This window comes from Wyeomyia smithii, chromosome 3 (genome assembly GCF_029784165.1).
Source record: "Wyeomyia smithii strain HCP4-BCI-WySm-NY-G18 chromosome 3, ASM2978416v1, whole genome shotgun sequence".
Taxonomy (NCBI): Eukaryota; Metazoa; Arthropoda; class Insecta; order Diptera; family Culicidae; genus Wyeomyia; species Wyeomyia smithii.
Genome location: NC_073696.1, coordinates 50,355,473 through 50,499,215, shown reverse-complemented (window position 1 = coordinate 50,499,215; position 143,743 = coordinate 50,355,473). Strand labels below are relative to the sequence as shown.

The window sequence follows — 143,743 nt, the reverse complement described above, 5'->3', positions numbered from 1 at the left end:
ACGCGATATCACATGAAATTCGCTATAGTGTTAACAAGGTATAAGAGAAATGCGCCTGAGAAGTTTTTCACACACAGACGACATACTGAAAACTCAATCAACAAATTATAACTGTGTGGTTGAATCAATCTCCAACTGCTTGGGTCATTTCACTTCAAGTACTTTTATTACAAACTATCTTAATGATACCCGTATGGAACAGCTCTATTTTCAGTATATGTTTTACCAAAAGAGACAAACGTTTTCCAAGTTAGATGTTAAGATATATTTAGTTACTATACAAATGTCATGCCATAATTATTTCTGAGCTGTAAAATTCAATTAGACGCAATTATTGCTAGATAAAACATTAAACCAATTGAATATTTCCAACTGTTAGTCTCGCAAAAGACACTACACCAATATACTAAAGATCAAATCATTTTAATTGTCATGCAGAAAATTCCATTTATTATTCTCCCTCGTCAACTTTCAACAACCTATATTACAGCTTTCAATTGGTGTCCATATTATTTATTTTTGCTTGGGTAAGTCATTCGCCTTCCATACTGTCGAATCAATCTTTACACATCTGCGCCGTCATTGCGGCAAGCGGTTCCAACTCTTTGGCTGACATGAGATCGAACTCCTGGATGAAGTAGTAAAAATGTTTATAGCATGTGTTGACATGAGCTTCCTGTAAGGGTGAAACAATCATTAGCTGGCACACCGATTGACAACTATGGCACTTACAGCTCCAATACTGACGATCCGATCAAAATGATGAATGTAAACATGCACAAACACTCGAAACAGTCTAGCCAATATTTTCTTGCACAAGTTGGGAAAAGATTTCGGAAATGGCACATCGGTTGACACTGGGAAAAGCAATTCATTATTGATTTGATTCTCCACCCAGTCCATTAGCAGTTCAATGTAACGCGGAGCAGGCAGTTGTACTGGTTTTTTAAAAATTTCGCCGTCCGCCCAAAGATATTCATATTTTGAGCCTCCGCTCATGGTGGGGCAGGTAGTTACGTTGCAGTACTCCGAAATAGTTCCATAAATTAGGTTGATTCTATTGAAAAAATCCACGACGTGTACTGCGAGCCAGTCGTTCATATTTTCCCCCGGAGGAAGCCTAACCACTTCCCTCAAGTTGATACCCGATTGCAGACTAGCGTGAGCTTGCTTATGAAGCGAATAGCGTATAGTTCCTTGAGTAAACTTCTTCTTGGGACGAAATGTCTGCAAAAAAATCAATAAAAGTACAAATGAGTTTGTATTTTGAAACGTTGTTATTGCTATACCTTCTCCCGCTGAAAAAATTCCAGGAAACCATTCAGAGCCATTATCTTTGGAGCTTTCCTCTGCGAGGTAGCGATTTTCCTGAAGTATGCAACTTCCTCCGCGTCATACATCCAGCTCATCCGGTCAGATCCTTATTTGGTTTTGGTTCCCATCTTATTCACGTGTACAGAAAATCTGGAGCAGTATTGGTGCACTTTTTCCCTTTTCTGACACGATAAACACAAATTATCCCTTTACACGAACGCTTATCGTAGATTATGCTAACCGGGCACGTTCGTTTTATTGCGCGGAGAAGCCTTACCAGGCAAAAATGCTCACCTAATTTGAAAAGTAAACAAAGAAAATGTATATTTATCTACTTCACATGCCATATACGCCAGAAGAAACTGCGGAGAAAATAGTAAACGTCAAACGTCAATGGCGTCCACAAAAGTTTGAAACTGTTTGGGATGGACAACTTGCGTGAAAGATAGAGATCGTTTCGTGTAGTATTGCATAAAAGTGGAAAAATTTTGATTGGAATATTTTTGTAGAGTTTCATTTAGATTCTATTCTCAGAACAATTTGTTCCAAATAATACATTTTATTGGGGTTAGTAACGAAAGACTGAAACTCAAAAGGCTGAAACCCGAAAGGCTGAAAAGTATGTTTCATAACGAAAGGCTGAATGCACAAAAGGCTGAAACCACAAAAGGCCGAATGAACGAAAGGCTGAAACATGAAAGGCTGAAACTTTTGAATCATAATCGTTGAAAAATCGAACACATGGATAACAAACCTTTATAAGGTGACAGAGTTCAATGTTTGAGTATTAATTGGTTTGTGCAATGGATAATTAATTTTCGGCGATATTTGAATCTATACACACTTGACTCTTGTACACGTTTCCTAGATGATTCAGGGCGAGACGGCCGAAGGCCGCGAGTGTGCGCCGGCGACCCGCCGTCGGAAGCGCCAGCCAATGCGGGGGGGGCAGCCCCCCCGCAGAAATCACCTCTGTATAGGTTCGTTCGTTTTCCTAGGCCTACTGACTCGTAGGGGTGATCTCCTAGTTTAGTCCGAACGAGCGATAGCGAGCGTTTATGCAGGTAAACGTAGCGATCGCAGCGGGAATTCTGCAGTGTCTTGATCATCATCTTTAGTGAATCCGTGTATCGTAATGACATTTGTTGTTCGATGAGCTTATTATCCAGAAGAGCCTTTACATCGGTGATATTTTCATTGTTGGCATTCATTTGCCTAAAAAAAGATTACGTGAAAGTATTCGTATCCTGACTCTGCCACCCATAAAACTACAACAAAATGAATTCAAGAATTATGTTTACTTACTGAGTTCGCGTCTTTATTGATGAAATTACTTTTTTCAACTGATCTTGTGATTCATTTACCTCTACTGGATCGCCTCGCGTTCGAGCTTCTTGAGTTGATCTTCAAGCGAATACTTCATTTCTGCTAGAGTTGCCTTCAACGTTTCAACTTCCTGATAAACTCTTTCTACCCGTTGCTTTTTCGTTTTAAAATTAGTCCGCATATCGTGGCTTTTCTGCTCCTCAGCAGAAATATGCTCGTGAATGTTTTTAATCTCATTTTCGATTTGTTCCAAAAGATTCTTCTTTTCCTGAAGGTCGTGTTTTTGAGCAGCTATTTCAATTGAGCAAGCTTTGAGATCATGTTTGCTCTGCTTGCTCATATCATTCAGTTTGGCCTGGATAAGTTTCAACTCATCCAGTTCGGTTTGAAGTGTGATATCTTCGGATTCGGCCGGATACTCGATCTCTCTTGGATCATTTATTTCGGACTCCAAATTAGTGAACTCCTGCTGCTTCTTGGAGAGTAGCAGCCGTTTCTCCTTCAAAACAGTTTGTTTTTCATTTCGACTTCGATTTTCGCTATCAATTTGTATATTCAATGCATTCAATTCTTCGTTTATTTGTTGCATTTGGCGTTCAGTTTCTTCTTTTAATTCAGTTATGTTAACCTGTTTTTTTAATACATTAATAAATATGGCATAAAGAATATTGAAACCAATTACCTGGATATATCGTGCCGGTCTTTTTTTTAAACCTTAACTTCGATAATTTGGCATAGGATAAAATTCCGAAAAAGGCTCCGTTACGACAATTTTCCGTAAATTATTTGGACCATTTTCTTGCTGACTGGTAAGCTGAATGGCTAAGTTATGATCTTCCACGGCAAGAATCGTCTCAATTTGAACCTGATCGATCAAGCAATTCATGACGACAGGATCGTTAACACTGATCAAATTCATCAGAGCATGAGTATTCTCAATTTCTGTAACCCTTCCTCTGCGAATGTCGTAGACTTGCTTGTGGAATCGTCCCGTAATAATGGATGGAACTCGTAAATCTGGAAACTCACTCTGGATGAGTTGATTTAGAGCAGTACAATCCACGTACGAATTAACGTAGAATGCGGTTAATATTTCAGAACCAATCAAAGTTTCAACAACAGCAGTCCACTTTTTGTCCTTGACCTTCACGTATCGCCCCAGTGGACCACGGGGTAATTCCGAGAACTGCTGCTGCTCGTACATCTGTTGGATTCTAGCGACAAGTTCAGGCACATTATTCCCGAAAACCGACAGACTATCGCGAGATGACGATTCAAATTGCTCCAACTGTGATTCTGTACGAACTGTAACAAAAAATGGGAATGAAAAAGTTAATAGGGTAGGCAAACTGTTTTAAGCAGCCTATGCAGGTACTTTTTGCTCTATAAGAGTGAAACTTTACGGGTGAGTAAACAAATATATGAAGGCGGTGGCAAACTGCTTCGGTGAATGACGTTTTGCTTCAAATATGCACAGACAAAATTCAATCTCAAAATGCGATTGCCTCAAAATCTTCAGGACGTATAAAGAAACAATAGGAGCTTGTTTTGGCATCATTCATTTATTCTATTTTACCTTTATAACCAAATGCTCGAACTTTAGCCCTAACCACAGCCATAAGACTCTGCACGACTTCAGAATCGATCGTTTTCAGTATATTACTCATGCCCTCTTCATATTTTCGACATTCTTTACAACTTTAGGTCGTTTTACAAGGTATTCCTCCATAATGGCCCAGTACATCTCGATCGGACGCAGCTCCGGAGTGTTTGTACCACTCTACCACCTCCTTGGAGTAATGGCAGGATGCCAAATCTGGCCAGAACAGCGTCGGACCATCGTGAGCCTTGAGGAAAGGAAGGAGCCGCTTCCGGAGGCACTCTTTCAGAAACAGTAACCCATCCATAGTGCTATCGGTGACGAACGGAGTGCTCCGCTTTCCGCACGTGAAATGGCTAGTCAAATCAGAAACTTCTTGGCGAATTTCTAAACCTTCTGCGTCCTGAAGTTTTCGGAAACATCAAACTTATCCTTGGCCGTCACGTACAGGTTTCCAGGAATCTGCTTGAAGTCTGGCTCATCATCCATCACGCAACAGTGTGACTTTTCGCGGTCGTATTTTGCTTCTCGTCGCGATTTGGGGTCTTCTGGACCCTAAACGAACGTCCGACTCGTGTTTTTGTCCTCTGTGCGAAAGACGCACTCACGTGCTATGTTTTCGCCTCATCTCAGACCGAGCCGTTTTGTTTGCATTTGAAGGCAGTAACCAACCAGTAGTTTTAAAAACTTTTGCGCACCTGATGAAATCAACTGACAAATAGTTTGATGTGTATTGCATGTAAGCAATACACATCAAACTATTTGTACGCAAAATATTATTCAATTTTAGCCAATTTATCAAAAGTTACAGCCAAACCGTCTTGTCACCGTCTTCTCGTAGATACAAGCAAGGATCGAACTGGCACTGTTTGAGCTCCAAGCGAGTTAGAACTTGAAGCAGAGCACGGTTCCAGCAGCGCCCACTCTGATTAAGCCCATGAATACTTTTTTGAGATGACAAAACAAAGTCTCCTTGCCTGCAACCTCGTAACCGGGAGGTTGACGCATATAGACCTTCTCCTCCAATTGAGGTAAGTGGTCTTGATGTCAAAGTGGTTTCCAGCGATTGCCAGAACTGTACGAAGCGTTGCTAAACGGGTAACTGGAGCCAAAACGTTCAAATAGGTTCTACCGAACCGCTGATTAAATCCTTGGACCACCAAACGCGTTTCCTGTTTGACGACCTCGCCGATTTCGTTTCGCCTCAGTTTAAAAATCCGATCCTATGATCTTCTTTTCTTCCGGAAGCTGCACCAACTCCCGTGTTTGGTTCTCAGAATGTGATTGCATTTCCGCATCCATTGCTTTCTTCCATTCGATAGTTTTCATAGCATCCCAGTAAGTCACTGGCTTCTCCAAGAAATACTCGGCTGCACCGACCATGAAATCATCGTACCGTCTCAGTAGTACACCACGCGATCGATAAATTCCTTCGATCTTCACGACGTAACTCATGGTTCACCTCACCTTCGTCGTCTGGCTTTGCTTTATCTTAGGCTTCTCCCGCGTCATCTTCGTTGTCAAATCCGATAAAATCTTCTCCATTCGACCCGTCATAAGCATCGTTCCAGTCTTCGAAACTGCTTTCGCTACGCTGTTCTTCTTGCGGTTCCATTGGACTACACGAGAACTCGTTCGGAGTCTTCAGGACCCACATCTATTCAACTTATCACTGCGCTCGAGGAAACGGGCATCTAGATTCGTAGTTTGGTCGAGAAAACGATAACCCTTGTGGTCTTTACTGTATCCGAACAAACGTAGCTTAACTTCACCCCAGTATAACTTTGCCATGCTTGCAACCACTAGCGAACAAATCGCCATCTCCTGCAACGACCTATTCTTCCGTTCGGCGATCCCGTTTTGTTGTGGCGAATACGGTGTCGTGAACTGTGCCCTTATACCTTCGCTTTCGTAGAGCAATTGCAGCTCAGAAACGCGCCTCCACCGTCAGAGCGAATCGTGAAAGACTTTCTACCGAAGATGTTTTCTACCCAACGAACATTTTGCTTATTCTTGGAGCTCTTCTTCCGAAGTAAGTGGACCACCGTATAATAGCTAAAATCATCGATTAAAGTCATTAAGTAGCGATTCCCGGAAGGTGTAACGGTTTCCATGGGACCGTATAGGTCGGCATGAATTACTTCCAACGGACGTGATGTACTCCTCTCGGGTTGGGGTGGCATTCTAGCTGATTTGCCCTTCAGGCTGCACTCACAGGTAATTCTTATGCCGCAATCGTTTAATTCAAATCCACTTACAGACTCCATGATACGAAAGACATGGAGGCTACGGTGACCGATCCTTTTGTGCCAAAGAAGCTGACAATTACCGTGACCGCTCACGATCTTCTTGTTCTTGTCGCAACCGATAGAGGGAACCTTTTTCATCTCCGCTATCGATAATTCCACGAGCCTGTTTGTCTTTCACACTTTTGTTCTCACTTTTGTCCCGGCGTTTGTTCGAATCACTTTTTGTAGACAACCACTTCGCATCCCGGTTGTTCACGAAAGAAACCCAACTTTTCTTTCCGTTCGTCACTCGCGGCCGATCTGAACGCTTTAGGATTTTGTGACTCCCGCTCACCACGATTATTGCGCTGATTGTATTTCCACAGTCCCTTAGGTTACACTTTTGACCAACTTGAACTGACTATCTTACATAAATATTCCAATGTTTGCTCGAGCCTCCCGGTCCTTACTCAGCCACTCCGGCTTAACCGGTTCCGGCGACGCACCACTGACAATATCCCACATCTCATCTTTTTCCAGCAGCCATTCCATCTGTTTTCAGGACGACCAATTGGGTTGTTTAGCTATTTACGCATTTCTGATTAATAAATATCAGCTGGAAGAGTGTGATTTTCTAAGCAAAACGTGTATTTTTAAAATTTTATGTTATTGTCTTTTGATTTTAAAATGAAGAATAAAAAACGTTCTAAATCGCTTGAATGACAGTTGGTACATGGGCAAACTGTCATTGAAGCGATTTCGAGCAGTTTTGATATAAAATTTTTGAAAATCGCGTTTTGCTAAGAAAGCGCAGCTCTTTCAGGTTTTATAAAAAACTGGTACGGGTCGGGTTCGATTCTCCGGAGACTCGATTACCCGGAAACTCGATCCGGAAACGATTATCCGGAATTTTAGACTCGATTATCCGGAATTTCATTTTTTTGGTGTCCGTTTCCAAGTTTTATTCCGGAATTTTGTCTTTACCATCCCTCCTGGCATATTTGTTACCATTTAAGTCATTTCCGACGTGTTTGGGACATGTTCGAATTAAGTGAAAATAACCAATGTCCAATTTATTTTTTTTGCTTCACAAGATTTTACCCCTTTTCGCCTCGGAAATTACGCCACTGCATCATACAAGTAAATAAAGAAAAGAAATATTATTTTAACGAATTAAGAAATATAAATCGCAAAATTTCAGAATTTTTTGTGGGATTTTCACCATAGAAAACTAGAACTCTAGTCATCTTTGGTTTCACTAAACTTTTTGTGAAAGTGAAATTTTGTGGGGGCCCGGGGCCAGCAATTATCGAGGCATAACACTCCTCAATTCTGCTTACAAGATCCGGAAAGGGCGACTTACAACGAGCCAAATGTTTACATTGCGTCAAATCCTTGACAAGTTCAGAGAAGTAAACTTGCATACTCATCATTTGTTTATAGGCTCCAAAGCGGCATACGATTCAGTTAAACGCAACGAATTATGACAGATTATGCTTGAACACAGTTTCCCAACTGAAAGATAGCAGCTGCAAACGAAACCTTTTACGGTTTACGTAGCCAGCTGAGATCTTGCTGTATGCATGTCCGCACGAAATTTGCGCTCTACAGGACGCTGATTCTCCCGGTGGTACTCTTCGACCATAAGTCTTGGTCAATGAAGAAGGCCGACCGGCGAACAGTTGGAGTTTTCGAGCGTAGGATCCTGCATTAAATTATTGGCGGAAAATTGTAGAGTGGAGTGTGGCGCAGGTGCATGAACCACGAGGTGTACTAAGTATACCAACATGCGGATATCAGCAATCTGAAACATATATCAGAATACAGTGGGCTGGCCACGTGGCCGAAGGACCAGCGAAGATAATATTCAGCAGAGAATTCGACAGAGGTCGGCGAATCCGTGGTAGACCCCGTACTCATTGGATGTGTTTTGTGGATGCCCGATCGGCGGATGTTAGGGGAATACTAGCCCAAGATCGACTGATGTGGATACGTATTCTGGATTCGGCAGTCGGTCGGTGACGACCTGTCGCCATAAAAGTAAAGTTAGTATACCGCTGAGCTGTCTCGACGACTTGGAGAAGGTCATCTTGAGCAGAGTAAGACATTTGCGTAACTAAAGTACAAAACTTACATTTCTTTTTTTGCTTAGCCATACGCCTCTGCTGTAATTCATCCTTTGTATCCATTATTTCATTGAGTCCGTTGAGAAGAGTGTCTATACCACGTTTTGCGCTTTCAATCGCAACCTGTAGGTTGACTTTTTTACCGCTCAATTCTTCTATCTTTTGTTCGTTGCGTTTTTTCCCCTCGATAACCCAGTTGTATCCACTGAAATATACACATCAAAAGTATGCATCAAATATGACTGAACATGGAAACTTACGATTCACGGCGCTGTTTTAAATCGGTTTTTAATCTACAAATATCTTCACCTACTCGCTGTAACCGATCGGTAACGTTTGCAAGTTGGCGATTTTTATCGTCGAATTGTTCCTGCAATTGGTGACCAGATTTTCGGGCTTGATTATATTTTTCCTGCGCCTTAGAATAGTAAATCTTTTTATCTTCGATTGTATTTCGGAAACTTTGAATTTTACTATCCGTCTGTGCTTCGAAGGCTCTCTTGTTTTGAATGCAATTCAAGTGGTCCTTCATAATGTTCACTTTCAGGCACAGTTGTTCCTCGAGTTGAGCAATTTCCTATCTTTTATCGGCCACAATCCGCCAACCCAGCTTGAGTTGTGATTCGTTAACATTGTTTTTCAGGTCATCCACCGATTGAAGGTTAACATACTTCTCGGTTAGGTTTTGAATTTGCCGCTTCAAAACTCGCAAACTGTTCTCAGTGAGTTCCAACCTATGTTTCACGTGTTCGAATTGCGGTGAACATTCATTAAGTTTACTGGTGATGGCGTCAATTTGTGTAGCCTTCATGAATAGACTGTACTGTTTCTTTTCATCTGCATCTCTCAGAAAAGATCGAGCTAAATCTTGATTCAGTACGCAAACCGGATTGTCGATTTGAATGTTCAGGTACAGGATCAGTTTATGCAGGTCACTGTGGCTCGTGGATATAATAGTCCCATTGTCACTTTTCAACTTATAGTGTGTTGCACCGGAAGCGTTCATTGTACGTACTATGATTATCTTGTCACCATAAACGTCCCTTTCATAGGCATCGAAGCTATCGTTCTCCAAGTGAATTTCCACAGTGGCCTGCGTCTCGCCATGTTTGATCAACTCTGTAAAATAGAGGAACGGTTAAAACTGTTCGTTATTTCTGTCAGATTTATTCACGCTTCACACTGCTGCTTCGGTTTGTAGCATATGCGCTGCACCCGAGTCCTACGGTTAACGCCACAAGAATTGCACTTTTGCCACTACCATTGTTACCGACCAGAAAGTTTGCTCTTTTGTTGAATTGAATGATGAAATTTCTATGGCACATGAAGTTTTTTAGCTGCATTTTAAGAATCTTGCCACTTCGGATATTCTTCTTGATGTCGAACTGAATAGCTTGTTCGATTACCTCGGAGCACACCGGCGAGGACCCTGCCGATACATTTCGTGAACTTCCTGGTGCCTGAATAACGAACTGATTAGGTTTTTTTCCTTGCGAATGTTCTGAATATGTGCTTACTTTATTATCAGTAGGACTGTTACCACAAATTCGATTTCGCTTTTTTAATGGTCCTTCCGAAAAATCTTCCTTTCTACGCCGACTCATGATAGTAAAGATAATAATTTCTACTAACGACTGCACACGAAAGTCCACTTATAGTTATAAAGGATTACTGAACAATGATTTCACTTGACAGCTCTAACGCGCTTATGAGCATGGACTTAGTCATTTTTCCACTGATAAGAATTTCCTGCACAACGCGCTGCGATGTACTGAATATTATCGCAAAAATATCTAGATGTAACTTCAATTTGCTAATCATTATCGGGTAGAATTTAAACAGGGGGATTCTGTGAAAACACAGTGAGTTGAAGAAGATCGATACAATTGAGATTTTCGCTTATAAATTTTAATAAAAGTTTTGTTGGAAGTTTGAAGAAATATTCCCAGTCACCTCACCTAACAGCCACTCTACCCACAGCAGCAATTCTTACAGTTACCTGGGAAACTGATGATTCCGGCGATTACGTCAGTGAGAATCAGCAGTATAAGAGGAATATTTCGGCGTAAATCATTGAAATGAGTTCACTGGATAAATTGCACAATTTCATTACTGATCAAGAGAACTACTAAGGTACTGAGCAAAATAGTCAACAAGGTAACTTAATGCATTTCGAGTAATGTGCCCTACTGTCTAAACTTCATTTGTTATAGAGGAGTACGCTCCGTTATACATACAGTTAATAATGGCGACAAGTCATGACCAACGATTTTTTCATGCAAAAAAAGTTTTTGTATTAAAGGATTTCACGCAAACTTGTTGGTACACTGTCTCGGATTTAAAAAAAATGTTAGAATGATGACTTCGGTAATTTATGCAGCTTTTCTAATCTTTTCTTTTTGTTGCCAACGTTTGGGTAAATTGGAACGCAATACGTCCATGTTATGTCATTCTTGTCGTGCCAAACTGGAATGGCGTGCTTATAGTACTTTTTGGGCGATTGAATAAATATAATGTTTATTCTCTATGTACGAATGTACGAAACACTAATTATCTGCATAAGGTACATTAAGCCAAACGAATATCGTACACGAAATTTCATTACAAGTCATACATTCCGATGAATGCTACTACGTTAAGTTTGAATATGTTTTCAATTAGGAATATTCGCTATTTATTTGTTCTGTTGCAAAACTAGGCTAGCATTTGGGGGTCTAAACTTCAATCCGTTAATATCAATATAAATATTTTCGAATCTAATAATGCAGCTTTTTAGCTTCTTTGTTCAAAAACTATAGTTTTAAAATTTTGATAAAAAAACGCCTTAACAGACCTATTCGAACACCACATTTTTTCCAATTAAAAATACACTCAAAATTCTAGCTTAAAGTGTGATGTGAGTTTTAAGATAGTGAAGAATTTTGCCCCTAGTGCTAGTTCCGAATATTTCGATTGCTTTTTTGAAATTATCCATTATTGCCGACGATTCGGTATCCAGCTCGAACTCTCCCTCGCATTTGGACTCGATCACCAGTAAATCCATCAGATAGAAACATCCCACGACGTACTCTGGACTCATTTTACCGAAACGGTGCTCGCGGATTTGTACAAACTCCTGTGCGAGTGTTTTTAGTGCCTTCAAACATCTCTCATCCAGCCCGGAGAATGGCAGATACTGTATAAAAATCATGTGAGCAAGAGTTATCTTCGTTTCGTGGTACTGGGAAAGTACCAGAGCGCACTTGTTGTACGCATTCATCGCGTCCTCAAAGTCCTCGTAGCAGCCTAAAAACATAAAACTTTTTGTTAATATCGGAAGTAAATAGTTAAATATTATGTATAAATATTTAAATATTTATACATACTTTCTTGTTCGCTTGACATTCCACTGGCGATGAGTTGGAAACAAGAACAGTCGATAATTCGCTTACACAAGGGACATTTGATGTCCTTTTCGAACGGATCTACATTTTGCTTAACCATAAACTTTTTTGAGCATTTGGAAAACGGGCACTTAAATAGTTCGTATTGCTCCTGAATATATAAATTGTAGTTAAAATCACATTATCGCAGGCTACATGATCACACTTACATATACATCGTCCTTACCAGATGCACAACGAGTGCACCGACATTCGAAGCAATATTGCTGCCGAAGTGCCAAATTACGCTCCAGTTTGTTCATCAGTTTACAATTTGGCCCATAGCAGTTGAATATTTCCTCACCCGATTCGATATCTCGCGTTGCATACACTGTGAGCGTATTTTTATTAAAAGTATTTCGAATATTTGGTTCACACGAATGGTTAAACATGCTAACTTGAGGGAATATCCCTGTGAACACACGTGAGCTCTCATAGTAGCGATGAAGAAATCCCGCTCGTATGTTGAAGCTATCGAACTCCAAACAATTGTTTTCCGAGGCAATACCTCCTCTCAACTCGCTTATCGCATGTCCATTGCACACTAGTTGGCCAATGTGTCGGAAAATTACACTGCCAACGTAAAGGATCCAATCGTCTTTTGACAGCAAAGAGGATTTGTTCCCTAAATTTTTGAAGAAATCGGTTGACTCACTTAGATATATCGCCAGCATGTAGGCGGTCTACAAGAAAAAACATTCAGTTAATAATTAAATATTAAAATCATATCCTTCTCAAAATACCAGAGAATACTGTATAACATCGGATAGTGACATCCTTTCGAAGTTTGTCACTAGCCTGAACACTTTGCCATAATGATAATGATCTCGTTGCGCTTCCGAAATTTCAAGCATTTTTTGAAACAGTACATCCGGCGTACATTCATCCAGATTGTCCAGCCTTTGCATACTACTTTCAAACCCATCTAGGAAGCTTCGAACTCCTAAGTGCGCTATACCAATAAGGTACCACAGGTGCTTCGTATATCCGGGACACTCGTATTGATGGACAGAAAAATGTTCTTGGCGACACGCTAGACTACAGTAACATGCTCTTCCACAAGTAGAACATCTGAAAACGAAAACCCGTCGATTAAAACTTATCATAATTAATACGCTATAATTTACGGAAATGGAATGACGTTCACATCGCCGCAACACTGACAGTCAAATGGGGGTAGCTCTGAGCGACCCCTCGGATCATACACAGGAACGAATGAAGCTGCCTTTTCCTGCACGATGGGCGAATCCTTTCGGATAACTTCTTTTGCAACCATATACCTTCCAACCTCTTCGGATGATTTCCTATAACAAAACGAAATACGGATAGTTAGAACACACAAAAATATGCTTACTTACTCTTCCATCTGTGGCAGGACGAATTCCGAATCGGTGTTATCTTGTGGTATTTCCGTTATAGCGATCATCCCTGCAAGCTGTTGCAGCCTTTTATCTGAAAAATAGACGTATCAATTAGAACTCTTTTTAAAACCATTGGTCAAATACTATTACATCTTTCTGCCTCAAAAGTGGCCAACTCTTGCTCGTCTGAAACCTTGCCAATTTCGTCTAACGTTTTCTCGAGTCCATCACGATCCCGAATTTGCAGGGCACATTCAGCCTGCCGAAACAACACCCGCAGCCTGTTTTCCTCCGGATAGGCACCCTCTAGAGCCAACTGGCAATCTTCGTACGCCTCTTTAAATCGTTTCAAACTCATCAATACTATGGCACGGTTTGCGTGCGCCATCGCTAAAGAGGCCGACCCCCGGGGAGCGGCAAAAATCGCCTTACTGTACGCCTCCAGTGCGACATGGGGACTTTTTCGCCCCCGGAAAATTTCGTTTCCATTCTCCCGATACAAGTGTGACTTCTCCTCGTCATTGCCGCGCACGTTGGGCAACTTTTTCAGCCACGACCGGCAAGCTTTCCTGGATGCCACGAGTTGAAATTTGAAAAAAAAAAACAAAAATAATGCAAAATAAAATCGATTTTTTATGAGTATATCATAACAAAACTTTTTAGTTCAATAAACTAAAATGAATCAAGAACAAAACTGGTTAGAAAGGATGAAACCCGTCTCAACCTTTTCTCTATCTGTACCACCTGCAAACCCCGAACGGTACTTTCTCATGTATAAATACTACACAGCCAAGCAGTGTCCAGCGAAAATCTAGCTTACCTAACCTCGGGAATGGACTGCATTTTCCGGACAGTTTCCACCTCACCCTGAAATTTGGGAACAGTACTGATGAGGTTGTACACTCGCACAATTCGAGACACCATCGAATCCCATCCATTTTCCATTGTTTCGCAATTTACGGCTTTGAACACGACAGAGGAATCAAACCGCAGCGAGTGATTTTTCACTGTACATCAATAAAAACAAATCCTGCCTGGCTGTGGGTTGCGAAAATCATGCACTCAACTGTCAGTCAGCGGGTAGTCCCCCGTTGTTTTTATACGAAGTGGATGGCCAGAGATACCAGATGTACATATTTGTCAGCGAATGTGAACATTTGTCTGCAAGAGCAAAGAAATGCAGTTATTGAAAGTTTTACAGATTGCGTGAAGATTTTCGTTCGATTCTTCTCAAATTCACGCAGGCATTTTCAAAATGTGTGCCAATTTGTGCTTGTTTTGTCTTTATGAGCTCTATTTTTCAAGCAGTTTCTGACAAGTTTCAATAACATCTGGCATCTCTGGTAGCAGCAATTTTATCCATTTTTATCACACACACCGACTTTTGTTCGACTTCTGTCATACGGTTTTGTTATTGGTGGAAAACTGTGCATTACCATTGTGGATTCCTCTGTAAATGCGGCATCGTCGACGCATTAAAAATTAATTAGAAATTAACGAACTAGGTGAGACTCTTATTCGTTCTTTAAGTGTGTATCTTATCAAATAAAACTCATTTTCAGGAGCAGCGTCGAGTTGTAAATTTCCTGCCCGGGAGAATGGCTTTCAATTTTTCGGCGTTCAGCTACATTGTGGCACTAATAATCGATGCATTTCTGATATTTTTCTCAATATTTCATGTTATCGCTTTTGACGAACTAAAGACAGATTACAAGAACCCTATCGATCAGTGTAACTCACTGAATCCGGTAAGTTATTCTAGAGTAACTTATAGAAAACTAATCTCATTCAATCATCATTCTACATCTTCAGTTGGTTCTGCCGGAATACGCCCTACACGTCCTGTTCAATCTACTGTTCCTGTTTGCCGGAGAATGGTTCTCGTTAGTAATAAACGTCCCTCTTATTGCGTATCATATATGGAGGTAAGTTTCCAAGTTTATTTCCCTAATGAGAGCAAATGCAAAATACGCAATCGAACAACAGATACAAAAACCGTCCGGTCATGTCGGGACCAGGTCTGTACGATCCAACGAGCATCATGAATTCTGACGTACTAAATAAATGCCAACGGGAAGGCTGGATAAAATTGGCAGTTTATTTATTATCATTCTTCTACTACCTGTACGGGTACGTAAGCAACCGTCACTCTTTCCACTTGAGAAGACGTCGACATTACAACTGATCCTTATCTTATTTCCAGCATGATCTATTCACTCATTTCCTCCTAAATGATCCGGTGGCCATTTAATGAACAACTACTCAATGAGTCAATCAAACTTTTTCGCTGTTAAGCTGTAGATAAAGTGAAATTAGCCTAAAACGATAGATAGAATAAGCTGCACACACACACACACGCAAAACACCGACCAACGATGGAACATTAACACGAATCCATCCTAGTCTAGTTTCTGAAACCATTACGAATAATGTTTCTTTAAATTCGGCTGCTATAACAGTTGGTAACGGATTGAAACTTTCGCTTTTAATCATTTCATTTCGTTTTCATCATTTCGTATCTTTGCTCGATTCATAAAAGCTATTGACTAAATTCGTTTTCGTTTGTAAGTTATTTTCATGATCCAAACAACTTTCGCATCTGTTGATCATAAACGTGCGCGGGAAGGGGATATGGGCATTTGCACAGTTATGTTTTAGTGGATTGTAAAGAATGTCAAATAAAACTGTATCTTACAGGAAAGATTCTCCGGAAGCTCTTGTTCTTACTTTAGTTTGAAAATGATCAATTGGCAAATAATTCTCTCTGAATCGTCCAGAAGTGCTTCTAGAAACATGCGATAATCCATAAGGCTGATTAATAATATACTTTATTAGATTTTCCCCGTCAAATTAACAACTTCTTACCTGGTACATCTAGCTTACGTTTTTTTATATACATACTTGAAAGAAGTTACCATGTTCCATTTTTGTAAAGAGATGACTTTGAATTTTAAAAAAATCCGAAACTGTGAGAGTCGCAAATTTGATTCTCATTAGACAAGATGAAATAAATGGAAATAGGTCGTATATTCACTATGTTCCAGCTGCGTAGCCACAAGGTTATAGAGTCCGCTTTGTCAAGCGGATGGTCGTGGGTTCGAATCTTAGTAGAATCAGGCCATTCGATGTCAAAAAGGACTTTTAAGCATGGGTTTATTCTCAGGCTCTCCACAAGTTACCCTTCCTTTACGGTGAAATCTTCGATACCTTTGCGTGACTTCCTCTTAACAAAAATAAGTTCCTCCTATCAATAAATTTGGCCAGGAGGACGCACGACGAAACTTCCCCAGGGAATTATAATTGGCGATATTTGGCAGGAAGAAGGATGCTCGGTATAGGAGAACAGTAAGCGTGTTGAAGGAAGGGTAGCACATTACACAAGCACTGATAAAAAAGTAATAATAATAAGCATGGCACTTCTCAATAGCGGTATTGCTAATAATAGAAGTGCTGGATACAGGAGACACCCGGGCATATCTCACAATAGATTAACGATTCTGGTCGCAGTGAGGAAGTCCATACTTTGCGTTATTTTCCAGAAACCGGAAGACGCCATCTTGGATTTTAAAATGGTGTTTGAAGTGGATTAGGGGCCATACACATACCACGTGGACAGATTTTTAACGATTTTGACCCCCCCCCCTTCCCCATCCGTGGACAACTGCCCATATAAATTTTTAAAAAATTGTATGGACCGTGGACATTAGCCAACCCCCCCCCCCCCCAAAGCTGTCCACGTGTTATGTGGATGGCCCCTTATACGTTTCTGGGCCAAATCTCATATCAATTTATATAATCTAGAATTTAACGTTCATAAGTCAGATGCAGAGCTGCGAAAATTCGAAACTACAAAATGAATATCACACAACAGCAATTTCAATCTCTCAGATTGAGACTGAAATTGAGTGCCACCCGTGTCAATTCTCATTGAAAATCATGTCAGTGAAAAAAAGGTATTGTCTAGAAACATGTTGAATACAGTTGATCTGTGCCAAGCCAATGCATAGAGCCGATGAAGTAAATGAGCATCTATATTCTCAAACACATAAACATCGCCAAAACAACACAGCGCGTGCGAAATCGCAGTAGTCAGTATTATTCACCACTGTCAACCGATTGAACCCGAAAGTAATTTCATTCCCAGCTCGTTCGTGCTGAGATTGATATTCACAGCCTTCAATTTCAACTGATATTCTGTTGCTGACAGTGAAAATTCGCAGCTCTGGTCAGATGTGCTACGAAGTCGTAGCGGTATTACTAATGATAGAAGTGCGAGATACAGCATACACCCGTGCATATCTCATAATAGATCAACGGTTCTGGTTGCAGTGAGGGATTCCATACAGGAAAAAAAGCTCAGAATAGCCTGAAATCTCTTCCAAAGCCCGGAAAAGCTAATATAGATAATGACCCTAAATTGAGCTTAGCATGGCGGATAACCCCTTCTAAAAGTTAGAAAAGGCCGAAATAGAAAATGAGCCCAAATTGAGCTTAGAATTGCCGAAAATCCCTTCTAAAGGCTAAAAAATTTAGCTCAAAACTGCCAAAAAATCGTTCTTAAGGCCAGGAAAGGCTGAAATAGAAAATGATCCCAAATTGAGCTTAGAATTGCCAAAAATCCCTTCTAAAGGCTAAAAACGAGCAAATTGAAAATGATCCCAAATTGAGCTCAGAATTGCCAAAAAATCGTTTTAAAGGCCAGGAAAGGCTGAAATTGAGCTCAGAATGGCCGAAAAATCCTTTCAAAGGCTCGAAAAGGCTAGAATAGAAAATGGTCCCAAATTGAGCTCGGAATGGCCGAAAACCCCTTTTAAAGGCTAGAAAAGGCCAAAATAAAAAATGATCCCCAAATTAGGCTCAGAATGGCCGAAAATCCCTTTCGAAGGCCAGAAAAGGCCGAAATGAAAATAAGCCCAAATTAAGCTCAGAATGGCCGAAACCCCCTTCTAGAGGCCAGAAAAAGTTCAGAATGGCCGGAAAACTCTTTTAAAGGCCAGAAAAGACCGAAGTAAAAAATGATCCTGAATTTAGCTCAGAATAGCCAAAAAACCTTCAAAGGCCGAGATAGAAAATAATCCCTAATTAGGCTTAGAGTTGCCTAAAACCCCTTTTACAGACCAGAAATAACTAAAATAGAAAACGATCCCAAATTCAACTCTGAATAACCTAAAACCCCTTCTACAGACCAGAATAAGCCAAAATAAAAAAAGTAGGAGGGTGGTATTCAAGACACGACCGCATGACGTTGGACTACGGTATTCTTATATTCCATTAAAACAAATAATAGAGAGAATTGCAACTCTAGTATTTGCTGCAATTTTATCTAACAGTGCATTTCTGGATGCTGAGACGTTAAAACGTTATAAATAATAATATATACTAAAAGAATGGATATCTTTTATTCAATCGCTGTCATTTCATACATATTCGAATCAACCCTTTGTTTGCTGCACTACCAAGACAATCATTTAATTGAGCGAATTGGTAAAATTTTCCTATCTAAGCAAAAAGCAAACTTTACGAAACTATCTGAAATTGGAGCCCAGAACGATTCAATCGAAAATTTTAAATTTGAAAATTGTTTGACATTTAATCGATAAAACTCATGCTAGGTTAGTTCCAGCCCAGCATATAACTTCATGTATTTGAAAAAAAAAAAACGTTTGGTTCAATAACTCAATATAGCAAGAGCTCAATCACACGTTTTTCGGTAGTTGTTATCAAGGTTTGGGCGAGTGACAGGGAAATATCTTAACTTCTTCAGTTGTGATTTAGAGCATTTCTAATTGATTTGTTATTTTTCACGATAGCGACAAGTTTGTTTCTTTCTCTGTGTGCGAGAAACAAAATCAAAACCGCGCACCGAGAAACAAAAACGAAAATTTAATGAATGCTCATTGAGAAAACTTGCAACTCTTTTTACCAATAACTTATGATACTCAAAAGAACACGCTGTAGCTATAGCTATCCATACATACGCTATTCCTTTCCATACATCCGATACAACTATCTATACACACGCATAAGCTATCCAACCATGTGCTATTACTATCCATACATACGCTATAACTAATCATTACACACGCAGCAGCTATCCACACACAAGCTATAACTATCCGTACACACGCTGAAGATATACACGCAATAGCCATAATATGCTACACATGCTAGTGTCTTACACACGCTATAGCTAGCCATACACACGCAACAGCGCCATCCCTATCATCGCAAATGTCATAGCAATACAGATGCACATACGCTATATGTGCACACTGCACACACACCCAACGTTTTCACCCAACGATATCTGAATTGAATTACCGCTGGTGGGGTCCAACTCAGATCGAAGGAGCACCGAACTGAATGAAGAAATGCAGCTTCCCACTACCTCCGCCGCTGCTGCCTGATACCACCGCTCTGGTTCTGCTGCAGCTCAGTTTGGCCGCTGGAATCAGCCACCGCTGCTGATTATACAAGACCGGCCTGGTGGCCTTTCACTTGTTAACTGATGACTGCTATGAGACGACACAGGCTATTATATAGCCCAAAGTAAAAATCCATCCGCGAGCAAACAAGAAGCGAGCTTGTGATTGGTTGAATGTGCACGACTTTTAACATAACTTTTAACTAGTTTAGTATCGAAAACATATTTAAATTATTATATGACAATCTTGCGCAATATTTCCCCTATCAATCAAGCCATTGGTGTTTAGAATCTGTTCAGTGGTAATGATAAAAGAAGCATTTTAAAACGGTGTTGAAACACCTGTTGCAGCTACCGAAAGCGAGCTCGTTATTGGTTGAAAGCTGTGAGACTGTTTACAAAGTCAGATCGGTTGTATCCGTTAGTGTCGACTGCGCTTGTGAAGAGAGGTGGTGATTGGTTGCTCGGTATGATTTAGACAATCGATGTGATTTATCAATTTTTCAATAGTGTATCTCGAACAATAGGTTATTTTTGTTACATAAATTCAACCGTAAAAGAATTTCTGATCGGTTGATGCCAAAACCTCGAAATTCTGAAAAGAAATGACTGATATATAAGCGCTCAAAACCTGACCACTTTTCCCTGGTTTTCCCCGGTTGAATTACTAGATTTTCAAATTCAGGTGCCTAACTTCGATATAGACGTTAGTCCAACGTCAAAATAATCCCGAATCGAGCTCAAAATGGCCGAAAATCCTTCTGAAGGCCAGAAAATGTTGAGCCAGAAAAAGATCCCAAATTAAACACATAATTGCCAAAAACCCCTTTCTACAGGTCAGAAAAAGTCAAAATAGAAAATAATCCCAAATTATGCTCAGGATGGCCATAAAACCCTTCTAAAGGCCGATAAATAAAATATGATCCCAAATTAAGCTCAGAATGATCGAAAATTTCTCATTAAGACCAGAAGAAGCCAGAGTAGAAAATGACCCTAAATTAAGCTTAGAATAGCCTAAAACCCCTCTCTCAAGGCCAGAATAAGATAGAAGAAATAATAATCTCAAAACGAGCTCAAAATGGCCGAAACCCCTCCTAAAGGCCGGAAAATGCCGAACTAAAAAAGATATCAAATTAAATAGAGAATTTCCAAAAAAAAACCTTCTAAAGGCCAGAAAAGCCCGAGACAAAATGCAATCCAAAACTAAGCTCAGAATTGCCTAAAACCCCTTATAAAGGCCAGAAAAGACCAAAATAGAAAATTATACTAAATTAAACTCAGAATTGCAAAAAAAATCTTCTGAAGTCCAGAAAAGCCGATTTAGCAAATGATTCCAAATTAGGCTCAGAATTGCAAACAAAACCCTTTTAAAAGCCAGATAAAGGTAAAATAGAAAACGATCCTAAATTGAGCTCAGAATAGCTTAATATCCTTAAGGGACAGAAAAAGCTAACATAAAAAACATTCCCAAATCGAGCTCAGAATGGTCGAAAACCCCTTCTAAAGACCGAAAAGAGGCCGATAAGTAAAGAATGATCCCAAATTAAGCTTAAAATAACCGAAAATTCCTCCAACAGGCCAAAATAGAAAATTATCCCAAATTTAGCTCAGAATGGCCGAAAACCCCTCCTAAACGCCAGAAGGAAAACGAAACAGAAAATGATCCCAAAATGACCTCAGAATGACTGAAACCCCCTTCCAAAGGCCAGAAAAAGCCAAAATATAAAATGATCTCAATCTAAGCTCAGAATGGCCGAAAATCTCTTCTGAATGCCAGAACAGGCAGAAATAAAAAATGATCCAGAGTTGAGCTCAGAATGGCCAGAATACTTTTCTAAAGGCCAGAAAAGGCCGAACCAGAAAATGATCCATAATTAAGCTCAGAATCGCCGTAAACTCCTTCTAAAGGCCAGAAAATGCCAATACAGAAAATGATCCATAATTCAGCTCAGAATGCCCGAAAACTCCTTCTAAAGACCAGGGCAAGCCGAAATAAACAATAATCCCAAATTAAACTCAGAATGGTCCAAAAACCCTTCTAATGGCCAGGAAAGGCCGAAACGGAAAATGATCCCAAATTAACCTCAGAATGCCCGAAAACTCCTGCTGAAGGCAAAAAAAAACTAAATTGGATATGATCACAAATTAAGCTCAGAATGACCGAAAATCTTTCTAAAGACCAGAAAAAGCCGAAATAAAAAATAACAGAGTGCAACAAAAATGAACTTTTTCTTCTGCCTTGGCTTCTATATATGTTTTTTTCATGTATTTTGGCGCAAAAACAAATTCCCCCGAGTTTAAACACATTTCACCTTGAGGGTCAACAGTGGCGCCATTTTGAATTTTTGAGAAATCGGAAATTTTCGATGTTTTTACGACGCCATTTTGTTTGAAAGTCGAAAAAACATCGAAAATTTCCGATTTCTTAAAAATTCAAAATGGCGCCACTGTTACCCCCTAGGGTGAAATGTGTTCAAACTCGGGGGAATTTGTTTTTGCGTCAAAATACATGAAAAAATCATACATAGAAGCCAAGGCAAAAAAAAGTTGCACTGTCTAATCCCAAAATGGGCTTAGAAAGGCCGAAAAACCCTTCTAAAGGCCAGAAAAAAAACAAAACTAAAAAATGATCCCTAATTAAGCTTGCGAACAGAAAACTCAGGCTTTTGTAACTAAGCCTGTGGATTCCAAATGAATAAATCAGAAGTGTCTGATAAAGTGGATTTCTTCGAAAAGAACAGAATGCTTTCAACTCCGCCCAATTCAGAAATATTGAGTAATTGATAAAAATAAACAAATGGTGGAACAAAATGTCCGCTCAGGTTAGCCAACAGAGTGTTCACAACATGATGAGTAGCATTGGAAGAATAGTTCAAGATTATGCCACCAAATCTAAATGATTTTTTTAATACTCCGAGGAATTAAGACCCGCAAGTTCAACATCGTAACGCTGCAGGAGGTATGCTGGAAAGGGACGATGGTGCTTACGTACAGGAATGGTCATACCTGTTACCGTTCCGAACCTTTACCCTATAATACCCATGTAGGGAGATTGCGTTTCATGCACTGAGGCGCAGTATAGTAGCGTTCGAGATGAATTTAATGCCGAAATAGGTTGGGTGTGCGATAGAATTCATAGTTATTCATTATCACCTATGTTTTGAATGTAGTTAGTAAATAAGTAGTTAGAAATAAACAAAAATGTAACGGCTAATTTAAATAGGGCTCGCGGTGCAACATACGCTCCAGAACTCTACACGGCCAAACAATAGAACGCAAAAACTCCAGTTCAGTGGCTAAGATAGCTAGAAAATAAAAAAAAGTCGGCTCGTCCTTCCTGCAAGATTGCAGCGACGTCCACTTCAGACAAGTACGTCGAACTGAAAAGTATACCGGAGAGAAAAAGTTAACGTATATAAATACGCTAGAGTAGTGTGCAGTAGTTAGAATTAATTTAAGTGATTCCATATACGCTGTGCAGTACGAACGAGTCAGGTATGGAAAATTAGAATTGGTAATCCTAACCCTCATATGCACGACTCTAAGAGAGCTTTCGTGTGTCCACGTGCTAGGACCCGTTGGTATAACCTTCGTGCCATTGGTGTCAATGAAGGGCCGGCCCCGCTAACATCGCGCTAGTGTCGCAGATTACTTTGACGCCGAGTGCAGCCGACAAGAAAACCGTCCCCACCCCGGAAGTCCCCAGAGGAACGACCAGGGACTTGGGGCTTTCTTTTAACAGCCTGCCCTTCTGGCAGGTTGAGCGATAACATACCATCTACAAGAGTTATGGAAGCACATTTTCAGTGATGGGCGAGATGCAGAAGCGAGTGATCGGGTGGTGACCGATCAGTCCTAGAATATGCAGTTCGATGATTTAAGGCCGTCTCTTCAACATTAGTATTATTAACGTGCATAGCCCACACCCCGGAAGTGACGACAAAGACGAATTTTACGCGCAGTTGGAAAGTGAATACCACCTGCTTAATGAATACCTGCTGCTTAAAACATGATGTCAAAATCATCATGAAAATGAAAATATCCTCAGACTAATCGACTTTGCCACTTCCAAAAACTTGGTCATACGTAGTACCTTCTTCCAGTAAAGCCTTCACCATAGATTCACCTGGAGATCACCAAATAAAATACAAATCGACCACGTTTTGATAGATGGTCGGCACGTTATCGACGTCAGAGCACATCAAGACGCCAGCAGCGATTTGGACCACTACCCAGTGATGGTTAAGATACGCCAAAAACTATCCACTAACACGACGGCATAGCACAGTACGCGTCATCGATCGAAGCTGGGTTGCCAGGAAAGGGGGAGCCTGAAGAAGCCTCTCTAGATGATCGCTGGAACGCTGGAACACGTGCCACCGAATCGACGTAACGAGTGGTTTAACGAATGCCGGCAGTCCAATATCGAAAAACGCAGCGCTGCCAGGTAGAGGAGGGATACGAAGAACTGAATCAGCTGCACCGAACACGCAAAACGCGAAAATTCTACCAAAGACCAAAGATAACTAGAACAAGATACCTAACTTCCATATTTTCCATACATTTTGAACACGACCGATTTCCGACGGTTAGTGCTGCCATCTGATAACTTAAATTCTCATAAAATTGTCACTATGAGCAAAACCGATTTATCGTGCATAGTCCGTCATCGATCGTTAAGCTGTTCAAGATTGTATATGAAAATGGTGTAGCAGTTTTTTGCACTTAATGCTGTTGCCATATTTTTTGCACTTCAAAATACGAAAGAAAAGTGTGCAGTTGGCTGTCAGAGTGGGGGTTTATATTGAGGAATTATATTTATTTTCAGGTCTCATTCTACCGAAACTGAAAGTTTGATATGTCGCAAACCAGGTTCCAGACCCATGATTAGGTTCACCGGGATATCCGATTTTTGCTTTATTAACCTCGGCAAGAGTGGAAAACTCGGCTGTAGAACGTGCTCATAGAGGCTATCAGGAAGTTCTGATGGTACGCTTAATCTTAAATGATGCGCCGATAATTATTGATTCTTCCGGAAAGTTTCATGTTTGAGAACTAAACATTCGTACACGTTATTATCATTTTTCGGATGGCAGCACCATAAAGTCGTCCAAATGGATACTGAAAAAAATTGTTTCACCTTTCAGTAGTCATGTCTTGGCCTTATCGTCAGTTGATTTTGACGTTAAATATACATCATATTAACAGTGTATAACTTAGTTCGACTTTTGCTCACGCGCAGCGGCAATCATGTCCGATGAATTCTGCAACGCATCCCGTAGAGGCTGTGTCCCACAAGTCGAATTATGTAGGGATAAGGATGGACGCATTTTGACGAATGATCGTGAGGTGATCAAAAGGTGGCAGCAGCACTACAATGAACATCGAATGGCGTACCAGCAGAAGACCACAACAGAAGCGGAGGAGACGTTGTCGGTACAACGAACGACGAAGATGTGCCACTCCCAACAATAAGGAAGTTAAGGATGCGATCCGACAGTTTAAGAACAACAAATCTGCCGGAAAGGACGCCACCGGAGCGGAACTTATATAAATGGGCCCGGACAAATTGGCTACACCGGTTGACCGTCGAGATCTGGTAGACAGAACAGCTACCGGAGATGGTGAAAGAAGGGGTTATCTGCGCCATCTACAAGAAAAGAAAGATTCAGAAAGGGTTTTCCCAGGTCATCTTCCACCGCCTGTCCCCATTAGCCAGCAGATTTGGATGGAAGTTACCAGGCCGGCTTCATGAAAAAACGGTCTACGACTTCACTCTTCAGCAGATCCTCCAAAAGTGCCACGAGCTTAGAGTCCCTAAACACCATCTTTGCTTCGATTTTCAAGCCCGTATGCGGCTCACCCGATAAACCGACAAGAGTTATGGAAAATCTTTGACGTAAACGACTTTCCGGGGAAGTTGACAAGACTGATTAGGGCTACGATGGAGAATGTGAAGGATTTCGGGTGGAACGTCGAACTTCTTCGAGTCCCACAGGGGACTTCGATGGTCTTTTCTGCCTAATGTTATGAAAAGGGCGGGGTTTAAAATGCGGGGCAAGATTTTCAATAGATCAGGTCAATTTATCTGCTTTGTGGATGGCGTGGATATTGCCGGAAAAAAATTTGAGACGATGGCAGACCAGTATACCCGACTGAAACATGAAGTAGATAGGATCGAATTAAAGATTAATACGCCCAAAACAAAGTATATGCTTGTGGGCGGGTCCGAGCACGACAGGACACGACTACGTAACACAGTAACAATCGAAGGGGATGAGTTCGAGGTAATCGACGAGTTCGTGTGGCATTCTGGTAACTGAGAACAATGATACCAACTGGGAGATTAGAAGGCGTGTTATCGGAGGTACCCGGGCAGGAGAGCATAACAAAATCATAACTTATCAATAACATATTTAGTTATGAGGACTGATCGTGTTATTCGAAAGATATTCACGTTTCAAACGTGCATATGAAAATGTCATAAAATTTTGATATCATATCTCGCTATGCCTTCAATGAGATGTTTGAGATGATTTTAAAATATCTGATTGAAAGTAAGTTTTTAAGTGAAAATAGTTCGATATTGATTATTTATAATGTATCAGTTATGCATTCAGTGTTCAATAAGTTGAAAATATCTGAATCGGTTTTTTTCGTGATTTTTAATGCAAATTCTTGGTTTGTTATTGAAATATCAAGTTTGTTATTCATATAGTCTTGAAGGAACAATATTTTGGTATTATTTTTTGTTATTTTACCAACTATGTAAACCATATTAAGATCAAAATGAGGTGTATTTCCCATATCTGGTTGTGATATTATAATGATATTTACTCCTGCTCGGGTAGTCGTGCCTACTATTGGTTCCATAAAAACAAAGGTCGCAAAACCTGTGTCTCCACATCAAATGTATTCTGTATAGAACGCTTGTAAGACCGGTCGCCCTCTGCAGGCATGGGCCGTGAACAATGCTCGAGGAGGACTTGCGAGCGCTTGGAGTCTTTGTAAGTTGGGTGCTAAGAACCATCTAGCTAGAATAGCTACCCTGCAAAGACGAGGCGCAAAGATCGAGATGGACGGACCAGATGGAGCACGAGGTGCAAAGCACCAGGTGTCCACGGAATTGGAGGCAGGCAGCCATTGACAGTGTTCATTGGCGGAACGGACGTAAGTGATAACTACAGCAATTTCAGATTTATTATTGCTAAAATATTCGTAAGAAAGCTCTTAATGGTATTTCCATCTACTAACAGAAAACCCCGGGCTTTGTAGCAAACAAGACTGTAGATTCCAAATGGATAATTAGAAGTGTCTGACAGCGGGTATTCTTCCGTACATTAAAGATAACAATTTGTGAAGTTTTGAGCTGATTTGATGAGTTATTACTACAGTGGCATCGAGGCAACAAAGTGCATTTCTACGAAAAGAACAGCAATCGACCGAATTTCGCTTTCAATTCCGCCCAATTCAGGAGTATTGAATAATCGGTAAAGATAAACAAATGGTGGAAGAAAATGTTCGCTTAGGTTAGCTAACAGAGTGTCCACAACATAATAAATAGTATTGGAACAATCAGAGGCGGACGAAGGCTGATTTGAGCTGCAGGCGAAGACAGATTTTGCCACTAATGCATAAAAAACTATAGTAAATCTAACAAAATTTTTCGCGGAACTCGGGAATCCCGGGAATCAATATTTCTGTTTCCAGGATCCGGGAATCCCGGGAATCAATATTTCTGTTTCCGGGATCCGGGAATCCCGGGAAAAACTATTTCCCGGGTAATCGTTCCCGGGATTGCTAACCCTACTATCAAGTATGTAGTTCATAAAGCGACAAGACATCACCTTGCGCATCCTGAAAATTGTATGGTACATGCCTGGTCGCGTCGCACGTGAATGGAAATCCTGCTAGCGAGAGAAAAAATTTCCTCGTCGCTTAAAAAATAAGCACACGCATTAGCCGTTCGTATGCCGCCCCTCGATAATTGACGAGCAGGCGACCGCCTGCTTCAATACAAATGGCTACGTGACGGCACCCGAAATGTTCACTCCGAAGTCTAATTGTAACGGTTTATCTTTGCGGACTGGATTTTGAATGGAAACCGGAATGGAAGCCTGCCTTAAATTTTAGTTCTGATGTCGATCACTAGTGGACAGAGTGCACAAACGTGCAAACGGGTATGTGATATCAAAAGCCACAGATTACAACGAAGGGCCGCTTTCTTTCAAAGTAACAGCAGTGAGCTACGATAGAGAAGATATTATTCCATACATAAATAGTTTTCTTACTTAATAATACTAAGAAAGCTGTCATTAAATACTAAACAATTTACAGTACACATATGAAAAAAAAAAATTGTTCGTTACGATTTATCTCCCTAGACACCTAAGCTTAATATAGACTAGTTTGCCACATTCTAACAAAGCAACTAAGCAACGTAATCCGAAATCTACAATCTAAAACGTCGTGGAAGTACCATGGCATCCCTCACAAGAGTATCAAACGTTTCTACCTCTGGTCTGCTTATGTCACTTGTTTAATGATATAATAATCTTAAAAGAATTATCTAACCTAAAAGTGCGGTAATTAAGAGAATACACCAACGATCTCAGATACTTGGTAACTGGTTTTTGTATAAACTGCAATTTTGGGTCGATTTCTTATGAATAAAGGTAAATAGCTGACTATAATTGCGCTTTAAAGTGCATCACCACCACCACTACGACCACGTCGTCGTCCGTCTCTCGGCAGCGTCCAACATGATGGGCTACTTTCCCAGCAGAATTCGGTGCGAATTCACGTAGGTACATCGGCACCGAAAGAATCGAGCAACCGGACCGGGTACGACCTACGACCGGCCAAACGCTGAGAGTTGCTTCTACGATCTTGATGCATTAGCCTGCACCACACACTCCTCGCTGCAGCGCAATGCACTACGGTAAACTCAACGTATGTCATATTCCCATCGCCGTTTAGCCGAAGAAGGTCAGTCATGTCGTGGACGGCGCAGGGTAGGACGGGTGTTACGATACGGGGCACTCTCTTGCTTCGTTTCGAAAGCACCTTGGACAATGTTTTTTTCCTCTACTGCTGGCTGTTGCTGGTTTTAAACGCGACTCGTACTCGGTACAACTTTCTGGTTTTTATAACGGTTTGTATGGAATGTCTCCTCATCAATCCAAAACTGGTGTTTACGTTTATTTTTCTACATCCACAAAGTTAATTCATGTTTTTGTTGCTTCTTTGTGTCTCGAATGTTTTTCTCTTCTCTCTTTTTTCGCATTTCTCTTTGTTGCTTTCTTCCGCGCGCTGCTTGCTTGTTGGTGACGTTCGGTTCGCGCGGGCTCCTTTCTCTTTTCTGGCGCAATCGACTTGGTTGGACGTTTATTTTTTTTTACTTCTTCACCAACTGCATTGTCTCACGAATCTGTCTCGATGAACGTGTAGCGATGAGATGTACTGCACCCGGAACAACGGTTCGAAATATTGTTGTACTGCGAATTGGAGATATACGAACGCTGCTGCATGTCCGGATGCAACCGGTTTCCTGGTAACGACCATTGGCGACTTCGCTGGGCTGTGGCTGAGTTTCTGGGTTTGATAATCTGAAAGTTGAAACGAAGGAAGGGCAATATTAGCATAGTGTCTTAGATAGTCAGTTGTGAATATTTTTAGTGGCAATAGAGTAGGAAAATGATGGCGGGATTATATGAACTTAGTTAATACTTTGACATCTAATGCATGGAGATCATGATTTTCTGCTATGTTAAGCTTACGGGAGAAATTCCATACTTTAATGCTAAATGTGCTGTTTTTTGGCATACTTATAATGCATCCGCTAAAATATGAGCCGAATTGCAGCCTAAAGCTTGAGAAAACTGAGTATCTTCCGTGTCTTTTTCATACTCAAATTATTATTTTTTAACAGCGTGCCTATTTTGGCATATGCCTATTCGAAGCATTGTAGCTCTGAAACCTTTGATTGTACACATAAAAAACTGTCTGGAAATGAAATGTCGGGAATAGATAATACCTCATAAAAAATATACACCCTAATTTTTTTTACTAGAAAAAATGATTCATGAAGTTAAAACAAAATTCAACGTTTTCAGAAATAATTGTATTCCAATTATGTATAAAATGATTTCAACACCTGTAATACTTTTCATTCTTTCATACTGAAAATTGAGAAATGGTTTCTCTAATTTCTCTCTCTGGGGGGCAGAATAAATGGAGGCTCCTAGTAGTTGATAGTACTAAGAACAAAACCGAATCCAGATCTTCCGAAACCCGAAATATGATCTCTCGCTTGTTAAAGATTGTGTATCGTCATAATCATCTCGATTCGGCGGAAATTACGCAAGCGAACTTTTTGGCCATCTGGCCACCATACCAAATATACAATTATTTTTCTCGCGAAACCAAGAAAATACCAAGAAGAATATCTCCTTATTACCTGCGAATTAGTTGTTTCAGCTTAAATAAATTTCCGTCCGGCGATATGTAAACTGGGTAAACTGTCTACAAAAAGTTATTTTTTTTTATAAGGAACAAAACAAAGAATATTTATAATCGCTCTTGTTGGCTGCCATAAACAATGCAAAATGTGCACGAGAATTGGTTCGCGTGTGTTGAGTGCATTCAACACCTTTGGCAGCGTTTTCGAAATCAGTTTCGATTTGCTTTCCATCCCAGATTTCCTCCAAGCACGGAATCATTGTCAGTGGGATTTTCCTCTCACCATTCCCCCGTCGTACCGGTCCACGCACCGATCTCTCGCTGGTATGCCGGCAGCATACTTTGAAGCTGCTGAAACACGTTTTTCCTGCTTTTCCGACGAGTTTGTAATAACAGTTCTGTAGAAGTGTGGTCGTAGGTAGGTACCTACTTGTGGTTGTATAGTCAAATGTTTATCAAAGCAAAGCAGCGCAGTCGGTGCCCGTAACACAAACTGCAACTGCACCGCGCTGCTGTTCTGTCCCATTATGTTTCGGTCGCAGTTAAATGAGCATACGCTTAAAATATTCTAATCTAACCGTAAAATAGCAACTTGTGAAATTACTCTCGTGCATGGTTCCCTATACCCGAATGGTCTCTCTTGCTGCAGGGACGTGACTCGAATTCACTGGCTATAGGGCTGGCCAGTGCGCATGTCGACGCAACTAACTTGGATTGAAGTGCACCCCCGCTTGGCTTCCTGTGCCGGCGGTACGGCTGCCTCGGTACCACACGCGCGCGCGCCCAGTTTATGTTTATTCTCTTTTCCATTCGCTTGAGGCGCGCATTCCAGGGATATTTTTAAACTTTCCGATCTTTCGCTGCACGGGTGAGTGTGTAGTTTGGTCTCTGTCAATGCTTTGGTCGACTTTTTTTCTCTGTTCCGATACTTTTATTTGATTAGCAACAATTGTTATTTAATAGACTGGAACTGTGTTTTTCATAACGTCGTTCTAATTATGTTACATTCTGTTTATTTTTTGATATGTAGAAGATAGAAATTCATTAAAAATGTTGTAAAAAATTAGAACTGCATTCAAAAATTCGAAATCTAATTCCACATTTTTGTGTTAAAAATATCCTTCTTCTAAACAATAGTTTCAAGCAATGGTGGTGGCAACCCATATACTAATGCATTGTAAATCGACTGCTCAGCGTATTTGGTTCTGTGTTTATCTCGTCAAACCGACGTTAACCCGAATCAGCCCACAATCTCCCGCAAATATTTTCCTTCATTCAACTTTTGAGATCTACTGCTTCCAAGTACAACATTAAATTAACTTGAAGTGATTTTCTCTGTCAAGCGGATCTATAACCTTTACTTTACTTTTACGGCGACAGACCGATTATCGATCCAATGCCGAATCCAGAATACGTCGCCATGTCACTCGGTCTTAGGCTGCTATCCTCCAATCTCCCCTAACACCTATTTCGCGGGCATCCTTATCGACAGCAAACATCCAACGAGTGTGAGGCCTACCTCGAAGTCGACGGCCTCTATCGGGATTTCTGCTAAATATAGTCTTCGCTGGTCGTTCTTCTGGCATACTAGCTACATGCCCAGCCCACTGCAACCTGCCGTGTTTTGTCCCCTTAACTATATCCGTCGATTTGTACACCTGGTACACTTCATGGTTCATGCGTCTGCGCCAAACACCATTTTCCAGTTTGCCGCCAAGGATTGAAGGCGAAACCCTACGCTCAAAAACACCAAGAGCTCGCCGATCGGCCTCTTTCAACGTCTATGCTCCAGGGCCGTAGAGGGCCACGGGAAGAATAAGTGTTTTGTAGAGTGCGAGTTTAGTGCAAGTTACGCAATCCATAGAAGGCCCTGTTTGCAGCTGCACGGCTAACCTCGTTGTCACACGTCACTAGTGTACCCAGGTAAATAACTTCGTCGACTACTTCAAAACTTTCCCCATCTAACACCATCTCAGCACCAACATTCGTCGGACTACCACGCTCTCTACCAGCTCTACCAAGTATTTCGTTTTGGCAGAGTTAATGGTGAGCCCTACTCTATCTATAAGCGGATCTATTGGTGTTCTTTAAAGCCTTGTCAAATGATAGAAGTGTCATTGAATTTCATTTTAGGTCCAGAAATGCTCAATGTCAAATGGCATCATTGGGCTGACTCGAGATAACGGAGAATATACGGATTGAAAATCAAGTTAGCAGGATTCAGACTGCGCTTGCCTACTCTAATGGAAGCGTCCATTAATGAAAACCTGGTAAACTAGGTGAAATGTATTCGACATTCTGTGAAATAAATCATTTTCCACAACGCTCCCATATTCGTCTAACCGCCTTAATCATTTCTCCAATTTTAGGGCTCTAAATGTTTCAATATTCATCCTTCTATTTCTTTATTCTGAACATAAAACAAAAGCAAAAGATTCACACTAAGGAGACTTCGTTTGGCAAAACGTCGCGGTAACAATCAAAAGGATCAATGAGAACTTCAATTCTCTAGGCATTCGCTCAATGGTTTCGGATAATAATTGTCCGAAACAAGAGAAAACTAGTCTAATGTTGTATGTACAAGTCAGTGATAGTACGTAATCGTCCGTACGTAATTCCATGGATTGGTAGACTGGTTTAAAATGCAAAATATGCGTCTTTTCTTGTTCCACGAGAGCTGGTGAAGGTAGACACTTACAAAAAAGATGTAGCACGATACGTATTTTTTTGATTTATGTGTTAAGTGACGGCCATACACTACTCTATGTTATTCGAGTCCATCTCTACATCACGAGAACAGTTTGGGAGAGTGGTCGAGAATGAAGGCAAAAATTCACGACCTATATGGCCTGGTCTGACTGCTAAGTGATTATTATCTGTTGGTTTCTCTCGCGGGTGTACTTTGTGATTATCTGTAGCACACAACTGATAATACATGTGAAAATTTTTGGAAAATCCATGTGTCCATCTTTCCCTACCTTAGTGTGTCCGACGATCGTAACTCTCTATCGGGACATAGAAAATCTGCTGGATTTTCACAAGAAAATCGAGGAAAGACTAATTAAGCACTTTACTATCGGGAACAAATGAAAACACATAAGTTTTACGAGTTTTCCACTATTTTCCGTGAAATGAACATTACATCAAATAGCGCGTTCACGAAAATATTCTTTGTTTTACTTACAAATTTGACAGTTTGCTAGCTGGAAACCGACAATGCATTTCAAAAGTATTAATACACTACAAAGAAGATATTCGTATCACTCAACTATCATAAAACGTCCTAGTTTTTGAAATATTAAAAGTGTCGCCGCCGCGGCCAGAGAAATGACCATCTGTAGTACCCATTCTGCATATCTGAACATTTGAAACCATACCTGGAGACACCCCAATGGAGAGGCCTGCTCCCAAATCGACCACATACTGATCGACGGCCGGCACTTTTCAGGCGTCATAGATGTGCGGTCCTTTCGAGGGCCAAACATCGATTCGGACCACCATCTCGTGTAGATTCGCGTCGGCTGTTCAACGTATTTAAATCGAGATCTGCAAGGAAGATACGTCTGGACATCCAGAGGTTATCAGCGGAAGGAGTTGCTGTATAGTATCCTCGGAAGGTTGATAGACGGATCGGTGAACCAGCTGGAGTGGACATGAACGAGCAGTGGAAGCACGTTCATGATGCGGTCAGCGAAACAGCGCGAGAAGTGATAGGCATGACAACGGGAACCACGCGTAGTGTGTGGTCCGATGCTGAGTGTCTAGAGGTGACGGGAGAGAATATACGGGCCTACGCCAACACTAGCAGCCAATCGTGAGACGCGTCAGATGCGGGAGAAATATCGGGAGGCAAGAGCTGCCGAAAAGAGGCTTATTGCTTCACCAGGTACGACACGAGGAGCTTCTATAGAACGATTAACCGGACTGGACCGTGCCAGTACCTGCCATGTGTAATGACAGGGAGGGGAACCAGATTACCGATAAATCGCAGGTGGCCAGGCATTGAAAGCAACATTTTGAAGTGGTGTTGGAAGGTGAGGAAGGTAGGAGAATCGTCGAAGAGAACAGGATGAAAATCGGGGAGAACGGACAAGCAGTGGACCCACCAACATTGGACCAACATTGGACCTCGGCAAGTTTTGAAAACACAACTTGCAGTCACATTATCTGTTTATAGACTTCAAGGTGGCGTACGAAACAGTGAAACGCAACGAGCTGTAGCAAATTATGCTTGAACATGGCTTTCCAACAAATCTAATTATACTGTTACATGTGAAGCTTGACGGTAAATACCAAGTATCAGGACAGCGGGCGAATTTTCGGACGCTTTCGAAACGTTAGATGGTCAGAAGCAAGGTGTCAGACTCTCGGATTGCTGTTTAACATAGCTCTAGAAGGTGTGATATGAAGGAAGAGGAAGCGGCACCATCATCACAAGGTCTCACGTGGTTCTGGGCTTCACTAACTTCACTTCTTCGGCTTCGTTAACGGTAGAATTGTACTCACCATAAAAACTGCCAAAATGAAGTACATGGTGGATCGCAAAGAGCGTGGTAGTTCTGCGGGTGTTGGTGCTGCGGTGTAGATAGAAACTTTCGAAGTGGTCGACGAATTTGTTTATCCTGGTACTCTCGTGACATATGACAACGAAGTGAGCCGCGAGGTGAAGAAATGCAATGCAGCAGCGAATAGGGTTTATTAAGGATTGCGTAGCTAGTTTAGGTCCCGTAGCCTACAGATTCGTACGAAATTGGCGCCCTATAGGACTATGATCCTCGCGGGGGCGTTCTACGGACATGAATCGTGGACGTGTAAGGAGGCCGATCGACGAGCGCTTGAGGTCTTCGAGCGTAGAATCCTGCGATCAATACTCGGAGGCAAACTAGAAAATGGGGTTTAGCGCAGGCGCATGAATCACCCACTGTACGAAATACACAAACACGCTGATATTGTTAAGCTGATGGAATACGGCAGGTTACGGTGGGCTGGCCACGTAGCACGGATGGTGGATGAGCGACTGGAAAAGATAATATTTAGTAGAGAACCGGATAGAGGCCGACGACTTTGAGGCATATCTCACACGCGCTGGATGTGTACTGGCGACGAGGATGCTAGAGCAGCGGGTGTATGGGGGGACTACAATCTACAGTGACCATTTACAAGCCTGGGTTCAAGTATTCGGAATCGTTTTGCAAAATTGTATCTTTTCTCCACCCAGTCTTCTTTACTAACTACTAGGAGATTGGTACGAATAGTTCTACACCCAACGCAAACGGGGAACATTTTATTACTTTAGGGCGATTTTTTATTACTTATTGTGTCTTATGACTGCGCATTATACACAAATAGTAATAACCGAAAAGTAACAAAAATTATGACGGGCACACGCTTGTATGTGTTTCTGCAGGAGAACATACAGCCAAGCACCGCAGTGCATGTGTTAGCAAGACTTCACTCGCTGCATTTGTATTGATGCAACGATCAGATTCATTTTTGCTATCTTCATCCACACATAATGAGAATCTCACCCGTCAACCTCAAATGTCTAATTAGAAACACTTTCGTTTCGTCCCCCAGTGTTTACATGAAATGAAAATATGTTATACTGTCTGAACAGAGTTGTCGAAGTTGCGAATATTGTTCTGGATGGGCACGAGTTTTGTATTTTCAAACAGGTGCAAATGAGTTTCCATGAACCAATGAGTATGTGTTTTGGATAGCTTGCAAGAGAGCGAATGTTTTTGTTTTTCTCTAACACAGTTTACAGATCGTGATGTCATTTAAAGACGCATTTCAAGTCTTTGAAATCATCAACGATTGCATACTCTATGACGGGGAAAATGCTGCTTGGCAGCTCTTGTCATATTCTTCCTCTACTCCGTATGCATACAACGAGCGAACTAATACACGCTCACCGGATGAATTGGAGATTGAAGAAACTTGTAACATGTGCAACATATGCGACGGTGTGTGATTTTTTTTTTTATTAAGATGGAAAGGGAGCAGTTTTTGCATGTGGTTGCATGTGGTTGAAACGACCATTATTAGATAGTCGTACTTCCGTAACACGTGCTAAATATATGACAGTATGTGTTGTTACTTGACTGGGGAAGAATTTTATTGCCTTTTTAGTAATAGGTTTGTTGCCTTAAAGGCAATTTTGCGCTATTGCTTCTAAGGTAATAAGGAAAAGTTTTGCGTGTATTATAAGATGATCTGTTAGGCCGCCCTCGAAGAGTTTTAAAGATTTTCTGATCCGTAAAGCGTTCTTTTCTGCTTCTAACTGTATGAATTGATGTAATGGTCAGTTTGGTTTTGGTTACCAGACCAGTGAAGCACAGGTCATTCTGGGTCTCACAACAGCCGAAAAAATCGAATGAATTATATTCGGTTTGAGTCCCGACTGCTTACTTAAGGTTTATTACATATTCATAGGGTATTTGTGGCTTTACTTAGGGGCCATCCACATACCACGTGGACAGCTTTGGAGGGGGGGGGGGGGGGGGTTGGTTAATGTCCACGGTCCATACATTTTTTTTTAGAATTTATATGGGCAGCTGTCCACGGAGGGGGGGGGTCAAAATCGGTAAAAATGTCCACGTGGTGTATGGATGGCGTGGCCACGCCCTAATGGCAAAAATCTACTCTGAACTCGATACAAAAGACTGCGTGTAGAAAATTCAGCTTCAGTTTAGTTTGTTACACAATAGCGAGTGCAGTGCAGCTGTTAAAGTTCCGCGACATTGAGAAACGAGAGCTGCATACGAGTCAACTTTCAGGCACTGCGGAACATGTTACCTTTATTTTGCATACGGCAGCAACAGTTACCATCGTACGCTGAACAATATTTAGCTGGCACAGCTACTGGAGGGCACGGCGGAGAGCAAACTTTATTATGTGCGGTCAAGCAAAATATTCAATGCTACCGATGGTGCGATTATCAGCGTTCTGTAGCACGATATTCTAACTGAAGATTCTGGAATCGGTTCTTTTCAGAACTATGGATGCTTGAAGATAAGAAGAATTTTCGCAACTACTACAAGTGTAAAGTTTTCATGTATTCATGCATCGTTAGTTTAACAATAACGATCATCAAAAATAAACGGTAGTGTTGCCTATGAACAGTTTAGCGCAGCATATAATATATACATTTAGTCCTACGTTACCATTTCATACAACCCCTAGGGCTGTATACCTTGTAGTATTTTTTTTTTTGCAATAAGTACTCCGAGGTATTTGACGTTGTCTAAAAATTCAGGAGCTCACCTTTCATTTAGATATTATTTTGCTTAATTTTTAGGTAGTAGTTTTTGAAGGATTTACATTTCAACTCTCCCTATCGCACTCGAGGAAACAATGTTTGAGGCAGTCTTGCCACATACATTTATGACTATATCATCAGCAAATCCGACTATGCAAAGCCTTTTCTATCAGTTTTGTGAGAAGATTAATCGCCACAGTGGAGGGGAGATCTTGGTCCCCGTGGCTCTGTGGTTAGCGATGTCGATCGGCTAGCTCTCCCACACGATTGTGATATCGGGTTCGATTCCCGATCAGGTCGAGGAACTTTTCGAACTGGAAATTTTTTCGACTCAACACTGGGGCACGGTGTATCGTTGTACTTATCCTACAACATGCAAAATGTGCCAAAAACAATATCGATAACGAATTCTCTCAACTAATCTAGTTGATCGAGACCGCATTAGCCCCCAGGCTAGCGTGCGATATTGTTATTGGAGGGGATATCACTCTTCCTTGCGGGCACCCTTTGATTCAGTAAAAAAAAATCATATGTTTCCATTGAACTCTACTAAATTTAAGAAGTAAATATTGAAAATATTTAATTTATTTAATATATATTCAATATTTAATATATATTCAATATATATTTTAATATATAATTTAATATTACTAGTCCGTACAGATACGGGTTTCAGTTGCTACATACAACCAGTCACTGCTTCACTACTATTTCGTTGTTTAGGTATTATCATTCGTGTTAGGCATTAACTATGGGCTGTTGGCGTCACACGGTGTTTCAGAAAGTGAAAAAACGTTTTTCAACAATCAACAATCACATGTTTCGTATATAACTGACCTAAAGAGCAATATATCAATATGGGTTTTTGCACTTACAAACCGCCATTGGTAAAAATGCCGATAGGGGCACATTTCTTAGTAATATCTCAAATTTTCATATAGGATACCTCACACATAATGAAATAAAATCACCAAAATCACCAAAAATCTACACCGACAAAGAGTGTATTAATCGACGAAAAATTCGAAAACCATTCGAAAGAGAGGGGGTGGCACAACAATGTAAACCTTTTATACAGTTTTCTTTTTTATTTTAGCATTATCAAAGTTACCCGCAAACGAAAAACTAGTCACTGGTTACAGAAAAAATCAATAGCATATTTGAAATAATACTGATGGATTCCGTAGTTGGGCATGTATTCTAGTATATCCAGCAAAAACAAAGCAAAGCCAAGCCTTGGTGCTACATTCCGATTCGGAACTTGACTTTTTGTTTACTATACACAAACTTCGCAGCCAACTGTTGAGTGTACAGGACAATTGCGGGGCTAGCGCTACAATCCTACTGACACTGAACCTACGACAACTGGCTTGTTAGGCCAGCATCGTACCTCGAGACCAGCTAGGGGGACGTATATCCAGCACTCGTTGTAAAAATGCAAAACCTAGAAAAAATCCATTAACGAGTTATATATTCAAGTTATAAAGTAGTAAAAAGCTAGCCGCTTTTACGGTAGCAAATTTGTTATCAAAGGGAGAAATTTTCGTTAGTGCTTTTAAAATAAAGTCCTATTTAAAGTTCCAAGCGAAGTGAAAATCTCAAACAAACTTGCACGAGCACAAACTGCACGAGCGTGAAAAATGCAACCTGCTAAAATTTCACTTTGCTTGGGAGGAAAACTAATTCGATCCAGTAAAATCGAACGTTCTGGATCGCATTTTTCTCACTTTGGCTTACATGTTTCACACATGCACACACCAGTGAAAAAAAGCAGCTAGCAAAAATTTGACTTTCCAGCGCGTTTATGTTCTGTCAGTTCTGGCCAATTTTCACTTCGCTTAAAACTATAAACCATGCTTACCAAGTGAACATTGTGCGTGTTAGTGTCTGATAACTGATTTGCATAGGGGGCTTCCTAATTGCAATGTAACAGAGTCTGGTTCGACAAGCGGGTGGTCGCGGGTGCGAATCTTGATAAAATGCAGGCCATTCGATGTCAACGGCTCTGAATGTAGGTTTATTTCAGGTAGCTAACATCGCGCAATGTTCCAAGGGCAAATATTTCTGCACAATTGTGAACAAAATATCACCGCCACTTTTTATATGACAGTTGACAGCGGGCACAACAGATTTGAAGCCCAGGATATGAGTTCATTGTCTTTTACAGTTACTCGGTATAGGGATGTTAATTGTTCGGTTTATTCTCAGGGTTACCACTAGACCTTGTTTTACGTTCAATCAAACAAAACCTTGATGACTTCCTCTCGATAAAAAAAAGTACCTCTTCTAATAAAAACTGGCCAAAGAGACATTTACTTGAAACTTCACCAGGGAATCATATTTATTGATCATATTGACAGGAGCAACGAGTCTAGGAGCAGTAAGCGTACAAAAAAGAGTGGAAAGCATGTCACTCAAAGCTTGCTTCGATTAAAATCCGGAACAAACTAGTCACTAAGGGGCTGTTCACATTCCACGTGGACAGATAAATTGTCATTTAAGACCCCCCTCTCGTTCCTCTCGATGTACAGTCGTGAACATTGACAAAACGTCCTCCCTTTTCCCCTCTTGATCAACGTGGTTCTTTTTTCTACAAAGAACGGGTGGAAAGTGTTTTGTTGCGTAATTAAACATAAAAAATGTAACTCAACAGTAAACGTAGCTATAAAATTCACTTCATTTTAGTTTAATTCAGCATGTTTAGCAAAGATCTGTAAAATACTGTTTACTGTGAACAGTAAAGTAAAAACCTACATCATGAAACCTGCATCAACTTAATCCCAAAATGCCTACGAAAGAGCAAAGCAGAAATTGATTCCAAATATAGCTAAAAGTGGTTCCATAGATGGATGAGACTAAAGATAAAACTGATTCCAAATTTGGCTCACAGTTTGTATGAAAATTAAAACAAAGTTTTGAAGGATAATTTCAAAATAACCAAAATGCATGTATCTCTGCTAACGAAAGAAATAATAAAAGAAATTAAATTTTCGGGTTCAGATCGGACTCGGGTTTGATCGAGAAAAAAATTGGGGTTCGGGTTTCATAAAAAAAATCTGTGTCAAGTACGAGTTTAAAAAATATCAAACTCAACCAACTCTACATTAAGGCAATCGACTTAATGCGATATTTTGTCCTGTGTTGTTATTTTTAATCGGTAAGCATTTAGCTGCGTTTGCTTATTGTGTTGAATGAAGAATATGCTACTTCTACAGACGCGGTCTTCCTAATTGTGAACATTTTTGTAGTGTTTCTTTGAAATAACCGATGTTTGGTAATTGAAAACATCGTCTGTTTTTGTAAGAAATATGTGAGACATGTGAATGAAGTGGTAGTTTTTCCGAACTTTGCAATTTTAAAAAAGAAGTAGACTTATCCATTACAGTTCCTATGAACTAAATTTCACACAAGCGTGTCGCACTCACCTTGTTTACTTAGAGAAAATAACAGTCGTTCCAGAATCCACTCTCATCTCAGATTCGTGTCCAGCAGTGGTTCAGTTGGTGAAGTACGTGTCCTTTTTCAACGATAGCTAAACTCTATTCACATTGTTCACGTTCAATTTTATATGTATCGTTCACTTGGTAATTTGCTGCAATAATTTATCTAACAATTGTGTACCAGTTTCTACTGTATTGTATATCATATCAATTTAAATAACTACTTAATAGAATATTAAAACTTGTCTTCATTAAACTCTATAAAACATAACTGAAGCGGCTTTCGTATGCTTCCTAACATGCATACATACTTCTCTTTCTTTCTCTCTCTTACAATCAGACCTTGCACCAACTCACTAGATTGTTATATACGATTTGATTCGATGACTTGTGAAATACACGGACGCGTAAAGCACTTCACATGGCACTCACTCACGGGTACGGGATAGAGATGGGAAGAGTGATGGCACGCGATGTCCCCCGCGCTGCGTGAATGTACTGGGGAAGGGAGACGCGGTTCCGTGTCCCGGCGGGCAGTAGTATGGAACCAGTAGCACGGCAGCAGGCAGTGCCATCGGGTTCCTCAAAACTGTCTGACCTGGAACAAGGATAGAGACTAAGATAGTTTGGCATTATAAAAACAGCTAACACACACACGCATATTGCATTTGCTTGTTAAGTTGGGGGCGCCCTGTGGAGGAGACCATCCACATTGCGGTTGGTTAGGACTGTTAGGATTACTGGATTATGGTTTGTCTAGGGATGGAGTTTTAGATCATCGTTGAGTAAATGGCTCAAAGGTGTGAGGTTTCAAGTTGAATAGCACTAGAAGCGAAAAATTACTGCGAAGCTGGGGCGAAAGCAAATGACTTATGGCGTGTGTGTTATTGTGATGAAATCGATGAATCGAACGAATAATTTCGGTATACGCGTTCAGGTGTTATTTCTAGCACCGCTTGAATACTGCAATAGTGCAAAAGATGCGCCTAAAGAAGACCTCACCTGTGCCAGCTCGATATTCGCATCCACATGTTGTAGCAGATGTTATAAATCGATGTGTTAATTAATTTTTGTTAGCACTGTTAACTTGCTGTTAGGCATCCATAAGCGTGATAACATTTCAGAGATACACACACTGAGAACTCCCGCAGTTTGATATTAGACAGCCGGTACGGAACTTCTCTGATTAGCTGCTTTTAGTCACAAAATATTGTTAAGGTGGATTAGAACAGGTAAAAATGATTTTTCTGCCCCAACGCAACTTGACACTGCCTCTGCTATCGGACTTTAATTTGTCGTTTAATTTTAAGCCAGTTTGGTTATTTTGGCAGAACCGGTTAAATGTCTTTTAGGTTATCGTTTGATATTTGAAAAAAAAAAAAATTCCTTCTGGTAATTTATTGTTTGAGGGATGCCTGATGCTTGCATATTCAACAGAGAAACCGAGGTTACGTTTCATATTTTTATAAAATGTATGCACGCAATACCGTGGACACGGCATTGACAGGTGTTATTGCACAATAATGTTTCTAACAAAAAAATACAAGGAAACACACACAAGAAAGCACGGGCTACCAGAAGGCGTAAATGCAACGCGAATAATCGTGAATTGAATTGAAAGGTGAGACAGGCCGGTAGTATAAATAGATTATTCTCACGGATTTACCGTTTGTCTTTTTTTTTCCGAGACCGCTGACCGCGATTCGGCGTGCAGGCTAGAGGCCAGAATGAGACACGACAGCGTACAGATCATAAATTTTAACCGCATAATTCAAGATGGGCCCGGGTGTGTGTGGTAGCGAGCAAATTCGGTGCTGCGGCACTCGTGCAAATTTTCACCCGCGTCTCTCACTTAGCACTCTAAACTGTCATCTGTCTCTGATGGTGCGGAAATGGTTGGAAACAGGAGGAAAACTAGAAGAGAAAATTCAAAGAGAAAGAGAAAACAAAACGGTGAAGATTTTCGCGTTAAGTGGCTAGTGGGGATAGCGAATATACAGAGAAGTTCATTCTTCTGGCGGTAGCGAAGCTCGCGAGAGAAATGTTTCAATAGGTTGTAAAAATTGTCCGTGTGAATTAATTGCGAAAAGGTAAAACACAAGAAACAAGGCAGAGAGTTGTTAGAGATGGTTATTATGCAGAAAGCTCTTTCGTAAATGATTCTTTCGTAAATGATTCACATAGCAGTGACTAATGAATGTCAAAACGAGACAAATTGTTTGTATCAGAATGCTAGGGAAGGAATATAATGGAATTCTAGTTCATTTTTCAATTTGCATGAGGGAACGCATAGGTGGTAATGGCAGGATTCATGGTGGAATACAATTTAGAGAATCTGGTTATGTTGTGACGAAGAATTCGAACCTGAAAATGGGACTGTCATGAAATAATTTTTAGGTTTTAAATTTTGACGTTCATCGATCGCAAATTTCGTTTTAAATCGATTGTTTTAAAAAGATGAGGTAATTTGCTTGACCGATTCTAAGAATGATAATGGCAAAAATCATGTTTTATCCGTCACCTAAACTATTTTCGAAGTGATGATAGTATTTATCCGATAGCATAAAAAACGCCATATTGAAGTTAAAAAATCATCCACATTAAAATAGCTTTTATCAAGCTGTTCCAAAACTTTATTCAATTATTTTTTTCATTTCAATAATTTTTATGGTGCGAAAAGGTAGCACCTCTTCAAATCCCTATCAGTTTCTCATTGCCTACCTAATTATGTATGAATTAACAACTGTTCAAGTTTCCAAACGTTCCTTGACAAATAGTCTATAGTGTGAACACTTTCATATGTAACATTTTGGCGGCGAGGATGGAATCCAAGAAAGGAATTCCACTCCACACAACTGACCAGTTCAAATATGCAGACGTTCTCTTCCGGTTGATCGACAAACACGAGAAACCAGATGAATAACTCGTAGTTGCTGCGGTCGGCATCGAAGGCAATTTTCCAGTGACATATTCAAGCAGACCAATGAGGACTACTCTTGATTTGCTTCGTCCAAAGAGAATCCATCAAGCCCAGCCGACGTCAACTTCGCATTCACCTTGCGCTACAACTCTAACTGCTGGAGCAATAGTATACTCCAAGGTCCACAAGAACGCCAAAACTTTAAGATGGAAATCTGTACCTATCATTGAAGTATTTGGGAAGGTCTCAATGTTCTACTGGATCAAGGTAGTCATTCGTTTCCATGCAATTCAACTACGCACTAGGTACAATGACAGCAATCACTCGACACTATCAGTCATCAAGCGAATTTGAATCCAGAACCATCCACCAGCTCCGGTCCAAGTCGAGCAATTTCCATTGCCATTTCATTGATTCCGCCGAAAGCCTGGACGAAACAATGTGGACGACTTCACTGATAATCGTTGCATCAACACTTATAGAAATTCTTCGAAGAAATGATGAGGCCACACCTCGCCCAGTAATACACTCGAAATCACCAAGACGATTGGAGGATTACATTCGATACTGAAATAAAGGAAGAGATTTGTAGAGCTTCGTAGCGGCAAGGTTACAGAGTCCGCTTTGACAAGCGAGTGGTGATAGGTTCGAATCTTAGTAGAGCCAAGTCATTCGGTAACAAAAGAACTTTAAGTATGGGTTTATTCTTCACACAAAAAGTTCTCTCCAGACTTAATAACCACTGGTCTAAAAGTTCGCTAAGGATGCAAAAAAGTGCGAACAGCAAATAACGTCCGGGCAATGCCACAAAAGATCAAAAAATTGCTGGTCGTAGTGGAGTTCATACCAAAAAAAATGGAAGAGATGCTACCACGCTATGATTAACATAGTAATCCTTGTAACCCAATATCGGCAGGTGCTACCAAGCCTTTTACCGAAGATACGCAATATGCATTACTCGGCATCGCAGAGTAAGCGTTCCGAGATTCCGCTTGCCGCTGCCCGTCATCAAGCTTGACTAGTTTTTAGGTGACACATACTCGGACAGTGTCCTGTAAGTAGACCTGTGAATGCCTTTGTTATTGGGTCAAAATAGCGCGAAGCTCTTCTCGCGATTTGTCTCTTAGAATTCACTGAGTTCAGCTTAAAAAGCACAAACAAAGTTACTGGATGATCTTCGTCTAGCTAGTGAGTCAACCATCTCGTTACCTTCGATTCCATTGCACTGTAACCAGGAACCTAGTATAAATTAACCTAGTTTATTTAGCCAGCTGTCGGAGCGATAAATAAGAAGCATACTCACATTAGTTTTAGGTGACTGAAAAGAGAATTCAAGGCTTTAAGTGCGTGTCGGTAATTTCTTTCCAGACACGTTTTATTTATTGCACATATTTCCGCCTAGATACTGTTGCCCTGTGTCCCACGGAGAGAAATTTCTTCAAGTTTCTCGTTCTGTATCTCATATTCTTTAGGCAATTTCGAAATTTGGTTTCATTTTTACCCTATCTCCGCTGTTTTCTACATTATATAAATAAAAATCTTTCAGTATTCTTAGGTGTTGCGTTGAATCTTCTTTTTTTAGGTTAGCCTGACGATTAAGCCTGAGAGCGCTTTTGCCGCTCCTAGTTAACCAAGCTTAGCTTTAGTGGATGGTTTCAGTATGTTTGGTTCACTAAACTAACGAGGGCAGGTCATTATTATTGCTATATATATCCAAAATATTATGCTGGGTTTAAGACCCCAGTTTTTTAGAATGGCTGCACACTAGGATGGCAATGAAAACCGACTTTCCGGAATTCGCTTAGAAGTAGTGCTTAAAAGTTTCGTCATCTCGAAAAAAGTCTCTATGCAAAATTTCAGCTCAATCGGATCTTAAGAACACGTACCTCGTCACATGGTCAAAGTTTCACCGACAGATCTGTAGTTTTGAATGGGTAGTTTTTTCGAAAAGACGAAACTCTTGGCACTACTTCTAAAGAAAGTTACGAATATTAAGATGGAATAATAGGAAAATAATTAAGAAGCACTTTGGGTTTTCTCTTAGTTCCTTTTAAAATAAAAGTTCAAGAGAGAGAAAAATAGAAATAACCATTAGGGTGGGGAAAAATGATCGATTTTCCAGAACCAAGTTTTTTTGGTTCCTTTTGGGATCCCAAACAACCCTAAACCTACCTGAAATCGATTGGTCTTGTCTCCGCTTGGCGCATTGCATTTCAAATTTGTATGAAAATTTATATGGGAAAACCTACTTTTTTGCATTTACCTTTCTAGAGAGCTCAATAACGCTCTAATAATGCACTACATTATGTAAAAGTATAGTATTTTAGATGCCTAACAACTTTGTAGAAGACACAAAAGAGCTAGGATATCCCTAAGAAGAGCTATAGCTGTTCAAAGTTGAGTATGTCGGTTTAAATGCAGAAAATCTTCTTTTCTGCCAACATTACCAATGTACCGGCGTCAGAAGGATTCCCATCAGAAGTAACCTGTCGTAACGAGTTTATACACTCAGCTGGATCAAGTAAACAAATTTAGGTCAACATTCTAGGCGTAGATAGAATCTACAACGTGTTTCTGACTGACGCCGATACACTGGCAGTGTTGGCAGAAAAAATGGTTTGCAACATAAATTTCGACACACTCAACTTTGAACAGCTCTAGTATTTTTTTTGGCTCACCCTAGCTCTTTAGTGTCTTCGGCCAAGTTGTTGGGCATCAAAAAACCTACCGTTTGAAGTTTTATGAAACCTATGGTTTGAGCCATTTTGAGCTCTTTAGAATGGAAAATGCAAAAAAGTTGTTTTTTCCATACAAATCTCCATATAAATTTAAAACGCAATGCGCCAAGCGGAGACAAAACCAATCGACTTGCAATAAATTCAGGATTGTTTGGGTCCCCAAACAGAAAAAAAAACTTGGTTCTGGCTTTGTGCTATCAAATTTCGTTTTTTCCATATAACGATTCCCCACCCTAATAACCATAAACGCACACATTTTGTGCTATAAGTAGTTTCAATATCTTTTGCATGTAGATAAGATGCTTATGTAATAAATTATTATACGAAAAAAAAGAAAGAAGCGAACTTTGAAGATCAAATTATTCCCACATATTCCATTGGCGTCATCAAGCTCGAAGCTTTTCAGAGTCCTAGAAAGTCGATTTTTTTTTTCGAGATAACAACAAATCTCGACGTATCTAAGACATCTGGCATAAAAAAATCGATATTGACAATTCAATTTTTGCCTGTGCATTTTTTACATCGATCAAAAAAATTAAACTTTGTCCGCTTTGAGGTACGTTTTTCCAAGGTTCAATTGACCTGAAATTTTACACGGAGGTTTTTTTTTTTCAAAAAGACGTAACTTTTGAGCACTACTTCTAAGCGAATTACTAAGGTTTAATTCATACGCCATAGAGCGTTCGTAGCCTTAATTGTTCTTTGTTCGATCTGAGTGTTCAAGTTATGTTTCTGGTCAAGTATGATGCTCAAATATTTGGCTTTTCGTTCCCTTTAGCCGCTGATTAGGAATAATGTATTTTCTTTTTTGAGTGAAAGGGATAATTGTTGGTTCGGAGGGATATACACTCAAGCCCTCTCGCCTGCACCATTGAGCTGTAAGATTCATGGCAACAGGACATTTGAAGAAGGTCGTCGACGACTAGTGACCACAATAAGGGTGGTGAAATTCCGCCTTGAGGGCATCGTGCCTTTTCAAAACTGTTTGCATAGAGTTTTTGAGCTGCATTATCAAATGCTCCCTCAATATCAAGAAAAGCTGCCAGGGAAACTTCATTGACTTGAAGGGATTTTCCCATTTCTCTCTCTAGCATGCGTAATTTGTTGGTTTTGAAATTTATTTAATTAGCTTCCATATAAACTGTTTTTAAAAGATGATCAATTAGTTTTCCATAATTTAAAAAAAAAAAGATGTGGAATTAATTGGCCAGAAGGCATTCGGTGTTGTCCAATCCCGGCTTTTTGTATGAGAATGACTCTAGTTTTTCTCCAACTAAAAGGTATAAAACTTAGTATCAAACTCCGTAGAAAAAATAGTTGCTTGCTCTTTCGGAGCATAACAGGCAATATTCCCTCCATTCCCGGAGACTTGTATGGTATAGATGAAGCTGTTGTTTTAAAAGTTCAATGAAATTCATCTCAGCTAAGCGATCAGAATGTTCATGGTAGCCAAGTTTTCATTGGCTTTCGACATTTTGAAAATAAAGTTTGCAGAACATAATATAATTATATTATATTCATAAATTAGTTATAGAAAACTGTCTGTGCAAGGTCAAAGTTAACACTGAACGAAAATTATGAATGTTATTTCAGTATGTACACTGGATGCTTATTTTGGCAACACAGCTGCTAAATGTCAAAACGAGCGCAACTTACTAGAGCAGGGGTTTCCAGACGTTTTGCTCGGCGGAGAACTTTTTTAAGCCAAAATAGTTGGCGGAGCTCCTATTTTTTTTCTAATCAATGAGTAAATGAATTCGTTATGGATCATTCTATCTCTTAGTTGCAAAAATTCTGGCGCGATTATCCAGCGTCACGAGTTCAAGAAACAACAGAATGATGCGTTTCAATATCCAACGCTTATCAGCTAAAGGGGTAGCTGCAGAGTACCGCCAGAAGTTAGATGAGAGGATAGGAGAAATCAACGTAACTGGCAACAGCAACAGCTTATGGGAGTCTATCCATGGAACTGTGGCTACAATAGTGCAAGAGGTGGTAGGTACTGCTCAGCGACGCCAACGAAACAGCTGGTTTGATGAGGAGGGGCAGCAAATGATGGTCGAGAAAAATGCTACCAGAAGCCGAAATCTAGTGTCTGGTACCCGACTAACAAGAGGGGGCAAGGGTGAAAGAGAAACGAATCCACCGCTAGAAGAAAAGGCAGCACGCAGAAAGTGTGATAGTTGAAGCGCAAAAAATAATGGATCAGAATGATATGCGGAGGTTTTATGCAACTGCCAATGGCACGCGGCACAAGAATGCACCAGTGCTCGCCATGTTCAATGACGGGGGAAATTTGCTGACAAAACAATGGTGGTAGCCAGATGGAAGAAGCACTTCGAAGATTTGTTGAACGGCGATAATGAAAACATATCGAGAAGCAGCATAAACGTAGACGACGACGATAAAGCTGAGGAACCACCACACCAACACTGGATCAGGTTGAGAAGGCTCTGAGCGAGCTGAAGAATAGTAAAGCTTCTGGGAAGGACGAGATCCCGGTCGAACTTTTCAAACATGAAAGTGAACTGCCATATAAATTGATCCACCATGTTTTCAAAGGATATGGTAGGAGGAAGAATTGCCTACTAGTTGGTCGGATGGCCTCATATGCCCAGTCTGCAAGAAAAGACACAGACTAGTGTGCGCCAACTACAGAGGGACCAACCTTTACAAAATGCTGTCGCGTATCCTGTTCAACAGCCTGAGGCCGCTTGAGGAGTTCTTCGTCGATCAGATGTTTACTCTTCGGACGATCCTGGATAAATTACGGGAGTTTAACCACCCGTTCATTGATTTCAAGGCAGTGTACGATTCGGTTAATAGAAATGAGTTGTGGCAGTTAATGCTCGAAAATGGTTTTTCAGCGAAACTGATAAGGCTGATACGTGCAACGCTGGATGGCTCGTAATCAAGTATTCGGACTGCAGACGAAGTGTCAGCTGTCGAATTCACTGTTCAACATTGCACTCGAATGAGCGAAGGAGGTGTGCAGAAAAACGACAATACCATCACACGGTCGCATATGCTGCTTGGCTTTGCGCAAGATATAAATATCACAGGAATCGATCGCAGGGCTTGAAGAAGGCTCTTGTGCCTCTGAAGAGAATAGGACCTTTTACGGGCTGCGGAATCAGTACAGGTCCCGCAACTTGCATACACCGACGAAATTCGATTTGTATAAAACGCTGATCCTTCCGGTGGCCCTCTACGGACGTTGAAGGAGGTAGACCGGAAAGCTTCCGGAATTTTCGAGCGAAAAGTACTACCTACAATTCTCGGTGAGTAACTGGAAAATGGTGTGTGTGCATTAGTGAAGATCGGGTCCCAACCCCAGTGGGAATCTTGAATGTTGAATGCCTCCTACAACATATAATTCAGAAGTAAATACGAATCGAAACAATCGGCATCGAATCAGGCGAACGAAAAGGAACAATAATAGGAAAGTCGATACTTGGAGCATCGGAACTCAACTCGCACCGGCACGCGTGGGCATCTTAGAACTGTGAAATGTGAAGGTGGAAGTTGTAGCCATCCAAGAAGTGCAGTCGCCGAAGACGGATGAATGTGAGTACCGAGCGGTAAATCCTATCGAGGGAACAACTTTAAAATACCAAATGTACTACAGTGGCTGCTTATCGAGATGAACAAAGTGTCGGTTTCGTCATACGATGAAAACAGACCAATCGGGTCATTAGGTGGAGACCCATTAGTGACTGTTTTGTGTGTTGGGATCAAGGGCAGATTCATATACAGTCTTAACAATATATATGCACCGACAAACGAAATCCTATGACTTGAAGGGGAGTTCGGTGAGGTCCTTGATAAAACATATGGAAAATGCCCAAAACATGATGTAAAGATCTTCACCGAAGACTCAAACGGATGAGTTGGACAAGAATAGTTTTCATGTCCAATAGTTGGTTGGCGAACGTCGACTCAGAGTCGCCCGGCTGATGGACGTATACTATTTAGTTGAAACATTCGAGAAAGATACGACTGAACATTCAGCGGTTGTCAGCTGACGGAGTTGCTGTTGAGTACAAGCGGAAGGTTTATGAACGGACTGGAGAAACGGCTTGCATAAGATCAAGAAAGCTTGAAAAGAGCAAAAAAACTATAAAACAACTGGAAAGGACGGCATCCCAGCCGAACTATTTAAAGTCTGGAGTGAGCAGCTTTTGCATTGCCGCGAACAGAGACTTTGACCTAAACTTCTCTCATTGATTCAAAAATGACGATGCTTCACCAAATATTTTGATTTTTAAAATGTTCCACCGACTAAAAGATGTGAAAAATAACAGAATTCGTTTTTGCGGCTAGTTTTTAATATTGTTAAAAACGGCGCGGAGCACGATTTGGGAACCCCTGCACTAAAGCAAGTGACAAGCTATCGTTGAGAGGTTTGACGAAAATCGCGATAAAGTCCGCGGTATTCAAAATAGCGAGAAAATATGGAGAAACTAAATCTCTAGAGAACTTACCGAAACCCTACTTAGAAAGGGACCGGTAGACCGTTATGAGGCAGTGCTGCAACTGCAACTGCAACGACTTTCGAAATCAAATACTTCTTAGGGGCCATCCACATACCACGGTTTTTAACGATTTTGACCCCCCCCTCCCCCTCCGTGGACAACTGCCCATATAAATTCTAAAAAAATTGTGTGGACCGTGGACATTAGCTAACTCCCCCCCCCCCTTAGTTGTCCACGTGGTATGTGGATGACCCCTTATTTTGTTCGAGATATTACAAAAAAAAATGATCATAAGTACCTAGGTATACATCAAAAAGCGTCATAAAGTCCGAAACTGTAAGACAAATCTCCTCGAAAAAACAGGCAAACTTCTCGTACGTCAAATAAACCTAAAAAACATTTTCGAAACTGCTTTTTTTTCAGCGATGTACAGGGGACAAATATTCCTGGTAACGTACGTTACTTTAGTATGGATAAGCTTGTGAAGAAGTTGTTAGTTTGCCAAGCGATTGCTTTGACCGGCTCAAACGTCTGCTCGCTATGCTATTACCACTTTCTCATTTCTCAGCAGTTGAGAAGTCGAGTTTTGAAAACAATGTCAATATATACCAAACTACTCAGAATAGTGTATCATAGGAAGATACCTACTATCTAAACCAGCGGTTCTCAACCTTTTTATGTCCGCGTACCCCTTGGCAATATTTTTCATATCGATTGTACCCCCTAGCTTGGAATGTTCTCGCAAAGTGGAAAAGAGTAGTGGTAGATCATATTGTGGAAGTCTAGTTAAGGTTTCAAATTAAACTATGGTCAAACAATGATTGCTATAGACTTGTTTTAGGAGCAAGATTGAACAACAAAGTATTATAAAGAAAAATTTCTTTGTCCGCCATTACTGATTTTTCTTCCGCGTACCCCCTGAAGGCTTTCAAGTACCCCCAGGGGTACGCGTACCCCAGGTTGAGAACCGCTGATCTAAACTAATAAATTTGTTCGAAAAAAACAGCACAGTCTTTCAAAAATAGGTGTTCACTTTAGAAAATGAATAATCCTTAGAAGCAGTGGAATCATTTTCAATGTTGCAAACACACCTTTGTAGGTGTCACCCGCTCAGGCAGCACTCATTGCAATGCCTAATCCTACACCTTCTTAACCATGATCCAACCCGTATTGACTGCGTGGTAAGTGGCACTTTGACTAATTTCTAATTCCACAAACATCCGAAGCCAAGTGGGCGTCAAATCACCGGAATCCGTCAAGGTATCGGATATCAATATAACCAATCCCGACGGCAAACGTGTGCCGCATCGCATCAATGCAGTGCGCGTGCGTGGGTGAAACTACCTGAGTTGTTTTGCGTAACACAACATCCCACGTAGAACGAGCAAATAAGATTCAAATTTGAAACCGTGCGCTTTTGTCACACTGCCGGCGTCGACGCCGCATAGCACCGAGCTGCACAAATCGGACTGCAGCCGCGTTCGACTGTCTCTTTGAAGATTGATTTGAATGAAAAATTGGGCAATCGATCTAGGCTAAACCAAACCGGGGGACCAGACATTACTATCGCTAGGGTTCGGTCGCATAAAAACGGGGCCCTTTCGGGTGGGTAGTTGATGGCAATCGTACAGATATGCAGCTAGTTGCATGATCGGGCGGCCAGGCAGGTTGCGCAACTGCATATGTATGCACCAGCAACAGATGGAGCGCGCCAGCCCCGCCGGAGAGCGCGTAGGAATTCCGTCCTATTTCGTCGTCACGGTTCGTATTTATTTTTCGTTAACTACGGCTGCGAGTTCCAATTTATTTTTTTTTTTTGAGAAATTGGGTTGACTTCAATCGTCTGATCCGCCCAAATGGTGCGAAGATTTTCTTAGATGAATGAATGAACGACCGTGTGTTTCTTAATAGTTTCCTCTTCATTGTGTCAGAAAAGCATAGGGGACAAGTGTGTTATTAATGTCGAATGTCTGACTTACGCCTAGTTAACATGGCTGATGGCATACAGCCAAAATCCTAATGTCTCAGATACATCTACATGCAAACTTGCAAGTGTCATTGAAAAAATAATCTATAAAATGCATATTTCTTCTTAATATTTCGTCACCATTAAACCGGCAAACTCACGCGAAGCCAACTGCCTGACTTTCTACCCACTGCAAGTGGCTATCAAATCAAACCCTCCCACGTCTAACTACAGTTTTTAGTAGGTTCCACTATCTGCGACTTCTATTTTCCCACACGCTGCCAAGCGCCGTAAATCGACTCACGGACGAAGGCGAATGAGCTTTGGTGCGTTGTTAAGTTAAAAAATGACCTTTCAGGCGCCCAAAACGCCCATGCGCAAAAGAGGTTCGCTCTCCAATTTTGGACAGCTTTACTGCCGTGCCAGTCGTCCGGCTAGACTGTTGCTGCTGCCCAGGGGGAAAAGGTAAATCAAATCGCCCACGCGCGGGAGTGCATACACGCACGCACGACCGTACACACACACGCACACACCCGAACGATCGTGCGGAACTAGGTTCGTGTAGTCCGCTCGAGTCGTACACGGTGGAAGTTTCAATAAATCTCGGTTTCATGATTCGCTGGGGCAAATAATCGGTGTGGGGTTCTGCGCCTGGACGCGGATATATCGACAAGTGGCCTATTCATTACCGTGGCCGATGTCGGCTGCCGGCTTTGGCTCATCCAAATTAGTATTCCGTATGTAATCGATTGAGCTCGAACTGCCTCTCCGCTGGTTGGCTGTTGTCGTATCTTCTTATACGGACAGACGCCCATCACCTGAATGGTAGATTGGCAAGGTGTCGCGTGGGAAGCAATTTCAACCATGCGCACGTTTGCTGCCATAACTCGTGCGCGACTTCGGGGGACGCATGAACTGATCATTAGCCGACCCCGCGCGCGGAACGTATGGTAAAATTGTAAGTTTTGACGATTTCGTTATAATTCGATGAAAACCACGAGTGGGTTTCATGCTGGCGATGTAGTACAAAGTAGGATCGTGCGGTCTTCGAAATGATCCCTGCTTTTGAGACGGGGGTTTGCGTTTTGGCGTGACGTTAACGACCGCCGATGACGGGCTGGAAATGAGTCACCTGTATCGGATTGACGCCACCTTTCGTGTGTCGGCATTTGCGTTCATTCATTCAGAATTTGGTACGCGGAAACTGGAGGTAATCGGTTTTATGAATCGACTCAAATGATCTGCTACCTCTCTGGAAATGACCCTGCGGATGTGGCTCAGAAATGGATATTTATCTTACGATGTTTGGTTGATTGATGGATTCGAGCGGGGCTCGATTGAGTCACACGACAGATGCCGTTTCACCGGAAGGGATTCGAAATTTTTATCACGTTTAGTCGGTACTTTGTATTCTATGGCAATGATATTTCAGCTAATGTAATATTTTTTTAATTGTTTGTTTGACAAATTCAAACCATAATTAACACAGCTATTGCAGCTGGAAACTGTTTATAGTATTGACAGTTTATGATTTTTATTTTAAATTTGAGGCTTTTATCGCACCAGAAAGTTTTCTATAACTATTTTTTCTACACAAATAAATTTGGGATCGAAGATGATGCAAGATTTTTGTCGAAAATTACTCGTAACTTTACTTAAAAAAGATCTGTATCGATCAACCAGCAACAGTAAGTCTATATAATTCGAGTGTACCAGATAAAGAAAATCGGTTCAAATTCATTTTAAGAATCGAGGCGAGCTGTTCCTTGTTCAACAACAATATGTGTACAGCATAAAGAAATGCTGGTCAAAAAATTTGTTAGTGAATCAAGAGTTTATACTCCAACAAAAGGTTGGAATTCAATGAGAGAATTCGAACATCTCATATATTTAATGCACTTTACTTGTGTACTTTCAAAGTGCACTTTGAAAATCAGTTATTCATCGTAAATTGGTCCCAAGTACTAAACTTTGGCAGACCAATTGGAAGTGGTGCAGTTTCTATAGAAAAAGTAGAGCTTCCATAGAAAATAAAAACAGTTTCCATATAAAAAATAGATTTAAAAAAATGTGTTTTTTGAGATAATCGACACATATTTTGCATTTATTTTCAATATTATTGTTGCCCTACGATGTATGTTTTGACGTAGAATTACGACTTACCGCAACATTATGGGATAGCGGGTTGCAGGAATTGTACCTTGTGGAGTTTGAAGGGAAATATTGTATTCAAAATAGGTTTTAGTGCTCCCCGCCTTATCTTGAAATATCGACGAAACAATGAAAAAAATTTCTTTTCCATCAGAAAATAACTTACCTTGTTCATTTAATGTAAGCCTAATACTCATGAGCAAGATCGCGCCAAATGACCTCTGGTCAAATATCGACCATTTTTGATTTGAATGAAACTTTGCACACGTATTTGGCTCAGCAAACTGAGCATTTTTCACAGACGGAGAGATTTTTTACTCTCATAAGTTACATTCTAAAAGGGCGTATGCCTTTTGGCATAGGTTTTATTCGAAGCATTGTAGCCCAGAAACCGTTGGTTGTATAGAAAAACTGTCTGAAAATGAGTTGTAGGGAATTAAAAATGCACCATAAAAAAATATACACTGTACAAAAATAATTTTAATTAAAAATTAAAATTAAAAATAAACATTAAATTTCAATTTAAAAAAAAAGAGTTGATTTTTTCTTTTTCTTTTTTTGAAGAAACTTGACTTCATCAAAAATGTCATTCAGTTGGGTATCATATGAAGAATATGAACAAGGAGTAACAGAATGGAGCAATATTTTCAAAAATCTATAATAATAGCTGCCACACAAAAGTATTACTCTTTTGTTCCGATTTCAGTAAAATAAGATACAAAAGAAGCTGTTTTCAAAAGATGATGAATCATTTACTTATGATCTATATAAAATACAAGGTGAAACTAGTTCCGTAAAGTATCTATGTCATAAAAAAATATGTTCCTAAGACAATAAAACTCGAAAATAAATATTTGATTCTTATATACTGCCTGTGATCGCATAATTGTAACATTCGACATTTTATGGATTTTGTGCTTTTCATTGAAAATGCTCAGAATAGTATGTACTTTTCACATCTGGAAAAATATGCTTATGTTTGTTTGAAAAAGTCGTAAAAAATACCAAATTGTTTTGTCACATAGCGTAAATAACCGCATAATTGTCACACTACTTAACTTTTCCACCTTTTTTGTTAAAAAAGTTTCCATCCAAATCCACATCTGCATCCTTTGGAACTCGGAAGTTATTCTGGTCCGGTAACCAACCACCGGTAATCCGTTTCTGATGTTTAGCTCATGCTTGTTGAATACATGGAAAACTTCATTTTCCCTGTGATAATTCCAAAAGTAGCTTGAAAGTGACGGCATAAAAGTATCATTGCGAAAATTTCAACCAATTTGACTTCAAACGTAATATTCAATGTATACATAGTGTAAAGTAGTGCTTTCTTCATGATACTAAGTTTATTTAAAGTGTCTATTTGCAAGAATATATTAGGAACAATGCATTTAAGGTCAGAATATAAAAGTGCGATTTGCTCGAACAACCAATTTTGCAAATGTTACAAATATGCGATTATGGGCAGTATATATTTATATCACTTAGACCATTTAACTCTTTTCTTGAGAACCGTTCACCCAATCGTTTTGTTGTCAAAGAATGAATTGTATATTTTTGATGAAGCATTCCAATGAACGTATGGTTTTTGCTGGAGAACCATGGACAAATTAAGAAAACGTGTATTTTCCGAAATATTAATAATTTTTCGAGCTTATATTCAAAATAACTCGAAAACCGATGTCTTTAGAATGTTTACTACCAAGAGCTTTTTGATTCAAAATGACTCTCTGCATCTTTTAAAATCATCAGAATACAAATATTTTGAAAAAGGGTTAAATTAGACTTTTTTTTTTTATTCTCGCTTATTTTCCGTCGGTCTAGTTCCGCCACTGTTGTTGCCAATCACCGACGCCCAAGAAGGCGACTCCACACCCAGGAACCCTAACTCACGACCCGTTTATTAACGGACCGGCGCCAACGGCTTTACTTCCTCATGCGATGGAAGGCGTGATCCCAGAGATTTTTCGCCTCAGAAAATCTCCCGGTGTCGGCTAGGATTGAATCTAGACCAGTTGGGTTGGTTGTGAGTGGATCACGCCACCTCACCACCATCGGCGGTGGGATTCGAACCCAGGCGTCGAGCGTGGTTGGCGGAGACGTTACCAACCACACTAGGCCCCCGCTCTAGACTTTTTTTTAAAGTTGCATACTAACGTCAAGTTTCTATAAAAAAAAATTAAAAAAAAATTCAACTCTTTTTTTTTTTTAATTGAAATTTAATGTTTATTTTGATTTATTTTTGGTCGAAAAAATTTTTTTTGTGCAGTGTATATTTTTTTATGGTGCATTTTTAATTCCCTACAACTCATTTTCAGACAGTTTTTCTATACAACTAACGGTTTCTGGGCTACAATGCTTCGAAACCTATGCCAAAAGCCATACGCCCTTTTAGAATGTAACTCATGGGTGTAAAAAATCTCTCCATCTGTGAAAAATGCTCAGTTTGCTAAGCCACATACGCGTATTTCCAGGCGATTTGAAATGATCTTGCTCTCATATCTTATCGTTGTCGTCTTTGTATATTAATAAAACCATCTTCATCACTAGAAGAATCGTTGAAAAACATTCACAGATTAGGAACTTGTTTTAAAGACATATCTTATTATAAACGTAAAAAATGCCAATCTCTAAGGGCAAGACACTATTTATATATGGCAGAAAATTTCCAATATTAGATCTTACAAAGTATTTATTGTTGCATTATTGGACGTCGGTGTGATGTCAATGTGTCGGATAAACGATAAATATCAAAATATATCAACCTATATCGTATAATATTACCAAAATATTTTCTTTGGAAATAATGTTGTCTAGCCCTCAGACAAATCTGACATTCAATTTCAAGTCAATGTTTGCTCGAAATCAACTGCAATAAAATTGGGGTGTCGAAAATAATACGCAATGCCAACTCCACCTCGAAACGAGTTTGATTTCTCTCAATTCGAGTTACTCGAAGCGAAATGCGCTATGTCACCCCTGGTGTTGAACATACCACGAGAATGAATATGATGATATTATGAAACAAAGGACAAGACACAAAATATTGAAAGTGAGTTTTGTAACGTAAAAGGTCACTTTGCTAACGATATGTAGAGAACTAAAGCTTAGTTGGAATTTTTTGTATATATATTTTAATAGTGTATTTAAAAAAAGTTAGGAATCACAGACACCGAAAAATTTCAGTTATTTCTCCGTTCCTCTTTTAAAAAGAGTGACTGCAGGTCGTAATGACGTAGCATAACATCATACAACAACTAAAATCAGTACGCAAATCATACTTGTCATTCTCCTCAGTATGTGAAAGGAGAGGAGAAAAAATTCAACGCGCACTTCCCTTCCAGTATGTGCCGGCGTGTAGCAAATGCTTTCGCCACACTGCTTCTTTCTCCACTCCAAAGTGTCTCAACCAACTTGCAGAGAGACAAACACACTTCCAGCTCATCCCACATCTGATAGAAACAAGAGGGGTGAATCACTCTACAGAGAAAACGCAGAAGTACACAACAGTGTTCACTGGCGAGTAGTCCGAAAGGTGAAAAAAAAACCTACCGGGCAAAAAGGTGTTGGCAATACTGCAACTCTACTGAGTTACATAGGGCGCGAATACACCCTTCGTAAACATGTATGTGTGAGGAGACAGCCGGAATAAAACCAAGAGAAACTAACCTTTCATTCTAATAAAGACTGTACTTGAATAAACACGTTATTGAGTTTATTTCGACGAGTTATTTCTTTCCGCGGTTAATTCCACATTTTCCTTACGTATAGTTCGATTCTTACAGGCGAACAAAAGGTAGTTCTCGTGTAGCTACACCGCGAAAACGAATTCGACCAGAGTAAATTCCGGCACGAGCAACGCAGTCTATTTTTTTCTCCCAATCTCTTTTCCTCTTCTGCCATGCTCAAGAAACCAACTGTGAAACGCACCGCAGATAGCTCTGCAGTGTAATTATTGTGCGTGATGTCCACACGTGTGCGAAAGTACACCATAGTTCATTTTCTCGCAAGAGAGAGATTTCAGATTTCACCGCAGTGCGTTCAGGAAACTCAGCAGATAAAAATCGTTTGTCGCTCTCTTCTAGCATGAGCGATGATTTGCTCTTTAGTGTGAAGGCAGTTGTTTTCGCAGTTCAAGATGTTCTCCTGCACTCTGGAGGTTTTCTGAGGAGAAAAGACAAGCATGACGCAAATATGGAAAACTAACCAACACTGAAAGTGTTTTTATTATTTTCGTTATTACTGTATGCTTCTAATGTAATTTTGAGGTTATCAAAAAATGTAGTAAGAGTTTTTGAAGCAGACGAGCAAAAAAACTGACAAAATTGCATGAATTTGCAACATAACGAAAGTTGCTCACGTGTTAACACAGAGGATTACATCTGAGTGGTGCTAAGTCATGGAGGTGACCTGTGATTTGAGCTGTTTTGATCTAATATCTTAAGCTTTGGGAATTAAAGTCTGCATTAAAAAATGGACAAAAATTGCGTTGCTGTGAAAAAAAAACTTCACACGCACTGACGAAACTACCCATGCAGCATCAATCACAGTAACCTATAAGTCAACAGAAAAAAATGACCGGTCTATCAGTCGAACTCTTACCGTGAAAGCGAAAACAGTGCAACTACTTCGTTTAGCACCATGCGCGTTCAAAGAACGCCCGGTTCCGGACGGTCGACGAGCCTGAACGACAAGAAGCTTCAAAGGATACTGAAGAGAAAGAACGAGGCTTGCCTGGGAGGTCGGTTCAACCGGCCAAACAGTGAAAAAGTACCTGGCGAACATGGATATACATGTCAGGAAGCGGCAGTCCCGTCCCGTCTCGGAACTGCAGGCAATGACGCGATGGCAGCGCCTGAAGAAGATGGTCAAGTCGATTTTCTGGCAAATCGCGGCGTGGCAGTGAAGATGGACGACTAGACCTATGTCTTACCCTGGATGGCAACGACTGGCAGGCCACTTCCTATTTTACTTGCCCCACGAAGGAAGTGAGCAACGCGGCGAAGTTCATTTCACACACAAAATTCCCCAAGAAGGTGCTGTTGTAGCTGATAATCAATTGAGATAGAATGTTAAGCCGCTCTCCTTTCGCTCGGGATTGGTTGTGAGCGGGAAATTTATAGTACGATATAGTACGCCTGCCGGAAATACCATAAGAGCGAAGATGCGGTGTTTAGGCCGGATCTGGCACTCGAAGCGATCATTGGAGGAGATGGAGCGGCTGAACATCGATGTGGTACCTAATTCGGCGAACCCGTCCAACGTTTCTCGGCTGCACCCTATCCCCCTAAGGACAATTTGATAGATTCTCTTAGTTAAAAATGAATGGCCGTCGAACTCCCCAGATCTGAACAGTTCCTGGAACAGTTTGAAGTAGTTATCCAGAAAATCTGGAATGAAATACTCACGGAATTTTTACGTGCCACTTGCGATAGGTTCGAAGCTAACTGAGAGAAGGATTATTCCAAAACATAATGCTCTTTATGAAAAGTAGTTTCAATACAAAATATTCAGAAACTAAACCATCATATAGGGTACCGAACGTCTTCGTTAGTGGTTTTCTTCGGCCCCCTTTTGCATAAGATTGCTGCAGAAAAACTGCCGAAGAAAACCACTGACAAAGACGTTTGAAGAAAACCACTGACGAAGACGTTTGACCCTAATTATAAAATTGTATTAGAATTTATTAAACACGGTGTAGTTCTGTTGTGAGAAATATTAGGTGTAAACTTTTACCCCTAAATTCTCTGGTTTCGTGGCCAGAATTCAACGTCCAACTTTTAGTGTTAATTTGCCTAGATTATTTAGTTGGGGACTTTACTAGAAGCATAATTAATTGGAAATCTGCGCACATGTTGAAGGCTGTATTACACTAGTTCAGCGGTTCTCAACCTGGGGTACGCGTACCCCTGGGGGTACTCGAAAGCCTTCAGGGGGAACGCGAAGGAAAAATCAGTAATGGCGGACAAAGCAATTATCTTTATAATACAGTCGAATCTCTCTATTACGACAATTCATATAGCGACAAACCTCTCTATAGCGCCATTCTCAATGGTCCCTTCTGCTTCATATTCATAAAACTGATTCGTTTTATCACGACATTTCTCTATAACGACGGTCCCTTGCGATGTCGCTATAAAGCGATTCGACTGTACTTCATTTATTGTTTAATCTTAAAACATGAAGCTATCAAACAAACCTTAGTTAAATTTGAAACCCAAACTATACTACCACAACATGATCTACCACTATTTTCTCCCACTCTGCGAGAACATTCCAAGCCAGCGGGTACAATCGATATAAAAAATATCGCCAAGGGGTACGCGGACAAAAAAAGGTTGAGAACCGCTGCACTAGTTGACCAAGCGTCAAATATTTGTCACTTTTTGACAGATAAAAATTTGGTCAAAGATAATTGTTTGTCACTCTTCAATTTTTGAATGTCGCAAACACGAGCAAACAACGATCGTGATGTCAAATAAATTTTACCATTATATCAAAATGTTAAATATTTGACCTTTGGTCAAAAAGTGTAATATAGGCTTAAGACAATGCGACCCAAAGCACCGACGAAAACGGCACCGTCTTGCAAGCAAACACTTCATCACATCGATGTGATCGATGTGCCAAAACAGTACAAATTTTTACCTTTTTTAACCTTTGTAACCTCGATAGCGAATGTATTCAAGCTATAAGGCAAATTCAATCTTTTATTTTGTACGAAATAAGATAAAAAATCGTGCAAATTCTTGGAACACAACAATGATTGACTAAAACTAGAAGTTTGGTACTTAGTCACTTTCTGTTAGTTTAGTGCAACCAAGTGCAGCGTTTGTGTACGAACGTTTTTCTGCCTTAAGAAATATTCAACTTCCATGGTTTCCGTTGAAATGTCGTTTATATTCTTCAGGGTTTTGATATTGCACGCAATTACTTTCATTGTCCACAAGGGGCGTAGGGGTACTGGGGGTAAGCCCGGCACTGAGGGTAAGACCGTCACCCTTAAATTTTACTAGAAAACGCTTATTAACTGTGTTTTGGAATATGTGAAGTGATGATATTTAATATTTTAGATATTTTAAGACACATCAAAGCCACCGTGAAACGTCAAACGTCAAAATAATAGACAAAACACACGCTACTGCAGCTGATACGTAAACGGATATAATTTTTCGAAAGTGGAACTTAAGCTTTTATTCATTTGAAAAGACTAAAATAATTTTTCGTTACTCTACAATTTATTGCCTGTATTGTTAGCAATCACACGAATTCGATCTGACGTAAATTGAAGCGATAAACTAGTACAAATACTCTTTTTAAAAAAATGTGTGCTGTTGGGGTAACCCAGTGAGTGGGGTAAGCCCGACATGGTCAAAGGTTAGTTGGATGTTACTGACACATATTTTTCAATTATTACCGGTAATTCGCTGCTGAATAAATTAATAAATCGACTTAGACCCATGCACTTAAGCTCTTCTGTGATTTATGAATGATTCCAAGGGTTATTAGAGGTGTCAAATGTAATAAATCAAATCACAAAACTGACCGCTTTTCCGGTGGTATTCGGAATATGCTCCGGTGTGATCAAGGTGATCCTGGCTTCGATGAAACTAGTTACTAATATGATTTAAAGTGCCACGTGATAGGCTTGCCGAGTATGAAATTCTTTCATTGTTTATACATATCGTTCCCCGGAACTTGTTCCGGCAATCTCCCCAGAACCAGCTAACCGTCAACAACCAAATTCAACAGTAACATACAAAAATGTAAGATCTCTCATTTGGCGGTTTGCGAATCCAAATTAGTTCAGTTAATTCGAGTAAATTCATGAACAAACTTAGGTGCCGGTGTTACCCCCAAGGGGTGCCGGTTTCACCCGCACTGGTTGCTAAACGTTGTTTTTATCTGAGGTTCAAAATTTCACTATTCCTTGTAAAATAACAGTTTGAAAGTACTGACAGTCTTCATATCTTGTATCTGGGCAATGATTCTGTGAAAGAAATATAACAATAATTGCCATCAAGTCTTACTAAAGAATCATTTTCCTTAGGGGGCCGGGCTTACCCCCAGTATCACTACGTTTTTGTGAAGCAACCTTACGTGATGATGACTTCAAATATACAATATTTAGTTTCAATTTGCTCATTTGCAGAATTCTTCAATTTGTATTAGAATTATGCTTCGAAATTTTTACACAATATTCCCTGATACTAAACTTAATAATTGCATCAAAATAAAAACAATGTTTCGAAGCCGATTGATCAGGAGATACCCCTAAAATACGGCGTATCAATCTATCAAGCCAGTTTTTATTCAGGAAATCCTAAATTCGTCAGCGTTTTTTTGCTTAGTAAGCGCTATTGAAAATTAAGTCTGGGCTTTACACATTCCATGTGTTATTTCTCGACATCGATGAAATGGTTCATTTTTTTGATGTGCGTTGGATTACCGAAAATTTGTAGTCAATTTCGATTGATGATAGACAAATCGTTCGAGCATATTCAGCATATCAAGCAACTGGAACAACAAACTCGCATTCGGTTGATTCGTTCTTCGAAAGAGTGACTGCTTCTATGAGTCATTTTTGGTTTTAGGTGCTGCAGAACTAGTTGAGTATTCCAGTACCAATGCGACAACATTCAACCTAGATGTTTTTAGAATCCGGTAGGTACAAGGTAAACTGCGGCACTGCTGCTGGACACGAAAATTCTCCATTTTTCTGTTATTATTTTTTCAGTTTTTCATTTAGTAAGTAGTTGTTATGCTGAAACGTGAAAAAAAAACTTCAACCTTCGGAGAACATTAGTATTGTTTTTTGCCGGAGTCAGAGATTAAGTGATGAATCGTGGAGCTTTACATAGAGATTAGGCACAGTAGTCAAGAAAGGTCGTGAATTAAAACTAGGTAGATGTAAGTTTTGGTTTATTTTATTATTGGATTTTTTTTGTTATTGACAATGTTATAAAAAAGTACGTTGAAAGTGGTATTACATTATAAGTAAGCAATAGTTGCATATACTGGTCATTTGATAGTATAGTTAAACATAATTTCATTGATCTTGTAAATATGCGTAAAGTTACTGCAGGTCATGTTTTTTTTAGAGAGAATTAACAGGTTTAATTCGAGTGTATGGCATCATCATTCCTATGCATTCTAATATTCATAATATTTTCTATGTAATATTCAGAAAACCAAGTGTATAAGGCAATTGTACTTTTTCTTCGAGAAGAGTGCATGCTCTTTTTACTTTTTTTGGATACCTTAATTAGTAACGATGGCTTTCGGGTTAGCAGCAATGAACCTAGTGTCTATGTTTAAAAAAAAATAAATAAACAAAATAGACTAGAGTCAACAAAGAGCACATTTCTTCGGGTATTGTCCGCTTGATGCGACTAACTTGTCACCACAAACTGTTAGCCAACGTCTGACCGTTCAAGAAGCAAACCAGAGCGCAATAAAATCGCTCAGAGGTGAGTACGGATTAATCGTTTTCGGTTTTTTTTTGTTTGTTTGTTTGTGGAAGCACATAGTTTAACGGCTGCGAAATGGCACTACTTGGCGTTTAATTTGATTTATATTCGTACTAGCTTTTTTGCAGCACTGAATGCATACGACCGATTCATTTCTAGATTGTGCACAGTGATGCCTTGGTAGATCTCTCCTCCGGGGTCTGTTTTATGCAGTTTGCAGCAATGGAAAACCACAGATCGCACCCAAATGGCAGCTAACTAAATGGTCTGAGTCACTTAATTGAAGTGTCGTGAATAGTAGCAGTGCAAAAAAGAGGGTTGAAAACAAAACGTCTACACCATACCTTACGACTGAGTAAGCTAATGCATCTATGGGCATAGAAGTTAGAGGACAAATGATTAGGAAGCATGAACAAATGGGAAAGGCCGATTTGGTAGCGTCATCAATGTAAATCTGTTTAACTGACAAATGCTATGTTTTCATCTGAGGTGAAAAATTTTTACAAATGAATTACCTGATGAGAAATGATTTTCGAAGATGTGCGAAACTCTTTATGGTTATTGTTTTAAGTGTATCATTGCTTTCTAGAACAATTTTAGTTTCCATGATATTTACAACATTTTATAGCAAGCGAACGATAACTTGCTAGTAACGCAAAAGCAGATAATTGAGGAATACTTAGTTCATCAATATTGTAGATACAATTCAGCTCTGCAAGTTAGTGAATTCATTTAAAAAAGCGCGACGAGTCATTACTTTTTGATTATTACAAAACTAAAGCTTCTCTCGAATACAAGTTCGCTTCTCCAACAACACAAACTCAGTTAATTTAGACTAGAGTTAACATTGATTACAAGCAACAAAAACGCGTACAATCAGAACCACCCTATCGTGAGTATGCTCCCAACACGGTAGTTCACAGCCACACACGCACCCAAACGCGGTTCATTGTCGCGGTCTAGAATTGTAATAATTGCTATAGTGCTATGCTTGGACGTGAGAATAGGCGCAACAAACAGGAATAGGCAATGGAGCAGTGACAATGCGTAAAAATACTGCACCGTGTGTTCTTTCGTTGCGTTCACTATCACTGACGGACGGACGGCTGGCGCAATGCTGGCGGTTCCGTGAGCGATAATGATAATGGCACAATGAAAAGTCATTTTTGAATTGCTTCAATCGTCGCTCAAATAGTTTTCAATTGAACGGCGAGGATTTATAGGCAGCTGCCAGTTATGTAGGTTTGAGGGTTGATGTCGTTTATCAATTGATATTTTAAAGTTTTCAACGTTTGTAACGTGAGAAAATTCGAATGCAAATCCCTGATTGATTGACTCTGAAAGCGATACCTGCGTTACCGTGAGCTCGCACCGGCTGATTTATTTAGTGGTTATAAAACAGGCATTCACATAGTCAAAAGCCGGCTGAGATCCGCCGCTGACGGATACAATCGTTTACAAAAAGAAAATTGATCCCATATAAACCAATCGTTTCACACTACGATTAATCGATCAATCACTGCGCTGCCTACCACTAAATCAATAGGTATTCTCGACGGCTAATCCAATTCGCAGCCACATGGTATGAGAGAGAAAATCGAACGAATGTTGTTAAATCATTCGTTGCAGCGTAAAGTACGTGCCTTGCTTAGATATAGAAGCCTAGAAGAGGAAGCTCATCGTACCGCGACGACCGAGACGGTCGTAAAACAGCAGCCGCTCTTTCAATGGTCCAAAATTAGCTGACCGGCTTATCTCGACTTGAGTGACGGCGGCTTTCGATGCTCAGCTTGTGCCGTATCAAATGGACAGCCAGCTTCGGAAAAATGAACGCTCTGCAAGCTAGTTTCAGAGGGAAAATCTAGCATCTTAGGCGGTATTGTGGGCGTTAGTCGTTTCTTCATTCGATACGTTACTATTCGTTAGTAAAATATGGCAGCCGTATAATGAAATCATAAAGATAAATGGTGCTAGGCGTTTATGAAATATTTGTTCTCCAGATGGGCTTCATTATCTCATCTTAAAGCTCCAACGATTTGAAAATAATCCACGCGAATAAGTTATGAAATCCACACTAGAAATTTTCTTGGGAGTAATTTATACTCATGGTATAATGGGTCAGTTTATTGCTAATTGAATCTATTTTAATTCACAATTTCCGGAATGGTTGCTGCTAAACTGTTTTTACAGTTTTTTTTTATCTCATTTCTTAGGGGCTGATCACATTGCACGTGGGCAGAAAATCGTCGTTTCAGGACCCAGCTCCCTTCCCCAAGTTAAATTGAAAATAGTAACTCAAGAAAAACAAAACTATATTAACGCAAAATATCAGAAAAAACGTCTCCAGAATAGAAGGCTTGAAAATTCAAAATTCAACCCAAAAGATTTGGAAGGCTAAGAAAATATACATTAAAAATAACCCCAAAATTTAGCTTAGAAAGCTTCTGGAAGAAAGGAAACTTCTAGAAAGAATTAAATTAAAAGAATTAAATAAGAATTAAGAATAAAAATAATCATATTTAGCATTAAAATTCCGTTCAGATGACACACCCAAAAATACGAAATAATAAACGCGATGCTTATTCCAAGTTAAATAGAAATGACCTAAAATCATTTCCAAAATACCAAAGAGGGCAATATATGATGGTGAGCTTAGCTTAGCTATAGTCGAAAATCAAACTCAAAGGCCAGAAAAGAACAGCCACAATGATGAATGATGAAAAGTTAAAATTATACCGGAACCCCAAAAAAAAATTAAGAAAAAATGAGAAGGATCCCATTAAAAATTAGCCTTAAAAAGCTGAAATTTAAACCTAAAGAACAGGAAGAAGCATCGCAGAAGTTGAATCCGAATTTAGTCAAAATTGGTTCCATAGGTGGATGAGATTGAAGACCAAATTTAGTCAAAAGTGGTTCCATAAGCTTAGTTCAAGGTGCACCAAAGAATTGAACAAAGTTTATAAAAAATGATTTCAATAAGCCCAATATGCCCAATTTCAAATTGCTTGAAGGTGCTTTTGCAAACGAGAGAAAACACAAAAAAGGGAAAAACGTCTTATTTTACCTAAAATTCTTGTTCTCAACATGTATGAAGAGAGACACCAAAACTTTCTTCAGTAGAGAACCAGGTAGATCCGTGGTACGCTTCGAACTCGGTGGATGTACACGGAGGAAGAAGATGCACGATCTGCTGGTGTACGAGATGACTGGAGAACGGCTTCCGAAGACAAAAGAAGCTAGACATCTCTAATTCGTTGGGCCATAAACCGGTGAAAGTAATTTTTTTTACAAGTTTCCAATTTTTGTGGGAAAAATACTGTGTCCAAGTGGAAATTATCATAACCCACCTTCTCCCCCTTTCGAGGTGATTTGCGTACTCTCTATTTTGTCCGAATGGAATGTATACGGCCCTTTATACAAAATAATCTACAAATCACTTGGGTAACAATGCTTGAAAATATCATACGAAAATGAAATTTCCAAAACACAACACTCTCTTTTAAACAAGCTTCGAAAGCAAAGGAATCTTAGTAAGAACAAATGTTTGCTTAGCAGAATATAGTTGCTGGTACTTTACTCACAAGTATTAATAATCCTTGATTTTTTTTTACTTTTAGCTATTATCTTTTACGATTTAACTCCAGTTTCTAATGCTTGATTCTTGTAGTCTGTAGTAAAGAGTGAATGTGTTAGTAAAGCTAGCTTATTTTTCTATCTTACCACTTGCATAGCATAATTTACTTTTAATTAGAAAATTTCTAATGTTACTTCTGTTATCCTAATATGTTTTATTAATACCGTTCCTAAAGTTATTCGAACATCGTCGAGTTCCAATGAACATCAAGTTAAAAAACCTGAGATAAAGCATATTGTTTATTTACAATCTGCACTCTTCTCTTTTTTAGTAGAAAATCGGTTAGTCGTTCGTTTTTTCATAGAAAATAAAATATCTTAACCAGCACCATGTTAAATAAATAATTTTTCCTCAAATTTAGTGGATTTCCACAAAAACAATCAACTGAAAATTATATAGAACCTTTATTATTGACTCGCCTGGCTGCTATAAACTCGCTTTTATTTTAATTGATGGAAATACAATGGTACACTAAATTTCCGCGTAAAAAAGACTAGTGCATTAACTACTCTTCTGGAAATAAAAAAAAATTTCAATAGTGTTTGGCATACAGGTTTGATTGAAACTAGGGATTTGAAATATTGCTTAAGATCGATAATTTCTGGATTGCATCCATAACTATCGATAATTATTGATAGATGCAAAAAAACGAAAATATTGCTTCCGTTACTGATAAAACAGTTTTGCGTGACTTTGCCAGATTTCAAAAAAATATTTAGAAGCTTATTCGCACACATCCTTCGTGCTTATTGCGCGAAATCCCGTCTAGGTTGGAGTCACCCCGAACGAGCTAGAGTGAGCAAAAATGATTATCTCTCAATTTTCCAACAGTTTTGAGGGTGATTTCGCGTGAATTCCGTGGTCCCCGTGGTTCTGTGGTTAGCGATGTCGGTCGGCTAGCTCTCCCACACGGTTGTGATATCGGGTTCGATTCCCGATCAGGTCGAGGAACTTTTCGAGCTGGAAATTTCCTCGACTCAGCACTGGGGCACGGTGTATCGTTGTACTTATCCTACAACATGCAAAAATGTGCCGAAAAACAATATCGATAACGAATTCTCTCAACTAATCTAGTTGATCTAGGCCGCATTAGCCCTTAGGCTAGCGTGCGATATTGTTTTTTCGCGTGAATTCGAACGTTGACAAGGTCAATTTATTTTCCAGTTTTGGCATCGCAGTGGAGAGTGGATGCGAGGGAAATATCGAATATCGATAACTATCGGTGAGGATGAAAGCTCAACGACTCTATCGATAGTTAACAACCATCGATACTATCGATAAATATCAATAGGTTTCTCATCCCCAATTGAAATGCTATAAGCCTTTAATTACTAGTTTTAAAAATTGAAATTTGAAAAAATCATTTAACTGATCGAGCTTTGCTGGTTATCTTCCAGAATTGAAAATCTGATAGATCTCCTGTTTGCGCAATTATGCCACAAAACGCAATCTTGGGTCCAGTCCTGTACAACATATTTACTTTATATCTTTCTGATTTACCTCCAGAATGCAAAAAGGTCATTGATCGCTGAGAACATAACGTTTGCATAAAAACAAAATGGACAAAAATTGCTGATTTTTCATGGATTTATCTTCACACGCTTCACCCGAATGATAATGGCGAAAACTGTGAAGCTACTCCGTTCAGAAATTTGCACGTTCGAAGAACAATACCCCGCCATGTCGAAAACGGACATCGTGCGGCACTTTATAGACCCCAGATACGCCTTTTCCAGCACTATTGGACAACAATCAGAGCACCGAAGGGAAGCCCGGTTCCGGACGACCGACGATCCTAAGCGAGAAGAAGCTCCAAAAATGCTGGAGAGGAAGATCGAGAAAAAAAAGGCTAAATTGCTGCGTGCGCTCGTCCACTGGTCCCAGGGCTGCAGGCAATGACGCAGCGGCAGCGACTGAATAAGGTGGCTAAGTCGATTTTACCGGCGAATCGCAACTTGACAATGGTGATGGACGACGAAACCTATCTCACTCAAGATGGCAACGACTGGCAGGGCACTTCGTGTTTTATTTCCCTCACGAAGAAAGTGAGCTCCGAGGTGAAGTTCATTTCATCAGCGAGAAGGAAAAGCCAAGCAGTTCTTCTTTCGCTCCAGACTGGCTGTGAACGAGGAAATTTATAGTGTGCAGTGCCTGCCGGAAGTTGCGACGTTCATCAAGAAATACCATAATGGTAAAGATGCAGTGTTCTGGCCGGATCACTATTCGAAGCGATCGCTGGAGGTGATGGAGCGGCTGAATATCAATGTTATAGCCAAGTCGGCGAACCCACTCAACATTCCCCAGCTGCGTCCCATCGATTTCTGGGCAAAACTGATGAGTAAGATCCGCATCAACATTTGGCTCAAATGGTTTAAATCTCTACAAATGATAAGCCGTAATTGCGCGAGCCAAAAAATCTTATCAATTCCTATTATATATCTCAAGAAGCTAAGAGCTAAGAAGTCACCCTTTGTTGTTGACCACACACAACAGTTAGCTGAATAATTAGCTAAGAACTTGGAGTTAAAACTCATCCTTTTAAGAATAAAATAGTCTCTAAGGTATTTGGAATAATCCGTATTTTTCAGATTTAAAATTATTCCAAAGCCAGAACACTCATTTGTTTAGTCACAACTCACAAAGAGGTACAAAATTTCTCTCGAAATCTCAAGTTTTTGGAATTTCATACAAATTATACACAAAGCGTTCCATTAAATAGCAACAATTCACGGGTTTCGATTGAGTTTATCAGCTGTTACAAATTCACAAACCAGTGTCAGTAGTCGATAAATGCAAAAGAGAACATAACGAGCGAGTGATGTTTTCAATTTTGTGGGCTCTTACATCTATGCTTTTTTTGTTTTGTTTTCCGAAAATTGTGATTTGTTTTTAATTTTAAATGCTGGTTTGGATAGTTAAGAAATTATTCAAAGTTTAAAGTTTTTTTGAACAGAACTGGGCTTCCAGTTTTTTCACAAATCAGTTCCATTTAATTCTGAAACTGAATTGATATTTGCACCCTAGTTCTTGGATTCATTTCAATGTATTTTATACCATTTCCTTACAGGGTACTGAAATTATATGAATTATATATGAAATTAATTAGTTAATGACCAGTAAAATTTTCATTTTTGCAGGAAAGCGAAATAAATTTCAAAGATTCAGTTGTCAGCAGTCTAAGCAATTATTATGTTTCAAAATTGTCATCCTCTTTAACAGCCATGGGATACATAAGCGTCACATGTTACATAACAACGTTTTTGGAGTTTTATTGCCGTAGTTATTTTATTCGTATTTTTGAAACATGTTGTGAAAGCATGGAGGTTGTTCTAGAAAACTTAAGATGAATTCGAAGTCAATTTGTCACATTGGAACAAATAAACGCATATTTGAAACTTCTCATTTTATTTTGCTGTAATATGTGTCGCTTATGCGTACCACGGTAGTGTAGTTGACAAATCATTGGTGCCAGCCGTGAAAATAATCGCCTTTATTGACGAGTAATGGGAGATATACAGTTTACGGACCTACTAATGATTTCTGATGTGTAAGATGCGCATTAGGGCGTCCCAAAATAACGCTCTGTCGTATAGTCTGGGGGCTCAACCGGAAAATGATTGGTTATGGTGTAAAAGGAAAACCTTTGAATGACGACAACCCTGGAAAATGTTTAGTCGAAGTGCTAATTTGAGTTTTATGGAAAAAATTAAATTTTTCACGATTTTTTATTTCAATTTCTTTATTTTCATTTCAAAATCTTGTAAAACCGAACCCAAATATATATTTTGCGCATCCTTGGTAGTCCAAACTAAGAGAAAAAAATGTTACGGCTTGTTGTGGCTAAAATTTCATTGTTACAAACTTTTTAGCTCTTCTGAAAACCATCTTATACAACAGAAAGATTAGGAATTTTATGAGGAAAAACTTCCTAAAAGACGCAAAAATCCTATCTTGAATCGTTATTGAGTTATTCGCGTTTCACTATGGAAAAAAATATTGTAAAATGTGATATTTTAAGTGTGTGCAACATCGTAGACATCAGAAAAAATTAGAGGAAATTCGCAGAATCTACGGAATTACACGAAATTGTAATAATGAAAATCAATAAACAATCATGAGTCCTAATCGTTCAAAATTTGTGAATGAATAAGAGACTCTATTCCAGCCAGAGTTCAGTTTTGGTGTGTTCCAATCAAAAGGAACAGCAAACGGTTACTATTTAATGCTAGCTGCGACTGTCTGTTTCCTATTAATTGGTTCCTTTCCTTGACAGTTATCTACAGCCGACTTGGACCGCAAAGGTATAAATCAAGGACGAGCGGCTCGTGCCACAGTTGGCCTATTAACAAAACCACAATTAATGTGAGCTTCCACAAAATCCATATCTATGAGATTTTTTCAAAGTTGAATTTGTGAACTCAATTTCTTTCTCTCACTCAAAATTTAAAAGCAATATCGTTACAGAGCAAACCGTACGTACCCTTACTATTTATTTTAGTAATCATCGACACATTGAGCCAGCCTGCCAGCATGAATGTTCTCTGATGTTTCACGGGTACCACCGCGTGGGAGAGAGCGAGGGGACACTTTCCATCCCACCGCGATCCGTTTGTCATGGCTATAAATAATTTCGCGTGGTTTCTCTTCGTCCATTTGGATGGGCGGGCGAGCGAGCTGGTGCTGAAGTTGATTCAGCAGCAGTAGCATCAGCGACGGCGTGTACTAATGCTATATGTACTATATAGTGCACCCTAAAACGGCGCAGCTAGTCAAGCAAGCGAAGCGACCGACAGCCCCGTTGCGGCGACTTCACTACACACGCACGAGCAGAGTGTGATGCTGTGCTGGATGATGATGATGATGCTGCCGATGCTGATGGTAAATCAGAGCGCGGCTGGCGTCGTAAGTTCGCGCAAATCGATGTCAGTTTGGTGGTGTTGGTGAAACAGCTCTTCAGTAACTGACAGCTTGTTTTTAGAGCATTTGAAGCGAGCGAGCGAGCAGAAGAAAAAAACTATCAATAAAATATTGCTCAGAACCACAATTGAATGTTTGTCATGATAACAGAAGCTGTACTATCAAAATAACGTTCTAATCACTTAAGCAGTGGAATGTTTGCGAACGAAGAGTGAGCTTTACTGTTTGTTTGAGGGATGATGCGATTGGGACAGTCGTGTTTTTTCTGATTTCTGTATCCATATTAAACTAAAAATTTTAATTAAGTACATGCATAAATGAGAAAAAAGTTTATATAAGTTAGAAAATGTTAATTTTAAAATATATCAAAGGCATGCCGCCTCAGTAGAATAGATTTCAAAAAAAAAAACACCGGTTTGTACGTGACACAAAATTCTAATTGGGTGGCAAAATCGGGCTCATAAGTACACCAGCATATTTCAGTGACAGTCATGCACAGATATTGGTGCCGATTGGGCTTGTTTCCAACCAACTCTTCATTTAACAACACCTCCGGCTCGGTTGAGACATCGCTTAAGCCACCCTCTCCCTCTGCCGATATCCGCATCAGTTAGCGAGTGGCCCGGGGAGGGAAGTAAGTAACACTTCCAAGTTGACGATATGTTAATGAGGGTGTTTCGCCGAGATGGAAACCAGTTCCTTTCAGACGGGCTTAAAAAGCCTTTTAAAATCACCTCTCGCAAGTGTGCGTTGTTAGTCAAGCCAAGCCAATCACAGATAGAGATGAAGAAAAAACACAGCGACGATATATTAATGACAATTCAAGTCCAAACCAGCCCTAGCCATGCGCGCTGCTTTGCCCATCAAACAACTTCACCGAAGACGGGACCATTCGATGTGAAATTGGTCCGATAAGAAAATAAACTTTAAGTAATTTTCCGCGATTAAAACATTTAGCTTTCCATGCTGGGATTAAATACTGCTGTTAGTTTAATATCTTTAGTATCACATATAAAATTTGGAAGAAGAAAAGAGTACCGCCAATGACTAGTAGAATTAGCGTGAAATCCATCTAAAAATGAATTTTAATGTCGTCTATTCAAGGCTAGCCAGGCAGGACGTTGTTTACCCAATTCTTGAAAACGGCGTAGAAGTCATGAGCCGCTTCTGCATGATGCCGAAAGTAAGAATAAGGTAAACAAAAAAAAAACCGAAACAGTTCTTCCGCGCCATACGTCTATTACAAATGCGTTGGACGACGAGTGAAATTCAGCACATTGACAAGATTTTTATTTTTCTATCCCCAAATGACATCACACATTCGAATCATCTGTTTATTTTGGGCAGATGGATTTATCACCCCTGCCGAAATCTGGTGTGGGCCTTTGGGACACGGCTATCTGGTTTTGGACAAACGCCGGAGACCATTTTTTGACAGACACGTCATTCGGTAGGGCAGAAGCATCGGTTTTGACCAGAGAACTAGTGCCACCCGGGCCCATTCTAAAATATTCAATTTAACATTCAGCATTTCTGAACAAAATTTAAACAGATTTTAGCTAGTTTTTTTTCTTCTGAGTATTAATCCGAAGCCAGTTATACCTCTCTCAGTTTTTTCCACGTTATAGTGTTTAGATAATCGGTAATCTATTAAAACTCTATTTTTATTGCCTTGTATTTATTAATTATCATAAATGGCGAAAGTCACAGTTTAAAACAAACATTAATGTGGTTTTTCTCTGCATTAATTTTTTTTTGAAAAGCAATAAAGAGCTTTTTGGTGAGCAACGTAGCAAATATAGGATCGCTATAGCCAAAATAGGAGCTCAGAGGATTTTTTGATATGGGAATCTAAGAACATATTTTCCTCATTAATTTTTTTTCGACAATCGTTCTACGTAAAATAGAATAACCTATCATTCATGAATAACATACTTTAGCCAAAAACCGGTGCTCTCACTCTAACTCAGACACCAAGACAAAAATATTACCTATCAGGTCGCCTAAGCAGGTAGCATACTTTCGGCGTCACCGAAAATTTGTTTGCAGATGTAATTACCACAGCACGTACTTCTATACGGTCTTCTCCAGTGACTCTTATATCATCGAGTTCACATGAAGGTTGATAAATTTCCTAATAGGGTATAAGACAGCACATACAAGTTTACTCTTCTGTCTAGCAATGGGCGATCTTTGAACAATAATCGATTCTCCTGCATCGATTATTCAAAATCAATAAAATCGGTTCATAAGAAAATCGAGCTTGAAAAATCGATTTAACAAAAAATCGATTTTTATTCGGTATAAGCTTTTTACGACTTTTTTTGGCTATGTTTATGGAGATTTTGTTTTGTTTGCGTTTTCTAGTTTATTAATCATGTTAATCGAGTTTTCGTACACAACATCTACTTACGATACGGCTTTTTTAGTTTATTGCCATCTTCTTTAACCGCGTGTACTCTTAGCGTTTTTTTTTCTACTAAAAGTTTTTGTTGTCGCTCATCCCATAGACCATTTCACGAGACGTTTGGGAACTTGATTCATGAACATAATGCACGTGAAAGCATCAAGAACATCAGCAGGATCCATGACACCTGTCAGTTCGTGAAATGGTCTATTGTTTCGGATGCACTAAGAGCAATCCAAACCTGTATACAGTCAGGTTTTTTTACGCGGGGGATACGTACCTCGTAAAAAAACGCATAAAAACCGCGGTAATTCGAAAATCCGCGTTAAAAAAGCGCTCATTCAAAAATCGAAAATCCGCGTAAAAAAAACGCGCTCATTCAAAAATCCGCGTAAAAAAAACCTCGCTAATTTAAAAATCCGCGTAGAAAAACACGTTTTTTTTTAAATCCGCGTAAAGTAGTCCAGCAAGAAGGGCTTTAGAAAAAACCCGAGACGCTCTAGAACCAGAATTTAAAATTGTCCTCTTTGACGGTCATTCCGGATCTTTCGGTCGGCGGAGGGTATTTTTTGGACTAAGTCTTTTACTAGATAAACACTTAAACGTTTCTGGTTCCGAACCCACGTTAATTCGGAAATTCGCGAAAATTGTTTTGAATTAGCGCGGTGTCGCGTAAAAAAAAGCGTTAATTCAAAAATCCGCGTAAAAAAACCGCGTTAATTCAAAAATCCGCGTAAAAAACCGCGTTAGCTCAAAAATCTGCGTAAAAAAACTCATAAAAAAATCCGCGTATAGAAAAACCGCTTAAAAAAAACCTGACTCTAATTAGGTTGTTCAGTTATTCACGGATTTCCGATTTTAATATATCATCCAAAAGAGTGTATTTTTTTTAAGCAAAACGTGATTTTTTAAAACTTTTTATCATTTTCCTTCGGTTATGAAAAATAAAAATTCGCTCTAAATCGTTACAATGACAGTTGGTAGATGGGCGAACTGTCATTGTAGCGGTTTCAAGCAGATTTCAAGAAGTTTTAAATCGTGATTTAAAAAGCGAAGGACAATGATAGAATTTTTGACGTAGGACTACGTCTTTGTTTTCTATACTAGATTACACTTTGTGAAAATGAAAATGAAACTGGCAAATGTTGCGTCAGATTTCAAACGGTTATAGCAAGCGAACGACTTAATGCATCTTAGTCATTTATATGTCGGTGGATAAATAAAATGTGTAACAATTTTTTGATATTATGTTCAACATTGTTGCTTAATGGTGGAAAAGGTGAAAAGTTCCAAGGTCAAGCTTTCCCATACATTTCCCTCGTTATTGGCTTGCTTCCCAAGCACAGATAACAATAACATGGACGAAATAAATTCCGCTACCTACATATTTCGACTCAACAAAGTGTTTTGGTTTGTAAGTCTTTGTCTAAGCTGCGTGGTCACGCCTTAATGGTAAAAATCTACGCTGAACTCGATACAAAAGACTGCGTGTGGAAAATTCAGCTTAAGTTTAGTTTGTTCCACAATAGCGAGTGCGGTGCAGCTGTTAAAGCTTCGCGACATTGAGAAACGAGAGCTGCATACGAGTCAACTTCCAGGCACCGCGGAGCATGTTACCTTTATTCTGCACACGGCAGCAACAATAACCATTGTACGCTGCAGGATATTTTGCTGGCACAGCTGCTGGAGGGCACAGCGGAGAGCAAATTTTATACGCGACCAACAAAATAATCGATGCTACCGGTGGTGCTGTGATCATCAGCATTCTGTAGCATACATTTCGAGCTGAAGATTATGAAATCGGTTCTTTTCAGAACTATGAGATGATGAAGATAAGAGTTATAATGTGAAATGTTCATCTAATTCTAAATAATCATTTTTACAATAACGACCAGGGCGCACCAGAGATAAACGGAAGTGTTGCCTATGAATAGTTTATCACAAGATATAACCCTCATTTCAAGAATTTTTACTGCTAAATTGAGTGATTCTCCGGTTTAATTGTTTGTTTGTGTTCACTCGAACACCGTTATCAGTCAAATATTAGCAACGAAAATTAGTTAATCTAAGAACCAGAGTGATTTTCGCATCGGGAAAGCAAAAACTTTCTTTTGATGCTTATGAAAATCACTCAGTAGTATTGAAGATGGTTTGGTTTGTTTCTCTCTTTTTCTATAAGCTACGTGGCCACGCCTTAATGGTAAAAATCTACGCTGAACTCGATTTAAAAGATTGCGTGTGGAAAATTCAGCTTCAGTTTAGTTTGTTTCACAATAGCGAGTGCGGTGCAGCTGTTAAAGCTTCGCGACATTGAGAAACGAGAGCTGCATACGAGTCAACTTCCAGGCACCCCGGAGCATGTTACCTTTATTCTGCACACGGCAGCAACAGTTACCATCGTACGCTGCAGGATATTTTGCTGGCACAGCTACTGGAGGGCACAGCGGAGAGCAAATTTTATGCGCGGCCAACAAAATATTCATGGTGCGATTATCAGCGTTCTGTAGCATGAATTTCTAACTGAATATTATGGAATCGGCTCTTTTCAGAACTATAGATGCTAGAAGATAAGAGTTATGAGAATTTTCGCAACTACTACTAGTGTAAAATTTTCATGTATTCATGCATCGTTAGTTTTAAAATAACGACTATCAAAAATAAACGGTAGTGTTACCTATGAACAGTTTAGCGCAGCATATAATAATATTTAGTTTAGCATATATTATATATTAAGTCCTACGTCACCATTTCATACAACCCCTAGGGCTGTATACCTTGTAGTATATTTAAATCACGTTCCACTTGGAAAATTCAGATCATTCAAATGATATGAAAAACTGGTATAGCTGAACAACCCAATTCATAAAAAAAATCGGAACACCCGCAGAACAAACTCAAATAAACAAAAATGGCGAGCGCGACACCATGCAGAACAGAATACAGCACGGCATATACACGACCATTCAATTTAACTTTTGCAATATTTGAGTTAACGAGTACCCCGCTACTCATAGTTGAAAAATAAGCGCATATGCCTTTTCTACCTAAATAAAAAAAATGGTGCTTGATAGTAAACACCCACAACGATAGCAAACAACGACCCTACGGAAGCCAATTTTCAAAAAGTGCACTTGCAGAGGTAGCAAATATGAAATAATGTTGGCTAATATCCAAAATGGTAAATTCAATATCCAATGCAATGCAAAATTTCAGCTAAATCGGAATTCAGGAGTATTTGGTCTAAGTTTCACTTTCTCGACTTATAAAGAAAAGCACAGTTTGTAATAGTTTTTTTTTTGTGCCAAATGTCTTATGCCTTGTTCACACTATAGCAGATATCACGTGATATCGCGTATCTTGAAACATACATACATCTAGTTTTCACGGAAAATTTGGAGTATGGGATTTGAAATCAAGTTGGGCGATATTACATCATGTGAACTGGTTATTAGAAATGTATAAAATGTCGAGGTCGGGTGTTATCCAAAAAATCGAAATTTTGCTAACTGTTCGTGAAGGCGAAATTTTGAACACTACTTCTAAATAAAACTGTCAAAGTCAATTTCCATTGCCACCCCAATGTACACCAATCAGATAGTAATGATTGTATACAATATATGTCAAACTTTCGAGACGGTCTGTGGTCTGGTAATTTATATTCAGTTCGAGATGCAAACTTGTCTCGTCGTTCTCTTCATCCTCGCTAGGTATGGGCGAATCCCCGTTCATATGAACCGGTTCTTAGGAAAGAGCGAAAGAACGAACGGCTCACGAAAAAGAACCACGGTTCTTCGGGCGCACCAGAACTGTTTGGTTCGCGCGAACCCGAAGTTTACTGAGACAACACGAACTGTCAACGCTCGTGAATCATTGTGAACCATGAGTCGGTTTAGAGCCGCACTTGCAAAAGAGCCGTTTCACCCACCCCTAATCCTTGATATATTTCACAACGCATGCGTATTAGCCAAATTTCATACGGATTTGTCCATTGATGTCGCGTTTACAAAGGCAAAAAATGGTTACTGCGTTAAAAATATTGGAGGGACTTAATTTGGCTGCGGATTGTTCTTTTTCAACTCGACGACAAGGTTATCCAGCTTCCCTGACCTACAGAAAACGTCAAAATGGGCTGTGTGCACTATACGCCATTACCGTTCGTGAAAAGCTGGAAATGGGGGTGGTGACATACTCATGAAAAAAGTTGTCATGGACGTAGACAATTGTTTGAACCAACAAAAACATTTGAAATGCTTTTTTGTCGGTTTCATGTCTATTGAATTTTAGCCCATTCTTCAACTATGGACATCCCGGTAAAAAATTGACACATTTTTCAGATCAGTGTCCGAATTCCGAGCACACACTTCTTCGGAGAGAAGAAAAAAAAATTCGTATACTAGGTATCAATAAAGAAATTTTCTTCTCTTCAAAGAAAAGTGTTCTCGGAATTCGGCCGCAGATTACGTTAGCAACAATAAATGCAATCACTATTGTTTTAAATCCGTTTTGCACACATTTATTTTTCAGGCGGAAAAAACGATCTTGCCATCCAAAGGATCGATTCAGCAGAAGATCGCGTGCAGAGAAATCGATTCAAAAAATCGATGAACCGGCTAGAAAAGATCGATTTTGCAAAAATCGGATCGATCTTGCCCATTGCTACTTCTGTCACGAGCTGCCCCACCACACAGGCAGAGATGCCAGATATACAGACAAATCTGTATTATACAGACTTTCTGTGTTGCGATACAGACACGCATAAGCCTACAGATTTTATACAGACATTTAGTATAATACAGATATTACACAGATATCTGATATTCTACATTATGGTTTTACCAGTATACACAAAAAAAAACGAACACAAAAACCAAAAGTCACTGTAGCCGTTGCTGGAAAAAGTGAACTAGGAACTGAACACTTTGCTGAACATATTAATCTTGCGTTTTTGAGAGTGAAATCATGACAACGGGAATCGAGTCAGGCTATCGGGGTTTTTATCGGCCCCGTGGGCACTAATCTGCCTGTTTCGCCCCCAGTAACAAACAGCTGATTGTCTCGATCGATTGCCATGCAGGTTATATTGGTGAAAAGACCGTTTGTTCTATTCGGAGCAATATCCAACGTTGAAGAATTGCTTAAAATGTCCCAAACCTTGAAGGTACTATTTTTATAACCGCGAGACTTCTGCCATCATGTATCAGTTTAGCTACATTACGACGAACGACGATTTTTATCACGGGAAAGACTCTTACTTCTATGTGTTACTTAGATTTAAAAGATAAATTAGTTATCGATTAATCGACCAACTATGATAGACTCGAAAAAGAACAATCAAAACAAGCAATAAAACAAAACAATCTGACAGGTCGACAAATAATTAGATATCAATGTATCGGTAACTTTTTTTCGCAGCGGTATACAGACTTATACAGACATTTTTATGGATTATACAGACTTGCCAAAAAAAAGTCTGGCATCTCTGCACACAGGGGCACAACAATGTTATTCACTTATAAAATAATATTTACATTTACAGCAAGGCAACCGAAAATGCGAAAACGGCGTCCCATTCAGCATAAACTTGTTCAGCAAATTCAGCACATACCCCAGGCCAGGCTAAGAATATGAATACAAACCAATTTTAAGTACAGACACGAGACAATTAACTACAGGTTGATGATAAGCACTTCCGACGAACGATTTATGCGTTATGCGTTCCAAATGCCATTGTGTGAGAGGATTATTCTTTCCAACGAGTGAAGCACATATTTTTTTTTGTTTCGTGAGGGTCAGTAACGTAAAAGAAAGACGTAATTTTACAGGTAGTAGGTGTGAGTTGTTACATTTATTAGAGGATAGCAAGAGGTGAAGTATCAGTAAGTTGTGAGTTGAAGAGAGGTGAATAAATAAAAAGAGTTATAATTGTTATTTTAGTATTAACTTTATTCAAATATTATTACTAGAAGTGCACTTGAATTATTAAACTAAGAAACGTTAATAATGATAAAAAAGATAGCGGATATTAATAATAACGTATTGAGTTTCTCTGGGCTAACAATTAATGATTCATTATTCGGCCTATTCTGGTTAGAGAAAGTATTATTCCATTCTGAACAATTTGCGCTTCGTGTTACTAGAATCATTACAATTGCTCGACATACAAAAATATTAATTCATATTAATAGAGTGATTACATGTTAATGATGGGTTAAGTTCTCTAGTACATTATTTTATTCTGATATTCGGTGCTCCCTTAGAAATGCATTGCCGTTTCAATGAACTATTAGTTTTAGTGCTACTGACATTCAACTTTTTTTTTTGTTTGTTTGCTTTTAGTAAATTGTACAAGTCAATGCGTATGCGCATATCTACAGGATTCTTAAGAAGCATTATTAGAATTGTTAATCGGACAAACTTACTGAGAGACACTGTTCGCTTCTCGAGTCGGTTTTAGTACTTATGCAGAACGACAGACAACTAGCGAGTTGCGGAATTTGCAGATTTGTGTTGTTTGGTTTTCCACCGATTCCGATGAATGGTAGCGTTTGTAGTTAAAAGAGAAAGGTATTAATCAAGAGATTGTGATAGCGTCATTAATAACAACATGATAAGAGATTGTTTTACTAGTTTTTTGCTTAAAGATGAGTTATTATTGGATTCTCGTTTGTTTTCTACTTGCATTTTGCTGCTTTTTTGTTACTATTCCATTGTTTTTGCTAGTTACGTTATTGTTTTATTTGCAATTTCGTTTGCAATTGATTTCTTGTTAATACGTTAATATAATAAAATAGACTTCATTTCATCGTACTAAAAATAAAATTGTGTTTTGCTCTTATCTATACACTTAGCGTTCTATACAATGTATAAATTAACTCTAACAGTTAAAACACATCTAATTATTAATAATTTCTGAGATTACGTGTTATTCTTGTCCCCCTTTTTGTTTAATTTTTTTTGTAGCAGGGACGTTATTGTGTGAGAATCGAGGACTCTACATTCAATCTAAGAGTTGTTGTTAAATAATTAAGGTAAAAATCTCTGGCTTACTTCAGTAAAGGGGTTTTGTTGTTGCTGGTTTTTGTTTGTTTTCCATCGAATAGAAGAAAATCAGCGCTCACACGCAAACAAAAAACTTATCAATAGCTCTAGTTGCCGTTCGCGCGCCTACTTTGCTGCACATTTGTGGATCAAGCAGTGGCGCGGCGAGAAAGGTGGAAACTTTTTGTTTTTTTTTTTTTCTGTATATTAAATAACGAATACTTGTGGAAAAAATTTATCGCTTAGACAATTTTCCAGCAGGAAGACACCGGTGAACAAAAGCTTAGCTCTCATTCCCACTCGACTTCCTTTCGATTTGCAAAATTTCCTTCCAACGACGTTTTATTTGTAAATATTTCGAGACTACCATGGCACCAAGTTAATACGAGAAGGGTCAACGAATCATATGCTTCAGTTTGTTCGCAGGACATACTTCGATTAGGCATCGTTTGTTGACAAACGTTTGCTTGCTTTGTTTGTTGCTACTTGTTTCTGAAAGAGTGCGCACAACTGCGGGTGTAATTTTTTATGTTTGTGTTTTGTGGATGGTGGGTTTTTTACTATATGAATATTTTCATCGAGTTTTGCTAATCATGATTAGAGAATTAAAAAAGAATTATGTTGTTTCTACTATGCTATGGCTGCTTTAGTAAAATTCTAGTGTGTGTGTTCATATGTGTTAGTCATTCGGACATTCATTGAGATGATTATCTTGTTGCTGCTGAAGGAGGGTGTAAGAGTAGGATAGAATGATCAACAATGATTAATAAAATAGCAAGATTGGTATGGGTTTCCTCCTTTCGACTCTTTTTTTTTTAATTGTTCAATTTTAGATCGTTATTGACAAGTTGGTTTTAATAGAATTCTAAACACTTCTATCGTGTTATATCAGATGTAAGATCTTCTAAATTATTAGATGTGAGTGCAATTTTATATCATTTCAGAATTAACAATGATTAAAAACAAAAAAGTTATAAAAATAGAGTTATAAAATAGAAATATATATAAATTATGTGTGTTTTATGCGTGTTTGTTTGATTGCTGATTATTGCCCCATTGCCCGGTTTTAGTAAGGATGATCTCTAGGCGCGAATTGCCTTCTTTGAGTTTTCATTGCACCTACACTGTGATCGGCGTATTCCGTGAGCAGCGGATTTGCAGCGGCTAGCGTGGCATAGCTGGCGTAGTCGGTGTACGGCGTGGTGGTGTATATCAGGCCGGTGGTGTGATCGATCGTTGGAGGAGCCGTGCCAGTGATTAAACTGGCGCCCGTGGTTGGCACAGAGATTCGTGGCGACAGGATAAGCGGAGCACCGAGAGGATTGGCAGCATTTCTCGCTGCAGCGGCAGCCAAATGGTTCGTCGTCAAACCGGTGAATGCTGCAGGGTTCATGAGGCGTTGTTCAGCAGCCAGCTGCTTCCAACCATCGTACGCTGTTTCGAAGTTCAATTCGGTGGGAGCGGCTTTCGTGCTGGAGTCCCGATATGTACCATTGATTATCGCAAGTTCCATAAGCTGGCGTTTCTTTAGTTCGTCTTCTCCTTCAGCGTGGGGAACCAACAGTTTCTTGACCTCTTCCAGAGCACGTTTGATTTTGATTCCAGCTCGGTTTTCTGTATCTTCGACTGTGATCAGAACATGTAAATCATCCGACAGATGCTCCCAGTTGGGTTTGCCCCTGTTAGCTTCCTCTTTTTTCTTATCACGCATCGAGCCTTTCCCCCGGACCATAATCTTGCATCCAGTCTCCTGCTCCAACTGCTTCGCTGTCATACCTCTAGGTCCGAGAATTCGTCCTACGAAGTTGAAATCGGGGTGTTCTTTTACGGGCACGTAAACTTTCTCGTTCAGCGTGATTGGCTCTCCCTCAGCATCTGGAAGTGACAGGGGCTCTTTGGTCACTCCATTGATTTGGAACAATGAAGCCCTCACTTTAGAGATTTCTTCATCCAGTAAACGTTCAACATGATTGAACACATTCGGAAAGGCGGCCAACTGTTTCCGATCCTTAAGTAACTGTGCCAGATAGTCCGCAATGCTCTGCGTTGTCTGGGAATTATTTTCCGAGCTGACACTATTGCAATACGTGCTCATCTTGATCGATCTATAAAGTCCTGTTATGCTGCAGAACTCTTAGCTTTAATGTATTTCTCTTTCTCTCTTTCTTTGGGTATCGTTTGATAGTTCACGTTTGCACTATAGTGAAGAAACAGAGAGAAGATAGTAAATTTTAGGCTCTTTTCGACTGCTTGTTATTCGGGCTACAACCTTTCTGATTTACACTCGCTTATTGGTGTAAACTAGTACAGCATCTCCATCCCTTTGAGCAATTCCTGCACGTTCGTCAAAAAATACTCGATTGTGATCGCCGTGAAGAACACTGTTTACCCACTTTCTTTGTACTAGTGTACGTTGAGGAATTTCTATGAATCAACTCGTAACGCTTCTTCCTATCTTCGACACACTCGCTCAATGCGGTTTCTTTCTTTCTTCACTCGAATCGAACAACTCTTTGCTTCCAAAATGAAAAAAACAGTGATACAATCGAAAAACAACAATTTTCGGAAATTCGTAACTACACTCGCGATTGTGTCTCACCAACACACTCGGTCACACCCGTGCTTGAATTCTCGGCTCACTACTGAAATACTCGGTCACATAAAACACACTCGTGACTCCCTGCGTTTCCTCTCCACGCACTTCTTCGCTTTTTACGGCTCAGCGAAACCCCCCGCGAGTGCAATTGGCGTGTCTTCGTCGACGGTTCTGTACGAGTATCTCTATACTTAAGCCTGCTGCGCAGAGAGCTCAATCTTTTTTAAAAATGCCTGCGAACGAGCATTCGGTGAGTTGATCGATCACTAAACTTCCGAATTTTCGCGAAACAATCTTCTGGAATTTCCACTCTATTACTCAACTAGCTGACGATTCGAAAATCCGCAGAACGCAAAAACTATCTATATTCACCGACCGAAATGAGCAAAAAAAAATTTAAGCCTTGCTATGCGTTACTTAAGTACAAGGGGAAAAGCTACAACTGTGCACTGTTTTCTTCTTTTCTTGCGCTTCGCCCAGTCTCCGGTGACTGCTTTGTGCTTATTTTCCGTATAGTCTTTTAAGAGCCCCGATAGAATCTCGACTGGTCCGACGTACGGTTTGGATGACAATAACCGAACGGAACTAGCCACGAGAGCGCAGAGAGCTCAACAGATCACTATACACCAGCAAGCACAGCCAGCAGACATGCTCAGCACTGTGGCTTAGGTAGTAGGTATTGATACGAACGATAGACACCAGCAGCAGCATCAGGCCAAAACCAAACCCTAATGAAGGAGAGAAAACACCACAGTGCCTGCTACTTTGTCGCTTGCGCGCACACACATACCAACGGACAGCGAGCAACAAGTCAGCGGCGCGGTAACTGTACTTAAACTACTTCGTCTGCCTACACCGGGATCGGGTTCTCTCGCACTGGCTGGCGAGCGTGCAGAGCCTAATGCCGTCTGTGGAGCGCACTTGTACTCTTTTTTACCGTTTAGTGGTGCGAGGTTAATTTAAAAAAAGTTTAACCCACGTTTTAAACATACGTAACATTGGCTTTTAGTTTTTGAGCCAATCAAATAGTACTAGTTGACAGTTTGTGCTATCAGTTTACATGACTACCAGAGATTTTTAACGTCACTTAAGCACTAATACTCGAATCTTTTGAAAATATTCAATCTGAATCAGAAAATATGTTTTGAGTTGAATAGAAAAAAAAATCCTCTGATAGACAAAAACCGTAAAATGGAATTATTTATATCGTTGTCTTTCGGTTTTAAAATTACGAATTTAAGCGATTTAGAGTGATTTTTATTCTTCGTTTAAAAATGGATGGAGACTGATATACATTTTCTAAAAACACGTTTTGCTTAAAAAAATTTACTCTTTTAGCTGATATATAAAAATCAGAAATTCGTGTATAAGTAAACAACTCAATTGGTGTTCAATTATATGATAATGCTGATCGCATCTCTGTGCTACACCGACAGAGGAGATTAAGGCATTCTAACAACACAGTGGAAAGCTGTGTGTTTTCTCCTCTCCGCTTCAAGATTTTCATTTTACACACTAAAAAAGCTTCCTGAGAAACGTAGTTATACGTTAAAAAAAATGTAAGCTGATTATACAGTCAAGTCTTTTTTGTTACACGGCATTTCACACATTTTTTCTATGGAGATTTAAGCAAGCGTGGGCACTAGTGGACGTCTTTCTGTTATTCGCGTTCTCGTTTTTTAAGAAAAAAATAAAATATCGGAAATATTGCAGGTTTTTTCTGAAGACTAATTTTTACTTATTCGCTGCGGGAATTCTCTGAAAGGCTGTTACTTCTCGAAAATTGTCTTAAATTCTTCATCGCTCGTAAAGATCGCCACAACAAAACAAACTTTGGTCCTACTTTGGCAGTAGTGGAGAGAAACCAGAAGCGACCTACAAGTTCAGTGGCCAACTCCCGCTCCTTCAGGGAGGTAGTTAACCTGGTGAAAGTTGGGATAATCCACAAGGGATTTCCCGGTAACTAAATGGCAGCAGTGAACCTGGACGCTTCACAAGACGCTCTTAGATAGAAGAGCAAAGGCATGAAATGATAAAACCGAAGTTTGCAGAATATAGCTATAAGAGCGGTTACATGGTTCTTCACTGTAACGACCAGGAAACCGCCTTATTGCTGAAGGATGTAACTCAGGCACTTGTACCTTGAGAGAATGATGAACTGGTTGCCTTGGACGTAAAAGATTTTCCGCGTCCGGAGGTCTTTCATGCATTCTTCCCCCTAAGCGCAGGCTTCAGCAATAAGAGAATAAGAGGGCTTATAGAAAGCCAAAATAATGGTGTGAGTACAAAAAGTTAGCAAATCATGAACCGTAAAAATGTCAACAGGCAAGCCGAATGGAGACTGCACCGCTACAGACCCTAACGAAGCGCAACTTCACCCTCAAATTCCGTTACGGTGAAACATAACTTCGCAAGAAGAACCAACGACCAGGTCAGACTTCTAAACCGTTTGACAAGAAGTCCGAACGTGCTGTTCACGCTAGCATTCCGCCCATTGACTCAAAAGCAGCACCTAGTGGTGCCAAAGTGATGGCTCCGAGATCAGGTCCTAGAGACAGAATTGCTGGTAACGGGAAAACACCGACTAGCGGAAAACGCTCATGACTCCCCACAGGGAGATGTAGGAGGTTCAAGAAAGAAGGGGTGGACATGACTTTCATACCACCAGGTATTTTTCCTCTACTAGAACCATAGTCCAGTAGAGGCAAAATTCTTAGATTTGAAACGAACACATGGAAGTTGTTTTATGACGAGAAGCAGAGCTCGCCCCGAACTACAATTATCGCTAATAATTCACTAAAATGTTACCGTATTAGAGAATTTATTAATCGAGACATCGTAGCGGTCATGGTTAAAGTACCAACTAGCAGGTGAATGACTGAGATCGTTTTGGCGTCAGCCTAATTCTCGGTGATGCTCCTGAGGTCCCTTCTTCTGAGATCGAAGCGTTCATCCTATCCTGTCGCAGTAATAATTGGTCCTTCATAATTTGCTGTGACGCCAATGCCTATCCCACCGTGTGGGGAAGTACTGACATCAATAGTAGAGGTGAGAGTCTTTTTGATTGTCTTTCAGCTAATGTAATGTAGCTATGTAATGTAGGTAATAAACTAACATTTTCAAACGCAATCAGGTAGGAAGTCTTGGATCTGACGATGCGCAATTCTGCAAAAGGGTATTTTGGGTGTATGTACATTATTTTATTATTTGATAGGTTATTTCAAAAAGAACGCATATTCCACTTCCAATAGTAAAACTTTTGAGAAAATCTATTTCAAAACTAAATGATTTTAAGACAACCCTGCCCTCAAAAAATCCTAAAACAGGGATATCAAGCCATTTGTTCAAATGTCTTCACACTCCATGAAAAAATGTCTTCACACATAACAAATCTGTAAACGCGGTCTCCAGTGGAAGTTGCAAAAATCCCGCTGAACACAATAAATCGGATCAACCGATTATTAGGCTTCCACTCCTTCACACGAGCTTTAATGTCTTCAAGATTAAGACATGTTTTCGCATTTGGCATTCGTGTCATAACACGTGAACTAGAGTTATATTTCCATAAAGCCCGCAGCAGAAATGTCACTTCGTGTACTACTTGCCAGTTAGTGAAATTTTCAAAAACAAATATAACTTTTCAATTTAAAAATCAAAGCAAAATCGTAGAGATCTAAGAAGAAATACGTAGTACCTATTGGACGGTCATCGATTAGTATAAGAAAAAACAGGTATTTTTTTAAATTAAAACCCTCTATTTCTAAAAAATATGTAGAATTGGCATGTCTCAGACGAGACTTAATTATCTGATCATAACACATTATCTTTGAAAAAGGGGCAACAGCAAATCAACGGCAGAATATCGCGATCCCAAGAAAACAAACTAGGATCGGTATACTAATCATTTCAGTACCGCTGCTCCCACAAATGATAGTAATATCAGTTAAATCGAGGAACTTGAAACTTTCTCTCAAACGTTCAATAAAATGGTCCTTAATGCTTATGATAGTAGTTACCCGCTCAAAGTTTCGTCTTCCGACAGAGAAGTGCCGTGGTGGAACGCGAAACTGGAGCGGCTAATAAAAACATCTCGGAATATATTCAACAAAGCGAAAAGTACAGCTGTCGTTCGATAACTGCAAGTCTTTTAACTGCAACGCTTTTTAACTGCAAGACCGATAACTGCAACAACTTCGCAGTTATCGGACCGCAATCCGTCAAATCTGAAGTCAAAGTCATATTTGACATTGAAGTGACAAATCTCGCGGAGGGATTCTAAATGCATTCGAAAATGAAAATTGTTGAATCTCTAGAAACATTTCAAAAGGACTTTTTCATTTTTCTCGTTTTTTTTTTATTTCGTTTACTTGTTGTCTCTTCATTCTAGATGGGAGATCATAGATCTTCACTATTAATCAATGAAGCAAAATCACCATATTATGTGGTTCACTTTCCGTAATTATTATAACAGAAAAACAATATTCCTTCTGCATTGTTTGGCTAGCTTTCACTACTCAGTGAAGCAGTGCACAGTAGATCACAAACAATATTTTGTGACCTAGCGTTAAATATACCATTTTAGAAACTGACAGGTGTCACGGATCCTGCTGGCATTGATGTTGCTTTTACTTGCGTTATGTCAGAAGTTCCGAGCTTTCTGTCAAAATTTTATTCATGAATTGAGTACAGGAACGTCTCGTAAAATGGTCTTCTGTAGTGATGAACTTTATCTTCGCCTACATATTGGTTATGTAAAGTAGTTACTAAAACGCCATAAATTATGATACGGAAATATGACTATCAAATTGATTAATCAAAAAGCTTGCCTATTTTAGTTTTTGCTATTTTTTGCCACTACTCCATTAAAAAAATACATTTCGACATCATTGAAAACAAAAATGGTAGTGACGGAGCCCCCTCTATATTTTGGCATGTGTCAAGTGTTGCAGTTATCGAACGGCATTCGATAACTGCAATGTAAACATGTTGCAGTTAGCGAACGACGACTGTACTTCAGATTGGGATCAGTATAGGAAAGCACTTACTGAATACAATAATGAAATAAGAAAATCAAAGAGGACAACTTGGATTAAAAGGTGTGAAAGTATAGGCAACGCACCAACAGTCATTAGACTTCAAAAATCCCTTGCCAAGAATCATTCAATTGAACCTGTTGACACGTTAAATCAGATGATGATAACCCATTTCCCGGGCTTTGCTGTATGTAATGTTTCATACGGGGTCAACGGTATTCTTCACGGATTGCTCAAAAATTGGTTCAAAACTGGAGCAAGAATCTTCGGTCTTGGAGTTCGGCTGTCAGTGGCTATGGGTGAATGGCCAACAGTATTCCAAGCAGAGATTTACGCTATAATCGAATGTGTTATACATTGCGAATGTTTGCATTTTCTCTGATAGTCAAGCGGCGCTGAAGGCTTTATGTGCCTCCAAATGCACGTCAAAAACTGTCTGGTAGTGCGTTCTCTCTCTGCGTAGACTGCGGAATTGAAGGCAATGAGAAAGCAGACGAACTGGCCAAACAAGATTCTTCCTCCCAATTTATTGGTTCTGAACTCTTTTGCGGCATTTCGAATTGTACAATAAAATGGAACTTAAACACTGGGAGGAACAACGGGTAATAGCCAACTGGATGGCTGTGAGAGGATGGTGAACAAAAAGGGTAATAACGGCAAAAGCAAAAATTTTATAAAAAACATTAGAGCTCAATAAGTGGTCGCTCTGTGTCTACACAAAATTAATAACCGGGTACAATCCGAGTAAGTATCATATAAAGAACATTGGTCGAGTTCAGGATGATACCTGTCACTTTTGTCGCATGAAAAGCGAAACCACGGAACATCTGCTATGCAGCTGCTTACAACCTAGTGAAACTTGGTCTACTAATCCTTGGAAGGTAATTGGCTTTATGCATATTACACCTGACTGGGAGCGTGTCAAGGCAACCGGTCATCACTCGATCAATAGTGGGTGACTGGTTATCCTATATAGCACGTATACTACAAAAGTTCTAAATAACGGACGCAGTAGTCCAATCCCACAACAACAACAAAAAAACTTTGGTCCCTCCTGTCAGTAAAGATTATGTCCGCACGCTTCCTATCATAATCTTTATTGTCACTGCCTGGATACTGCATCCTTAGTTCGTTGAATATTTCTTCCAGATTTTTGCTTCGCGGCTTTTCGTAAGACTATATGAATTTTACAGAACTCTTATCAAATTTCTATGTGACTTACTTCTTTATCGGAGTACGTCTTAGGATTTTTTTTTTGTAATTTTCCAGCATTTTCATCCATTCTTAGATTCTTAGAGATCTAGCATTTGGCTTCGCACCGTTTCAAGTCAGAATATTTTTTCCGTTGCCTTCGCACTTTTCATATTCGTTTAAATTTGTTTTGGCAGCTCTAGATTCACGAGCTTTGAAATATTTCTGTCTCTAAGCGCTTGATCCTTAAAGAATCTAAAGGAGTAGAACTCCGCCTGAATCTTTTTTGAAAGGACATAGTCTTCAAGCGATTCGTAGGAGTGTTGAACCCGATTATAAAATATTAACCATTGTACTGAACCTGAAGGTTGTCAAACCACGATTTCAGTTTTTTTTGCCATATCTGTCTATGGAACTTCATCCAAATTCTCCGTAGGGTTTTGGAGCTTAAGTTCTGCATTGACAAAGGAACCACTCAACGTTATAAAATGTGCCTTTTTCAAGTCTTCGCAAGCAAATTTCTAATCTGTCAATCATATCTCTGTCGCCATATCCTTTCTTAAAAGGATTATAACGGGTACTCGGGGGTTTTGACTTCCACGAGCTGTTTCCCACTTACCGCAAGGTATAAGACGAGTCCCTAGTCTAGGGTATTTAAATCATGTTCTAGAGCATAATATGCTTATTTGAAGCACAAACAAATAATGATATTTTTACATCTGACAAGCAACACCTTTATAAATGAAATACGCTAAACATGTAGTCGGATTTTCCTGACCATCCCAATCCAGCGTTAAGTAACGGTAAACTGCACGAGCCATCGCTAACCACCACCATCAAATCACCACTCGCCGAATGCGAGAGGGCGTCCAGCCCACACGGTTACTACTACTAGTGATCCCGTTGTTTGGCACCAGCTCCGCGGTTGGCAGTCGATGTGTACTCTTTTGTGAATTAACATAGCATCCTACGCATGCACCACCACACGCACACATGCGAGTAGAAAGGAGAGCGTGCGCAGCTTAAATGTTGTACACACTCTCTCTCTCTTTTACAGAGCGCTCTTTCCGGTTGGTTTCCCATTTCTCTCACGGCTAAGCCAGTGATGCCATTATGGCCCATGGGGGGCGTAAATGTTGTGCAGAAGCTGGCATTCGCTGACAGTGCGTATAGTTTTTTGTGAAGTTATTTCACTCTCTAGTAGGTTTCGCTTGGGACAAAATCTATGCTGCTACTGATGCTATTCTTTCACTGCGCTACACATAGTTCTGCGTTAACCCATCGGGCAGGGATGGGCCGCAGTCACATAAAATACGCTTGTATTTAAGTCGATGATCGTAGTCCATAGCTCTTTGGACACACCACTCCGGGCTTCTATGTGTGACGGTATTTACGAGGTCGAATTATTTTACCCCGCAGGGTGCGCCGCTGTACGCCGCTTGGCGAACCGGTGAAGCATAATGTTTGACTGTTCATTTCGTTCCAGCATTCTTTCGGTTTTTCCACTGCACTACGTTCTCCTGCCGTTCGACACCCAGGCGTGGAGTGTGGAAAACAGAGAAATCAACTCTGCGACTTTATTATCACATCTTGATCGGGGAGGGCACAGAGTGTAAGACAGTTTTCTTCGTTTATCTTAAATATCATGGATGTTGTTACTGGTATTAAAAAAATAAACAGTTTTCACACCGCACATGTTTTGTGCAACATATCACTCTCAAGGTGTTGTGGTGGGGTAGTGTTTTATACTAATCTCCCCATAAACTCGATACAGTGCACGGTTACAGGTCATCGGCTGATCTGCGGGAAAAAAATCGTCTCTTTCCACTGTTTCTGATTCGTTCTGCGCCGTAAGAAGGGTAAGCGCAAGAACATAGTCGCGTATATGTACATATGTGCATAGTAGAGCGATGCTCTTGATCTATCTGCTGAGTCTGTATGGTAATTGTGGATTCTTTACGCGATGCAATGTGTGGAAATTCGTCCAATTTCTTTGAGTATCAGCATATGGAATTGAATACTTCTTTATTTTTGTCTCAGTTATCAGGACATTTTGGTATTGAATTGAGAAATAGAAAATGAGTGATGAACATTTCTTTTTTCTATGTATTATCTAAAGTACATAAAAGTGAAAAAAGGCATTGATTAGCTGTCTTGGCCGAATAGTTATAACATACAATTGGTATACAATAAAAGTTTTTTTCTCATACTAATGTGACATGAGTTATACCGATTACATTCAATTTCAGGGCACTTCGATTCCAAGCATTTCTAGGGGGGGCTATAGATCCCCCTAGCCCTCCTTAGTTGCGCCCATGGGTAAAACGGCCCTTATAGATGTCCAACAACATCCGAATCACAAAAAGCTAAAACACTTCTGCTAGACTTGATGGATTTTTCTAAAAATGTGTGTTATTATTCTACACTAAAAGTACTTCAAGAGGCACGGTCACAATATATGGGAAAAAGGTAACATGACGAGAAAATACTTTTTTCTTTTAAAAACTGGCAATTTCCAGAGTTTTCCTACTCTTCTCAACATCGTTAGAAAAAAAATCTGAATATGTATAGCGTTTTGTAGACCAACTCGAGAGCTCTAATTTAATGTATAAGTCAAGTGCGTCGTCACAAACGGCCCTAGGACGTTTTTTCCAGAAATCGTTAAAATCACTAGAGTTGAAATATTATCGGCTATATTTGATAGATTTTGCTGAAAATTTTTATAATTACTCAACCTTGCCAGAACTACTTACCTTACCAGGAGATACGTCATTTGGGGTAAAACGTTCTTTGAATAATTTTTTGCCCAAGAAAGCTGTCAAAATCACTAAAACTCAAGAACTCGGGTTAGATTTGACAGATTTGCTAAAAGTTTAGATTTAGAAAACTTTGACGAAAAAAATTGTTTTTGTTGACTAAAAAGGATTAGAAGTTTTCTTTACTCGTTCACTAAATTTCAAGATAAGCGTCAAGATCGATAGGACATCAAGATAAGAAAAGACATTATCGATATGAAGGTTGCTGAAAGACTACAAAGTATCAAGCTGTCTGTTGGTCTTAATCAGTCTCAAATCAAGAAGTTAAACTTTTGTGTTTTTTTAGATAAAAGATAAACACTTGTGCGCAGCCCCAACAGCCTTCTAACTGTATGTTGGTCCAATTCGGTACCAATCCGGTTTTATTTTTTATATAAATGAGCTAATTGTGCTTCTCTAATCAGTCGGCTGAACAAAGAATCCACTGGAAAAGGCTAAACAGACTCGGGTAGCAATATTGTTTTGGTTTGATAAATTCAACTTCGTTTATTTGTAGCCACCTCATATATTTCGAATGATGGATAAAAGAAACATCAGAATACTTGAAAATAAAAAAAAAGAAATCAAGACTCTTTAACTGCTGTACGTACGATGCAATATTTGTGATTTATTTTTGTCCGCATTTATTTTTACAAACCATTAGGTACCTATATCCAATTAATGAATAAATGATATAAGATTCAAATACCTTTAAAATTGTGAATATTCTTAGTAATTTCAAATTAGAATCTTTTGGCTGCCATTCACAATAACAAACATTCCTTGCAGTGTATTGTGGGAGTTTGAAACTATAAGCCCCCATGCTCCCAGACAAAGTGCTAGTTTGGGCCACTTTAATAGGTATCACAATTTATGTACTTCCTTCATTATGGCCAGTTTGTATGGTTTCCAGATGATTTAAAGATATATATCAGTAATGATCATTTCAGAACCAATTTCCGTTAGGATTATAACGCCCATAGAATCAGTGAATAATAAAATGGATATTTAAAGTTCATTAGGTATCAACAGACTGTTTTTTAGGTGCTTATGTTATTTGATGATGCGTGGGTGTGAAACGTTTTGAAATAGCCTGATATCTTTATATGTTGAATTTTTTATGTGCCACTTGAATTTTAGGCAATTATTTCTTAGGCCACTAAAGGCACCTCAGAAATCTGTTCCAGAATGACTATTTGGGTGAACTAACAAATATAAGAACCATATATATTGCAAGGATTTAATCTAACTGCTTCGGAAGCTACTGGAAGCCTTTGGGGATTTTCTGAAACGATCACTTCTGGAAGATTATTGAAACTACTCATAAGTTATAAAATTGGGACTTATACTGCCCTTCCAAGCATAGTTGTCCCAGTTTGCATAAGGTTTGTGTAGAACATGGGACTACTATAATTGGAACGGCAGTTTAGGTACATGAAAAATCGTATTTTCAGAAATCAGAGTAACCCTTTAAAGCCCGTTGTTATTGATTTATTGGTACTAAGGTAACTGAATTAAATGTCGCTGAAACTATCAAAACTTCATAAAAAATACAAACGTTCAAAGAGTTTTCATTCAAAAATTAGCAGCACGTAACAATTAAAAGTCATTTAATTATGTTTGCTACTGTTTTAGTTGAAGAGCTTAATTTCTACTAAGAGATACAAAGAAGATTTAAATTAAATAAAGCGAACAAACTGAGTGAAAGTTGATCCCTGCTGGACCAGCATGGTAAGATGAACTCTGACTCGGTATTTTGTTTTCATTCACCCTAATGTAACATTGTTTTTCTCAATAATTATACATGGCGTTATAGTTATTTTTTCTGACAGAAGATCTGACGCGGTCCGTGTGTAAAGTATGGGTGTCACAAAATGAACAATTGAATGCAAGCAGAAAACATGAAAATAATAACCTGTTGTGTTCCTTCAGGTGTAATGAGTCATGATTGAGTCATAATAATAATGATTGCTCTACAGTTTCTTGAGCATCTCGTTTTCTTTTTGCGTTAGTTCCTTTTTCCAAAATGAATAAATTATCTATATCACAACAATTAGTCTGGCAATTATACTGCATACTCCCTGTAGGTGATACGTAAGGTACTAAATGACTTGTATACATTTTTCACTAAAAATAAATTACTCATCATTAATTAAGTTAACTTGTTCATTTATATGACAAAACTTTTTTTACGTTCTTTTATCTTGCTTGGAATATGAGCAACCAAGGTCAGAGATGCAATTGAGTTAATAAATTGGTCTTGTTTAAATTTAATCTAACTTTTATCTATGGAAAATTTTACCGGGCTTGTTTTTACTGAAGTGAAAGTAATTAGAGTACATATCTAGAAAGCGCCCAGAATCGAAAAACCAACGAACTCTGGGAATTAAAATTATTGGCACCCTAACACACTTGTTCAAGCATCAATGACACAAAGTTCAATTCAATTCAATACAATACAATACATTCTGTGCAAGTTCTGTGCCCTTTCTACCCAACAGGGATCTCTCCCGTTCGTTACAAAAACGCGTACGAGCATGTTCTCACGATCGTACAGAAGCAACGACGACGTGGCTTGGCAGAGGAGGTTTTTCCCCCTAACGAAAAACTGAAATCGAGAGTTAAAAATAGGAGGTGTAAACACAAAAAACAACGCATCGCAATCCCACCGAAAAAGCATAAGAACGGTGAGCCGCTTTCAGGTGTTTCGGTGTGCAGGATACGGTGAAGCAATTTAATTTGTTCACTTTGCGTCTACCTTCAGCTTGTTACACATTAGATTAAAATATGGGTACAGAGTCGGTCCCGGCTAGCAGGTAGCCAGGAGTGATCACATGATTCAATGCTTGTCATCCAAAACTTCAGTAACTTAGAAATATAAATATTTATATGTATTCTATAACAATCTGTGAATCTAGATCATATCAAATAGGTATGTCGGAAGAAGTGCCTGAAAATCTAATCACGTAGTTCGTCTCCTGATTCGGATGCGTTTCCAACAACTACAAAGAGAAGTTCTTGTTTGGCTGTGTATGCGGCGAAATGTGGGTAGATGACTCTTGTTTTGATTTCAACTTTTTTCATAGTCATTTTCTCTTCTCGATCCCGCATGTTTCTCCGACCCAGCCGCACGCAGCCAGCATCACCCGACGGAGATATGTGTACTCTCCCTCCCATCCGGATTCCGTCATCGCGGTCTGCTTCACACTCGGGCCACCATTCCCTTCGCCTACGTGCACACCAGTTCGTATGACTTCCAGATCGCGCTGAAGGCAATATTTGAAATCATTTCGTTATAAATTCAATATTTAGCTTAGCCTACCAATGCATGAGCTCACCATGATAGTCGACCGTAGTCAAGCATAAACATATGGTTCGTTGGGAGGGTGTAGAGAGCATTATGCCATAACCTAGGCACGGGCCGGTTCGGAATTTGGTGAAATCAGCATAAAAATATGCCGAAAGTGACGAAAAATTCGCCAATCATGGCTACTCGGAGGAACCCGAAGAGAAAACTGTGAATGTAAACAAAAGCAGCAATCATGCGAGGCCACCTTCAGTTTATGAGCTATACGGATAAAGTGGCAACAACGTATAGGACCCCAGGAGACTTTCGAAACCCTACCAACGCCGAGATGATATTTTCACAACACAACAACAACAACAACCTTCTTCAACACAAAACGGCACAAACGGCATGGCTCTGGCTATTGTACGATCACACCGAAATGATTATTACGGTAACCTAAGAGACCGAAAATGAGGTATTACTCGGCCTCAGCATCTCTTCCGAATTTTAAGCCTGTCTGCCAGACGTGATTGCGGCCCGCACGCATGTGGCGCTGTCGATTTATTCTTCAAGTGTTCGCCACAGCAAGACATACCCATTCAGCAGCGTCGAGATGATTGCTAGTGCCATCATCGGTTTTCCACACCGCAGTCATCTCTGGTGCATTTTATGTACAATTACTTACGCCGAACTTATGCTGCCTGTGTTAACGAGGGGTGACTAATTGCAGTTCTGAGGTACATTTCAGAAATTTTTACTAGCTATAGCTATCCTTGACCACACATGAAAATTTAGCTCCTGCAAGTAAGCCTTAAGACTAGTTCCCTCGGTCAATTCTTGCGCGATGACACTCGTAATCGCGGAACCGTAACGGAGTCTCGAACTGACAGTAGAACGGAAAATGCCTCCAAAACAAACGCCAGCGCATCGGAAGAAGGGTGAGCCGGTAGATCCGCCTGTCTTCCTTTTTTCTATGTTTATCAAGCCACCGTTGTCGGTGGCAACATAAGTGCAGCGAATCGATATAGCATAGAAATATATTCATGTATGGCTATCGGTAAACTTCGCTTTATGCTTGTTGTTGTTTTGTTTAATGATTTTGTTGTGGAACCAGCGCTGCGCAAATGCGACAAGGGCAGGCATGCGGTCGGCAGAGGAATCGGCAAACACACGGGAACAGAATAATGGGTGCTTTATGCGGGGCCCTAGCGATTGCCGATGGGAGTGAAGTCATTCTGCACGGCGCATTATTTAATGCATTCATTGCATTGCGCACTCGCGGTTGCTGCCTGCACGCTTGCTTTATTATATGCTGGCATGGGAAAGAACGACGGCAAAGCGGGTTTGATTACGGTCTCAATCAAGAGTCAGAACGGTGCGCTGGGTGTGATTGACAAGGCCTCACTTTGGAAATATATGGGCCGACATGGGCTAGCCTAACAGCACCATCAGCTGGGATGCTGCTGGTTTGAATCACACTTATAATTAGAATCCTATTACGAATGAAACGGAATCCAGTGTGAAAGATATTTTTATTAGTACTTTTGGAATGAAAACCTAGAAACAACCACTTTTTCTTTTGACTGTGGAAATTATTTGACCATGAACCGCCCATTCCTGTCACATTCGGATTCGCTGATTTGCAACAAATCCGAAACAGTCAAACACTGGTGGGATGGGCAAACCTTTGTTGGTCGCTTCGATCCAGGAAGCAGTACTCCCTCTGAACCTCTGAACCAGCCGGTAACAATCGCCCCTAGATGATGGGCTAGATGACTGGATTTCGCAAAATGTACAAATATGACTTCTTCATATAGAGTCCGAGCGGGAATTAATTTATACAATCTTTCGGAACGCCATCGAAGGGAGACCAAATATGGTTTGGACACTCGGTCCGCGATGGAGGCAGTTACCACGAAGTCGTCGGATTGTCGTCAAATGTGCGATTTTCTAAGAGGTTACAGATACAGAGCTTGCCGCGCCACCAACGCCAACATCAGTCAGCGCACAAAACTCCAACTCTGTATCTCGTTATATATGGAAAAACAACAAGCTTCTTCCTACACGATAATTAAATGAGAAAATATCTCTTTGTGCACCAGCATTTTTCAATATATCCAATGGCCGAATCTGGCAACCGATGGACGGATTGGTCAACATGCGCGGTGCCTCACAAAAGCGGAGGCCGATGCCAATTACAGTAGCGTCGGTATCACGCTACACACATGAACGAATTTCGAACAAATTGTGTCGCTTGTGAGGCTCGGGCCGCCGGGTAACTTAAGGTCATCCGGGAGGGTTTTGGAATGTAATGATTTTACGTTCTAGTACGATTAAATGCATCAATGTGCTGCAGTTTTGTGCTCCAAGCGGGGTCGAAAAGGCAAAGCAGGATGTAGTCGTTGACCGGGAGAGATTCGGTTCGGGAGATGAAGGTCGATAATTTACTCTGCTCGGAACTCGGATGAGATTATTGATGAAATAATTTAATAGGGTTATAAAAAATTGCAGCAGAACTAAATGAAGCGTTTTCTTGACCGTTTCCTAATGGTTACTCTTGAGAAAAATATTGTCTTATCTATAGAAAAACACAAACATTTTAGTATCCACATTAAAAAAACCACGCAAAATCTGAGACACGCGGGTAAAAAGACCACGTGAATTTCTAAAAAAAAAATCTAATTTCCAGAATTCCTTATTTCGCGTAAAAACCGCATAAATTCTGAAAACTGCGTAAAAATACTATACTTGTCAAAATTTGATGATGATGATGGTTAAACCCCATATCTTTGAATCGGTTTGAGCTGCTCGAATTATCTAATTTAGATATTATATAGAGTAATAAAACAACGTAACCAGATGACAAATCAATAACGGACTAGTTATTAATACAGACATAGTAACCCTTCAAAAGGATACCAATCGTATTGTGCCGTGTCAAATAAATGTTGTGTGAACAAAAAAAAAGGATACCAATAATTTGAAAATTAAAAAAGAGGTATTTTCCAATAACATTAATCCAAGGCTAATCCAGAACGCATCCAATCCGAAAATTATCCAGACTTGGCTATGAATTAAACCTAACATTGAGGAGCGCTAACTAATGAGAATTGGTTCTGTATAACGATCCAGAACTGCGAGGAATCCTAGGATAATATAGTTTCCGACGACCTCTACATTCTGTGCCGAACACGCATCAGTATCGGATGTGTTTGGTGATCGCTCCGATAGAATATAAAACAAAAGACGCGCGAGCAAGTGTTGGCATTGTTTGCCTGGTCGAGTGAAGGTTCAAGGTCGCCCGCCTTTGTGCAACTGTTTCGCATCGTGGCTGTTTGCTGGTGCGTAAGCCGATTTGGCTGCTAAGTGATTTGTGCTACAGCAGTGGACGAGAATCTCAACACAAAGGAGGAAAAAGAAGAAGCCAACAGTTGACAGCGAGTTGTGTCGCTGTGCTGAGTGATCACACACCCGGCTCGCTGCTGGTGGCTGTTTGGAGCTGCTGTATTGGTGCTGCTGGCTGTAACGGCTGCAGCTTCGACCGTTCGGACAACCAACCCTGCTGAAAGGAGAAGTAAAGAGGTACGTGTTCTGTCGGCGCTAGTGCGCTAGATTTAGCGCGATGGATGTAGATCCCTCGCCTCCCGTGCCACCATCCCCGAACCCCTCCGACCCTGTCCCTCCTGCCAACCCTTCCTCTGTTAATTCTCCAGTCCCCCCTCGCCCCAGGCTTTACCCGGACGGATCTCAGGGCAGCTTTACTGTTTTCTTTCGGCCAAAAGCAGGACCGAAATCGAAACCGTTAAACATCCTGCAGATTTCGAAAGACCTGACGGAAGGGTACAAGGCCGTGACCGAAATCTCCAAGGTCAGACCCAACAAGCTCCGTGTCGTGGTCAGCGACCTGGAACAGGCCAACGCTATTGCTCGCTCCGAGCTTTTCACACGCGAGTATCGCGTTTATATACCCGCACGAGACGTGGAGATCGACGGTGTCATAACCGATTCGAGTCTGTCGGTCGAGTGTATCTTGGCAAGCGGTTTTGGCTGCTTCAAAAATGCTTTGTGTCACGACGTAAAAGTAAAGATCATAGATTGTAAGCAATAGCGGTCTGTGTCTCTTGTCAACGGCACAAAAGTGTACACTCCGTCAGACTCGTTTCGTGTTACGTTTGCCGGATCTGCTCTACCTAGCCACGTCTCGATCGATCGGGTTCGTCTGCCTGTGCGATTGTATGTACCCCGTGTTATGAATTGCACCAATTGCAAGCAGCTAGGCCACACAGCCGCCTACTGCTGCAATAAGGCACGATGTAGCAAGTGTGGAGAAACTCATGCGGACGATTCTTGCAGTGTAAATGCTGAAAAATGTATTCACTGCGGGGAAAATCAGCATGAGCTCTCCACATGCCCCGTGTACATGCAGCGCAGGGATAAAATAAAACGGTCTCTCAAAGAGCGTTCAAAGCGTTCCTACGCTGACATGCTGAAGAAGACCGTTACCACTTCTACCATAACATCGAACCCCTTTGATCTGTTGTCCTCTGATGAAACCGATTCTGACGATTCACCAGCGGGAACAACTTATGCCAATCCTGGGGCGTCTAGAAAGAGGAAAAATAATTCCTCTCCTAAACTTCCCCGAAAAGGTCCTAAGATTTCCCAAAGTGAAATGAAAGTTACAAACAAACCAAACAGTGCTGCGGAAAAACCCAAGCAAACTCCTCCTGGGCTTGCAAATTTAAAGTCCCAGAAGGAGTTCCCAGCACTGCCAGGAACATCTAAAACCCCAGTTGTTCCTTTTGCACTCCCAGTTGATGAAACAAACTCAGGATTAGTGAAATTTTCTGACATTGTGGACTGGATTTTTGAAACTTTCAATGTACCCGATCCAATTAAAATTTTTCTTACAGCATTCCTCCCAACAGTTAGATCATTTTTGAAGCAGTTGACTGCCCAATGGCCCCTCCTTGCAGCGATTGTATCCTTCGATGCCTAATTCATCTGCGTATACGAAGGATTCTATCTCTGTCTTACAGTGGAATTGTAGAAGTATTTTACCAAAAATGGATTCATTTAAAGTTTTAATAAATAGAAACAAATGCGATGCATTTTCCCTTTGTGAAACTTGGCTTACTTCAAATATTGATCTCAACTTCCATGATTTTAATATTATTCGCCTTGATCGAGACACCCCATATGGAGGAGTACTTTTAGGGATTAAAAAGTGCTATTCTTTCTATCGTATTAACCTCCCCTCGATTCCAGGCATCGAAGTTGTCGCATGTCAAATGACAATACAAGGTAAAGAGCCTTGTTTTGTCTCAATATATATTCCTCCCAGAGCACAGGTTGGGCAACGGTTGCTCTTTGATTTAATAGAACTTCTCACCTCGCCACGTTTGATTTTGGGAGACTTCAACTCTCATGGTGTGGCTTGGGGTTCTCCTTACAATGATAACCGCTCCTCTTTAATCTATAACCTTTGCGATGACTTCGACATGACTATTTTGAACAACGGTGAAATGACACGTATCCCGAAACCTCCAGCGCGCCCAAGCGCTTTGGATCTATCCTCATGTTCGACGTCGCTACGGTTGGATTGCACATGGAAGGTAATCCTCGATCCTCACGGTAGCGACCATCTGCCTATTCTTATTTCAATTACTAACGGTTCAACTCGCATGCGACCAATTGACATTCCGTATGACCTCACACGGAATGTCGATTGGAAGTTATACGAGAAAATGATTTCAAAAGCGGTCGAGTCGATTCAACATCACCCACCACTTGAAGAATACAACCTCCTCGCGGGCTTAATCCTCGACGCCGCATTGCAAGCCCAAACGAAGAAATATCCCGGCGTAACGATCAAAGAGCGGCCTTCAACTCCGTGGTGGGACAAAGAGTGCTCCGATGTCTACACACAAAGATCCGACACGTTTTTGGCCTTCCAGAGAGGAGGTATACCCGACGACTATATACGGTATTCGGGGCTTAATACCAAGCTTAAAAGCAAAGAAACGCGGATATTGGCGTCGGTTCGTGAACGAGACGTCGAGGGAGACATCGATGAGCACTCTTTGGAACACAGCCCGAAGAATGCGGAATCGCGTAACGGTCAACGAAAGCGAGGAGTCTTCAAGTCGGTGGATATTTGATTTTGCCAGGAAAGTATGTCCGGACTCTGTTCCTGCGCAAAACTTTGTTCGCGATACGTCTCCGGGTCACGACGCGATAGAATCACCTTTTACGATGGCAGAATTTTCAGTTGCCCTCCTGTCCTGTAAGAATAACGCACCTGGGTTAGATAGAATCAAATTCAACTTGTTGAAGAATCTACCCGGCAATGCCAAGAGGCGCTTGTTGAACTTGTTCAATAAGTTCCTGGAGCAAAACATTGTACCGCAGGATTGGAGGCAAGTGAAGGTGATCGTCATCCAAAAACCAGGGAAACCAGCTTCCGATCACAACTCTTATAGGCCGATTGCAATGCTATCCTGTATCCGGGAATTGTTGGAAAAAATGATACTCCGTCGTTTAGACCACTGGGTCGAATCAAATGGTCTACTATCAGATACTCAATTTGGCTTCCGCCGTGCCAAAGGTACGAATGATTGTCTTGCGTTGCTTTCAACAGATATTCAGCTGGCGTATGCTCGCAAAGAACAAATGGCGTCTGCGTTCTTGGACATTAGGGGGCTTTTGACTCCGTTTCTATTGACATTCTTTCGGGTAAACTTCACCGACAAGGTATTTCTCCAATTTTGAACAATTTTTTGCACAATTTGCTGTCCGAAAAGTACATGCATTTTACGCACGGCGATTTGGCAACTTTTCGCATTAGCTACATGGGTCTTCCCCAGGGCTCATGTTTAAGCCCCCTTCTTCACAACTTTTATGTAAATGACATCGACGAATGTCTGGCAAATTCATGCACGATAAGACAACTTGCAGACGACAGTGTAATCTCTGTTAAAGGAGCCAAAGCTGCCGATTTGCAAGGACCATTGCAAGATACCTTGGACAATTTGTCTGCTTGGGCTTTACAGCTAGGTATCGAATTCTCTCCGGAGAAGACTGAGATAGTAGTTTTTTCTAGGAAGCATGAATCTGCTCAGCTTCAAACACAATTAATGGGTAAAACGATTTCTCAGGTTTTGGTACACAAATATCTTGGTGTCTGGTTCGACTCTAAAGGCACCTGGGGTTGTCACGTGAGGTATCTGATGAAAAAATGTCAACAAAGAGTGAATTTTCTTCGTACAATAACCGGACAATGGTGGGGAGCCCACCCAGGAGACCTTATAAGGCTTTACCAAACAACGATACTGTCTGTTATTGAGTACGGGTGTTTCTGCTTCCGCTCCGCAGCAAACACACATTTGATCAAACTGGAGCGAATACAATATCGTTGTTTGCGTATCGCCTTGGGTTGCATGCAGTCGACCCATACGATGAGTTTGGAGGTCTTAGCTGGAGTACTACCATTGAAAAACCGCTTCTGGAGCCTGTCTTCTCGCATTCTTATCAAATGTGAGGTCTTGAACCGTCCTGTGATTGAAAATTTTGAAAGGTTAATCGAACTTAATTCTCAAACCCGTTTTATGACATTGTATTTCAATCACATGTCCCATAATATAACCCTTCTTCGAATATTCCAAATCGTGTCGACTTATCAAATACTTCTGATTCTACTGTGTTTTTCGATACATCCATGATAGAAGAAACTCGTGGAATCCCGGATCATTTACGCGTGCAGCAGATCCCCAAAAATTTTTCCAATAAATATCGAAACATCAATTGCGACAATATGTTCTACACTGACGGATCACTTCTTGATGGGTCCACTGGCTTCGGTATTTTCAATAAAAATTTAACCGTCTCCCATAAGCTTGATAATCCTGCTTCTGTTTACGTTGCAGAATTGGCTGCAATTCAGTACACCCTAGGGATTATCGAAAAAATGCCCACGGACCATTATTTCATCTTTACGGACAGTCTCAGTTTCATTGAGGCTCTCCGATCGATGAAAGATGTTAAGCACTCTCCGTATTTCCTGGGGAAAATACGGGAACATCTGAGTGCTTTATCCGAAAAATCGTATCAGATTACCTTAGCGTGGGTCCCTTCTCACTGCTCGATACCGGGCAATGAGAAAGCGGACTCTTTGGCTAAGGTGGGTGCAACAAACGGTAGAATTTATGAAAGACCAATTGCCTTTAATGAATTTTTCTCATTTGTACGTCAGAATACGATCATCAGTTGGCAAAATGCTTGGACCAGAGGGGAGCTGGGAAGGTGGTTACATTCCATAATCCCCAAGGTGTCGACGAACCCGTGGTTCAAGGGGTTGGATGTAGGTCGGGATTTCATTTGTGTGATGTCCCGGCTTATGTCCAATCACTATAGATTTGACGCGCATCTCCGTCGTGTTGGGCTCGGGGAAAGTGGTATCTGTGCCTGTGGTGAAGGTTATCACGACATAGAGCACGTTGTTTGGTCATGCCCTGTACACCGTGACGCCAGGTCTAAATTAATAGCTTCCCTGTAGGCCGAAGGTAGGCAGTCGGCTGTTCCTGTTCGTGATGTCTTGGCGAGCCGTGACCTATCCTACATGTCCCTTATATACGTTTTCCTGAAATCCATCCACGCCCCAGTTTAGTCCCACCCCCTTCCGCCTGCATCCAGCCTAACGACAAGAACACGTTAAGACCCCGGATCCGGAAACAGCAATCAGACCCGCACGATACTCTCAAGGCCCGAGGGAGACAACCCAATATGCCAGTCCGTAATATCTTGGCCCAGCAGCGGAACATGTGCTTACCTATGGCAATGAAAACCATCATACAGTAAACCAGTGCTTTTAATGCAAAATATTAAAGCTTTAAGTTACATTTAGTTTCAGCTCGTAGTCGGCAGCGAGGATAAAAAATTTGCTTTTAGTTATTAAGATACTTGAGAAAGTAAGCTACCAGATATAATTGGCGCCGTTAAACATTAATCTGTATTTGTGCCGTGTCAAATAAATTAAAGATGAACAAAAAAAACGACCTCTACCGTCCACAGGCATTTTTCAGTTTTCGCTCCTATCTCTTTTGTTATAAATTGTGAGAGCAGATAAATATGGAAAATAAAAGTAGCAGCATATATACTATTACAAACCAAAAAGCAACTTATCAACCCGATATGCTGTTTGTTCCAATTTCAGGGGTTTAACCATATGGCATCAGCTGACATTCAACCTTTGATTCAATTATACTTGGAAATTTACGCGATGAACCTATTGGCTAACGATAGAGAACAGATTAAGCTTCAATGTGCAATACAGTTCGTGTCAATTCTGCAAATAGTTGATTAGTAATAAGAGTTTAAAGATCATTTTTCGAGTTAAAAACTAAGTTCTCTCCGTCGGGAATGGCCAAAACCCGATGTACTCAATGTCCAGATTGACTATGTCAGTCCACGCGCGCGTGGCTCAAACATGTGTAGCCGATTCTTTTTTAACTCAACTATATAATATTATATAACTATATTTAAACAAAAATCCCTCGTCATCAATGAACATTGGGTAATGAACATAATTCCCAATAAATTTGAAAAAAAAATTTATTTCACAATCTTTGTCATTAATTCACAACATACAACAGAGAGTTCTGTGATCTTCCGATTAAAAAATGTAGTGTTTTAGCTACATCCACATATATAGTGTTGTATCTATGAAAATCACTTCTTTTATCAATTCGATCACACAAACAGCGAGGTAGCATATTATTGAAAATTTCATATAAAAACAGCATAAAACTCGAGGAAATGTATCTATCACATCCTAACGTTAATCGCATTACTTCATTTTGTAAGCGCTGCAATTTCAACATTTGTGTGTTGTTTGCAAGAAATAGCATGAATGAGCAAAAGTCTACATGTGGTGAAATGATTAACTCATGAAGACTAATTTTACTACTAACATACAATTCATTTTCAAACAGCACAAGATACCGTATTTTTTCGCCATTTTCTTGATGACATTATCTATGTGAGATTCAAAAGTTAACTTGTCATCAATAATAACTTCAAGATACTTTAATTCATTCACGCGATCAATCGTCTCATTTCATTTTGTAAGCGCTGCAATTTCAACATTTGTGTGTTGTTTGCAAGAAATAGCATGAATGAGCAAAAGTCTACATGTGGTGAAATGATTAACTCATGAAGACTAATTTTACTACTAACATACAATTCATTTTCAAACAGCACAAGATACCGTATTTTTTCGCCATTTTCTTGATGACATTATCTATGTGAGATTCAAAAGTTAACTTGTCATCAATAATAACTTCAAGATACTTTAATTCATTCACGCGATCAATCGTCTCACTATCAATTAAAATGTTTACGTCAGGTCTGGAGTTGGCAGAAGGAATAAGCAAGTACAAGTCTTTTAATAAGATTTAATACAAGCTGTTTAAATTTTAAGCAATTCGCCAGAGAATGTAAATCTTAAATTAACAGTGCAACAACATCGTTTGAATTTTTCATCGGCAAATTAATTTATATCGCAAAACCATAAAACTCGCTTAATGTCATTAATATGAATTATGAACAGAATGGGCCCTAAAATACTTCCTTGCGGTACACCAAGTACAATGAAATCCGAGTCAAAACCATCACAAAGAGTCTTCTCAGTTCTAGCACACAAATAGCTTTCAAATCATTTGTATGCTGTCCCTACGATACCAAAGTGCTCCAATGTTTGTAACAATAAGGGCCAACAAAATTGTTTTGAAAGCGCGTTTTGGATCCAAATAAACAGCAAGAATAGTTTCTTTAGCCTTGATTTTTTTCTTTCCATTTTGCTAACACCAGCCTCAGTGCAGACTCACAAGAGTGTCCCTTTCGATAACCTGATTGCTATGGGATTAGCGAATCATTACTTTTTAAATAATCCATCAGCTGGCCCTTTACAACTAGTTCTAAAGTTTTCTCTAATGTGTGCAACATATTAATCGGGTGGAACTCTTCGGTTTTATCCGTTGCAGTAATCTTGGGGATAGCAACACAAGGCATTTTTTGCTACCAAAGTACATTTAATGAATGGATTGGATTGTGTTACATATTTTATGCACCCGGTGTTTTCAACTGGCCGTTTTGAAACCAAATGATTTGTTTTTTTTTGCAGATTGTTTATAATAGTTTATGCACGAATAGATAGAATCGTTCTGTTTGTTTTTATAAGTGGGGTGCTATGAATTTTAAACATGCTCGTGACAAGTATCTGATCGCATCGCCTACCATAGAAAGTCCTGACTGGATGGTTATGGACATTTTACGAGCATAACAACGAAAATCCGTTTGCAATTGTTCTTGCGTTTTGTAAATGAACTCAGAGCTCTTTGGTTTGATATGCATATTTGCATTTTTCTAAGTTTTCTGGCTATGGATCCATGGAATTCAGTCCGTTTTTGTACTCAGTAGGTGTTTTAGTTCAATCATTTAATAGGTAAAAGATTATTGGGTCGAAACGCCGTGCCCCTGCGCTTCTGCGTCGGTAGTAATGAATAGAGCGGTCGTCCATAAAGGGCCGGTGTAAACGTGTCTGCGGTCCGTGTGAGTTTTGCTCAACTAAGGGTTTTCGGAGTGTGACTTTGCGACTGCTCACTCGTTGATTTTGTCTAAGCACGTTGCAAACCGGAGTGGGTTTCGTTCGTTCGATAAATATCGTTATTAATCCAACGGCTACGCAAATATACTCTCGCTTGCCTTCGTAATCAGTTTACTTCGCGCACAACATTGTTCGACTTGTCACTTACAACGGTAACCAAGCCCTACCATTGTATCACAATAGATCAAATGTCTCTGGTCGCAGTGATAAGTCCACTCAGAGAGAAAAAAAACCCTACCTTTCCGTCGCAGCCGTGGAGATGCAGAGGTAAACTCGATCTCTGACAACAACCTCACAACGCCGGACGTGGCCATCACCGTTATGGGTCTATACAAAGCGGAAGCTACTAAATTGCTATACATTGAAGATGGTAAATTAATCCCAAGTTGCCAATCAAGTGGTTCCCTGTGCAACTTCACTTCACTGCTCAGATCCATCACGAGGAAGACTAACACAACAAGCAGGTCGTGCTGCGTACGTGATAGAATGTGGAATGAGAATTTTCTTTCCTTGCAAATTATGAAATATGTGACCGCAGTTCTACAATTGTCTTGAACTACTGAAACAAGTGACACTGAAATTTCTTTGAATAGAGTTATTTCTCACTGAATGTGATCTGATCATATTTAAGTTATCGAGCTAGTTTGATTTTTTTTTGTTCGCACAAAGTTTGAATTATGTAAATTATAAATAAGTGATTGAGTAATTTAGTAATATGTAACACAGTTTAAACCGCCATTTTCATGTAACACCAAAACTCGGGAAAATCGTTTATTAATTAAGTTAAAAGAACAGATATTACCAGTGAACGAACACACGCACAATTAACGGCTTGGAGTGCCCAAACATCTAAAAGAAAACACGCAAGGTCCCTACAGAATCAACAATCTATCCGGACGCATTCTGTAGTGCTACAGATACGCCTACATGACGGTGCTTACCTTACAGGCGGGAGATCCAAAATCTAGCGATGTGGATGGTCCGCTGGTTTTTTTTTAACCATACAAACTTACAATGTTTGGAATCGCCGTCTGCTCCGCTGCGACTTGCCGCAGCTATGCTTGCTGCTAGATCATCCTCTTGCAACAGTGATCGGATAAAAAACAAAAACTAAATTGGTGCATGCTATCCAGTTAGTTATGCTTCCGGTGGACGAGTCGTTGGGCAGTCGAACAATAAAAACAACAAATAACCCTAGAAAACCCTTGAAACTTGCTGTTATTGTAATTTATTTATGTTTTTCATTGAACAATAAAACATGTTTTTTATTGTAGATACATAATTTTACATCAAATATTGTCCTAAACGTTATCTTAGCAGCAATTTTTTAGGCACTTTTTCTATACATTTAGAAGTCAATGACAATGTATTTCATGGTAAATTTATTGCCGGTGGTGGATTCGGTCATTTCGTATCTTTCGGGGGTGGAGGGTTTTTTTTTTTTTGAATGAGTCTTTTACTCAATAAACACTAAGACGTTTTTGGTTCCAAAACCGTGTTGATTCGAAAATCCGCCAAAAAATTTTTGAATTAGCGCGGTGTCGCGTGAAAAAACATGTTAATTTAGAATCCGCGTAAAAAACCGCTGTTATTCAAAAATTCGCATAAAAAAACCTGGTGAACAAAATCCGCGTAGAAACGTGACTTTATTTGACATCTCTGATTCTAGTTCACAAATTATACGGTCAGTCCTCCTCGATGAATTCCTGATATATTAGTTTTCGAGAAATTAAGAAATAAATGAACAGCAGTGTTACAAATCAAGTTATTATAAACGTAACAAAAAGAGTAAAAAGTTACGATTGTCTGGATTACAGTTTGTTTCTATAAAGTCTCACTTCAAACTCAAAAATATCAAATATATACTTTATGGTGTAGTGTCTCGTGAAAACCTCTTCACAGTTACACGACATTGATCTCGCCGGGAATCAGTTAGCGCCAACAATCAATGTAACCACATCCAGCGCTTAAATGGCCCACAGCACAGCACAACTGAGCGACAACGGCACGGTTACATGTCACCGCCCGCCCGCTGCGGAACCTCAGAAGCGCGGTGGCAACAATATGTGCTGGCAGTGTAAAACAGCTGTGCATTGCGAATAGCCCCAGGAAATGTCGATTTACGAATCCTCCACACTGCTTTGCACTGGGACGAGGAAAGTTCCATAAAATTTGCTGCAACGGCTTGAGTGCAGAAGAAAGTGCACTTCGAAACAGTGCGCTCCTTGGGAGGAATCTTGAATCTTGTGCACAGATGGAGGTTCGTACTGGACGCGGTATTTTTCCCCCTGTAACCACATTTTAGTTATGTGGGAAGCCTCCGTCGGATTCGCGTGAAACCTGACGAATATGGTTAGTGTGTGTGTGGATGCGGTGGGGTGATGGCGGCGTGTAGGAGGCAGCCTGCTTGGATTTTCAAGCTATTTGCACTTGCTCAATAGAGCTCATTGTGCCGTGGGTGGTAAGGTTGGCGCTGTGTCATAGTTTTAATTTTCCCTTCATCAATCGGAGCTTACTATGCGAAACCGTAGAAAGTGGTGACTCTATTCGATAAGTGTTGGTGGCATAATATAAACATTTCTGTTATGTACTCCAGAAACGTTTAGATAGCAATAATTCTGATAATCAATAGAAGTGCATAAAAATAAATGTTGTTCCGAGTTGTACGGTTATTTTTGCAATCGCATAATCTATTAAAACCATAATCTATTAAAGCAGTGAAGTCACTTAGTATCACTATATCGTACCGCTCAGGCGCACGCCCAGCATGTGATGGAACTGGCTGTTCAGCTTGGAATCGGAGAACTCCTTTGGCGACTTTGATATGCTGTAACGAGGTGCTGCCCCAAGACACGGTTGGTGTTCGTTACAAATTTTACACGCATCATTCGAACCGGCCACCACCGCGAGAGCAGCACCCTTTTCAAGTACCCTGCAACACATCATTGTTTAAATGGTACATCTTGATGGCGTCATCCGCTGACAATTAAACATGCGCTTGTGGGCAATTTATGTGGCTTTTACTTTTAAAATACACAACAAATTGTGCACTTGGAATGCGGCTCGTGTGTCGTCCGCTAGCCATGGTCTCGTATAGTCGCCCTCCTCGTCATCGCCATCCTGCTGTATCCGAGTTTGTGTGTAGCTACTACCATACCAGAAGGTATGGTTTGCGGTTTCCTTTGTTGATTTTTAAACGATGATACTAGGCATCTGTTGCAATCATGTATTCTTCTGATCTCTGCATAGGAAAATAGCAACGCGTTTTCGTCGCCTCAGACCAGATGTTTGGAAAAACTAGCGTTACACAACATGTATGAAGGTTTTCGGCTATGTACAGACGAACGAAAATGTGGAAGTGATAAAAACTCACGAAAGGATGACTTTCGTCATATCAAATTGAAGCAATATAACTCTGTGTCTTTTGTTTCCGCAAAGAAATATCAGCCGAATAACAGAACCGAAACAAACATTTTCATCTAACTTTTCCTTCTATGACCTATTTTTGGAAACTCGATCATCACATACTCACACACTCGCGAACGGTACGGTAAAGATGGAACTGCATCGGCTCGTGGAAAACTCGTAGCTCCGCTAGTGGCAGCAGTAGATTCAGAAGACGCGCCGGAAAATATATTGACACGCTGCTAGCTAGGGCAAAACCCGACCAATAATAAGTACCATCGGTACCATCTGAAATAGCATACTGAGAGAGCGCCGCAGAGCGCTAGACGCGCATTTGACAGATGATTTTAGTCTGCATACGGCTGGCGTACGACGGTAATTTACTACCGTTCTTCCTCTTCTGTTTCGAAGGCGGACTTCCGTTCATTAACCAGTGTTTGCCGTCGGTGGTGTCAGTTGCCACCAGCTAGCTCGATGCGAAAAGCAGAACCGAAAACAAATGGGAATAGCAAATGGGCAGCTCGACTGTTATTGCAAAGTAACGCAATGATTACGCGTGTCCAGTTTGAGGTTATTGTCTTCTAGTTCCTATGTGTCTTCTGTCTTCAAACGAAAAAAATGCTTGGTTTATTCCATCCAACGTCGCGATCTGAACTCAAGTAAGCTCAAAACTCAAACTGGAAAGTACATATTTATTTAGAGTACCTACGCAATCTGATAGACATTTCTGGTTGAAGTAGTGGTTTTGGCCTCAGTACATTATTTAAAAAAAAAATTCTAGGCAAATTGTAGTTAGAATATAATTCAACATTCCAGTATATATTGTTAGATTAGATCAGAACACTGTAAAACAAGTTTTACTGTCAAATTTTATTATTTGTTTCTCTTTTTTCGAATTCATTGTGTTTTTTCGATTAACCACATTGAATTTGTATTCGTATTAGTTTTTAAATGCCGATAAATGCGGCTGTACGCCGTTGTTCGTTCGTTCATTCGTTTATCATTCGAAATAACCAAGTCCTTATTAAAAACAAATATTTATCAGCGAAGACTCTTTGAAAGGTTTTATTTTGTCAAAATTAATGAGAAGTGGGAATGTTTTCTTAATAAGTTTGCTATAAAACTTTGACTGTAATGCAACCTAAAACTCGATTGATTCGCACTAATGCAGCTTGTTCGCTAAGTTGCGCAGAGTCGATTCGCTATATTGTTTTCGTGTCCTTGGGTACGGAAGTGACCCCGTTGCCTTCGTACCACTCCAGAATATAATTTTAATATAAGCTAGATCCAGCCATAAGATCGTAGGCCCCTCGTGTTGCTTCAACAGAAGAAACAGACGCTTCTGTAAACACTCATTGAGTTAGGTCTTCCCGTTTACAGTCCCGATCGAGGGACATGTGACGCATAAAAAAAGTGCGTCAGAAATACGGAGCCCGCGTATAAAACGCGTAAATTTTAAAACCTGGACACTTGAATTACAGTCCCTCTACAATTATGGGTCAGTCAACGTATTGTCTGAATGTTCAAAAATAAATAAAAAATCGGATAAACTATCAACCATGACGTATTTATAGAGACATAGTGTAACGGTATGTCAAATACAGAATCGGCCATATTGGAAAAAAATTGCCAGCGAGTAGGTTTGTCTATAAACAACTAGGAAATAAAAATTATCGCATCTCATTATATATCATTTGGATGCATTTAAATTATAAATATGGCAATGATACATATCATTTCCAACTTAAAACACCTGAATTTGCGGTATTTAATTGTCTAGTTAGTAAGGATATATCAACAAACACGAAAAAGTTATTCACTGTTGCATAGTGATGCTTCGCTCAAGCCCTCCAAAGTGAAAAAACCTACCTCACTCCGCGCCTACTTTTTGGTCAAACCCTTACACCATGTTCTACTCATCATGCTATAAACTACCAATGGTTTACTGTTTAGTTCTGTCTTCTGATGTGTACTTTCTATCAACAATTTAACAGTTATGTTTGCAGTTTGCAGTGTAGCTACACCGCGGACTACACTTTGTCCTATAACTGTTTTTTTTTTAGTTTCCGTACTATCCCGGACTACCCTTTTTCTGTCCCGGACAGTCCGCGAAAGAAACAGAGTGCAGTTTTGAAGACACCAACACATTCACACGTATGTGTCAAAATCAAAAAAAAATGTGTCAAAATCGGTTTGCTTTGATTATCGTTCTTCGCGTGTCAAACATCAGGTTGGATTTTATTTTGTCAAAAAATTTGCAAAATGGAGGAAATTTTTAAACTTTTGGAATCATTATCGTTCCGTCATTTTTCAGTAAATTTGCAAATTTTTCGTACAGTACTGCCGTAATCTCTCAGACTGACGTAAGCGCCATTTTTTCAAATATGGGGTTCTTATGCCAATTTGTTCGTTGTTTGAAGACCCATCTTTAGGTATCTTTCTTTTAGTTGTTACTTATTCGTACGTTGCATAAGATCAAGAAACAAAATGACGTATGCACCATTTCAATACAAAAGGGCCAAGTAACCCGTTCGTTTTTGAGCCGTATTGAAAAATTGATCGAATGGATGTACGTCATAATGTTGTATCACGGCAGAGTAGCACAAACGCGACAAAAAAAAACAATGGCGATAATGACCAAAACAAAACAAAGTGACAGCTACCTCTGGTATAACGAGTATTACGCACACCATTGCAACTGCTCGGAAAGTGTTTTCTTTTCAGCTGCAAAGTGTAGTCCGGGGCGGTATAGTTCTGCCGTAAAAACGAATTCGACATTAGTTTCACTGCAGCTGATGTGTGTAAATCGATTGAGAAGAAAAAACATTACATACTTACGTAGCAAGAAACACAGTTATGTGTCGCTGGGCATTCAAAATCATTTAGGACAATATGTTATTTTATTCTGCCAAAATATGGCAATATAGCAGAAAGACTGAAAGTTTATCTTTTACGGAATATGTCCAGTAGGTGTCGGAACTACAATTTTCTTAGAATTTTGTATGGAGTGGTACGTCTGTGTGTCTGTGCTTAAAGTAAGGCGTATAACATGCTATGGGTTGATGAAATTTCCGGAGGTTTAGATCAGAGTTTTTCAGTCTGGAGAAAATATTCTGTATAGAGGAGCCTGAGAATACACCCATTCTTACAGTCCTTTGACATCTATTAATATTCGCTTACTACCGCAGACTCTGTAACCTTACGACTAAAAAACTTCTACGAAGCTAAAAAAGGTTACTCATTGTGATTATTTGGGATTTTGATTTTGGAATATCAACTGACACTCTAAATAAACGATTTAAAAAAAATCATAAAAATAAAATCAAGTAAATTCCGAAAGCCACACTAAAAGACGCTTATACAGCGGGGGCCTAGCGTGGTTGGTAACGTCTCCGCCAACCACGCTCGACGCCTGGGTTCGAATCACAACGCCGACATAAGTGTCGATGGTTGTGGGATGGCGTGATCCACTCACAACCAACCCAACTGGTCTAGATTCAGTTCTAGCCGGCACCGGGAGATTTTCTGAGGCGAAAAATCTCTGGGATCACGCCTTCCATCGCATGAGGAAGTAAAGCCGTTGGCGCTGGTCCGTTAATCAACGGGTCGTGAGTTAGGGTCCTGGGTGGAGTCGCCTCCCCGTCGGTGATTGGCACAACAACAGTGGCGGAACTAGACCGACAGTTAATAAGCGAGAATAAAAAAAAATAAAAGACGCTTAAAATTGCGCAGATTTTTCAAAAATTCTGTAAACATAAGCTAGGTACCACTTTAAAACAATAGAGTAAGGTAGGGCAGAAATTCGAGGGACCAAAAGTTCGTTTTGAAATTTTCACTTTCAAAACACTTCCACACTTTCCACAAAATTGGCAACACTGGCTTTGACAGCTCATAATCAGACGTAAACATTGTTCGTGAAAGTCGTGTATGCTCTGAAAAATACGGTAAAGTTGTTTTTTTTTGCATAAAAAAGTAATATTTCAGCATGCCGAAAACGTATTCGAGTATACGAAACTTTAGTATTTAGTAAAGTGGTCATGTTTTTTTTTGTTAGTGTTACGAATTTGTTTCCTTACACATACACTGTAAAAAATCACACGTTACTGCCAAGTGGATTCCACTTACTTCTGTGCTAAAAGATGAAACATTTCGTACTTACGTGGAATACACTTGCGTTTCAGTTCACAGCACAAAATCAAGTGTCTTACACTTCGGTTTGTCATGTGATGCATACCAGAATCAATCATTTTACACTCAGATTTCAATGCTTACACACGTCAAATGCCAAAACACGTTGAAATACCGTGGATTCCAATAACAGTCGATATGGGTAGACATAATAAAATGATTAGGCTCGTTTATTAACATTCAAATGTAAGGAGCATTAGGGATTAGCATGCGATTTATTTTCAGTGTACAGTCAGCCTTTTTATGCGGTAATTCGAAAATCTATGTAAAATAAACTACCGAGGAAGGATTTAGAAAAAAAACCGAGACGCTCTACGACCAGTTTTTAAAATTGTTAACTTTTAGGTCATTCCGGATCCTTCCGAAGGCGGATGTTTGTTTGACTAAGTCTTCTACACAATAAACACTTAGATCTATTTAGAGGTGGGAAAAATGGTTCAATACAGTGAGCGGATCAGAGCGGTTTCGCTCACCAAGGTGAACTAGTAATTTTTAACCGTTTCGTTCTATACAATTTTTTTTTGATGAGTACAGTTTATTATGAGACACCGCAAGCAAGAGCCATGTGAAAGCCTTGCACCCCTCTTACCGAGCGCAAAGCCGCGCGCAACTTCAATAGAACTCCCCGAAACCAGGCTGTTTGCTTCTGCTATCCATAGCCCATCTACCAACCGCGAGAGCAAGTAAAAATTAACTCGCAACAGTGCATCCATAGGCACAGAATGGATAGCAAAAGTGGAACTAAAAGAGCGAAAAAACTAATCCACCGATTTGTACACGAAAAGGTGCGGTATTGTAAGTTAGATCAACTGATGATTGAGACTGAAACTTATACAACGAATGTGTATAAGTTTCAATCTCAATCATCATCAGTGTTCAAAAATGTCTCATCGAATCAATAACAATTGAAAACATTGGATTTGTTCAAAACGTTGTTCATTTAACGATGACTCAAATTTTATTCATATGCATTCGGTTCCACGATACTGGCACCAGCAACATGGCTCGATATTGGCTGTTTTATTTGCTGATGGTAATTAAGGATGCACGAACCTTTGATATGCACCAGTTCACGAAAGTTACCAGCAGTTTTTTGAGCGCCCCAAAACTGATCGTACAACTGTTACATTATGCATTTTTCACATTTTTGTTCGAAGTCAGTGCAATCATTGTGCGTTTTGAGAGGACACATTGGTTGATTAAGGATTGATCTTTTGCGTGTTTATAGGTGCAGGCAATCCACTCGCGAGCTGATCAGAAAAGGCAGAGTTCTTTGAGAAACAAAATCGTTTGATCGCTCTCAAAAGAACTGACTTTTCCGATGAACTAGTTCTTCTGATCAGTTCGCGAACGGATTGCCTGCATCTATATACATTCATAAGAACAGTGGAGTGTTGACTAGTTCTTTTGATCTTTTCGTTCCACTATTGCTCTCCATTCGTGTACCCCTGTGCCTGTAATGAAATATTTTTTGCTTGCTCTCGCGGTTGGTGGATGGGTTATGCATAGCGGAAAGATACCCGGTGGCAGCTGGTTGCTGGGAGTTCTATTGCAGATTCGAGCGATGTTTCCGCTCGGTAAGAGGGGTATAAAGCTTTCACATGGCTCTCACATACAGTGTTGGATCAAGAAAATCGGCTATCAGCTACTTGCCTGGCTATCAGCTATTTGCTGCTTCTTTCAGACTTTCAAAACCAAATGTTTAGAAGCGCATGATAATTAGTAGGCTGCCTATCCTGGAAAAGTCATTACTGCATTCCAAGTAGCTCAACTGTTTGGAATTGCCTACTGCGATGTGCACCGGTCGATAAGAGGCCATTCACATACCACGTGGACAGATTTTTAACGACTTTGACCCCCCCCCCCCCTCCCCCTCCGTAGACAACTGTCCATATAAATTCTAAAAAAATTGTATGGACCGTGGACATTAGCCAACACCCCCCCCCCAAAGCTGTCCACGTGGTATGTGGATGACCCCCAATGCTGCCAAAGCTTTTGAAACATGTGGCATCGTCTTGGAGTTTCTACAGATCAAGATTTTGCTACCAGTACTGTGGCAAATACTGATCAATCGAGTAATGAAAACATTGTTCCGAGATCACCTTCCAGTTCGATCCGTGGCACCACGCGAAACCTTTTCGTCATCACACGGATGAAGAGACCTGCAACGCGAAATGTAGATCCGTAAATCGACAATCTGCCGTTGAAAATTCTTTCGAATTTGTCGCTTCGTCAATTCGAATTCTATCAATTAGCACAAATTAGACCTTTTTCAAAATGAAAGGATTCTCAGCAACGACAGAAGAAAGGCCAACAATTCGAAGTTATAACTAGTACACCTTTCCAGGAAAAGTTGAACCTGATAGCTAAAAAGCAAGCACAGAAGCTGTTGAAGACATCCCATAAGGCTTGTATCCGCAATAATCGGGACACCCAAACTACCGCTAACCGCAAGTCAGTCCCATCTGTAAAATTATGCAATTGAGAAAACAGCTTCGAAAGGTATTTTATTCACGCTCAGTTATCACTTATTTAAAGTGAATTATTCTGGCGACATTCATGCTATAATATAGTTTGCATACTAGCCTGCACAAATTGGTTTTCATAAACCACTAAAATCATTGATTTCATGATAAAAGCCTTGAGTGTGACTGACTTGCCGTTACATGCTAGGCCGAAGAGAAAAGTAACCGCAAGTCAGTCACATTACCATGGCGATGCTATAGCGCGTGTTGTTATTCGTTGCTGTGAAAAGCAGTCAACCCTTCGCAGTTCGAAAGTGTATGTCCATGGGAACAGTTCAAAAAATGTCGGCGTTGGAAAATCTGAGCATGTACGGAACCGAAAGCTCATCCGGTGAGGATTCCGATGAAAAAACTGAAGCACTTCACAAATGTCAAGATGATCAAAATCGGTTTGAAGCTCGAGCATCACCTTCGGATATACTTTGGCATGATTCTTTTGATTCCGATGGAAGTTTTTTCAACATTGAAGGGTTTCCGGATAGATCCACGAAGAAGCGAACCAAGAAACAAATCCAAAAAGAGGACTCTGCGAAGAGAAGGCGTAAGTCACATGCCATAAAGGCAACTAACTGTAACAGATGTCGACTAGAATGCATGAACAAGATTGGGAAGGACGACAGGATTCAGATCCACGATCGATTCTGGAACTTGGACGCTTCTGGTCAGGTCGCGTTTTTCCGAGAAGCCGTAAAATTGGCTCCGCTTACTCGGCGTGTCAAAAACCAAGAAGCAGAAGAAATACAGATTTCACTTAATGGCCGATAAAGTCGAACCTTTGGAGGTTTACCGAAAGTTCTATATGAACACGATCGGCTTCAATCAGAATTGCGGGTAAGTATCTCAAGCAACTTTGAGAATTCTACAACTCATTTTGTAAAAATTCTTATTTAGAAATTTGGTTTACCGATGCGTTGATGGAGACACTGCTGGGAATCCGAGGAAATCCAACCGCGGGAAACACGTTCGGGAAACCGCAAAGAGGGATTCGGTGAAGACGCACATTTATTCTTTCAACCCGACCATATCGCATTATCGCCGTGAGCATGCGCCAAACAGGCTCTATCTCCCATCGGATTTATCGCAAAAAGCTATGTATGAGCATTATCTCAAATTTGACGACGTCCTTTTTACTGCCGCGTCTTGAAACAAATGAACATTTCGTTTGTGGCGCTTGGTCATGAACAGTGCGAGCAGTGCACATCTTCGACCCTTCACCAGAAGCAAGCTGGTCATACCGTAACTGACGAATCGTCTGAGAACCCTGAATCGTGCCCAATGTGTGAAATATATGCTAAGCATTTGCGTTTGGCAGCTATGTCCAGGGATGCTTATCGACGAGATGGAAACAATTTCAAATCCGGTTATGCTGTGTTGGCTGTCGATATGCAAAAAGTGAGTTAAAAAATATCGGTTTATTAGGCAATATTTATTCATTACAGTGAATGCTGATTTCAGGTGATTCAACTACCGCGGCTAGACGGCTTCAAAAGCATCATATTCTCTCAGCGACTACTGGCTTACAATGAGACTTTTGCACCAGCAGAAGTATATACGAAAAAGCTACCTGTTTTTACGTGCCTTTGGGATGAGTCTACAGCTGGACGAAATGCAACTGATATTACAAGCTGCTTTCAAAAAGTCATTGAGCGGCTCAAGGACTATCAGGAAATTGTATTTTGGATGGACAACTGCAGTGCGCAGAATAAAAACTGGAACATGTTCCAGCATTTGATTCTCCTGATAAATTCCGATATTGTGCAGGTTCGTAAAATATCGTTGAAGTTTTTCGAAACAGGCCATACTTTCATGGCTGCGGATAGTGCACATGCAGCTATAGAGAAGGGCATGCGCAACAGCAAACCTGCTCAAACATTCGCAGAGTTTTCAACGATAGTTGGAAAAGCCAAGCAGAATATGGAGGTGATAAATATGGACTTTGAAGACTTTTTCTCTACTACTATGAACACCACACAATACCTGATAAACAAATGTAAACCTAGGCCGTACATAGAAGATATGAAGTATATTGTTATTAAGAAGGGACACTTTGACCTTTGTTATAGTAATGTTTTCGATGAAAGTAAACCTATGAAACGATGCAATCTATTTTCGAAGAAGCAGATGAAGCAGATACAGGCAGGTGGATTTGTTTTAGAAGATACGCTGAAACGTCAACGGAAATCCAAAGGAATCAGTCGAGAGAGAAAAGCAGCATTGCTTAAGGTCGTCATACCGCTCGTCAACAACGAGTCCAAATCATATTGGAACGGTTTGCCAGAACAAGATAAATCTATATAGAAACTTCGAAAACCTCAACTTTTTTCCTATCAATAAAAAACATGAATTAAACATATTATGCATTGAATTTTCTTTAACAAAAAATCTGAAATCATTTTTAATACGGTGGCATCTTATTAAGGAAAAGAAAGGTTCGAGTATACTTTTTTCGGTTACTTAGTATCAATCGAAAATATGATTGATATTGCTTAAAACTGTTTTGAAAAATATAACAAAATTATTCTTAAATGAAACCTTTCTAAATTTCAGATGAAGAAAGTGGGTGTAGGTATCTGTAAATTTTGCTATAACCTTGAAAAAAACAGAGGGACACGCTATAGAAACCTTTATTGAACTGTGTAAAACGTGGACTTGAACTTGTAGAAGCAGAAAATTGGTGCGCATAAATTAATCACCAATGCAAACCAAAAACTAACCCCAATAATCTCTCAATAAATCTAGTAACTTATTTTCATATTAACAGTCATACCGAATTTCTCTATTCTACTCTCTGAAATGGATAGCGAGTAATATGCTTGTTTTTTTTTTGAATTGGGACTGACTTGCGGTTACTTTTCATAATGAGACAATTTGACTTGGTATTGATTTTCACTTTCGTAGAACAAACCACTTTTTGCCCTTCTCCTAGAAAGGTATAGCAATCACTGGAAAAACCAAAGGTATAAAAGTGGTCCCAATGGCTGGATGTCATATACCACTCGACTCAGTTACACGAACTGAGCATTTTCTGTATGTATGTATGTATGTATGTGTGTATGTGTGTATGTGTGTGTGTGTATGTGCAACTTTTTTTTCTCACTCACTTTTCTCAGAGATGGCTGGACCGATTTTCATGGAATTAATTGCAAATGAAAGGTCTAGTTGCGCCATAGGTTGCTGTTGAATTTCATTGTAATCGGATTTTTAGTTTAGAGGTTATGTATCAAAATGTAAGAATCACGAAACATCAATATCTCAGAAACCACACAACCGATTTCAATAAAGCTGGTTTCAAACGATCGCGCTGTCTCCAAAACCCTTAACTTTTAAATTTCGTTATGATTGAACATATGGTTTAAAAGTTATGTAAAGAAAAGTTATCCTGAAGTTGTTTAAACTCACTCATTTTTCTCAGAGATGGCTGAACCGATTTTCACAAAATTAGTGTCAAATGAAAAGTCTAGTTGCCCCATAGGTTGCTATTGAATTTCGTTGTAATCGGATTGCAACTTTGTCCGTTGTTCATAAAAATGTGAAATCAAATAATGAAAGTAAACATATGTATTGACTTTCGCCTAACGATCACTGGCTAATTAAAAGGTAGAAAAGTGATCCGAATGGCCGAATGTCATATACTACTTGACTCAGTTCGACGAATCGAGCATTTTCTGCATGTATGCATGTATAGGTGTATATGTTTGTGTGTGAGTGTGTACGTGTGTATGTGCACCTTTTTTTTCGCACTCACTTTTCTCAGAAATGGTCTGACCGATTCTTTCTACCTTGGTGTCAAATGAAGAGTCCGTTTAGGTTGCTTTTTTTTTCATCTACTCGTTTAGGTTGCTATTGAATTTCATTGTAATTAAACTTTTAGTTTTGGCGCTGCGTCAGAATATAAAAATCGTTCTTATAACTCAGAAGCTATGAACATAGTTGAATTCAAATTAATGGGCTTTTAAACCCTTAAACAATGAATTACATAATGTTTGAACATGTGGTTTGAAAGTTATAGAAAAAAACGTAACCCGCAGACTGTTTAAAACTATAGCTACGATCAAAATATTTGGCCTCAACATCATTTAAATTTGATATTGTACTATTTCAATGTTTGCGGCCTTGCTCGGGATTGAAGTTGAAATTAAAAGTCATTTTCTGCCTTTCTCCTAGAAAGGTATAGCTATCACTGCAAAAAATAAATGTATAAAAGTGCTCAAAAGGGCCGAATTTCGTATATCACTCGACTCAGTTCGACGAGCTGAGCATTTTCTGCATGTGTGTGTGTAACGCTCTCCCAATCTCACTCGATTTTCTCAGAGATGGCTGGACCAATTTCAATAAAATTAATTGCAAATGAAAGGTCTAGTTGCCCTATAAGACCCTATTAAATTTAATTGTAATCTGATTTCTAGTTTAAAGATTATGTATCAAAATGTAAAAATCACGAAACATCAATATCTCGGAAACTACACAACCGATTTGAACAAAATTGGTTTCAAATGAACGAGCTACTTAAAAAACCCTTAACTTTTGAATTTTATGAAGATTGAACATGTGGTTCAGAAGTTATGGAGAGAAACGTTTTCTGGAGACTATTTAATCTCACTCATGTTTCTCAGAGATGGCTGGACCGATTTTCATAAAATCAGTGTCATATGGAAGGTCTTGTTACCCCGTAAGATCCTATTGTTTTTTTTTTGCAAACGGATTATTATTTTGCCTGTTATGTTTAAAGATGTGAAATCCAGCTATGAAAAGAAACATATTCCGAAGACTACTTGGACTCACTCACTTTTCTCAGAGATGGTTGACCCGATTTCCATAGAATTAGTATCAAATGAAAGGTGAACACCCTATTGAATTTTGCTGTAATCGGACAGTAACTTCGTCTTTAATGTATCGAAATGTGAAAATCATGAAACTTCATTATCTTAGAAACTACACAATCGATTTGAACAATATTGATATCAGATGAACGGGCTAGTTAAGGGTTGACTGATGAATTATGATTGAACACGTGGTTTCAAAGTTTGGCTGCCCTATACGTTCCCTTTTCATTAGATTGTTATTAAACTTAAGCAACCGTTATGTTTTAATTTGCAAAACAACGATAGTCTATTATCTCAAGTATTACACGACTTTTTTGAACATAACTAATGTCCTACAAACGAGTCATCTCTCAAACTTACAAATAACAAACTTCATAACAATTTGATATGCTGTTCAAAAGTTTTGGAAAGAAAAGAAATTCAAAGACTATTCAACACTATACCTGCTTTGATCAATATAAATGGCCTCAACATGATTTAAATGTGGTATCGTACTATCTGAACGTTCCCGGTATCGCTCGTGATTAAATTGTTCGAAATTAAGAGTCATTTTCTTTATTTCACTATTTTTTTGCTTCACCTATCGTTTATTTGACACGGATCTTTTTCGCTATTTCTTAAACATCAACATAACGTCAAATTTCATATTTTATACTTTAATTACAACATCAATATTTTAGAACCCAAAGAGTGAATATACCCCTTTATTGGATTTAAGCATTCATGTAAATCTTTTTTTACAAATATTAAGTTTGAATGAGAAAGGCTGAGTCTAACCGCTAGGTGGATTAATTTAGGTTTTTTATCGATAAATCTGAAAATACACTCAAACATAGACCAAAATCCGATGTTAACTTAAAATCGACAAAATTACAGATCTACCCATAATTCAAAAATTGGCTAATATGCCATTTAAACCAAAATCAAGAAAACAGTTTCTCGTGATGGTACACACCCTAAAAAAGGTCTCTACGGAAGCCGATTGTCAAAAAATGCATTTGGGAAGGCAGCAAACGTAAAACAATTTTGGCTAATAACCAAAATAATTGGGAATTTGGCTAATATCCAATATCCAATATGAACCTGTGGCATGTTCACGAACCAGTGTATTATTACTGAATTGTGTTTCTTCTAACTTTCGAAAGTGTGTTGTAGCTTGGTGGTTACTGGCGACAGGTGAGCGATCGTAAGGCCCTTGCATCAAATTTGACTTTTTCACGAAGCATATTTGATGCTACAAGAATTTATTTGTTGTACTGCGAAACCCAATGATCAAAACGTGTGACAGTTTCTTTCTATCATAAATCTTTACATTTAAAAAATGATATTAACTCTTTGATTAGGATTAATGTTAATAAAGAGAAGATTCAGATTTCATTTTGGATTTGTTGAGAAAAAATTCGGAAAGTGGATTGTGAGATTACCATGAATAATAATATTTTCGTTATATTATTATATTGCTGCACGTAACAATTGTCTCGTCGTCCTTTTCATCCTCACTTGTGCTTCCGTGTTGTTTTATTAAATTTAAAACCATTTTCATCACCAACGAGTACGATATAATTCACATCGTATGGATATTAGCCAAATTGCACACCGTTTTGTCTACTAACCTTTCGTTTATAATTGAAAAAAAAACGGCTACTGTGTTAAAAATACGTGGCGGATGGAATTTTTCTACAGATTTCTCTGTTTCAACTCAACGGCAAGGTTCCAGCATATCTGAAGGGTGATATACTCAATAAAAAAGTTGTCATGAACAGTCAAAATATGTTGTACCGACAAAAAACTTTCAAATGCGTTTTTCTCGATTTGATGCCTATGGCATAATAGCCAATTTTTGAATTATGGGCAGAGATGGGACTGACTTGCGGTTAACGGCAGCAAACAATGTAACAAAAAACAAAGCATTATTCTTTTCACATGGCTATTTATGCGATATAATTCATAAATTCACGGATCCAAAACGTTATTGTTCTTCATTGATGTAAAAATCTCGTACTTTGCACTTCACTCCATCCATTAGGTATTGTACAGTCTCCTCCGTGATCTTGCTGGCAGCGCTGATACAGATTCTATGCGTCACTATCTTCGACATCCTGCTTCCTGGATTTCTTTCTTGTAAATTCCCTTGTTGATTGTGATTGCTAAAGATAAGCTTTTCCTGCCACAGGTTCAAACTGTTCTCTAAACTAGATATTTCTTGGAAAATGTAGCTATCCTTTTGTCCTGAAATACTCTTCGGTATCATTTCTGGCCATTGCAGTCTAATAAGCCAATCCTGAAAGATGTTTGAAGTCCTCTACAAAGTATATTTGATCGTCCATTGCGAGGCATGAAAATTGTTTTTGCCTTCAAATTATGCTTATCGTCGAAACCGGAACGCTTCTTCGATTCCTGGGTGGTGACATTCCTACTTTTCGAGCCACAGTTCGGATAGAAAGGTCCGGATTCCTGTCCAAAATCTTTTCGAACTTTCTATTCATTCTTGGTTACACTCGGTCAGTAGAAACTCAGTCATCTTATAAAAAAGTGAAGATTGGAAAGAAAAGAATTTTTTCGTTTTACTTTATGCAAAAATATTGACATTAGAAAATTTGTACTATGTAGACGTAGACGTGTATATGTAGACGAGTTGCAAAAAATTGATTTCTGGACCGGGAAAAAATATAGAGTGAGTATAGCACATTAATAACAATCTCGCGTGGCAGTTCGTCGCTTGCAACTCAAACAGTGTGCACGATTCCGGCCTTCCTTTTCACCTTCAACACCCAGTAATTATATTTTTACATTCGAGAATCACGGCAAAAATAATAAAAAAAATAGTTATATATTAGTTATACAACATCATCTGCCTTGGTAGAATTGTTTACCCCGGAACTATCCAGGTTGTTGGCAACCAGGTATCGTCAGGTTACTGTTGGAATGTGTGCTGCTATGGTACGACCGGAAACGATCTCACAGACAGATTCGCTGAACTGTACTGTACGCCGTAAAGAATCCAAATCACGGCTGGATTTTCCGGTCATATGTTTCACTCTTACATTTGTTCTGTTTTTCGCAGTATTTATAGTCGATTTTGAGATTTACAGTTCAGCATGTTGTCGTTTGACGCTCGTTAGGACTAGCAGTTTCTGCTAGTAATTCAGAAGAGGTCGGTTCAATTGAGCTACCAAAGAATGCAGTTTTTTTTTCTCAGTAAAATGTTAACAAGTATTGTTGGTTCGGTGCTTGTACATCTCATCTGTCTGCTCTTAAGATTTTTAAATAAAGCCGTAACAAGTGGAAATCGAAAGAAAATGATGTACATCGAACTTACATATGCTTCATTAGTGAAGCTTCACCATTCAACTGCAAAACGCATAAATCATTTTTATTGTCCACCAATAAAAGGCAACACGCAAAAAATCCTCACCACCGCCGCCGGTTTTCTCGGCTACATTTACTGACCCGTCGATGATTTATTCTTCATGCAATTATGCAGTGCTTATGCAAAAGCCATCTGTAGACAACTTTGTGATTCTGCGCGACGGCTTCTAGGACTTGAGATGAGATGTAAACTACCAAGATGTAATAGCGGCGATAAACCGCCATCGCTGATCGTCGCTTGATTATAGAGCCGGACGAACCGACGCACCTAACCACCGATGGACATTAGAGACTTAAAACCGGTTAGGCGTTCATTCTCCCACGATCCACCGTCCATGATGAATACCCGGTGGGCAAACCCTTAAAGATCAGCCGTGTGCCGAGGCTAGATAGTCGTGAGATTGCCTACGGGTTAGCGGTAGCAGTGCATGTAACAGGCTGCATGAATGCATCATCATCTGTTTTGGAACTAAAAAAGGAGAAGGAAAAAAAGAAAGACACTGGCACTCTGATTTGTGCGATTTGAACTAAGCCCGAAATGAAAAACATATGTGTGGCATACTCAGCCACTGCAGGCAGTGGGTGTCTGTGCAGTAAAGATGTTACTTACCAGGGCATGCAGACACATACATGGGGTGATGTGTCACGAACGGACCAATTCAAATTATTTTCACTTAAAATTCTTTTCCATGAGTTTTTTTACAGTTAAAACCTCTCCAGAGAGTTATAATTAGCACAGTTTAGAAGAACAATAAGCGTAAAAGAAACGGAGGAAGTATACCACAAGCACGGATAAAAAATAAGCATGTCACTCACTCTCAAAAACGGTATTACTGATAATAAAAATGTGGAATACAGCAGACACCCCATATCACAAAAAATCAACATTTGCATTTGCTTTCCGAAGAGGAAAAATATTAGATAAAACTGGTTTCTCAGTTGCTACCGCAACTATTTGAAAAAAATTGGTTTAAATCGTAGAAACAAAATACACCTCGAAAAAAGTTTCGGATGTGCAGGTTGAAATGCTTCGTAGCCTCCAAAGGACTACAGAGTTTCTTGTGTATAATAAATTAGTCAAGTCTCGGTAGTAATGAAGTTCACTCATAACACAAAACAGGCCTTTGAATTTATTCAAATAATCAAAATTCATTAACTGCGCTTATCGAACATTTATTTCTTTTATTGTTGTTTAGAAACAAGCTATGATAGCTATCCGAAAGGCAAATTGTGGTCGAAAGTCTAACTTAAAAAGAATTACTAATGAAATTTACCGTCATCAACAGAAGTTTTTTTTATAATAGTCGTTCATAGTAGTAGTTGACTGATTCTTCATGAAGTTTAATTTCAGGAATTGGTTCACTTATATTACATCACCCTCTACGTACATTGGACGTACTTCCTCGATTGGGTACCGATGTATGCAAAAAGATGCAGCGCAACATTGTATGCTGTTTCCACTGAAAATTTATTAAAAATAAACAACCGAATGTCGTTACGACGTGTCAGGTTTGGCGATGAAACGATAATCATTTAGTTTATTGCAAAATTTGAATAGGTTGAAGGCTATTTATTATTAGGCGATGGTATTAAAGCATTTGAATCTATTTTTGAATCGAACCGTTAATAATCTTGAGTTTTATTTTTTTTAGCATGATACCATAAATTTCGATACAGCTGCAGAATCGAAAAGTCAACGAAATCAGCACTTGAAAGGTCTTTTCCTAATACCGTTGACCTTTATGCACTAATTTAATGAAACCAATCATTTTTCCATTTATCTCGCACCCAAAGCTTCCTGAGTGATGGTTTCACGCCTAACCTGATGTAGCACAAAAGCGTCCGTTACCGGCTGCCATCCGCCGCGAGCTGTCAATTAAGATAAATTGACTAGCTATCTTATTACAGAATATTATAAATTTATCAAAGAACGTTTTTTCACGCACAAACTAGAATCTTTAGACCGTATAGTCATTATTGTTTCAATTTGTTGTGTATAGTTTTGTGACGCAAAAGTTTCTTGATTCATTTCTGTCATTACCTAGCAAAACTGAAAAAAAGTGTAGTGGAAGTAGAAGAATAACTCTGTTTGTTCACGCATGCGTCAACATTTGCCAACCGCGCAGCAGCTTAGGAACGTGATCTCTTTGCGAGAACACCTCCGCACTGTCAAGATCACCTTTTTTCGCCGTAGATCCGCCCAATTCAACTGGAAAAAAATATTTCTTTCATTGCTCTTGCTCTCGAAACCAATGCGTGGATGAACTTGTTCCAATGCCTGATCTCATTCCTGCATTCATTCACAACAATTCTGCTCGCCTTGGCGATTGACGATCGCCGCAATCTCCGATCGCCATGTTCAGTTTGAGATCATAATAATATTAACATTGAGGGTGAAGCTTGTTGGCGTAGCTAGCAGCAGCGGCGCAGAAAATTGACTCCATTCATGAGTATGGTAAATGGCAAATTGCCTTGTGCCACTACCCACAGTTTCCCGTCGTCCGTTGGATGGCGGTGGAAGTATTGCTGCAGCGGCAATTCCTAAGGCGGCCGCACGCCTATTGTCGTCACCTTGCCTTGGCTTCGCCTTTATCCGTCAGGTACAGGCGAAGGATGTAACAGGCTGTGTAAAGTGCAAAGGTGTTGATGATAAAAGGCCGTATTCCAGTTTCATAACCTGAGAAATGCATATTCAACGCTGTAGGAGTCTACAATAAAATTTACTTGTTTAGAGATATGTGGGATGATGCATTACTAAGGGCATGCGACGCACAAGTTTTAGAAAGCTCATGTAATATTTACAAAAACAGGCTAATGATTGTATATTTCAAGTAACCCTACAAGCAATTATGCATATCATCAACTCAGAATATCAGTTTCAAACTTACCTCAAACGTCAAAATCAATATATTTTACTAATAATTAAATCTTTTTGATATTGAGTTTGGTATTTTCGGGAACTAAATTTCAGACAGCGAAAAATGATGCTAAAAAAATAAATTTACATGTTTTGTGATATACGTCGAACTCTACATTTTTTTAGCCTTTATCGACAAAAGCACGGGTAAATACTAAATATTTTACCTTAAATTTTCAATTTCCGTAAATTTAGGCAGTTTGGAAGAGAAACCCTCCTTTAGTAAGTTGAAGTCGAATTGTTCATCAAAATGTTTTAAATTAAGAAAAATTAAATTATTACTTCATTATTAGCAGGGCTTTTTTATCATCAATGGTTTTGTACGTTATTAGGGAGCGAAATTATTCCCCGAAGCTCAAAACAAATCAAAGTGAAAAAACAAATGAAACCTCATCACAATGCAAACTTAATGGGGAGAAACTTTATCAAAATTTATAAAACAAATGCTGAATTGTCCGTTATTCCACGTAGATATTTTCTTCTCATGGCTTGGCTTCACAAAACCAAACGTGATTAGTGTGTTAGTTTTTGACCACATGTATCTAAGTTGTCCAAAAATAAAAGCATGACAAATCCGATGGCGAGCGAAATATGTTTTATACTCAGCCGCTCCGGCCGACGCCAGATCCGGCCAAAACATCGCGTCATCGGCCTTGTGGTATTTCTTGATAAACGACGCAACTTCCGACAAGCACTTCGTACTATAAATTTTCCTGTTCACGGCCAGTCCGGAGCGCAAGAAGAATGGCTTCGACAACCTCATCTCGCTGATTGTCCGCCACAGCAGCACGTTTGGGGACCTTGGTATGTGAAATGAGCTTCACCTCGGTGCTCACTTCTTTCGTGGGGGAAGTGAAACACGAAGTGCCCTGCCAGTTGTTGCCATCCAGATAGAGACAGGTCTCGTCGTCCATCACCACTGCCACTTTGAAATTTACTGGTAAAATCGACTTGATCATCTTATTCAACCACTGCCACTGCGTCATTGCCTGAAGCTCCGAGACCAGTGAACGGGAATGCCGCTTCCTGTCATGTATGTTTATATTCGCCAGGTACTTTTTCACTGTTTGAATGGACGCGAGGCCGAATGGACGTGAAGCCGAATGGACCGCCTCACATGAAGTCAGAGTGGTCTATATACATTCATTGGTGAAATAAAATCACTGATTTCACAAAGAAACTGTTAATTTTATGTATTCTCATGTTAAACCACTTCATAACCTTTATATTAAAACATTTCGTTTGAAAGAATTCGTTGAACAGAATTTTATTCAGAGATTTTTCGAAAATTGCTTCTCCTGAAAATTTGCTCGATGCCACATAGACCACTGTGTTACGCAACGGCTCATATTTCCGGATATATTATGCCAATTGACGTTCTGAAAATTGCATTTGGATGAAAATAGTCAAGGAATAAGAGAAATATAAATTTTGAGTTGCAGTGTTGTCAGATATGATGTTTATCCATTTGAAAAATCAAATTTCGTTTTTCGGCAAATGGGTACACATTTTGATTGCAAATTTTATCGTATTTCTGAGAAAATTTCACACGAAAAACACTCATTACTCAGAGCAGTGGCGTTGTCAAGAGAGAGGGGATTGGAGGTAAAATTTGCGTCAGTTCTACTTAAAGCTTAACAAAAAACCCCGGAGCGAAAAAATCTTGTAGCCTTTAATTCTTGATTTTGTGTCTGACATCTATAGTTACCAAGAAAGAAAGTTTTTATCGCTGCTTTTTTTTGTTGCCTACTTATTTCGCTGCCATGTGGCCGTCGTTGTTTCTTCCACGGTGTTAAACAAGGTGTCCAGACTCTATTCTATCGAGAAAATTTCCTTTTGCAGACTATGCAACGGGAGGTTGCATCGAATGTCTGTCTGTCTGTGCGAATTAACCATGTGAGTAAACCTGGTTCTGGGAGAGGGGTTGCTGCCACTCTACTGTTTATGTCAAGCAATAAAAACTATTCGCATGTAGTTTTCGAATTGAACATTGACTGAACTACGCAAAGGTTCAATGAAACGGCAAGTGCGTTGCACGGTTAGCGGTAAAAGCAAGAAAATAATGCATCTTTTAAGTTGTTCTCTCCTTTTTAACCTCTTTAAAAACCTCCCACATTCACAGCTATACTACGACGCAGCCAGGAAATCCTGGTTACGTCACTAGCCCAGAGAGATTATAAGCAAAAACTCGAGATACAGCATTTTAAAGAAATAAAGTCACATTTTCTCAGATTTCCCTGTTCCTATTGACGTAGAACTACGTCTTTGATTTCTATTCTAGATTACACTTTGTGAAATTGAAAATGAAACTGGCAATGGTTGTGTCAGATTTCAAACGATTATAGCGAGCAAACGACTTAATGCATCTTAGTCATTTATATGTTGGTGGATAGATAAAATGTGTAACAATTTTTTGATATAATACTCAACATTGTTGCTTGACTGCTTAATGATGGAAAAAGGTGAAAAGTTCCAAGGTCAAGCTTTCCCATACATTTCCCTCGTTATTCGCTTGCTTCCCGAGCACAGATAACAAGAACATTGACGAAATAAATCCCTTTGCCTACATATTTTGACTTAACAAAGTGTTTTGGTTTGTTCCTCTTTCTCCAAGCTGTGTGGCAAAAAAATACGCTGAACTCGATACAAAATACTGCGTGTGGAAAATTCAGATTCAGTCTATTTGTCACACAACAGCGAGTGGAGTATAGCTGTTAGTGGTACGCGACATTGAGAAACAAGAGCTGCATACGAGTCAACTTTTAGGCACCGTGGAGCATGTTACCTTTATTTTGCATACGGCAGCAACAGTTACCATTTTTTTTTGTTAGATTTGGACCACTGCGACCATTATTTTGATCTTTTGTGGTATACCTCTTCTTTAGTCTAGGTGCTCGTGGCAGACATATCACTATTGATGGAAGTGATCGTCGTTGTCCTATCGCACCCTTTCTCCCAATTAGGCACTGTATTTCGTATGAAATGTATTACCTCATTAGGATTCGCAGACCAGACCTCAAAAGGCTCCAAAGTTCCTTTTCCAAAGGCTCTTATTCTGCGCTGTATTAGTGCACTGTAGTAGCAGAGCAAATATTCTGCGGTTTCACATTCGAACCCGCAGAGACGACAAATTTCGTCATCTGACTGACCAATTTGTTTCAGGTGATGCTTACTTGGACAGTGTCCTGTAAACAGTCCGGTAATTGTCCTTAGTCCCTTTTTATTTAAACTAAGCAGTTGCTGGCTTTTCTTGACGCTTGGTTTTATAAAGCGTTTAGACTGGCGTAGCCCTACTGAGCATCTCCAGTTCTCTTGTATTGTCCTATGTTCCCAGGTTTTCAATTCTGCTTTCAAGGCGCTTGATGACACCCCACAGAACGGTTCTGGGCCAATGAAATCGGTACATGACCCCTGTCTAGCTAACGTATCGGCTTTTTCATTGCCTTCCACTCCGCAGTGACCAGGAACCCAGTATAAACATACTTGGTTCCTTTCTGCCAGTTGTTTCAGTGAAAGGATGCACTCCCATACTAGCTTAGAGGTACATGTGAAGGCTTTTAGTGCTTTAAGTGCTGCTTGGCCAGCAGAAAAAATGCATATGTTAGCATGCCTGTATTTCCTAGCCAAACAGACTTGTGCACATTCATAAATTGCAAATATTTCGGCCTGGAACACTGTAGGCCAACGGCCCATTGGTATCGAAATACTTATCCCAGGACCATTTATACCTGCTCCGGTTGAATCATTCATTTTTGAGCCATCTGTGTAAAAGACGACAGAGCCTTGTCGGATGTTTGGGACACCTTGTTCCCAAACTTCCCGTTCGGTCTCTATGATTTTGAAAGGTATTTCGAAGTTTGCTTCTGTATTCATCCAATCTTCGATACCTGGTATATGTTTGCTCAGCTGAAAATGTTTGAGGATTGCCAGCTGGCCTGTCTGATCTCCATCAGGTACTTTTTTAAGGCGTGTTAGTCTCAATGCACTTTTTTCCGCCTCTAGTTGTACTACCTGGTGGAGTGGTAATAGATGCAGAATTGCATCTAAGGCTTTCGACGGAGCACTTTTCATTACTCCTGTAATTGCATTACAAATTAGCCTTTGCAACTTGCCAAGCTTGTTCTGCGTTGACCTTTCTTTTGTTTTAGGCCACCACACTAGCGAGGCATACGTTATTCTTGGTCTTATTATTGCCTGGTACAACCAATAGATCATACTTGGCCTTAGACCCCATGTTCTGCCAATAGCTTTGCTACATGCCCAGAGGGCACTCGTAGCTTTACCGATGACATATTCAATATGTGCATTCCAGCTGAGTTTCTGATCTAAAACTACTCCAAGATGTTTAGTCTCAATGGAAAGCTGCAGTGTAGTCTCGCCCAGCTTCAGGCTCTCCAAATTGTACCTTCTTTTCCGGGTGAATGGAATAATGGTTGTTTTAGAGGAGTTAATGGTCAGCCCCTCTTGTCTGCACCATTCTAAAGTATAGTTTAGAGCTAACTGCATTCTCTCCGATACTGTACTGTCGAATTTTCCCCTCACAAGAATCACAACATCATCGGCGAGTCCGACAACTTCGAAACCTAGCTCAGTTAGGTTTCTAAGTAGCTGGTCTACAACCAATGACCACAGCAAAGGCGATAGAACTCCACCTTGCGGGCATCCCTTAGTTGTGTTCCTTGTAAGGGTAGTATAACCCAATACTGCAGTTATCTCACGACTATTCAGCATGGTTTCAATCCATTTTGAGGTATATGTATCAAACCCATGGTGTCCCATTGCGTTCAACATTGAGTGATGGGATACATTATCAAAAGCTCCCCCTATGTCTAAGAACGCAGCGAGTGCGATTTCTTTTGTATCTATAGATTTCGCTATTTTTGTCGTTAGCATATGTATTGCATCCACTGTTGACATGTTGCTTCGATATGCAAACTGATACCTACTCAGCGGAGAGGTTTTTAGGTACGTTGATTTAATGTGATAGTCAATTAGTTTTTCCATAATTTTTAACATAATGGAGGTTAGACTAATTGGTCTGAAGGCTTTTGGAAGTGTTTTGTCGCGCTTCCCAGCCTTTGGTATGAAGATCACTCTCGTTTTTCTCCAGTTGGTGGGTATGTAATTAAGTGTCAGGCTTGCCCTAAATATCTCGGTTATGAATGGAATTATTACCCTTCCACACCGTTGAAGCATTATTGGTAATAATCCATCCAATCCCGGGGACTTATAGGGCTCGAATGAGTTGATTGCCCATTCCACTTTCGATTCTGTGAAGATATCGCAGGCTATGTAATGCGCATTTGTCCTAGCGATAGTCGAACCAGCACATGGCGCATTTGAGTCCTGCGTTTCTTCTTCTAGAATGGATCGTGATCCTGGGAAATTTTTCTCCATCATAACATTGAGTGTTTCAAGAGAATCGGTAGTAAAAGTACCGTCGTCCTTCTTTATTCTGCCCAAGCCATTCGTGTGATCTTTGGAAAGGGCTTTGTGTACTCTTGCAGCTGCAGGGGTGCTTTCAATTTGTTCACACATTAATCTCCATCCCCTCCTGCGTGATTTCCTAATTTCTTTATTGTATTGCGTAAGGGACTCTCTATAAGCATCCCAATTTGAGGTTAACTTGGCTCTGTTGAACAACCTTCTAGTTAACTTCCTCAGTTTTTCTAGATTTTTGTTCCACCAAGGCGCGTCTTTGTTGGATACTCGCGTCTTGGTTGGACAGCTTTGGTTATAAAGGGCTATGATTTTATTCGTAAATTTTTGTGATGAATCCTCCAGTTCGTTTATTGTCTGGATTTACTTCAAAGGTAGATTCATCACGAACTATTTTTGAATGAAAAAGCTCCCAGTTGGTTTTTCTAGGGTTTCTATAAACTTCCGTTACTAAGTCCCCTGCGTTAGAGTCAAACAAAATTTGCTTGTGATCCGATAGAGAAATCTCATCAGATACATGCCAGTTGACGATTTTTTCCGATAGTTTAGCGCTCGATAAGGTTAGGTCGAGCACTTCTTGTCGAATTGCATTTACAAAAGTTGGATTATTACCTCGATTGCATATATCAATATTATTTGTTAGTATATATTCAAAAAGGCACTCACCTCTTTTGTTTATATCTGTGCTTCCCCATATTGTGTGATGGGCGTTTGCATCACACCCAACGATGAACTGGTTATTTTGCCTCTTGCAGTGTGCTATAAACTCCTGTACCTCCCTGGGAGGGGCTTCTTCTAGTTCCCCTGGGAAGTAGGCGGAGGCCACCATTATTTCTGCTTTTCCCCGTGTCGTTGGCAGTTCCACTTGCACAGCAACTATATCCCGTCCGATGAATTCTGTATTTGGCGTATAGTTGGTATTACTACTTACCAAAAGCGCTGCTCTTGGTGCATGCGCAGAATCATCATAAAGGAGCTTACCCTTATCTGTTGAAAGTCCTAAGCCTTTTTTTTTGTTCACCCATGGCTCTTGGACAATAGCCACGTTGATGTTCTCTTTGGTGAGCCTGCGACAAAGGATTCCGCTTGCCCCTTTTGCATGATGCAGGTTCACCTGGATGAACTTAATGTTCTTGTCGTCCATCTCGGTACAGCTTTGCTCCCGGGGGCTTCTTTCGCTCCCCCTGCGTACGGTGATTATTCAAGGGTACCATTGAGTGCTTGTTTTGCTCTCCCTCAGGTGTGCTCCCTTGAACAGGCTGTTTACACCGGTTTTTGCTATCACTCGGTAGTGAAGGCAGAACTTTTTCGGCGATTACAGCATTATTTGTGGATTCAGGCCTGGCGCTTTTGAAATTTCGACCAGCCCTGATTTTCGCGGGTATATAATTCCGAATTTATAATTCAGTTTGTAGTTCCAATCAGCGATTTTTTTCGCTGACGCTTCCTCTACTGACAGGATAAGCTGCACATGATTCTTGATGGGCTTGCGCTTTAACACCCTCCAAGAATCAGTGGCAATGTTGTTATGGCCTTCAACCAGAGCCAATATGGTTTCATTGTCGTTTTTCTCACTTTTGGGAAAGAAGACAGCTAAAATTTCTGGTCTCGGGATAGATTCACTATCAACAACCATCAGATCAGCTGTTTCCCATGGCTTGATACTCGGAACAATTCCTTTCAGCCAGTCTGCAGTTTCCTGGTTCTGGCACTCTATTACCATAAACCCGGACCTAAACCTGCAGTTGGTGAATTTGGGCTTGAATTGTTCCTTTCTCTTATCAACGACTATAGCCAGGATGGACTCTTCTACTAGTTCCATCATGGTAGTCGAGAGCCGAGACATCGGATAGTCCTTAGGCATCAGTCCAACCTTGAACTGGCTAAGGACTTCAGTGTAGGTAGGAGGCGCTTTAGGTTTACCGACCGGGCTATTTGCAGTCCCAGGGGTATTACCTCTGATCACCTCCATCTGCCTATTCACTGACTCCTTCCGAGTAGCAGTAGAAGTCTGGCATTCCTTCTTCCTTTTTGGAAGAGGATTGCTTTCACTGCAATTAGAGGAGTCGATCTGTCTCGGTCTCTTGACTGTCTGATTTTGGCTCGTTTTCGAAGGGTTAATTGCGAGAAGACGGGCCTCGTCTCTATCGTGCCCATCTTCAAGCAACTTCTTGAACCGCTTCCTTTCCGAGCCACACAGTCTTCTGGGAAATTTCTTGCCATGAAGAACCCTTGGATTTGCGCCGACTCTTCATGGCTTTCCATCGCTGTATCCTCCACAGCAGTAGATACACCATCAGAAAAGGTTTCCGAATCAACGACGTTGACCTCCGGTGAGTTCAATATCGAAGACGAGCATGATGCAACGTATTCTAGCGAACGGCTTTGGAGTTGGTCAACTTCGTTTCCGATCTCCATATTTTCAGTCATTCTGGTAGCACTGGAATAGACAGAAACCAAAAATATTTAAAGTGGCACACATTAAATTGATTGCGACACATCGAACTTTCGTTATCTGTAAAACGATTAAAGGTTATCGATTAAATATCAAAAACCAAATATCGATTCACATATATATCGATCTTTAGTATCGCTCAATATGTGTATGCCCAGTATGATCGGAGTTTGTATGTGAGATTCCGTTGGCAGGCAGGGAAACGAGCATTTATGTCCGTAAGCTATTAAAAACAATGCCCAGTGCAGACATATAGCCAAGCATATTTTTAATATTATTATCACATGCAACTCACATTATTCCACATACCTTTAATAATGTAACCTGCACACGATGAGCTTAGGTGCTCAGACCTGTGGCGATTTTACAACCACGTAATGTTTCACTTTTTCTATACCACTTGCCAACGTCACTCACACACAAGCACCGCCCGTAAGCTATCAGCCGCTTGATTGTTCTTTGTTTGGGAAAGGGCGCCGCAAACAATTCTTTTTCGAGGCAAGACACAACACTAATCACTCAAATTTCTTTTTATTCGCGTACCGTGACACTTTGTTTCCCTTTAATTATCACTCGCGAGAAATTTTTCCGTGATAGAATTCTTTAAATTCGGCTCTTAAATCGCGCGATTGTTTACACCGGGTTTGAAGTTCGGAAGTGTTGCCAGGAAACAGTTACCATCGTACGCTACAGGATATTTTGCTGGTACAGCTACTGGAGGGCACAGCGGAGAGCAAATTTTATGCGCGGCCAACGAAATATTCAATACTACCGGTGGTAATGCGATCATCAGCGCTCTATAGCACACATTTCGAGCTGAAGATTATGGAATCGGTTCTTTTTAGAACTATAAATGCTTGAAGATAAGAGGTATGAGAATTTTCACAACTACTCGTAGTGTGAAATTTTCATCTATTTCTCAATAATCATTTTTACTATAACGACCAGGGCGCACCAAGGATAAACGGTAGTGTTACCTATGAATAGTTTATCACAGCAAGATATAACCCTCATTTCAAGAATTTTCACTGCTCAATTGAGTGATTTTACGGTTTAATTGTTTCTTTGTGCCCACTCGAACACCGTTATCAGTAAAATATTAGTTAGGAAAATTAGTTAACCTAAGAACCATAGTAATTTCAGAAAATCACTCAGTAGTGACGAAGGTGTTTTGGTTTGTTCCTTTTTCTCTTAGCTGTGTGGCCACGCCCTAATGGCAAAAATCTACGCTGAACTTGGTACAAAAGACTGCGTGTGGAAAATTCAGCTTCAGTCTAGTTTGTCACACAACAGCGAGTGGAGTATAGCTGTTAGAGGTACGCGACATTGAGAAACGAGAGCTGCATACGAGTCAACTTCCAGGCACTGCGGAGCATGTTACCTTTATTTTGCATACGGTAGCAACAGTTACCATCGTACGCTGCAGGATATTTTGCTGGCACAGCTACTTGAGGGCACAGCGGAGAGCAAATTTATTGCGCGGCCAACAAAATATTCAATGCTACCGGTGGTGGTGCGATCATCAGCGTTCTGTAGCACGAATTTCATACTGAAGATTATGGAATCGGTTCTTTTAGAACAATAGATGCTTGAAGATAAGAGCTATGAGAATTTTCGCAACAACTACTAGTGTAAAATTTGATTTGAATTTGAAAAAAAAAAATTTGCAAGTATCTCTGGAACTGTTACGATTGACATTCTAAATGATGCAATTTGAAAGGAACTAACCAAGACATTTGAAAAACAACCACATGATCATGATTTTGTATATTTTTTGGGGCTCAAGATATGTTTTCCATTCTTGTGAAATACTATAACTTTTTGTAAGATATTAATAATTGTATAAATTATTGAAAATTCATCTGACAAGGTATTTGTCTAAATGAGCGGTTCTCAACCTGGGGTACGCGTAGCCCTGGGGGTACTCGAAAGCCTTCAGGGGGTACACGAAATGGCGGGTCAGTAATGGCGGACAAAGCAATTTTTCTTTATAATACTTAATTTGTTGTTCAATCTAGCCCTTAAAACATGACTGTAGCAATCAAAAAAACCATAGTTCAATTTGCAACCTTAACTAGACTACCGCAACATGATTTTCCACTACTCTCTCCCACTCTGCGAGAACATTTCAAATCAGAGGGTACAATCGATATGAAAAATATCGCCAAGGGGTACGCGGAGAAAAAAAGGTTGAGAAACGCTGGTCTAAATGAATAACCCAAAACAAAACAAATAGTCAATTAACGATCGCAGAAATCTATCTACGAACACGAAGTCTATTTTTGAACGCTGTTCCAGTTACATATAGGCAAAAACATCATATCAAGAAGACTGGGAACTCTGCCTGAGATTCAGCGACAGTTTTGGCAGCGCAGTTTTTTGAGTAAAAGTGGAACTGACGCATGCTGGTGTGTGTGCTGACGATGCGAATGCAAGCCGAACGCACAGGCTGGACCACCACATGCGCAAACTCTGTCTTCGCAGCGACGTAATTACCAGCACTTTCATAGCGAACTTCCACCTTCAATAGATAGAGTGCACTGTTTGATTTAACATTTGTATGGGATCGATCCAGAGGTGCCAGTCTTCTTGAAATAATGTTTTTGATTTAAGTCAAAGAAATCTGCAACCGTATTGAAACTGGCCGACATGAAGCGTATTGGATTGAACTGATCATATTGACATATTTAATATTTCATGAAGGCTTCCTTATTTGGCGTGCAAATGTTCTACAAAAAAGGATGGTTCTCAAGGGGATTCTAGTAACGAAAATAAAATTAAGAGAAGCATTCTTCCAATGAAAACTGAATCAACAAAAAATTCATCAATAAATCTTAGATCAGAGAGTATGAGTCTGATTTGAAAATAGGTACTAAATAAAACCATTCCCAAGCCGCGGGACATTTCCCATTTCAAAATGACATATCGGAGAGGATTTCTAAAGAAAGTGTAAGTTCTTCAGAAGGATTCACCGAGAATACGGGAGAAATTTTGCAAGGCTCGGGAACATACTTGGTTAAAGATTTCGGGAATGAATGGAAAAATCAATAAAACATGCTTTTATTAAAAAAAAAGCTGACTAGTGAATGTTGCACAAATTTGCTTTTTCTATTTCCTTTCAATTCAACAATTAGTGATTGAACGTTCTACTAAGCTTTCAGAACATAACAATCAAAACAGTTAAAAGAATTGATAAATACCCCACCACCAATCGGATCAGTTGCACAGATTAGCGGCTCTGCGTAGAATTTCTAATACTTTTTACGCAATATTTCTTCTGTAGCTTTTTAGTTACCTCTAATTATTCTTATAAATAACTCCACTTACCTATTTGGAAATATCTCGAAAACCCCAACACAACACATTAAATATGGAAACTCAAACCCTTAAAAACGGTTTGTGCTTTTTTAGAGTTATAAATGTCCACAAATTCATAACTGTTTACTCCATTGTCGCTTTACAAAGGACATATAAATGGTAGAAACCGCAAAAAAATGATTGAAATCTATTTCAAGTGCAAGTAAACCAAAACTACTCCGGGAACTATGATGACCGCATACAATCCAGAAGACGAGATACGCATTATCGACAACTACTTTAGTTTATGTCGCAGTTTGATTCCACCCCAAAGATCAACACGCTCTATGAGATGCTGATGGTGATATGATAAGTACGACGACTGCAATAGCGCGGCTAAGTACTAGCTACTTAGCTAGCGGTACGGTAATCAAAATGTATATTTTATTTCCCACCAAGAGCGATGATGAAATGCAGCCGCTCTAGTGCCCCATGTGTGCACTAAATTACAATCAACTCCGCTGATTGATTAAACAACAGATCCGAATGAAACCTGGTAATAAAGCGTTTCTAGATGGTGATAAGCCTATTGCTGCAGTGCGGCTCAGAATGGATTTCTTTAATGATATAGAAATATTATGATTTTACACATTAAAATGTAAATAAAAAAGAGTAATGTTTGAACCGTATAACCGATTTGTTCACATGGAAGTAACTTAATCTTGACTGTTTCAAAACGTTCAGTACTAACATTTGAACACGAAAATTCCGGCTTGGTTTGAACATTCTGAGCGTGATTTTTCACTATTTACCAATGTTAACGCCTTAAAACGTGCGGTCGTCGTAAGTCGTGGCCTACGCTTGTCGTGTCTGTCCGTTGCCACATCCGTCGTGCGTCCATGGCCATTGTATGGGGGCACTGTTGTTTTTTTACTTATCTGTCTCTATGCGCACTATACCAACCAAAACAACCGACGAAATCAACAATAAACAAAAGATCTCGCAAAATAAGCAAATTGTCATTCACAAAAAAATTTACCATGCTGCCGGCTGTTCAACGAATGCACCAATGCTCCGAACCCGAACTCTCTCGGAGTTATGCCAACATCAGCGACGGCTATTCATGCGCTAAAAAGCCTCAACAACAGCGTCGTCACCGGTTCACGTTAACCCTCATCTGAGGAGGCATATCCGGTGACTTTCGAACAAGCGGAGACGATATGTGTTAAAGACCAACCTCTGCTGGGAGCAGCTTCACTGAGAAAAACACATTGCGGAAATTTCTTTCTCGTTGTCAGCGGCGGCCGTCGGCCGTCGCAATCCGTGGATTTGGCGCAATTTGTATGCGTTTCTTGTAAAATAACAAACAGCGCGAGGATAAACATACCCAGATTATGTGCGCTCTACGTGTGTTTTATGGTCTCCGTACAAAGCGGAAAGTCTGACGGTTTAGCGGGATCTATTAATAAATGTAATCATAATTTGCCAAACTGTGCCCCACTGCTTCGAACTAAACTCAGAGTTAACTGAGTACTATGAAAAGTTTTTTTTTATGAAACGAAAATTGCCATTGATAAACTAAAGTAAATCATAACTCTGATTTTGCAATCCCAGTCTTATGATTCATGCTTAACTTGAGCTTCGCGTAAAAAACGGACACCTGCGCATTGCCTGCGAAGATTGCAGGCCGCCACAGATTCTCCTTTAAGTATGCGATCGTTTAAAACTGTTCAGGTTGAAAATATGACGAATGTGGCAAATATATGTAAATCAACCGACACATGAACTTTTAGAACCTCAAAATAAACTTACAAATTTCTAATAAATGTTACGATTGTTTATGATACTTTACAGGGTTCAACTGATGGCGCTTCGCCAGGTTCTGTTTGATGCCGTCAATACTCTGAAAAGAGTACGAATTTGTGATTGTTTTCTGAGAATGACTGTGTAATTAGCGCTATTATTACCGCTCCTAATAACTATATAAATTTCAGAAAATTAGTACCTTAACAATACGACTTGCATCTGCATTGTATTGTTTTACAAAAATAATTTGAATAACTGACATTCAACATATTTC

General features: G+C 39.8%; 5 protein-coding genes and 1 pseudogene across 8 annotated transcripts; 1 reads left to right on the top strand and 5 right to left on the bottom strand.

Annotated features, from left to right (window-relative positions):
- Positions 1-241: 241 nt before the first annotated feature.
- On the bottom strand, positions 242-1,706 carry LOC129732046 (MOB kinase activator-like 3). The gene is made up of 3 exons (XM_055692511.1): positions 1,290-1,706; positions 733-1,227; positions 242-676 (listed from the first exon to the last, which is right to left on the bottom strand). The coding sequence occupies exons 1-3, from the start codon at positions 1,407-1,409 to the stop codon at positions 557-559; spliced, it is 735 nt and encodes a 244-aa protein (XP_055548486.1). The 5' UTR covers positions 1,410-1,706; the 3' UTR covers positions 242-556.
- A 117-nt stretch (positions 1,707-1,823) lies between these two features.
- Positions 1,824-10,253, bottom strand: LOC129732045 (structural maintenance of chromosomes protein 6-like; annotated as a pseudogene).
- Positions 10,254-10,677: 424 nt separating this feature from the next.
- LOC129730995 (SET and MYND domain-containing protein 4) lies at positions 10,678-14,433 on the bottom strand. The gene is made up of 8 exons (XM_055690683.1): positions 14,198-14,433; positions 13,528-13,946; positions 13,375-13,468; positions 13,144-13,320; positions 12,760-13,087; positions 12,187-12,699; positions 11,960-12,128; positions 10,678-11,879 (listed from the first exon to the last, which is right to left on the bottom strand). The coding sequence occupies exons 1-8, from the start codon at positions 14,320-14,322 to the stop codon at positions 11,479-11,481; spliced, it is 2,226 nt and encodes a 741-aa protein (XP_055546658.1). The 5' UTR covers positions 14,323-14,433; the 3' UTR covers positions 10,678-11,478.
- A 310-nt stretch (positions 14,434-14,743) lies between these two features.
- On the top strand, positions 14,744-16,090 carry LOC129730996 (protein cornichon). Its single transcript, XM_055690684.1, has 5 exons — positions 14,744-14,882; positions 14,940-15,125; positions 15,190-15,302; positions 15,364-15,507; positions 15,581-16,090. Exons 2-5 carry the CDS (start codon positions 14,976-14,978, stop codon positions 15,606-15,608), a joined length of 435 nt encoding a protein of 144 aa, XP_055546659.1. The 5' UTR covers positions 14,744-14,882; positions 14,940-14,975; the 3' UTR covers positions 15,609-16,090.
- Positions 16,091-28,048: 11,958 nt separating this feature from the next.
- On the bottom strand, positions 28,049-85,864 carry LOC129733190 (protein held out wings). Of its 4 annotated transcripts, none has more exons than XM_055694825.1 (3): positions 84,949-85,864; positions 83,803-84,876; positions 28,049-29,409 (listed from the first exon to the last, which is right to left on the bottom strand). In XM_055694825.1, exons 2-3 carry the CDS (start codon positions 84,772-84,774, stop codon positions 29,224-29,226), a joined length of 1,158 nt encoding a protein of 385 aa, XP_055550800.1. In that variant the 5' UTR covers positions 84,775-84,876; positions 84,949-85,864; the 3' UTR covers positions 28,049-29,223. The 4 variants fall into 4 exon arrangements, with proteins under 4 accessions (XP_055550800.1, XP_055550802.1, XP_055550803.1 ...); XM_055694827.1 differs by lacking the exon at positions 28,049-29,409 and adding an exon at positions 40,950-41,579; XM_055694828.1 differs by lacking the exon at positions 28,049-29,409 and adding an exon at positions 40,950-41,561.
- Positions 85,865-137,226: 51,362 nt separating this feature from the next.
- LOC129728274 (uncharacterized) lies at positions 137,227-137,883 on the bottom strand. The gene has a single exon (XM_055686702.1). It carries the CDS (start codon positions 137,881-137,883, stop codon positions 137,227-137,229), a length of 657 nt encoding a protein of 218 aa, XP_055542677.1.
- Positions 137,884-143,743: the final 5,860 nt, after the last annotated feature.

Coding starts and splice junctions, on each gene's coding strand:
- LOC129732046 (XM_055692511.1), bottom strand. CDS start 1,409: ATGAGCTGGATGTATGACGCGGAGGAAGTTGCATACTTCAGGAAAATC. Junction 1,228..1,289: donor AATTTTTTCAGCGGGAGAAG/GTATAGCAATAA, acceptor ATTTTTTTGCAG/ACATTTCGTCCCAAGAAGAA. Junction 677..732: donor GGATCGTCAGTATTGGAGCT/GTAAGTGCCATA, acceptor TCACCCTTACAG/GAAGCTCATGTCAACACATG.
- LOC129728274 (XM_055686702.1), bottom strand. CDS start 137,883: ATGGAGGTGATCAGAGGTAATACCCCTGGGACTGCAAATAGCCCGGTC.
- LOC129733190 (XM_055694825.1), bottom strand. CDS start 84,774: ATGAGCACGTATTGCAATAGTGTCAGCTCGGAAAATAATTCCCAGACA. Junction 29,410..83,802: donor CGGAATACGCCGATCACAGT/GTAGGTGCAATG, acceptor TTCAACTTTCAG/ATTATCAAACCCAGAAACTC.
- LOC129730995 (XM_055690683.1), bottom strand. CDS start 14,322: ATGGAAAATGGATGGGATTCGATGGTGTCTCGAATTGTGCGAGTGTAC. Junction 13,469..13,527: donor CACTTTTGAGGCAGAAAGAT/GTAATAGTATTT, acceptor TCTATTTTTCAG/ATAAAAGGCTGCAACAGCTT. Junction 11,880..11,959: donor AATGTCAAGCGAACAAGAAA/GTATGTATAAAT, acceptor TTATGTTTTTAG/GCTGCTACGAGGACTTTGAG.
- LOC129730996 (XM_055690684.1), top strand. CDS start 14,976: ATGGCTTTCAATTTTTCGGCGTTCAGCTACATTGTGGCACTAATAATC. Junction 15,303..15,363: donor ATTGCGTATCATATATGGAG/GTAAGTTTCCAA, acceptor ATCGAACAACAG/ATACAAAAACCGTCCGGTCA. Junction 15,508..15,580: donor TTCTTCTACTACCTGTACGG/GTACGTAAGCAA, acceptor TCTTATTTCCAG/CATGATCTATTCACTCATTT.